The following is a 142989-nucleotide window of genomic DNA, read 5'->3' on the forward strand; positions in this document are numbered from 1 at the left end:
AACCCCTGCTTCCCACCGCAGATCACAAGCTCCTCCCTCTAGCTGGGCCAGAGACTTGGGGTCCCGGGTGTCTTTAGTGCCCCTCTATAAAGCAAAAACATGCCACCTGGACAGCAGGGGCCACGCGGTTACTTCTCTGCATTCTCATCAATTCCATGCTCTAGCAGGCCTTACGTTTTAGGGAAGAACCAGGAGTCACACCAAGGTCACTTGTAGTAAACTTTTGGCCCCTTCACTCATTTACTTCTGCCAGGCAAGTAGGCACCAGGGCATCTTGTAGTCGAAAACAAAGTGGGAAACCTGACCTCCCGGTGGCTCTTAGGAGCTGAGGAATAAGATCCAGGTGTCTCTGTACTCAGCCAATTTGCGTTCTTGTCTTCCTTGGAATGCAAGTTCCTTTTACAAACCACAAAAGGCAACTTACAGAGAAATAGCCCCAAGGTTCTTTTGCTGCCCCGTGGGCTCTGTGGCTGCTCAGCCCAGGAGGTGCGGTCATGTCTTCATGGTGCAGGGGACAGAAATGCCCCTGCCAAGAGGGGAGTTGGTTGGGCTGCTTCACTGTGGCAGGACAGGAACAGCCTTAGCCGTGGACTTGCAAGTACTTGGCTTGTTTGTTTTGGTCACGGGGACAGGAATAAACAAGGAGCACTAGACAGATGAAGTGCCTCAGCACTCCTGGAAAACACACATGTCACACACAGGAGCGCAGTACTGTCTGTTACCTAAGTGTATACAAGTGGAGCATCCCTTATCCGAAAATTCAAAATCTGAAATGCTTTAAAAGCTGAAACTTTCTGAGCACTGAGAGGACACCACAAGTAGAAAATCCCACACCTGACTTTGCGTGACAGGTCACAGTCACAACTTTGCTTCATGCACAAAATGATTAAAAACACTGTATAAAATTAACTTCAGGCTACGTGTATAAGGTGTATATATAAAACATAAATGAATTTTGTGTTTAGACTTGGGTCCCATCCCCAAGATGTCTCATTATGTATATGCAAATGTCCCAACATCTGAAATCTGAAGCACTTCTGGTCCCAGGCATTTCAGATAAGAGAAACTCCACCTGCGACCTGCCTCCCACACGCCTTTGCTTATGTCTCTGTCCCAGCTCTGCCACTTTCTGGCTGTGAGCCTGGCACAAGTTATTCCTGCCTCTGTCCCCATTTTCCACTTCTGACAAATTAATGGTCTCCCACAGGATTGCTGTGAAGATTACATGAGATAATACATGCAAAGCTCTTTGAATGGTGCTTGGCACAAAATAAGCACTCAGATAATGTTTTTGCTGAGATTCCTATATATCTATGTATGGGTTTGTTGTTGTTTTTGTTTTTAGTCAAGGATTAGAGCTCATTTCTTGTCTTTCCTGGGTTTTCTGAACTCGGGCTGTGTGAGTGCCATCGACCTGCCCTTGCAGCTTCTCAGCCTGGAAGATCGCTTGCGTCTTGGGAAGGATCCTCTCAGCGCTCCTCTAGGAAAGCAGCCTTGCACAATCACGCCTCTCTTTCATGTCACCAGAATATTCTGAGCACAGAACAGTCTCCAGCATGGCTGCAGGTTTCTGTCCTTTGTGAGGCGTCCCCGCGGGTCCTGGCTGCCACCCTAGCACTGTTCGGTTGCTCTCGGAGCAGCCAGCAGGGAACGCCAATCAGCCTTCCCGCTCTCAGGCGCGGGGTTCTGACTTGCCAGGGGCTGCTCTAAAGGAGATCAGCCCTGCAGATCTTGCAGTCAGGAAGACAGAAAACTGCCTGGGCTTGGAGAATCTCTGTGTGTTTATGCAAACAGAAATTTAAAGGACAGAAAGCTGCAGATTATACCTGCTGGGAGCTTAGCAGCCACGTATACCTACCACAAGAGACTAGCTGTGTTACCTTGGGCAAGGTGCTTAACCCCCCTGAGGCAGTTTCTTTGTGAAAATGGGGCAGAAGGCAGCGTGGCCCCTGGGATTGTTGGAAGAATCTTGCTGTAGCTGACAGATGTAGCGATATTGGGTGTTTCCGCAATTGCCGGCGTCATCACTGCATCCCTACTCAGGGGAACGGAGGCAATGTCGGGGCCCCATCTTTTCTCTCCCCTGACCCTCCCACACCTCCTTTTCCTCTCCCCCCAGCTCTACTTCTCCTCTTCTGCTCTCCATCCCCTGGATCTGAGGGCCAAGACCCACACCTGGGGTAGGAGGGGCCTCCAGGAGTGGGCACGGGCTAGCCCGGGGGAGGCTGAGCGACCAGAAGGGAGGCGAGGAAGGCCAAGGGGAGCCCTTCGCCACGTCCCCTTGGCTATGCACGCTGCACACCTCCTCTGCCCCCTTGGTCACCTCAAGCAAAATTAGCCACCAGCCTCCTACTGTGCTGACTTTCACCCCGTTCTGCCCCACGGGGGCTAAGAGATGTCAGCAAGGATAACCCCCCAGAAGAGCGTTCTTTACATCTGGTGCGCAGAACTGTGCTGCCGTATGGACCTCGCCCTGGGCGGGGCGTCTCTGCCATCCCGGACACCTAACTGGCAGCTGTGGGCAGGGCTGCTCTGGGGATCCGGAAGCCGGAGCCGGTGGCTGCGTGGGCCGAGGGTGCGACTCCAGCTGGGTCGGAGGCGAGTGAGGCTCAGCGCCCAGGCTCGGCTCGGCTCCGTTCAGGGGGCCATGTAGGCCAGGGCTGACACCTGTGGTTTGGTTGGGGACAGGTCTGGAAGGCTCCACGCCTCTAAACTTCAAACAAGGCTGGGTCTGTCTTGCAACTGGAGGGCTGGTCTTGATGCCTTCTGTCCACAGGGGTAGCTTAGTTTGTTTCCTTCGAAGGCCTGGGTCTCTTAGTGGAGGGATAAGGAAAGGGTGGGTAAAGTGACCAGCTTGTCCTGGGTTCAGCCCTGACAATCCTGCATTCCAGGAAGCCCCTGAGTCCTGGCCGCACTGGGAGGGTCGGCCGCCTTGTGGGCTGTAGCACGCAAGGCGTTGATCTCAGGCTACATCCCTGCAAGGGAGCTGTGTGGCTCTGGGGTGTGACAGGCACCGGGAATGCTGCCCCGCTGGAGGGGGAGGAGCGGCCGTCCCCGCCCACCGCCCAAACTGCTTCCTCCGACGTTTCTCAGGGCACCTCGTGAACGGGGAGTTCTGCAGCAGGAGGGTCAGAGCAGACTCATCGCCAAGGGGGAGGCCTGGGAAGAGCTTCCTGCCTTTGTCCCGGAGCCCCTCACGCCCGCCCCCCAGCGCTGGGAGTGGGGCGCTGGGGCCCGGCCCGCACCTCCCCGGCTGCGGCCCTGCGCCTTCCCTCTAATCGGCCCCTGCACCCAGCCGCGTGGAGACCTGGCAGTGACGCACCTGGCCCGGGTGCTGGGGACCCGCCGCGGGCTGCTGCCGGCCTGGACTGTGCCCCTGCCCGGCGCGGCTTCCAGCGGAGCGTCCTGTGCCCTCAGCCCTGCCGAGACTGGCTCCGTTCTGTTTGGGGACCGGGCCGTGCCCTTTAACCCCGTGCTGCAGGGGAGCCTCGTAGCGGAGGAGGGGCCGTGACCCGACGCCAAGCCCGTCCCGGAGCGAGCGGGGCGAAAGGCGGCCCCTGTCACCGCCCTGCGCCCGTCCCCTCCTGCTACTCCGCGGGTCCTGACCCTGGGCGTGGTGGGAGGCAGAGTGCGCTCGGCTTTCCCGAGCCCAGGGCGCAGCTGTGCTCAGGGTGGCTGCAGGGTTCCTGCACCCCACAGGCCTGGGCCAAACTCCAGCGTGTCCCCAGAATCCAGGGTGGCAACGTTGGTCCATAGACAGACAGGATCTTGGACTCCAGACAGACGGGGAGTCTTGGGAGAACAGGAAACAGTCCTGTGCGCTCAGCTGGCGGCGGCGGCGAGGTGCCCGGGACGGCGTTGAAAGGGTGGACGGACCCACTCACAGAGCGGGAAGCGCCTCGACGCGGAACCGGCTTCAGTGACTTAGGGGTGTCTAGACACAGGACAGGGCTAGGCTGGAAGGGAAAAGGCTCATTTCTAGTGCACGTCCTCCCCCCGCGGCCTGCACTCTCCTCCGCCACCCTCAGGCCACGGGGCAGACGGGGCAGGCGAGTCAGACAGCGCGAGGGAGGCTGGCCCGCATCTCCCCGCCCCTGCGTCCCTGACGCTTCGGCCCCGCGCGCTCTGCTGCCGCTGCAGCGCACACGGTCACACACACATACACAGTCACACACAGACACGTACATATACATACACTCACACAGACACATACTTAGCCACCAGCACACATAAACACAAACACACACTCATACTCAAACACAAACATACACAAGTGCAACACAAAACATGCACACAAATACACACAAACATACATACACTCACACAAATACACACATACAAACACACACAAACATGTATACATACACTCATACATACAAACTAAACACATATACACAAACACACACTACACACACACAAACATGCCCCTATACACATAATCATATACACATATGTATCCAAACACACTGTATACAGGCACACATGAAAATACACCCCCAGATACCCTCCTACCATCTGAGGGGTTGGGATATAAGAGAAGACATGAACTTTCCATCTGCACTTAATTGTCATGCAACATGCTGGTCAGCAGTTTTCGTACAGAAGTTTTCAATGTTATGTCTGCTTAAAATTGCTCCAAGTTTTACTTGACGGCAATAGTTTAATGCTATAAAAATATATTGTTAGAACCGGTTCCCGGTTCGGCCCCAGGAACAGAGTGGCAGAGTCCAAGGCTGCAAAAGGCAAAGGAGTTTATTGGCTGGCTCGAGCCAGGGTCCAAGTCCCAGAGCACCAACGCAGTGGTCTCTTTATGAACTAGGACCCCGCCCTGGGGTAAAAGCTAAGCTTTTATGCTTTTCAGTAGGTTACATACGCTGTGCACACCATTCCCCCTCCCCCCTTAGTTCATTTGCTCCTTCAAAGGTGGCTTGATTGAGTTGTCTCCTAATTGGTTGGCTCCAAGGTGCTCCATGTCCCAATACTTTTCCAGCTGTTTTGCAGAGTCATTGGGCGGGAAGAGGACCCATCCCAGGAACTCGTGACTTAGGCCCACCCGTCTTGGGGAAACCGAAACTTAGGCCTGTGTCAGGAGATTCAGCCTGTCATGGAGTCACTCCTGCTCCCCCTTCTGCCCTTCAATATGTATATACTTGTTATGGTTTGTAGCTTCTAAAACATGGTCACCTGCTCTGTGTTTACAGAATTTGACACAGCATTCTTCCTCAAGGCTTTGTGTTGTTAGTTTGCTTCTCCAAGTCATTGTCTAAGTCCTGCTATGGTAAATGTCATCCCGGCCCAGCCCAGTTATGAGTTTCATTGTCGAGTTCTGCATTAATGAGGTCTGAACACAGTTCACTCAGGAATCCGGGTTGTCTGGCAGGATTTGCGACTGTGATCTGTTTTGTGCGATGTGCCGCCTCTGCCGACCACCACCAGTGTCTCCCGGCAGTGGAGGGATTTGTGTGAGGCCAGCTCGCTCTTGTGACCTCAGCATTCACCCTTCAGGGGACGGAAGTGGCTCTTGCTGTCTCAGTCCACTGGAAGCCCTCCCAAAAGAGCCTGGCCGACTGGCTTTGACTTTCAGTTCTGCCACCCGTGAGGGTGTGACCTTGGAAAAGTTGGTGGTTCTCCCTGCCCCTTGGTGCTCCTGTGACCCGGGCATGGGTGACGCCTCCCTTTCAGGACTCTTGTGAGGAATAAATGAGACGTTTTAGTAAAACATCTACACTAGTTTTACAATTTGCAGTTGTGACCCATGAATGAAATGAATTTGGTGAGTTGTGACCAACATTTTTAATAAGTTAAGTAAATTATGAAAACTGTCAATCAGTACCCAGGGGAAAAAAAGTTAAGTAAAATAGAATAGATATTGGGGATATGGTGTTTTTTTGGAGGGCGATGAAAATGTTCTAAAATTAGATTATGACGGTGATGGCACAACTCGGGAAATATACTAAAAACTATTTAGTTGTGGACTTCAATTGGGTAAATTTTGTGGGATATAAATCACATCTCAGTGAAATTGTTCATAAAAAAAGATTAGAGAGCCCTTAAAAAGCCCATCACGCCCTACCTCTGGGATTTGTGAATGTTATTATGGTATGTTCGACCTCAACCCGAAAATTAGGTGTAAAGATAGAAACTATCAGAGCACGTTACATTTAGGAAGGGTTAACATCGTTTGCTTGAAATATCTGTGCAAATGTGTGTGCGAATGTGTGTGTGTACGGGGGCTGCAACAGAGACGCGTTTCCTAAAACATTTAGAGCCATTGGCCTGGCGCCTCCCCAGTCGGGATAGGCATTTAACTATGATTATTTGTACCCCTCCTACCCTGCCTTTCCAGAAACATAAATAAAAAAGGAAGATGATGCCCATGTTCAACCACTGACCTCAGGGTGCTGGTCTGTTTTCTGACATGAAAGAGGGGAAATTCGGACCAGCTGTAGGAAACCTGTTACCTTCCCACTTCCACGTGCAGACGCACACACCTGTGTGCACCCTCTCTTTTCCAGTTAAATAAACACCACACCCGCTAGAAGAACAAAGAGCTGGCCTATCCCCAAAGACAATGTGCCTCTGGGCTTCCGGTTTTGGAGGGTTTGTAATGTTTGCTTTCCAGCAATCTCCACTTGACTCCTTCCCTGTTTGATTTGGTTTTAAATACCACAGTTTAAACTAGCTGTCTTCCTGCCGTGACCCTGGGCTGGGTACAGGTTCTCTTGACAGATGCGTCAGGCCTGCACAGCCCCTTCTCCTCTAGGCTAGAGTGGGCCGGGGGGAGCAGCAGACCTGGCCGTGGGCAGGGACACGGCTGCTGTCGGGGGGAGTGCAGGGCAGGGACCTCAGCCACTGCCACCACTGGGACATGGACTTAGCGCTTAGTCAAGGAAAACAGATGAAGTCATCCAGTGCTTGGTGACCCTTGAAGATGACCAAGTTCTAAATGGCCTTGGGTTGACTGTTCCATCAGGGATGAAACCATTGCGTTTCTGTGGCTTTCTGATGATTGTTTCACTTGGGTTCTTTGCCCCGTAACACCTCTGGGCAGCCACCAGAGGGCTCTGGGGCAGATGCGTCCAGTGGAAAGACCGAGTTGGAAATGACAGGACTGGCACCTGCCTCCTCACTGAAGCCCAGGAAATCAGGAAATTGACTGAAGAATTCTTAGAATTTACTCTAGTTTTTTAAGTTCTGGGTTCAAATTCCATTTCATGTTATAGATAAGAGTGAGACAAGTACTAATTTGTGGCTACATTACAACTGACGTGGGGTAGTGGATTAGCCTCTGGTTGGAACTAGCTACCCTGGGAAGTCCACGTTAACTCTTTCAGGTGACTTGGGATCCCTGAGTGCCCGGAGCAAGGATGGTTTCTGAGTAGATGGTCTATAGCACATGGCACAGGTGGATGGTGACGGCTGGTGTTAGATGGTTCATGACGTAATATATGCGGTGGTGGGTAGAGCCCACTTAGAGTCCAGCTGCCTGGTGAGAATGTGGGCTCTTCCTCCGACTTGCAGCTCAACCTTTTTGCCTCAGTTGCCACAGCTGCAAGATAATAGCACCTCACTCATGGGATTTGTTTTTTATTGTGTTTCAATAAACATTACATAAAATTTATCATTTTAGTGCTTTTAAGCATACAGTTCAGTGGCATTTAGTACATTCCCATTGTACACGGTCGTCACTATCCATCCACAGGACTCTGTTCATCTCCCCAAACTGAAACTCCGTACCCAGTGAGCACCAACTCCCATCTCCCCCTCCCCAGCCCCTGGCAGCCCCCACTCCACTTTCTGTCTGTGTGGATCTGACTACTCTTAAGTACCTTATACAAGTGGAATCACACAATATTTGTCCTTTTGTGACTGGCTTATCTCGCTTAATGAAACATCTTCAAGATTCATCCAGGGTGTAGTACGTGTCAGAATTTCCTTTCTTTGTAAAGCTGACTCATGCTCCACTGTATGGACACAGCACATTTTATTTATCCGTGGATGGACACTTAGGCTGTTTCCATCTTTTGGCTACTGTGAATAACGCTGCTGTGAACCTGGGTGTAACAGCATGTGTTCAAGTCTCTGTTTTCAGTTCTTTTAGGTATATACCCAGGAGCAGAATTGCTGGGCCGGTCATATGGTAATTCAATGTTTCATTTTTAGAGAATCTACCATATTGTTTTCTACAGCAACTACACCATTCTACATTCCTACCAGCAATGCACAAGGGTTCCAATGTCTCCACATCCTTAGCAACACTTGTTATTTTCTTCTTCTTTTTTTTAGTAATAGTTCCCTGGGATTTTGTTTTGAGGGTCCGATGAGAATGTATGAAAAACACTTAGTGCAGCATAGCGCCTTGCTCAGTAAATGCCAGCTGCCCTTGTTATTTCCGGTTCTCCTCTCTCTTGTAGAAATAGAGCAGACGACGACTTCCTCAGACGCTGCTCAAGTGTCCAGTTGTGTTTCACATAACATTGGCCCTGGAGCGCCAAAGGTTTGCATTTGGACGGTAGCGGCGGATTCTGGACCTTCAGCTCGGCTCTGGGAAGGTCCTATGTTGCTCTCGGTCCTGTCAAGCTTTGAGATTCTCGTGGGAGGGGGAGGCAGCATGGCTTGTAGGCTACCCCAGAATGGGGAGGCCTTTCTGTGTAACTTCTTAGGGTCTTGTTCTTGCCTGGGTTTTCACTATCCCGTTGGTTTTGTTACCTAGCCTAGCAAACATAAGCTCTCCATAGAAAGGGGAGCAATGAGAATAACTTGCTCATAGCCTACAAATTCTTCTAAGAAAAGGTATAGTGAAGAGACACAAAATTTTTCTTTGGATTATTCTAGAAATGTTGGAAAACAGCTTTATTTAACACTTGATCAATTTAGTTAGGAAGAGAATATTTTAAATGGAGTAACTGAGGATAAAAATGATTTTTATTTTCTTGAGTGAGGCAGCATGTTGGAGAATAGGGCAAAATGAACGTCATTTTAGGTTGGAAGACAGTTAACTTGAACAATATTTGTTCCTTGATTTAACATTCCAGAAGTGGATATGAAAAATGGGACCAACAGCATGCTGTGTGTATATGGTATTTCTAAGCCATGCCTTGGGTTAGTTCTATTTTTCCGTCTCTTCCTTCGGCCGAAGACTGTGCATTTCAGCTGTATTTCAACTGCATGCCTAGGCACCACCCTGACCGTGGGGTTTATGCCGTGTCTCATAAAGAGAAAGCCAGAGAAGGAAGTTTTGGATTAGAAAAACCAGGAAGAATCTAGTAATGTTAAAAAACAAACAAACAACACCCCCCCCAAAAAAAACTAACAACAACAATAACAAAACAACCAAAAAAGAAAAGGGTAAAAGCTTCCTTCAGTCTGGAACTTTGCTCAGAAGATTCGGGGCGAGTTGCTAATAGGCCTTCAGCTTGGTTTTCCTTCTGTTAGGGTGGAAAGCTTGGCAGGTGCTCACGGTGCGGGTGGAGGAAGATTTCTCACTCAGAGATTAAACAAAAAAGTAAAATTTATTTTGTCTTTTAGAAGGACAGTGGGAATGAGAGAGAGAGAGAAAGGGAGAAAGAGAGAAGAGGGGGGCAGAGGGCAGGGAGACACGTGGCAGCCCAAAGGAAGAGGAGAGGCTCCAGCAGCGAGGCCGGGTGGCTGCTGATTTTAAGGGGGATGAAGAGAGAAAAAAACAGCGATGGCCGTCGGTGGAGAACAAAAGCGGCAGCAGGTGGATGACAAAAACTGCACGGATGTCAAAGTCCAAGACTTGGTTTCCTGCCTTTCCTTGGAGAAGGGATTTTCACAGGAGATGCGACTGCGTCCTCATCCTGAGACGTGGTCGAGGCTGGAGCTCTTCTCCTGCTGTTTACTCAGGAACTCTGGTAAAGCAGAGTCTCAAAAAACAGTTTGAAAGAGGGAGAGTTACGTCTCTTTTCTGTTCATTCAGCTTTCTTCAGAGATTGTGCGAAACAGAACTGCCGGTTCCTTAGCGAGAGAACCCGCAGGAGTGGTCTGTAACTGGTGCTGGGGAAATGGGGGGGGGGGGGTATTTTCCTGTTATTCTTGCAAGGCTGCTCCTCCCACCTTCAGCCCCTGTTTGAAAACAAATCAAAATGTAAAAAATAATAGTCTTTATTTAAATCTTTATTTTCCTTGAAAGAACTCATTGGAGGATTCTTTATTATTATATACATACACATACATACTGTATATGCAAGCATATAATGTTAATATATGGTATATAATTAGTATATATGCATCTAGTGTAAGTATATAAATATATAATACATTCAGGTGACTAATAGTTTTGAGGTGTCATAGCTTATAAAATTTGGTGGCCCTTTTTCAGTGTAGGGTCGAAGAGGGCAAGCTTCCCCTTCTGCTGTTGAAACCACAAGGCGGTGTCAGTCTAGGTCCGGTTGCCATTGCAGTACTGAGACAGGGAGGACTGCCAGGGAAGAACGCAGTTTTCCATGTGACAGATGTCTTGTCTTGTCGGGGGAAGGGGAGAAGCTGCCTCAAATCCACCCCCAGCTGGGGGAGGCCCCGGCGTTCGGAGGCCGGCGGGTGTGGTGTAGCTGGCAAGGGGCCACGGGCACTGGGGGCAGCGTGTGGGGGACGGTGGGTCCTGGCATCAGGAAGTCTGCCCAGGGGCCTTCAGAATCTCCGTTCCTTTGTCCTGCAGAAAACCCACCATTTCTGGGAAACAACTCCAAAGGTCAAGTAGTGAAGGGAGAGGATTATATAGGGGTCACTGAGGTTTGTTCAGTGGGGGCCGGTTACACTTCTCCCTCTGAAGATTCACTGAAAATGAACTGATAAAAGTCAGATTAAAAGGAGCAAAAGGCACACAGGCTTATTCACCAGGCATAGCAAGGGGCAGTTGCAGGAGCGAGTGCCCCGTGGGGGCCAGGCGCCTGCACACCCTCCTCCACAGGGCAGGGCCTGGGCCACGTGGGTAACTGACAGGGATCCTCTGAGCCCCGCGGAGGCCGTGGGCAGGGGAGGAGAACTGCGCTGGGAGCGAAGGCCGTCTGACTGTGCAGGTGAAGTCCTGCAGGTCGTCTCTGGTAGGTGGAAAGTCTGTCTGGGCCTGGTGATGACTTTCGTTCTTTCATTCATCTTTCCTGGTTATTTGATGAGATTCCTAGGGAGGGGGTCTTAAGACAATCGCATTTCTTTTGGAAGGAAGCTTTCTTAGTCAGATAAGGAAATTCTGGAGCAGGTTCCTCCAGGTGCAGGAAAGGAGGACACAGTGGGGGCCGGAGGGAATGGGAGTGTCGGGGGAAGGTCAGAGAGACCTGGCTTTAAGGCCTATTTCTGAGGTCTTTCAGTTTTCTTCAGTTCAAAGCACTCAGCATGCCCAAGTACTGTATTGCGGGGTGTCAGTTTCTGTGGCCCAACATAAGGGAAAAATACAAAATATCTTACTTTTGCAAAAATTTCCCCAAACATGACTATGTTAATGCATTGCTCAAGCTCCTCCCAGGTTCTGGCCAGAAGCTTAAGCTGTGTTGGCTTCCCAGAAACCTACCTCCAGGCCCCTGTGATTTCCCTGGAAGGTCCCCTGCAGCAGCTCCTTGAATGAGTGGCTCCTTTGTCACTTGCTGTCTTCTGAAACCATTGGTAATGGCAGCTGGCAGCTGGAACTTGATCCTCCCACCAAATCTGGGGATGTAGCAGAAGTAAGGGTCTGAAAAAGGGCAAAATGTTTTACAAGTTGTCTCTTGTCAATGGAAAAGAAGCCAGACTCTGTAAAATAATTTAAAGAGGTTTATTCTGAGCCAAATTTGAGGCCCATGACCTAGAGCCACGCCCAAGAAGTCTTGAGCAAGTGGACTCGCTGTGGCTGCGTTACAGTTTGGTTTTATACATTTTAGGGAGACAGGAATTACAGGTAAAGTCATAAATCAATACATGGAAGGCATACATTGGTTTGGCTTGAAAAAGTGGGACATCTCAAAGTGGGGGCTCACAGGTTACTGGTGGGTTTAAAGACTCTTTGACTTGTAATTGGTTAAAGAAATGAAGCTTTGTCTGAAGGCTTGGAATGTTTTAAGTTAAGAGAAGAAAGTCTGTTAATCAAAGATAAGCTACTGGCTCTGTACTTGTGTCAGTTGAGGCCCTGCAGGCTTGTCCTGGGCAGCCTTAGGCCTGTCAATGAGCTACAGAGGATGTCCCCGAGAAGGGAAGGGGGCGTGATGAGTCAGGTCTGACCTCTCTTCTCATGGCCACCAGCTCAGTTTTAGGGTATCCCCTTGGCCAAGAGGGGATCTATTCTGTCAGCAGGTAGGAGGGGTGGGGGGAGTCTACAGATTTCATTTTAGCTCACACCGTTTAAAACGCCTTGCCATTTTTGGGAATTAAAACCTGCATTCCTGCTGGAGGCCAGTAATCAAAGGGGTAGAAAAATGTTCTTTGTTCTTTGTATCTTAACCCACAGGAGATGGCTCAGCAGAATTGTCTGGACAGAGGTCACCGTCCTCACTGGAGACGCTGTGATTAAACAGCAACAGCCTGAAGCTGAAAAGCCCCTTAAGAGCTCTGTGTTTCTGCTTAAAGGAGGATGATGATTCTTTGAGACTTTAGGATGAGAGTGCCACCCTCCCCAGTTGCTGGCAAATTAATAAACTTCTCCTTCCTTTTCCTCAAACCAATTGTCCTCATTCTTCATTTGGCCTCAGGGACAAGTACTGAACTTTCAGTAACAGGGACATGCTTATCTTTAAGGGCCTGTGCAAAGGCCAGGAGCAACAGTTTTTAGGAGAGAGTCCCACTGCTTTGGTCTTGAAGTGAAAATGCGAGGAAAATAGCAACAAAGGTAGAAGTGGAGAAGGGGAAAAAAAGAAGTGGGTTGGGGGTTGGGGGTGCATGGGGTGGGCAGACAGCTACCGGCTGCAGCAATTGTCCTTATAGCCATGAAAGGAAGGGGGAAGATCCTCGGCTTCCAGTGGAGCTGAAATGGGCTCTCCTTAAGATCGTGAACTGGAGTCTGGGAGGCTGAATTATTCATGAGAAGGAAGCGTTTGGCAACCTTGTCTCTCCCGGAGCTGTCTGGGCAGCGGGTGCTGGGATAGCCTGGTGTCTGCACACACCGGCCACCCGCCAGCAGGTCCGCGTGTCCACTGCTCTGGCACCATGGACAGCTGTGACCACCACAGAGAGATATCTTCAGGCTCAGAGTCTTGGATTTTAGTCCTTGTCCTCTGCGTGTCAATCTTCTGTCCTCCCAGCTGCTCTGGAGGGTCTCTGCAGGAGGAAACAGCAGACAACCCAATCAGAGCATGCGCTGCAGCACCTCTGCCCTGCGTTCTCACGTGGCCATGTCAGGAAAGGCAGGGGGCTGAGGAATCGTCCCCACTAAAGAGACATGGCCAGTAAATGAGATGTGTAGCCTGGATTGGATTCTGTGTTGGGGAAAATTGCTACAGAGGACATTACTGGATAATTGAAGAACCTGGTATATGGATTGTAGAGTAGATAATTGTATCTATTTGAAATTTCCTGAGTTTGAAAATCATACTGTTATATGTGAAAGAACATCCTTGTTCTTAGGAAAGAAATGCTGGAATATTTAGGGGGATGGGGAATGGTGGCTCTGCAACTCACTTTCAAATGGTTCAGGAAGAAATCACAAAATTTTATTATACATATTGTGAAAATAAGTAATTAAAAATCTAAGCTGTTGAAACTTTAAAATATTATGAGCCACAACAGGCAGCTGTAACTTTTATTTCTCTGATTGTTTATAGATTAGCTGTTTCCTTACCTACATTGTTATGTAAAATGTTGTAAATGACTGAAGGGTGACAAGGAAGACCCCTTCCCTCTTACCTGATTAACTTCCCAAAGTCCTCATGACTCTCACCCAGACACTTCATGACTGTCACATTGTCTAAGATGGAATGTTAAATACACTCTTTTAAGTTGGAAAGAAAAGAAAACAAACTGTAACTAATTAAATTGCTGTAACTCATAAACAAGCCTGTATAGAAAATGTCACAATACTGTTAGAAAAAGTTCACACCTGTCCCCAAGGCTGCATCAGAAGAATGAGGACAAGTGGTTTAAGGAAAAGGAAAGAGAAGTTTATTAATTTGCTGGCAAATGAGGAGGATCGCAGACTTTCATCTTAAACAATCATTGTCCTCCTATAAGCAGAAATACAGAGCCTTTAAAAGGAGTTTTCAGCACTGGGCTATCGCTGTGTAGCTGTAGCACCTTGGGTGAAGACGGTCCTGACCTCTGCCCGGCAGTTCAGTTGGGCTGTCTCTTGTGGTGCAAAGAACAAAGGACACTCCCTGCCCCTCTGACTACTGGCCTTGGGCAGGAACGCAGGTTTTAATTCCCAAAAAGAGTAGGGGCAGGGTTTAAAGAGACAACTTGTAATACATTTTGATCTTTTTCAGGCCCTTCTGTCACAATCCCACTAAATTCCTTTGTTTTCTGCCTATATAAGCAAGACCTTAACTTTAAACTTCAGAGTACTGACCCCATTTCTTTGGAGTCTGTGTTACCTGAATGGCTATTCTCAGCTTTGTGCTTTAATAAACCCTTTTAAACTGTGTTCTGATCCTTTCAATTATTTAAGGTTGACACCATATATGTAGAGGGGCAGAGGAGAGATATTGAGAGAGAGGGAGAGAGATCGAGAGATAAAGACAGAGACAGAGGCAGAAAGCAAATGTGGCAAAATGTGAATAGTTGCTGAGTGAAGGGGATAAGAGAGTTTTTTGTATTATTTATGAATCTCTTCTCTAAAATTTAAAATTATTTCAAAATTAAAAAATAAAAATCACAGGATATGGGCTTCCTAGGACCATGTTTATTGGGGTGTGTTTCCCAGCTGTCTGCGTTAGAATTTGCTGTGTGTTTAGACTCGACTCAGCAGGCCCAGGGCAGGCAGTCTGCTGCAGGAGGTTTGGGGCGAGGCCCCACGATCTGCGTTTTCCACAAGCGCCTCAGATGATTCTGGGTGAGCTGGTTGGTGGATGACACTTTAAGAGGAACTTCTTCAAGCAGATTTGTGCAAAATCTCGGGGGTGGCAGGATGACTGTAGCCCTGGCTGGTCTTGGCTATGCTTGCCCTGGGCAAACTGGATTCTGAGCCAATCGTTTTGAGGCAGGAACTAGGGCTGGTTTAGGATTAAGTCACCTGCCCAGACCCAGTGACACTGCCAGCTGTGCTGAACTCCCTTGCTCTTTCCTGTGTCTCTTCACTGACACAGTGACATGGTGTCCTCAGAGATGGTCTTGTAGTCACTCAAAGCCCCCAGGAATCCAAGGTAACATTACTGACACAAAGGTGGTGGCCCATAAACGGTGGCACAGGCAACAGTGGTGACGCTGCTGCTGCTGCTGGTCCGATATTGACATGCCGTTCCTGAATGACGTGCTGGGGAAAGCAGGCGCCGCGAACCAGGGCGCGCACACGAGGAGCACCAGATAAAGGGGCAGGAGCAAGGTGGGAGGGTGAAGCACACAAGGTGTTTGGGATTATTCATCTGTGTTTTCAGTGACTATTTTATGAATCCCACGTGCATGCCAGGAACTTTGCAAGGCGTGGAGAATATAGTTCAGACAGACAGAGCCTCCCTTCTCTCAGGGAGCTCGGCCCAGGCCTGGTCTCACCGCCAACAAGGATGGTGCAAGCGTAGCCTGGAGCTGCCATAAAGTTTGCACGAAGGGAAGTGACTGGGAAACAGCAGTGTTAAGAAAGTCGGGCTCCAGATGATGGGGATGGGAGGGAATTCCTGAATGTAGAGAACCCATTTTCTGCAGATAAGAAGTGGGAATGTGGGTCCTAATAGTAATAGTCAAATAATAATAATGATGATGACAAAACAACTCAAGCTTTTGTCTCAGCCCTTACCAGTGAAATAGTTGGAAACCCACCCTCGGGTCCCACCCCCATGGCCTTTGGAGTCGTCGGGTTCCAGATCCCCAGGAACCTTCACCTCTTCCACCGCTGGAGGCCGCTCTCTCTGGCTGGATGTGCGACGCCCCTGCCTGGCTGCCTTTGCCATCACCTCCAGGCTTCCTCTTCCTGCTCCCCCCAGGCAAGGTCTTGACTCCTCCTCTGCTCTCCAGAGGGGGCTGCATTTACTTGTTTCTTATTTGCTTATTTTCTTTAACGTTTACTCCTTCAGTAGACAATGCACTCTGTAGTTGAAAGATCAAAGCTATCAAAGAAGACCCAATGAATAGGGCTCCTGCTATTCCAGCCCCCCGTCATGATGCCTCCCAGAGGTGACCGATGTTTCTCGTTTCCTGTGTATCTTCCCAGAGATAGTCTCTGTATATTAAGGCATATATACTTTTCGTCATTTTTTTTTTTTTTGGAAAAAAATTCTAGTACATCGTAGATACCATTGTACTTTGCTTTTTTCATCTATTTGAAAATATCTCTTGGAGATCATTTTCTATCATGAGGAACCTCCTCCTTGTTTCCGCGACTGTATGGTATCCACGGTATCCATGGTTGTGATTTAACTAATTGGTCTCCAATTAGTGGTCATGTAGATCCTTTCCAAATTTTTCCCATTATAACATACATATAAAATGTATAACATCCACATGAGTATAGCTGCAGGTTAAATTCCTACAAGTAAGAATTGTTGGCTACAAGGATGTGAGCTTTGAGAGTTTGATGGACACGTGACTGCCTTCCACTGAAGTACTAATTGACATGTCCACCAACAATGTGTTAATGTAATTGTACATTTTGTCACACTCTTCCCACCATAAGAATCAATTTTTTGTCATTTGCAATCCTGTAGGTAAAAAAAACAAAAGGTATCCCATTGAAATTTTAATCTTCATTCCTCGTGTTATAAGTGGATTTCAACATCCTCTGTATGTTTAAAATCTATTTTCATATTCTTTTGGAGGAATTTTGCTCCCCCCGTATCCATTTCTCTTTTTTTATTGGGTTACATTATTTTTTCCTTTTTATTTACAAGGAGCACTTTATATATTAGGCCAGATTAGCTCTTTGTTAGTGATGTGAGTTGCAAATGTATTTTTTCATTTGTCATTTAGTTTTACTTGCGTTGGTTTGCTTCAGGGACTTTAAGAAATTTGTATACTGTTGAATGAATCAATCTTTTCCTTTATGGTGTCTGTTGTGTTTCATAGTTAAAAAGATATTCTTTATACCAGGATTATTATTGTTGTTATTTTTGAGACAGTTTCTCACTCTGTTGCCTGGGCTAGAGTGCAGGGGCGTATCATAGCTCACTGCAGCCCCAAACACAGGGATCCTCCTGCCTCAGGCTCCTGAGTAGCTGGGACTACAGGAGTGCAACATCACACCTGGCTAAGTTTTTTTTTTTTTTTTAAATTCTGTAGAGATGGGGTCTCAGTATGTTGCTCAGGCTGGTCTTGAACTCCTGGCCTCAAGCCATCCTAACACCTTGGCCTCCCAAAGTGCTAGGATTACAGGTGTGAGCCATTGCACCCAGCCAATACTAAGATTATTAAAAATTTTTCCCATAAAGTCTTTTAACACTTTCATAATTTAATTTTTTATATTAAAAATTTAAATCCATATTAAATTTATCCTGGTATAAGATGTGAAGTGTGAATTCATCTTCTGTTTTTTTGTTTCCTTTTTCCATCTGCTTTTCAATATTGCCTAGTGAGGTGTGAATTCAAATTCATGTTTTCCTCCAGATGGTTATCCAGTTATTTCAGAAGCATCTTTTCTGCACTAATTTGAAGTGCTGTCCTTTTCATATACTACATTTTCATTTATGTGTGGATTTATTTATGGATTTTATATTCTGTCCCATTTATCTATTTATCAATATCCTACTATTTCAGTGATTAATTGTAAAATGTCAATATTTGGCTGGGCTGACCCATTATTACTTTTTTTTTCCCAGAAATTTTTTGACTATTTTGCTTGTTTATTTCTACATATGATTTTTAGGATCAGCTTATCTACTTAAAACACCTCATTATTTTATTGGGATTTTTTAATTTATGAGCTATGTATAGAGTAAAGGAAAAATGGCATTTATGATGTTTCCATTCCAAGAATATGCTATGCCTTATTATTTGCTCAGGACATTTATTATGTGTCCAATAGTATTAATAACATTTTAAAGTTTTTATTTCATATAGATCTTACCTATTTCTTGTTATTTCCAAGTAGATTTTCTTTTTGCTATTGTAAATTCCTGTTTAGTATATTTTCTAACTGGTTGTAATTTGTATTTATTGAAGGATATTGAGTTAATCATTTCTGCATGTTAATTTTGAATTTTCTTGTTTGTGAAACAGGCAAACTAAATGAGGGTTTTAAATCATTAGAAATTAATTTGTTCCCTCTTCTTTTTAATATTTATTCATACAGTAAATTCTTTCTTTATTACTGGTCAATTCAGGTTTTCTTGTGCAGTAGCTAATGTTGAGTATCCTTTACTTTGACAGAACTTATTAACAGATTTGTCATGGATATCCCTCTATGTGTATAGTGTATTAGGAGTTTTTTGTTATTTATGTTGATGCCACCATTTTGTGTTAAATCAACAAAAAATTTAAATATTTTTCCAATGAATCGTGATTGATTCCTCTTCACCAATTGAATTATCACCCAACACAAGAGCCTATTCATCATAACTCATTACTTCTACTATTGATCTATTTTTTTCCTGTTTAATGAATTATTGCTTTTGGTATGATCTGAAATTTGTTTTGGTTACAATTTCCTTCTTGATGTTAGAACAATTTTTATCAATTTCTTTGCTTCTATTTGTCACTTTTGTTTCATATGCCATTAATTTTATATGTGGATTTCCTCTAAGCTTTTTAATAAATTTAAAGATGAGAAAATAAAGTCCTTTTTATATATGCCCAAATCAGGAATATATAATTATGTTCCAAAACATCTTTCAATTATAGTGATAATGGCATATTTAAGCTTTTTTTTTTTTTTTTTTTTTCAGAATAAAGTGCTTCATTTATTGATGATTAAAATGTCCCCAGCCCCCTGCCCCAGGGCCATGGGCCTCACAGGGAGGTCAGAAGGGTTCAGCGCCCCCAACTATGCCCCTTGGGCCCAGGCCCCTTCCCACCCCGGCCACGCTGGGAAGGTGGTAGCGTGGGGGAGTAGTGGGAGTTTAAGGTGCAAAAAGTATAACAAACAAAACTGTATAAACACAAGAGGAAAGAGCTTAACTAGGAAACATGTAGTTTACGGAACCTTCCACTCCATCTTAAAAGCAGGAATGAAGACATTAAATGACAACAAAATAGGATTTCCTATTAGTGCAGGCCTCATGAGGGCAAGCACCGGGCACAGGCTGGGGTCCCCTGTCCCCAGGGGTTTCTCTCACCAGCAGTGCTGTGAGTGGCCCACCCACCTGTGTAGAGGCCCGGGAGGAGCCAGGATGCTGGAGCCGGCCAGGGACAGGCTGTGGCTGCCCTAGTGCAGCCACAGGGGAGCAGAGACGGACACAGACACACACGTCTCCTTCTGGTGTGAAACACATGCCAGGGTAGCTGGTGAGGGGCGGAGGTGCTCTGTGAGCGGCAGCCCTGCCCCCTGTCCCACCGAGAGCACCTTGAAACCCCAAAACACTTGTCCAAGTGGTCCTCCTTGGACCCTGCCCCTGGGGTCTAGCCTGTCTGCAGGGGTTCCTTGACTCCAGCCCCTGGGAGCTGGTGCTGAGGGAGGCACCTGTCTGCCCACCTAGGGCCTGGCCCACAGCACCAAGGCCTAGCAGCTTCGGGGGACATCGCCGGGACTCAAGACCCACGGTGCAGCCTGGTGCAGGTTGGGGGGGCCCCGGGCCTGCCGGCAGGGATGTGGGTGGGGAAAGCAAGCCCCTGGGGTCCAGCCCCTGCCTCCCCCACACTACTTGGTGCAGAGCCCGGACTGCAGTTCCCGCTGCTCAACGCTCCCCACCCGCACCCGCCAGTGTCCAGTCTCAAGCCCTGGCGGGGTGTCCACAGCCCTCAGACTGGGTCCACAACTCTTCTACGGGGCGGCACCCCAACTTCTCCCCAAACCCTGCAAGAAGAAGGAGCAAATTAGGGGCACGAGCACGTGGGGCTAAACCGCTGAGGCCGCTCCAGGCTGGGCCTGACCAACCCTCTCCGGCTCCGGCCTCAGCAGCGTGACCGGCCACTACACCTGCCCCGGGCCCCTCCGTCCCCGCCGGACCTGCCGCCTCCAGCACCCTCCTAGCCTGGAGGGGTGCTGCAAAGTTTCCTCTCTTTTCTTTTTCCTTCACTTCCAAAAAAACCCCAAAAAGTAAAGGCTTCAGGGAGCCGCAGAAGGGGGGCACTTGCGAGGGAGGCGTCCTCCACCGGCTCTGGGGGCTGCCGGCCCGCGCCCCCCGGGTCGGGGTCTCAGGCGGAGCACATCCAGCCACCTCTGGAGGAGGGGGCGGCGGCCCAGGCCCGAGCTGCTGCCCCCCAGCAAGGGGGGAGGGCAGCGGGGTCCCCCCCGGAGCGGGCCCTGGGCTCCAGGTCGCAGCAGGTGTAGCTCGGCAGCTAGTTGGTGGCGCTCATGCCGCGCCAGTGCCGGCAGCGGTGGGGACGAGGGGCGGCGGGGCGGCGGGGTCTGGGGGAGCCCGGGGAGCAGGGGCAGCGCGGGCCTGAGGCTGGGCGGGGGGCAGGCCCGGGGCGGGGCGGGCGGTCGCCGGCCCGCGGGCGGCTGACAAGGAAGCATTTCTCCTTGTGGGCCTCGAGCACGTCGGGGCAGCGGCAGCGCGGGCCGCACACGTCGCGAGGCTCCGGCTTCTCCCCGTGTGCGGCGCCGGCGCCGCTTCACGCTGGGCGGGCTGGGGAAGCTCCTGCCGCAGATGTCGCAGATGTCCGGCCTCTCCCCTGTGTGGGTCTTCGTGTGCTCATCAAAGCACTGCTTCATGTTGAAGTCCTGGCCACACCACTGGCACAGGAGCTGCTTGTGGCCAGTGTGGATGCTCACGTGTGAGGGCAGCTGGTACTTGTACTGGAAACGCTAGTTGCAGTTGTCACATCTGAATGGCTTCTCCCCGGAGCGCTGCAGTGAGTGCACCTCGAGGGACATGCTGCGCTTGAAGGACTTCCCGCAGGCTTCACAGGTGGAGGGCATGTCCTTGGTGTGGGCAACCATGTGCGAAACGTGGGCCATGGTATAGAACTCACAGATCTCACATGAGAACTTCTTCTCTGCGTACCCATGCACAATCTTCTTGTGCTCATGGAGGGACCAGAGCTTCTTGAAAGCTTTGCCACACGTCACACACTGGATGTTGCGCTCGCAGTCCGTCTGCCGCTGCAGCAGCCGCTCACTCTCTAGCAGGAAGCGCTTGCCGCACTGGTCACAGATCTGCATGTGGCTGTGGGTCACATTCATGTGTTTCTCCAGGTACCAGCGGTTGTTGAAAACTCGTGGGCACTTCTGGCACGGGTGGTGCTGCTTCTCCTCCAGCCTCACGTTGGCCCCCCGCCCATCAGTGGCTGGAGGCCCTCGGACTGGTGCAGAGGCCACTCTGGGGGACAGCTTGGGTCGCTTCCCACTACGTGGCCCAGCCTCCTCAGGCTCAGAGGTGCCTTGGCGCCAGGCATTCTCCCGGGACCGCGTGGCCATGCGACTGTGGGGAGGGGGGTCAGCACGGCTGCCCCGGCGCCCTGGTGGCCCCTGCATGCTGCCAGCTTCCCCCTCCTCTGCTTCCTCCTCCTCAGAGCTCTCTTGATCCTGCTCACTGGGCCCTTCCTCCTCCTCCTCTTCTTCCTCTTCCTCCTGCTCACTGTGCCCTTCCTCTTCCTCCTCTTCCTCTTCTCCCTCACTGCCACTTTCTTGATCCTCCTCCTCCTCTCCTCCACTGCCACCATCCTCCTCTTCCTCATCCTCTTCTTCCTCCTCCTCCTCCTCCTCTGAGTGTCTCTGCAGCGCATCCTCCCGGCCCAGCATCATGGTGGCCGGCTTGTCCCAGGGCCTGGCTTCCCCTCGGCCAGTGGACACGTGCAGTGTCTGGTTGTTGAGGTTCACCTCCACAATGATCTGGGGCTGCTCCTGGCGGCTGTAGGTGCCAGAACCCCCAAGCTCTTCCTCCAACTCGCCCCCACCCTCCAGCTTACACAAGCTGGCCGGGGGCCTGCCGGCCTCCTCGACAGCACCCTCCTTCTCCTCCTTGAAGAAGGGCTGGGCTGGCCCAGTGGTGGCAGGCACTGTGCCTCCAGCGGTCCCTGCCCGTCCTCCAGGCGCACTGAGTAGGGGTCAGGACCCTCGCGGGCACAGATCTTGGGCAGGCCTGGGGTGTCCGCCTCCTGCTTGATGTCACAGTAGTAGGGTGGCACAGCTGGGGTGCAGCTGGCAGCCGGCTGGGCCAGGGCCACAGTGCCGGGACCTGGTGGGCCTAGGGAGCGGGCGTCCAGCAGTTCCTGGCGGGACGCGGCGATGCCGGCCATCTGCAGCAAGGAGGCGGCACTGAGCACCTCGTGGGCGCTGGCTGCCTTGACCAGCAGCTCGGGCGTGTAGATGAAGCTGAGGATCTGCTGCAGGCCACCAGGCGCCAGCGCCTCCAGGGACAGCTCCACACGCCGCAGCTGCTCGTTCTGGGTGAAGAGCGAGTGGAAGAACCGGCTGTGGGCAGCGCGCGCGCCCGTGTGCGCCGGGAAGACGCTGCGCTGGGGCACCCGCACCAGGCCCACGTCGCAGGGGTCGGGCTGCAGAGGCGCTGCTGGGTCAGGCGGCCCGTCAAGCAGGCGAAGTGCGGCGCCCCGTGCTCCGCCAGCGAGAACTCAGCGCCGGTGAGTCAGTGTCGTCCCAACCAGCAGCGTGGCGCGTGGCGCTGGGGGCTCGCAGGGCCCCGCTGGGTCGCTGCCCCCACGGCCGGGCCGGGCCGCCCCTGCGCAGGGCCCCCGCGACCACGGCCCCGGGGGCGAGTCCAGCGCCGAGCAGCTCTTAGGCTTTAATAAGTTTTGAATAAGCGTTTTGCTTTTTGTTTGTGTCCAAGTTTCTCGTGCCTGTCTCTGAAAACACATTTTAGAGCCATGTTAAAATGTTGGTTGGTCACCTTACAGGGCTTGAATGGCACATCGCTGGGACCCTGACGGGAGGTGGGGACTCATCCAGTTTGAGTTTAGTGGGTCACAGTCACTTCCTCACGCTCAGCTCCTGGTGGCCGTCGTGGTCTGGGACGCCTCCCGGGAATGTCTCGCTGCGTCTCCGCTGCTGACAGCGGGCGCAGGAACCGGTCCTGTGGCCCCGCCCAGCGCCACCAGGCAGGAGTTAAAGTCAGCGTGAGAGACTGTTCCGAACTGACGACAGCTGAGCTGTCTAATTTTCGCAATGTCTGATGACACAGGGCCACGCACATGCTGTCGCCGGAGCCCTTCGCGGGCCCCGGGGCGCGGCAGGAGCGAGGCCGAGGCGCGGCCCCTCCAGCCAGGTCGCCCTGCTGCGGGCTGTGCCTGCGCAGCCCTCCGGCTTCTCCGGTTTCTCTTAGAAAATCCCCAAGTGCATCTCAGCTGGGTGACAATGAGAGCGTCCAGGCCTGCGGAACAGCGAAAGCTTCTAACTCCATTCAGGTCCCGCCAGCTCCAGCTTTTCCTGCCGGGGCCTCTGCAGGTAGGAGCCTGGGACGGGGCTCTAGCCTAGTTCGCTCCAAGTAGAAATTTCATTTTGAATAATTTTCGGTTGATTTCCTTATTCTTTTTCAGGTCAACAACCATACGGTCTGGAAATACAGTTGGCCCTTGAACAACACGGGTTTGAACTGCACAGGCCCAGTTACGTGTGGTTTCTCCTCCGCCTCTGCCGCCCAAGACAGCCCGACCACCCTCCTCCTCCTCCGCCTCAGCCTGCTCAGCATGGAGACGACGGGGATGAAGACCTTCCTGAGGCTCCACTTCCACTTAATGGATAGTAAATATATTTTCTTTTCCTTATGATTTTCTTAATAACATTTTCTTTTCTCTACCTTACTTTATTGTAAGCTAATAATACATATAACATATAAGATATGTGTTAATCAACTATGTTACTGATAAGGCTTCCAGCCAAGAGTAGGCTATCAGTAGTTAAGTTTTTGGGGAGTCAAATGTTATACGAGGTCAGTTCCCTCACTCAACCCCTGCCATGTTCAAGCGTCAACTTAATGTTAATTTTGTGCCTCCTTTGCTGCCTTTTTTTTTTTTTTTTTTTTTTGGAGACAAGGTCTCGCTCTGTCCTCCAGGCTGGAGTGCAGTGGCATCATCATAGCTCACTGCAACCTCAAACTCCTGGGCTCAAGCAATCCTCCTGCCTCAGCCTCCCGAGTAACTAGGACTGCAGATGTGTACCACCACAGCCAGCTAATTAAAATTTTTTTTTTTTTTTGGTAAAGATGGGATGTCATTGTATTGCCCAGGCTGATCTCAAACTCCTGGCTTCAAGCAAGCTTCCTGCCTCGGCCTCCCGAAGTACTGAGATTACAGGTGTGAGCCACCATGCCCAGCCCTTTGCTGCTTTTATAGTTATTGTTTCCTTCTCTTGTGTAATTGTTTTGGCTAGTGTGCAGGAAAGAGTTAACACAGGCGATCTGAAATTGCTCTCCTTAGAAAGGCCTGCTTGCAAGCTTGGTCCTTGGCTGGCATCCGGGAACTTAGACTTTGGGAGGATCCCACATTAACTAACTGATGAGTGGCTCACAAATTGTACAAACAGTATGGTTTAGGCGGAGTACAAACTTCCCTTCTGGGATCTAGAATTTGGTTCTCTCCAGGCAGAGGGTGCCCATGTGACCAGCCCCAATAAAAACCCTGGGCACTGAGCCTCTACGAGGTTTTCCTGGTCAGCAGCATTTCCCACTTATTGCTGGGAAAATCAGTATGTTCTGCATGGCTCCCCTGGGAGAGACCTTGAAGCTTGCTCCTGGTTCCCTCCGGAATTTTGCCCCGTGACTTTGTCCCTTTGCTGATTGTGCATAGCATCCTTTTGCTATAACAAATCTCAGCCATGGGTCCAGCTCTCTACTGAGTCTTGGGAGTCCCCCTAGAGAATTATCAAACCTGTGGGTGGTCTTGGGGGCCCTGACTCAGCTAGACACTCTATTTGTGGTGAAGCCACCTGTAAATGGCGAGAAACGGCCTCCTCCTGCCCATGTTAAGATCAGTTATTGGCTCACAAATGGTGTTCTCTGAAGGCCCCACCTCCCTGCTGTTCAGCTGAAGCACTCCCCAGAGCCTTCAACACTGCCTGGGGGCCTGTTAGAATGCAAAGCTCCTCTCCCCCTCTCAGAGTGTCAGGTCCGGCCTCCTGGTGGACTGTTGTCCTGCTTCTTTGGCTCCTTGCTTGGAAAATTCACAAGCAGGGCCGGTGCCACCGAGTGACCACAGACAGGAAGCAATTCCATGCAAACAGCTTTTATTGCAGAAAAGAAGGGAGCTATACAAAGTGAGAGCACATTCCAGAGAGGAACGGGTCGGTCTCCACGAGTGGGGAATGACGTTGAGGACTCCCAGGTGGTTTCCTTTGATTGGCCTGGTCCGGGGCAGGGCTTACGGGGACTGTGGGTGTCACCAGATGATTGATGCATGTGATTTGACAGGTGTTCTTATAACAAAGTCGCAGCTCCGCAGCTGTGTGAGCCTCAAACCTCAAGTCCCTGCTCTTCGTGGTTGTCAGCTGCGCTTTCCTGCAGTCCCTTCCCCACTTCTCCATCCCCTCGGAACTGTCATCCTGGCCTCTATCAGCCACCTGCAGATTTGATCTCTGCCTAACAAGAGCTTCTGACCGAGGAGGTCTGAGGAGCTCACCAGCGCCCCAGGGATCCGGACTGCACGGTCCCAGACGCAGCCCAGCATCTGCCTTTATCTTTCCTTGGAGGTTTGTCCCAAAGGGTTTCTCTTCTATCCTTTTTCTCAACTTCCCTCGTCTAGTCCATACCTGGCAAAGTCCACTGGGGTGGACTGTGGGGTGGGGTGATTCCCTGTGCCATCCACTCACGACCATCCCTCTGCACAGGTTCCTGCTCGCCACACTCTCCTGTCACACAGGTGTCCCCCAAAGCCAGTTCCACGCTCCGAGGGCCGAGAGCTGGTCTCGACTCTGTGAGGGCACCCGGGAGCCACCCGTCAGCAGCTCCAACTCAGGCCACTCACTTCCTCTTCCCTCTCAGGCAAGCCAGACCCTGCGGGGCCCAAATGTGTGGTTCTGGTGGACGCTGCTCACACCCTGCCCTGAGACCCGTGTCTCAGACACCTGCCCTGAGACACCCTGCCCTGAGACCCATGTCTCAGACACCTGCCCTGAGACACCCAGCCCTGAGACCCGTGTCTCAGACACCTGCCCTGAGACATCCAGCCCTGAGACATCCAGCCCTGAGACCCGTGTCTCAGACACCCTGCCCTGAGACCCGTGTCTCAGACACCTGCCCTGAGACACCCTGCCCTGAGACCCGTGTCTCAGACACCTGCCCTGAGACATCCAGCCCCGAGACCTGTGTCTCAGACACCTGCCCTGAGACCCGTGTCTCAGACACCTGCCCTGAGACATCCAGCCCTGAGACACCCAGCCCTGAGACATCCAGCCCTGAGACATCCAGCCCTGAGACCCGTGTCTCAGACACCCTGCCCTGAGACATCCAGCTAAGAAGCGTCAATTAATTCAGGGATCACGATGACTCATGGAAAGTTGTTTTCAAGATTAAAGCCTTCCGCCATGGGGGTTGATCCAAGGGTGTTGGAGCGTGGTGGGAAAGATGCTTCAACATCAAGGGAGACCGTAGGAAACCAGTACATGAATCTGAATGTGAAGTAATGAGACAGTGCTAATCGGGACCTTGGTGGACGAGGTCACATTGGATGACTTTTTCAAACTGTGGGTCCATTTCTCATTTTCAGAACCAATAGATTCTCTTGTTTTTTTTTTTTTTTTTTTTTTTTTTTTTGACAGAGTCTCATTCTGTCACCTGGGCTAGAGTGCCATGGTGTCAGCTTAGCTCACAGCAACCTCAAACTCCAGGGCTTAAGTGATCCTCCTGCCTCAGCCTCCTGAGTGCCTGGGACTGCAGGTTCCAGCTAATTTTTTAATTTTTATTTTTGTAGAGATGGAGTCCTGCTGTGTTGCCCAGGCTGCTCTCGAACTCCTGGCCGCAAGTGATCCTCCCGCCTCAGCCCCTCAAAGTGCTGGGATTATAGGTGTGCGCCGCTGTGCTGGCCTCTTTCATCTTTTTCAAACACTCCCTGCCTCCTGCCCATCTAAATGAGGTTAGGACCAAGGGGCCTTCGGGGTTAAAGAGATCCGTGTTAAAACCATGTGTGTGACTTCATTGAACCCTCAGAATCCGGTCACCTCATGTAAAATGAAAATGGTACCAGCACCCGCACGATGTCGGCAGAAGAGTGATGTGCAGAGTCCCACGAGAAGCACTCGTCACAGGGTCTGGTAAATGGGGAGCTTCGAGATGTGGTCGCAGTCCTCCTCCGTTCCTGAGGTCCAGTGGGACCTGCCTGCCTCATGGGCTTGTTGACTTCTCTGGCCACACAGCAGCCGAGCCCTGCCGCGCTGAGGCGTGACATTCGGTCCTGGATTATTGTCCGTGCAGTGAGTGGATTAGATGTAGCTCCTGAGCTAGACTGCACACTGTGAGGACATAGCCTGTGTTTTCTTCTTCTTCCTTTTCTGTGCCCCTTGTTCTCAGAAATTCTCCTGGCTGGAGCTGAGGGGGACCTGGGGGATTTTCTTTGTCCACATCAAGTCCAGGTCCTCTAGCCCCAGGCTCCTCAGAGCCCCGCAGGCAGCCCCCATGAGATCTAGGGCCTGGGCTGCCCTCCTGCAGGGGTCCTGCCACCTGGCAGATGCCCAGGGCTGAATGTGCACCCAGCAGGCCCGTGGCCTGGGCACCCAGCTGCTCCCTGAGGGCACTTAGTCTCCCCTCATCTTGCCGGGTGACAGGGGCGACACAACTGTGGTCCCCGGGGCCGGCCAGCATCTTGCTTTGCAGGCCTGTGGAGTCTCCATGGCAACACGCGGGGACAGGGTGCGAGGGGCTGCTTTAATGGAACAGGCGTGTTCTGTTTAGTGAGGGGCATTCGAGACCCAAGCTGAGGAGATTACACGAGCTGACTTCTTGACAATGTAATTATAGCTCATTTTCCTCACTCAACTAAAACCCCGTGGCCGGGCACCGGCCTGCTCTGGCCAGCGCGGGGGCAGCCGCCGCCGCCTGTCATGTTGGGGCACCGGGCAGTGGCGGGTCTGCTTCCATTAGAATGTTCCTGAGAAACTGTGCACAACTGGTTTTCATGAGCATTTGCCTTGGGCTGGCGTCACGGTGTCGGGAAGGCTGCACGGCCGACTGATCGTGGAGTGCCCGCCGGCGTCCGCGTTGAGGTTCCCAAGCAGTTACTTGTCTGTAAACTCCGGGGAAGTTGGGGTTCCTATCCGAGGCGACAAGCTATTCTAAGTGAATCCTTTGGGAAAGAGAAAAATCCTTTTGCAGTGAAGAATGATCTCCCCTAATCGACGCCTCTGGTGAATCGGGCTTCCCTTGCCGTAGGGGGTCTTGAGTGCACTGGGGTCAGTGGGGTCACGTGGCTCCGAGGGGCAGATGGGGGAGGGGGAAGGGGGGGAAGCAGCACAGTGGGGGGGCAGGTGAATTGAGCACCTGCTGCTTCCTGTTCTCACGTGACCCACTTGGGAGTCCTGTGCGGTAGGTGTCACTACCCCCTTTCCCAAGTGAACAAAGTGAGGCCAGAAGAGGCCAAGTAGGAGTCTGAGGTGGCCCCGCTGGCAGGGGCTGGGCCAGGACTCGGTCTGAGGCCACTTCACCGCCGGCCTGGAAGGAGGCCCTGGGCGCTGCAGCCCTCTGTCTGGGAACAACCTTGAAGGCTCTGGAATTTCAGGCCGCTCTTACTTCTAGCTCTTTGAAGCCATTCTCAGAATCGAGTCCCCTTATCCTTCAAGAGAGGAGATGAGTTTTCTCTGGGTGAGTGTCCTGGGCTCATTCCACAGTGGCCCGGAGGACAATGGCTTAGTGTTTCCCTCCCAGCCCTCTGGGACGCCTGGGGCTGTGCCGAGTCTTCCTCGACCTTCTCCTCTTCAGACAACCAGACTACTTAGAGCAGCAAACAGCTCAGGTTTCCCATTTTAACCAGAAGCTGGGGTTAAAGTTTTTAATGACCAGAGTGGTCTTTTATTTTTATTTTTTCATTTTACAAATGCTTTAAATACAGTTATAAAAATAAGCTTTGATTTTACAAAAAAGCCAATACATTATTTCTTATTTTATTTTTTATTTCCTTCAGCTAGCCTAGAAAAAGCAATATATTAATATTAAAAGACGATGGGATGGGAAGCAAATTTCCGTGTTCCAAATGCTAACTCGACACAAGATTTCCTTTAAATGGGGAACTACCTAAATGCATGTGATGTAGTTATGTTTCTAAAATTACAATTAAGTCTTTATTTAAATATTTTTAGATGCAATTTTATCTCATGCAAACTATTGCATAAAGTGTATGTGATATAAGTTTTAACCACAAATACAACCAGAGCCAGCCCAGATCTTCCTAAAGTACACTTCAGGTGCGACATTAACACCCTAAGGTGTTCATGAGGTGTTCTTTGAAAGAAATGTTGTGTAACAAAAGCATTTGCCAAACACTGAGTGAAAGCTGAACACGTTATCTGAAACTGCAGGACTCCCTCTAAGATCTCAACATGCTAGTATATATTTATATTGGCTATCTATTGCTATAGAACATATTATCCCAAAAGCCAGTGGTTAGAAACAACAATAAACTGTGAGATGCCACTCACGGCATCTGCGGGTCAGGAATTTATGAGCGTCCTGCTTGGGTGACTTTGGCTCATGGTCTCCCCCGAGGCTGCAGTCAAGGTGTCAGCTGGTGACGCGTCATCCGAAGGCTGGACTGGAGCCGGGGATCCTCACTCGGCCCGCAAGCTGGTGATTGGTGGAGCCCTCGGTTCCTCTCCCCGGACCCCTCTGTACAGGGCTGCTTCAGGGTCCTCCCGCTGTGGTGGCCAGCTTCCCCCAAGGGACAAGGCAGAAGCTGCAGGAGGCATCACCTCCCCCAGACTCTATTGGTCACCCCCGCCAGCCCCACAGCATTGTGGGAGGGCTCCACAAGCCCTTGAAGTCCCAGAGGCAAGATCTTTGGGGCATCATGATACCTTTCAACCTTGGTGTACGGTTTTCTCCAAACTTGCTTTACCTCAGATAGTCACAAAATCCGTTTGTCTTTCAAGGAATGCGTATCCTGGTGTGTGTTGATTCCCGCTGTTCTAGCCCAGGCTGCTCAGTCCGACCCCTGGCCCAGATGAGCTATTGCCCACCAGCCTGTGTGGTGCCAGGAGACTTCTTTGTATTTGGTGTGCGTGCATGTGGGCGTGTGTCCACACGCGTGTGCGCACATGGGTAGGTGCACATTCGGGTGTGCATCTGGGTGTGTGTGTACATGCATGGGTGCACCTGGGTGTGTGTGCATGCATGTGTGTGCACGTGGGTGGGTGCACATGTGTGTGTGTGCACGTGGGTGGGTGCACGGTGCTGGCCAGGAGCTCTGTGGGCAGAGCCTGAGCTGAAGGACTTCCTGGGTATTTAAACTGCACCCCCAGGGGCTCTTCCCTTGCTGCAGTGCTGAGTTCCTGCCCACACTGGGGCCACTCCCTCCCTTGCTGCCACTGAGTTCCCAGATTCAGAGCTGGGGTTTCTCTCCACTTCTTGGTTTCTTCCTCACCTTCCTCCACTTTGTGCCTGGATCCCCCTTTCTCTTTCACATCAAAGCCATCTTCCTGGCTTTTCTTTCACAAAAAGCTATGGTGGTCAAATCAGAAAGAACTTCTAAAACAGGATTCTGAGCCGTTCACGACCGAATGTATCTCCCCCTTCTTTGCCGAGAGGAAGGCTCTCCCTGCAGACCCAGCCGCCTGGTCAGCATGTCCCAGGGAGGGTCACTCTCCCTCCCTGTCCAGCCAAGGACGGGCCAAATCTAAGGCAGGAAAAAACAGACACGGGGACTTGAGATTTCATATCCCGTTACAGGCAGCGTTTGTCCTTCTATCCCAGACCTGCCTCTGCCTGCATCTAGCTCGGGCAGGAACGCAGCCTTCCTGACCATCGAGCTTCTCTGACATGCTCTTGCCCTCATTCCAGGAAACCACGTCTTTCCTGCTTTGCTTTTGTGGTGGCCCTCCCTCCACCTCCTCGCCCCCTCTACACTGCAGTTGCCTCGCACGTCCTGCCATGGACTTGGCTCAGCCACGTGCCTGCTGCCCTTGTCCTAGCGACAGTGTGAGGTCCCTGAATGAGCATCCGAAGCCGTGGCCCTGGCTGGATGTGGGCAGGGGCTGCATCCTCAGGCAGCCAGGCAGAGGGTCTGGAAACACAGCACGCTGTTCTTGTTTCTCCGTGAACTCGTGTGGTGAACACGAGAAGGCTCATAGGCTGCTCAGTGTCCTGGTTGTCCAGTGCTGGGATGGGGAGGGACACACACCGCATCTGACGCGCCGTCAGGCGGGGTTAACGAGTTTCTCTCTCTCCCCCTCTCTCTCTCTTTACTTTTCCGTCCATGTCCTGGGCAAAGCTTACTTATTCGTAGAAGTCTTGTCCATTGTGTCATTTCCTTCCTTCTCTGAAGGGCAGATTTCCATCTGGGTATCTGGGAAGAGAGGAAAGGAAAATAGTTCTTGGACAGGGTGGTTCTGGAAATTAATAGCTCCCTCCTCTGTGTTGTCAATCTCCAGACTTAAAGGATACAACTTTTTTTTTTTTACCACCCTGCACAATTGGTGATTAAACACCAGGGTTGTTATGACAGAGAAAAAAAGTTAGATTCTAATTTTGGCAGCAAGAATAAAGACTGACCTTGTCAATAAAATGTAGTCAGGGAGTTTAAACTCTTTTGCCAAAGGCCTGGTTTCCCAACTAGAGGGCCGTCCTCTGCCTCCTCCAGTGAAGTTGCTGATATTTGCCCTTGTTGATACGTTGTCCTAAAATGCTGTGCAATTATTTTCCCCTTAATTGTCTCCTGGAACTACTTAGCACATTTTCTCTGAGTGAGGGATGGTGCAACCGAGGCACGGAAACACGAGAGCGTGAACACCGTGCTCCCGAGGAGCTCTCCCCTCGCCCGCTGACGGCCCCTCTTAAAGTAGCCTCCGTGGATCCAGGGGCAGTGGGGCTGAGACACAAGACCCTCACCAGCCTGTCGTGCCTCTAGAGCTCAGCCCGTAGGGGAAAAAGGACCCTCACCACTAGCCAGTCGCAAGCAGATTACAGAGCGTGGGTGAGGGCACGTGACTTTTTGGAAGCAAATACTCCTCTCTAGTGGCCGGGACTGGTTTGCTTCCAGATTCATGCAATGGCAGCCACCCAAGCCCCAGGTAGACGGTGGGATGGGGCTGTGTGGGGCGGAGTGGCTATCTTCATTACCTGAGTCATCTGGGCCAGGTAGACAAGTCTGCAGGGCACTTGTCCCCAAGCAAAGCTAAGTGAAGATAAATGTCTAAATCATCTTCACTTCCTTGCCAAAGCCACTGGGTGTCCAGGATGCAGCTGTAGCGGGATGTGTCAGGAATTTTATGCCTGTCTCTTTGTCTGGGCTAGATGTCCCTCTCTCTGGGATCCTACCCCCATCCCTGTCCTGACTGCTGTCAGCATTCGTCACTCTGTTACAGTCACCCGTCTGCCCTACAACACTATAACTGGCTTTACTGCAGGAACCGCGTGTGTGTGTTTCTGTAGCCTTAGTGTTTAAAATAGAGCCTGGCACCCAGTAGGGACCCAAAGTGTGTTTTCTGGGAGAATGAAATTGTCCTGCAGCAGAAAAGCAGCAGCAGGTGTCGCTGTCCCCGGTGAACTCAGGAGGGCTCGGCGGGATGCCTCCTGAAATGTGGAAAGACCCGGGCCCCTGAAGCAGACACGCAGCACTGGCAGGGCCAGCGGGGGCTGGAGGGAGGCTGGAGGGAGGGGAAGAGACAAGTGACTAGGGCGAGGGAGAAATCTCCAGTGCATTAGCACACTCTTTATTCTTGTCCAGTGAACATTTCTTGTTTCCTCTGGAGTCCCAGCTAGATCAGATGCTGGCAGTTGAGGAAGCGAATGATCATTGAGGGCGGGTGGAGACCTGTAGGAGCCTCGCTCAGAAGCAGACGTCGCTCCCTCCTGGCCGCCCGTCCCACGGTCGTTGAAAGAACCAAGAGCAGGAGGGTGGTGGATGGGCGAGTCGGAGGCCGCAGGGAAAACGGGCCCCTCCCAGACACACACAGGCCCGCGGAGGCTGGAATCACTGCTGAGCAGACGCCACCTTTTCCATACCGGGCTTTTTTGCAGAGAAGGGCAACTGATAAGAAACCAGTTCATATTAGGCATTTAGTAAACAAAGGAAGGAGGATGATTTCTAGGTCTCAGCTGATTCAAGATGATCTCCAACAGCAGTGTGTAACAACACACTGTTTTTAGGAATGGAACTTCTGTTGTTTTTTTTTTTTTTTGAGACAGAGTCTCACTGTGCTGCCCAGGCTAGAGTGAGTGCCGTGGTGTCAGCCTAGCTCACAGCAACCTCAAACTCCTGGGCTCAAGTGATCCTCCTGCCTCAGCCTCCTGAGCAGCTGGGACTACAGGCATGCGCCACCATGCCCGGCTAATGTTTTCTATGTATATATTTTAGTTGTCCAGATAATTTCTTTCTATTTTTAGCAGAGACGGGGTCTCACTCTTGCTCAGGCTGGTCTCAAACTCCTGACCTCGAGCCATCCACCCACCTCGGCCTCCCAGAGTGCTAGGATTACAGGCATGAGCCACTGCGCCCGGCCTAGGAATGGAATTTCTTAGTTGCACAAGATCTGGTATTGTATCCTAGCATATAAAACGATGCACTTGGGGTTCCCCACGTCTAACCCCGCAGCAGACAACCACCCATGAACTCAGCTCGGGACCCACTGCCTGCTCCTCCCCCTTGGCTCAGGCCCCTGGAGGTCACGTGAGCCACCGCGTAGCCCCCTAACACTGAAAGAAGATTCCACCTGGTCCTCCGTCCTACACGTAATCTACCAGGAGAGTGAACTGGAGACTGACACCTGGGAGGGCACCGAAAATCCCCCAGTGCTTTGGGCGCTTTCCTTGTTCAACACCAGTTGGTGGGTCCTTACGGTTCTCTGGCATCATTCCTCACAAGGTCTCGTTGACAGTCTCATCCTCCTGTGTGTCCCCGGCACTTAACGCTGGGAAAGGCCGTGGTAAACCCCCAACTGCGGGGAAGCAGCCTTTTGTCCAGAGCAGTTACCTTTTAGCGCTGGTGTCTGAGCTGCAGGTGGCACGTGGAGGGTTTGAGACTGAGGGACAGACAGGAAACCACCCAGAGAAGAGGCTTCTGTTTGGCCCAATCGGGTCCTGCGGGGGCCCCGGCGGGAGGGTGGACTGTCCCCTCTTGGCGCCCACCAGGTCTGCGAATCTCTGTCCACCCTGTGGGGGGCCAGCCGGGCCTTTCCTCTGGCAGAGGCGTCTCACAGCGGCAGGGGGACTTGGGGACATGCACACTCAGGGGAGCACAGACAGGGGAACTCTCAGGCCTGTCATCCTTCGCACAGGCACGAGACCACCAGGCGCGGGACTGTGACCCTGTTTGACAGTGCCATGTGCTTAAGGAGGGAGTTCTGTACTTTCACAGCTGCAGCAACGGAGAACTGAACAGTCTCTGCAGCCGGCCAGTCCGCAGACACCGCGGGAGACGAATCCCACCCGGGCTCGTCTGGACCAGCTTGGGACACACAGGAGGACAGAGACAGGTAACGAAGGCAATGGGCCTGGACAAACCAGGGCCAGGCCACTGGCGGGGGCCAGCGGGGGTGGAAGTTAGTAACAGGCTCACAGCACAGTGTTGTACATGCAGGGTTAAAGTTGACGCATAACTGCAGTTCTCCAGAATTATGTTTAACTTAATTGCTCAATAACCTGCCGATATTCTATACCTTAGTATGAATTCAATTCTGTTCACCCCACTATAGCGTTGCTTTGCAAAGTCACCAGTTCAAAGAAGTTCGTTCCCGTGTGTCGGGAGTGAGAGCAGCTGAGTCCTAAGAGCGCAGGGTCGGGAACCAGGTGTCCAGGGGACAACTCCTGAGCCTCTTGGGAGAGATGAGCCCAGAGAATGGTTCTAGGTATGAGAGCACTTTATTACAAGGTGACACTTTGGCGCTGTCATCCCGCGGTATTCTCTGGAAATTTGCTAAACCACGTGGAGCGGGAGGGTGTTCTCTTGCCTAGATTCTGTCAGTCTCAACAGCTGCCTCCCCCCGTGTCACTTTCAGATTTCTTCTGGGCTTTGCACAGAGGGTGGAGGGGAAAGGGCCGGTCCTGACCTGCAAAGAGTGGAGACAGGAGAGGTAAGCCGGGAGGGGTGAGTGGTGAGGAGGGAGAAGGGAGCCTGGGAGCGAGAGTGCTGCACTAGCTGGTGACAGGCAGAGGGTGGGAAGTGCGAGACTGCCACCTTTCTCCTTCCACAGAGACCCACGTTCCAGCTTCTGTGTCTACTGTCGTGGGTGCTCCAGCGTGGAGACGGGTCTGAGGCCAAGCATCTCACAGCACCGCTCTTCCTCCCTGGAGGTGGGGTTCATTCCGAGGGCTGTTTTGCATTGATGTCGTGTTGTGGGGGGAGTACAGTCTCCCATCTCTCTCCCTCTCCTCAATCCTCCCTGTTTCCTGAGACATAAAAAAATAGAAATTAGGGCAATTAATAACCATACAGGGGCCTCTGAGTGTTCAAGGGAAGGGAAGTTGCACGTCTCTCGCTTTTAGTCAAAAGCTACAAAGGATTAAATTTAGCAAGGAAGGCAAGTCTGAAGCCAAGACAGGTGACAGCTTGCTCCGAGGTCAGCTGTTGAGCCTAAGAATACTGAGTCATAGAAATGCCCCCTGTATTTCCGGAGACAAGATTTGATTTCAGAAGTCACATAAGGCTTTGCCTTAAAGAAAAAAGAAATGTGTTAGTTCAAAAGCTGCCTCGTCTCAGGAGGGCGTCTCCTTGGTCAGTAAAAGCTGCACTTCAAAGAGACAGCTGTAAACTGGGCCTATGGTTCTCACCTGTTTTGAAAGACAAGGCAGGCCTCTCCTAGAGCCATGGGTTGCTGGAGCTGGCAAGGACCCCCAGAGATGAGAGCTGATCAGAGAGATATGCTAATGCCCACGCCGGGCCCAGAAGGAGCCATGCGGTTAAAGTAATTAACACAAAGCACAGCTCATGTTGACTTCTGAGATCATCTCTGTCTCCAAGAACACAATCACCGGAGCCAAGATGTCTCTGGTTTTTGCTAAAGTAATAGCCTTATCAGAAAACTTAGAAGTTTGCCCCAAGAAGATTTTACAACTCATTGTTCCCCTAGTTAGAGTTAGTTGAAGGATCTGTAGTAGCCTTTTAGATGACTTTGACCCTAAAGCAAACTGCCTGTTAGCATGCGAATTCCCTTGCCCTTGCCAACGGGAGCCTGTATCTACCCTATATAACACCTGTGTGGATATTCAGTTTTGGATATATTTTTGGCAGGAGGAAATATTCGCATCCGGATACCCTCCTTTATCTATTTTCATAAACCTTTACTTTATAAACTATATCTTTGGCTCTGTGTATTATTACTATTATTTCTGTTTCCTACTATTTTTTCATCCTTTGCGATGACCCCTGCCTGAGAGACCTGATCGGAAGAGAAAACCTCCTTGCTGGGAGCGCAGCTAACTCCCTGCAAACTGGCGTGGTCAACTTAGAGACCTGATCCGAAGAAAGAGACAAAACCTCTTTGCGGGGAGCGTAGCTAACTCCCCGCAAACTGGCGTGGTCAACTTAGAGACCGGATCCGAAGAAAGAGATAAAACCTCCTTGCTGGGAGCGCAGCTAACTCCCCGCAAACTGGCGTGGTCAACTTAGAGACCTGATCCGAAGAAAGAGACAAAACCTCTTTGCGGGGAGCGTAGCTAACTCCCCGCAAACTGGCGTGGTCAACTTAGAGACCTGATCCGAAGAAAGAGACAAAACCTCTTTGCGGGGAGCGTAGCTAACTCCCCGCAAACTGGCGTGGTCAACTTAGAGACCGGATCCGAAGAAAGAGATAAAACCTCCTTGCTGGGAGCGCAGCTAACTCCCCGCAAACTGGCGTGGTCAACTTAGAGACCTGATCCGAAGAAAGAGACAAAACCTCTTTGCGGGGAGCGTAGCTAACTCCCCGCAAACTGGCGTGGTCAACTTAGAGACCTGATCCGAAGAAAGAGACAAAACCTCTTTGCGGGGAGCGTAGCTAACTCCCCGCAAACTGGCGTGGTCAACTTAGAGACCTGATCCGAAGAAAGAGACAAAACCTCTTTGCGGGGAGCGTAGCTAACTCCCCGCAAACTGGCGTGGTCAACTTAGAGACCGGATCCGAAGAAAGAGATAAAACCTCCTTGCTGGGAGCGCAGCTAACTCCCCGCAAACTGGCGTGGTCAACTTAGAGACCTGATCCGAAGAAAGAGACAAAACCCCCTTTGCGGGGAGCGGGAGCGTAGCTAACTCCCTGCAAACTGGCGTGGTCAACTTAGAGACCTGATCCGAAGAAAGAGATAAAACCTCTTTGCGGGGAGCGGGAGCGTAGCTAACTCCCCGCAGTCAGCCAAGCTGTGACTGCCAAGGAAAGTTCCTGAGGGAAATGAAAACTGCTGCGCCAGCGATCACACAAGTGATGAGACAGTGAAATAGTCTCGCTGACACGGAGAAAGTGTTAGCGGTGGGGACAGAAGATCCAACCGGCCACAGCGTTCCCTTAGGCCAAAGCCTAATCCAGAGCGAGGCCCTAACTCTCTTCAGTTCTGTGAAGGCTGAGAGAGGAGAGGAAGCTGCAGAAGGGAAGTCGGAAGCCAGCAGAGGTTGGTTCCCGAGGTTGAAGGAGAGAAGCCGTCTCCACAACATTAGTAAAACTCACGGGGAAGCAGCCGGTGCTGGTGCAGAAGCTGCGGCAAGTTGTCCAGACGATCTCGCCAAGGTAACTGCCGGCCACGCTCAACGCAGATTTTCAATGTGAATGAAACAGCCTCCTGTCGGGAGCAGGTGCCATCCAGGACTTTCACAGCTGGACGGGAGCAGTCAATGTCCGGCTTCAAAGCCTCACAGGTCAGGTGACTCTTCTGTTAGGGCCAATGCCGCTGGCGACTTTAAGCTGAAGCCGGTGCTATTTGCCACTGTGAAAGCCGCAGGGCCCTTAAGACTTAGGCCGACTCGGCTCTGCCTGTGCTCTGTCGGTGAAACAGCAGTGACAGCACATCTGTTTACAGCGTGTTTCAGTGAATATTGTAAGCCCAATGTTGAGATTTACTGCTCAGAAAAAGAGATTCCTTTCAAAATGTCACTGTTCATTGACAATGCAGCCAGTCAGCCGAGAGCCCTCATGGAGATGTACCAGGAAATTGATGTTGTTTTCATGCCAACACAACGTCCGCCCTGCAGCCGGTGGATCAAGGAGTAATTTCGACTTTCAAGTCTTATTATTTAAGAAATATATTCTGTAAGGCCACAGCTGTCATAGGTAGTGATTCCTGTGGTGGATCTGAGCAAAGTTAATTGAAAACCTTCTGGAAAGGATTCACTATTCTAGATGCCATTCATGAGAGAAGATCAAAATACCAACATTAAAAGGAGGTTGGAAAAAGGTGATTCCAACTCTCGTGGATGAGTTTGAGGGATTTAAGACTTCAGAGGAGAAAATAACTGCAGATGTGGCAAAAATAGCAGGAGCACTAGGATTAGCAGTGGAGCCTGAAGATGGGACTGCGTTGCTGCGATCTCATGGCCAAACTTGAACGGATGAGGAGCCGCTTCTTACGGGTGAGCAAAGAAAGTGTTTCTTCAGATGGAATCTACTCCTGGTGAAGATGCTGTGAGCACTGTTGAAATGACAACAAAGGATTTAGAATATTACAGAAACTTAGTTGATAAAGCAGCAGGAGAGTTTGAGAGAACTGACTCTAACTTTGAAAGAAGTTCTACTGTTACCCACAGTGTCATATGCTACAGAGAATTTTTTTTTGTGAAAGAAAGAGTTAATGTGGCAAATTTCCTTCCTTTATTGATTAATTGATTGACAGGGTTTTGCCCTGTCACCCAGGCTGGAGAACAGTGGGGTGATCATAGCTCATTGCAGCCTCGAACTCCTGGACTCAAGCGATCCTCCCAAGTAGCTGAGACTACAGGTGTGCCCCGCCATGCACAGACAATTTTTTTTTTTATTTTTGGAAGAGGCAAGATCTCACTGTTTTGCTCAGCTGCTCTCAAGCTCCTGGCCTCAAGTGATCCTCCTGCCTTGGCCTCCCACAGTGCTAGGTAGGACTGCAGGCATGAGCCACCACACCTGGCCTCATTGTTGTCCTGTTTTAAGAAACTACCACAGCCGCCCGCCCTTCAGGAACCACCACACTGATCAGTCAGCAGCCATCACCGTCAAGACAAGACTCCACACCAGCAAAACGATTGCAACTCACTGAAGGCTCAGATGATCGCTACCATTTTTTAGCAATTAAGTGGTTTTTAATTAAGGGATTTACGTTTTGTTTTTAGACAGTGCTATTGCACACTTAATAGACTGCAGTCTGGTATAGATACAACTTTTACATACACCGGGAATCAAAAAATTGGTGTGACTTGCTTTATTGCGATGTTTGCTTTCTTGGACGGTGTGGACCAAACCCGCACTATCTCTGAGGTGCCTGTGTGGGGATGTGCTGGCAGGTAGGACTGGCTTCCTGTTTAAACGCAGCTTCCAAAGCTTTTATTTTTATCTTCACACCTTGCTTTACATGTGTCAGAGATCAACTGGACCTGCTGGAGTGACAGCAGGTGTGCTGTTGACCCTGCAGTGAAATGCCTTCCACCTGCTTCAGGCCCAGAAGATGTGGACTGTCAGGGCCGAGCTCCTGCTGTGAGATGAGCCCTGGGGGGGCTGGAGAGACCCAGCCCTGCCCTCGTTGCCACCACCCAGGCTTCTCACCTCCCTGCCAAAGGGAAGGCAGTCGCTGGAAATGAAGGAGCCTTTCCCAGCACTGTCCCCATGTGGCTTTGAGTTACTGTCTAGTTTTCTTTCATTTTAACTTAAGGAACTTCTGTTAGCATTTCCTATAGGGCCAGTAATGAGCTCCTTCAGTTTTTGTTTACCTGGGAATGTCTTAATTTCTTGCATATTTTTGAAAGACAGTTTTTGGAATATAAAACTCTCAGTTGACAAATTATTTTTCTTTCAGTACTTTAAACTACTTTCCCATTGCTTTATTCTTTTTAAAAATCTTCTTACTGCTTTCTGACATCAAATGTTTCTGATGATTAATCTGCTGATAATCGTATGGGGCATCTCTTGTATGTTATGAGTCCCTTCTCTCTTGCTACTTTCAAGATTCTTTTTTTCTTTTTTTTGTCTTTTGACAATTTGAGTATAATGTGTATTGGTATGGGTCTCAGACTTTATTCTACTTAGAGTTCAAGTTTCTTAAATTTGTGAATTCATGTGTAGAAGCAAATGTGGGCCATTTTCAACCATTATTTCTTTCAATCATCTGTTTTGCTTTTCTCTCTCCTCCTTCTGGGAATTCCATAACGTGTGTTTTTCTGCTTGATGGTGCCCCACAGGTCTGTTAGGCTCTGCTAACTTTTCTTCCTTCTTTTTTCTTTCTACTCCTCAGATGAGATAATTTCATTTGTTCTTTTTTCAAGTTCACTCATCTTTCTTTTGTCTGCTGAAATCAAATTGCTGTTGAACACCTATAGTGAATTTTTCATTTCAGTTGTTGTACTTTCAGCTCCAGAATTTCTGTTTGGTACTTTCAAAAATTCTGATCTCTTTGTTAATATTGTCATTTTGTTCATATATCATTTTCCTGATCTCCTTTAGTGGTTTTGCTTATGTTTTCCTTTAGTTATTTGAGCACGTTTTAAACTTTTTTGTGTAATAAGTCTGATGTCTGGGCTTCCTCAGGAATGGTTTCTGTTTAATATTTTTTTACTTGAATGAGCCATGTTTTCCTCTTTGTTTGTACACATTGTGGGGTGTGTGTGTGTGTGTGTGTGTGTGTGAGAGAGAGAGAGAGAGAGAGAGAGAGAGAGAGAGAATTGGGCATCTTACTGTTATAATGTGGTAACTCTGACATTCAGAATCTTTACCTTCTCCAGGGGTTGCTGGTTTTTGTAAAAATTGTTGAAGCATGTAGCAGCAGTCCATTTGTTTGAGACTTTTCCAAACTTTTTTTATAAGACTATTCCTTGTCATGTGTAATTGCTGAAGTCTCTGTTCCTTGACTTTGTGTTCAGCTAATGTTTGGACAGAGATTTCCTTGAAGGCCAAGGGGTCTCCTGGTCTTTGCAGACTGTCTTTGTGCACTCCTTCCAAATCAGTGAAGCTTGCTCAGAGCCCAGGGATCAGCATGAGGTGAAAGTCTAGGTCCTCTCAGAACTTTGTGAGCACACGTTGTCCCTGAGCATGTAAATTCCCCTGCAGACACAGCTGCTTTTGAATATCCCAATTTCTCAGAGTCTCACTCCAGCTTCCAGTCTGGGCCTCAGGTGGTCTATTGTATGTCTCCACTCATAATCTTTCACCCCAGGCATCGGTGAGTCTGCAGTCATCTTGCAGCTTTCATGAACATTGTCCCTCTGTGTTCCCACCTGTGTGTGTTCTGTGCTATGTGACACAGATTAGTGAGGCAGTCCTTCAGGTATCTCCCAGACAGTATAGAAGAGATGTGCATAATAATTTGCAAGTAATATCTGCTCTGATTCTTTCAGCACCAGGGAAGGAACTGGAAACGAGGCTGGTTGCTGCTGCTTCAAGACTGATACAGCCACCACACTGGGAAGAAGGTGGGACCAGGGTAAGTAAAAACACAACAGAAATTTTCACTTTGAAGATGGCATTTTCTTGATCGGGCATTCACTCGGTTGCTGTAAACCTTTGACTGTTTTCCAGTACTCAGACAAAAGTGGTTCAAAAAATTTCTTTTTATTTTTTAATGTTCTGTGGAGAAAGGAAAGCTTAGAGCTTCCTAGTCTGCCAGTTTTCTGATGTCTGTCCTTCAGCAAACTCTGTAATCCTGTGTTAGCATGTCGCCATATCTATTTTGGCTGAAAGCCTCCTCAGACCATTGTGGCGTGCGGCAGAGTAAACACAAACCCCCTGGGTGGGCTGCTGTGTGCACGGCAGTGACCCGCGTGGACACGCCAGTGTGGCCGCCACCCAGACGCCATTTTGGTGTTTCTGTGGAGAAGCTGAAGGACGGCAATTGTAAACGGGCCCAGAATCCTTCTGGAGAAAGCCTGCTGTGCAGCCACACTCCTCCTTTCCTTGAAACTTTACCCAAAACCATTTTGAATTTTCCACAGCTAGTTTACCAGTCTGGTGGATTACTATTTTTTACCCGTTTGTGTGTGTGTGCTTGTGCACACATGTAGGCTAGGGAGGGGGACGGGGGGTGAATAACTCTTCTTCTTTGCCTAAAATGGCAGAGAAATGCCCACCTCGCCCCCACCCCAACCCACCCCTTTCTACCTCCCACACTAAGAATCTCAAGACCTGACCTCATTGTTTCTCCTGAGGAGCTCACGGTTTGGTGGGCTCCTTCCAGAACCCTCACAGCCTCCCGCGGAGCAGGTCTTCCCACCCAGCCTCGCTCTCCTGCCGGCCTTGGCTCCCGTGTTCCCTTCCTGGGATCCGCCGCCCAGTCAGCAGCAGGGCTGCAGAGACGACAGAGCTTGGTGTCTTTCCGGGTCAACGAAGCTTCCACTGTGACCAGGGACAGTGCCCAGGGCCCTCCTTTTCAAACATGAAATGTAGAGAATCCCGAGAGAGATGCAGCGAAGGAGGGAAAGTCGGCCGGATGGGCTCCGCCCTTCCAGTCATCTGTCCCTTCGGCGCCTGTACACAACGTGGGACCTGTTGACAATGAGCGTCAGATGTAAGAGCTGACGGAAGAACACCCAGACAGGGAGGGGGTGAAAGGAGGAGACTCTTGACAGGGACCTCCTCTTTCCCCCCAGCCTGGCCTTGTGAGACAGGGAGCCCAAGGGCTGTTGGGGTCACATTTAGTGTTGCGGCCTGAAAACCAAAGGAGACACAGAGGTGTGCGAACCATTAGCACCAGGACGAAGACAGCTGAGCCAGGCACAGAGGGCAGCTCTGCATTGGGGCCACCACCTTCTGGCTGAAGCTGAGGCCCGGCCGCCAGGGCGGCTGCTTGCCCGACCCGTCTGCGCCTTCCAGCCCCAGCCCCACAGGGATCCGGGAAGGGAAGGAACCTCCCCAAGGTGTCCAGGACTGGACACTGGACGGTCGGATGGAGGAGGGGAGAAAGGGATGGAGAGAGGAAGGGGAGAGAGAAGGGAGGGAGGGACGGAGGGGCTGGGGCAGGGACAGAGGAAGGGAGAAAAAGAAGTTGTCTCAGCCCTGGCAGGAAGGCCACGCTCACCTTAGGATGAGTGGGGCTAGGGGTGGAGGTGACCATCTAGTGTTGGTTGGCCTCAGCAGGTGAGGGGGTGGCAGGGTTCCCTCCTTTTCCTTCTCTCCCTCCCTCCCTTTGGTCTCCCTTTGATGCTTGGGGCTGAGCACAGGAAGAGAGCGGAGCTCTTGGAAACAGGAAAGCTGAAGATAAACCCCAAAGCTTCCTTTGTCTCCCCTTAATCTGCTTTAGGCTCCCGCTGGCTCCTCCTAATCCAGTGAGTCCTTGCATGAAAGGCATTTCGGGGTGTTAAACTGCTATTTACCGGCAAGTGGCAGGTGGCAGGTGGGGCAAAAGGGCAGGAGGAGCCCGTCTGTGGGAACAAGAGCTAGGAAGCCTTCCTTCCTCCCTGCCCCGTGGCGAGGGCCCCTGACACCCTGTCGTTAGTGTCTCGGCCGGCCGGTGCTTTCCAGACTGCTGCCACAAACCGCTGGGGGACTGGGAAATCAGTTTAGTGGATTTCAGCCAGCATTGCTGAGCTGTGGGGGTTGGTGCCCCGTGGGAGGGTAGAATAGAAAGCAACAGGAGGCTTTGCTCTTGGCCCTGTGACAGAGAAGGCAGCGGAGAGGTGGGAGGTGGGAGGGCAGCCTGTAGGACTCAGTGTCCCAGCATCTGCTGCTGCTGTGCCTGCAGCTGGGACCCCTCCCCACAGGGACAGGGACAGGGACAAGGGGACGAGCAGATGAGGGAACCGAAGGCCCCTGTGGCGGCGCCGTCCCACACATATTCTGACGGGGTCCAGGAGGGAGAAGGACAACAGAAAGGCGGTGCTGGGGGGAACTTTAGTCCCCGCTAGCGTTGACCCTCAGAAGGGAGTTTCGCAGCAGCTCAGCCCAAATGAGCTTTGTAGAGGATGACCTTTCTATTTCGAGTTTTAAAGATTCCGTCTTACTGTTTTGCCTTCCATCTTTTATGTGTACGTTAGGCAAAGAGTAACACAGTGAGCGTTTAGGATTCATATTAACGCCTTCATTTGATTGTTAAAGCTTTTTCCCCACATTTTTTTGGGTTCCGCTTAAACAGTACCACTAGCAAACCCAAGTGGATCAGAAAGTGGGGTGCTTGTGGGAAAAACAAACAGAACGCTGAGGCCCAGGCTGAGCTGCGGCGGCGCTGCGGGAGGGGGCGGCTCGGTCCCCGCGCTCAGAGCTAAAGGGACCTCCCAGCGCTTCGCGGGCCGGGCGGGCAGCTCCCAGCGTTGCCGCTGCCTCTGGGGTTACGGGTCATTATCCAAGGTCCACACTGTCCCTCACACCGTGCACGACCCTCGGCATCTCGTGGGGAAAGAGGGCTTTAGCTCCAAGATGGACTTTGGAGTTTAAAAGTAAGAGCAGCGCGAGGTCCCCCAGGGCCACCGCGGAGGCTGCGCAGAACCGGCTCTTTCTGCGCAAGTGAGCAGCGTCCCGGCCGCCCCCGCTTCAGGTGACAGCGACCTCTTCCTCTGCAGCTGGCCGGGGTGGAGGGGGATTACTTGGGACTAGCGTAGCGACATCAAAGGAGAAATGTTTACAGATGTTTGTCTTACGGGGAAGCGGAAACCATTCTTTTCGGATGGGGGAGGCGGCGCCCGCTGAGACTGCTGGGTTTTGGCCGCGGCCAGGAGACAGCCAGTCGCTGAGCAGTTACCTGCCTGTCACCACACACAGCTGTCGGAAGTTATTACAAACCTCCTTGCGGTTTCTTTCCCCAGGGTCCCAGGGGACCAGCCGGGGAAGGCAAGGCAGGACTGCGGCAGCGAGCTGTCACCCGCGGCCCGCCCAGCAGGGTTTTGTAGCAGTTGCTTCCCGGTCAGGTGCGGGTGTCCCCTGCCTGCACCTGGCGCATCCCAGGGACGCAAGTGAGTCCAGCCTGGATGTTTCTGGGCCGTGTGGCGATGCCTTAGTGTGCTCACATCCACGCTGGCGGCTGCTCCTAGCCCCGGGCCTGTGTCCTGCGACCTTCCTGGGCCTTCACCCCACACGGCACGAAGGAGAGAAAGGCCCAAAGACGCGAGGCCCTGCACGGGCAGGGCCGGGGTGGAGCCGGCCACAGGCGGGAGGGAAGGACGCTGGCCTCCCTCGCAGCACGTGCCGTGTGGGGACCGGGAGCTCCTGGGCTGCCCCTGCCGACTCCACAGCCTCCCGGGCCTCTCAGAGCGGCAGCTTTTCCTCCAGGCCCGGGGGGCTCCCTGGAGGGGGTGGTGCCGCCGCCCTTTCTGGCAACCCTGGGTCTGGACGGCGGGCTCAGTGGAGCCAAGTGTCCCGGGCCACGGCTCCTCCACCAGAGCAGGTTCTGGGGACAGGATCGGGACAGCAGATCCTGGGAGGTCAAAGGAGGATGCTGAGAGGCCCGCAGCCCCGGCGTGGGGCCAGGGCAGGCGAGTGGTGGGAAGGTGGGCTCAAGGCTGAGCCGGGGCACGCTGCCAGGAAGAGTCAGGGGACGCGACGGCAGTGGGAGAAGCCGAGGACTGGAATCTCCTGCCCTGGGGACCGGTGGGCTGCTGCCGCCGGGGCCATCAGAGCGGCAGGAGCAGCGCGGGCAGGACCGGACAGGACGCCCTTCTCCTCCCCGGGGGGCTGGGCGGCGGCAGGAGGGCGGCGGGCTCGCTGGCCGGCCGGGCGGGCCCTGGTCACACTGCTGTCGGCCAGGCTCCCGCCTTGCGCTGCGGGTGCCGTCGGCACGCACTGAGGGGCCCTGTGTTCCAGACGCTTCTAGCGACATCGCCTGCACCAGCTCATGCCCTTCGCACGGCAGCAGTGGAGCAGCACCTGGTTCTGTTTTCACTTGAGAGGTGGGTGAGGAGACGGAGACCCGGAGAAGGCGGGTGACTTGCCCCGGGCCACAGCGGAGGAGCCCAGGCTCCCTGACCGCTGAGTCTGCGGTGACCAGATCCCGCAGGTACGGTGACAAGACCAGACCACGCTAGAGTTGTCAGGGGCCCAAACTGACCAAAAAGGTGAATCAAAAGACAAACGGGCGGGACTCAGCGGCTCACATCTGTACTCCCAGCTACTCGGGAGGCTGTGGCAGGAGGATCGCTTGAGCAAAGGAGTGTGAGGCTGCTGTGAGCTATGATGGCACCACAGCACCTTAGCCTGGGTGACAGAGTGAGACCCTGTCTCAAAAAAAAAAAAAAAAGTTAAAAATAAGGTCCGTGGGCTCCTGTAGAAGGAGGAATGAATTCTGAAGAGGAGAACCAGAGGAGGAAGGCTCCCCCCAGAATGTGGGTTAGTCTTCAGCAAAGCCCCATCTGTCACCACGCATCGCTCGAGCGAACCCTCGGGAACCACTAGCTCCTCAGACACTTCTCGTCCTGGGTCACCTCCTGGAGACCCTATCAGGAGCCCCGAAAATAGAAAGGTGGCCAGCTCAAACAAAGGATGACAACTTCTGGAGAGCAAAAGTTTATTTCTTTCGGCTTCATTCAGTGCTTATAAGGAGAAGAGGTTAGTTTCTGAGAGTCCCACAAATCACTCACTCACTACCACCTCAAAAGATTGATTTTATTTTTAAAAATATGTTCTCTTCACAGAATGTACAAGACGAAAGGCAGCAGCCAACCTGCCGCAGAGAGGCCTCACACGACGCAGAGGTTGGGCCCCGCCTCCTCCTGCGAGGCCAAGGCTGTCTCGGTCTGTTAGACACGGGCAGTCGCAGGGCATGGCATCTGCAGGGCAGAGACCCTGAGCCAGTGTCAGTCTTAGGTTATTACAGCTGTCCAGGGGTTTACAGTTAAGAAACATTTTTTTTTTTTAGGAATATAAAAATATTTATTGACCGCTGTTCACCAGTATTTACAATAAACAGTATACAGTTGGATACCATTCTGATTACTACAAGGCTGTTCTTCCTGGCTTCTGCAGAACCAGCAACCCAAATACTGAAAAGATTGAGCCTACATGTAAGAAATGAATTGGGGTAAGAAAAAACATGCAGGTCAATAGTTTAGATTACAAAAAGTTTGTTCACTCATTTATGTCAGCAGGTCTGAAACTGCCAATGTTTATAACCATCTGAATAAGTTTCCATGGGCCAAACCTCAGCTATTCCATTAATCATGAACTTTTAGTCAATGCAGCACAGGGATTTCAAGTTTTTGTAAAAGAATTGCTCACTAGGGGAATCTTTAATGTTCATTTAACTAAGTCTTGTTTACTGTATTAGAACACACCAGAATTTGTCTAGTTTCCTCATCTGGGTGGGGAGATTTTTGGTAGCGATAAAGATTTCCTTTTAGGAATTTTGCAAACACAATGTTGCATTTATATGAATATACATGTAGATACGGATTCTAATATGGCTGCCTTTAAATTATCCAATTAATTATGAACCAACTATTTAGTTTGAAATGTTACAGCTTCAGGAAAATTTTCAATTCTTAGGTTGCTCAGAATGATAGCATCACAGACACATGGGCTTACCCATGATTTTTGTTTCGGTGAATGTTTAAAAATAAAGAGAATCATTTACATATGCATTTTACGTATACACACACAAAAACAAATTTTAAAAACCCAGAATGGTCCTTAGGCATGAGTTAAACACAAGTTCTGACTGAAAAATGGCTATGGAAATTTCCCCTAGCATTTAGAAAAGCTGTTCTCTAGTGCAGAGGAAATAATATACCATGGTATCATATGTTCTTTTCTGATAAAGGAAGCAACTACCGAAAGCTTTTGTTTGTTCAAAGTAACCAGTGCTATTGATGCACCCCCCAACAATTCTCTCAATACTACTTTCAAAACAAATGTATCAAACTTGATTTATTAGATGTAGTTATTTCTTCACATTAGTAAATCAAAAACCAAGCCCCAGATTGTGTGTGTATATATAAATATATATAAAAAACAATGCACACAATTATTGAGCTTCATCTTCTGGACAAGAATGCCAAGTTAGTCTCTCTTCATAAAAAGCAATTACAATTTGAGGACACTTCATATTTGCTTCTTTTGCCAGCACCAAATCTGCCTCATCTGAATCTTTCCATTTCATAAGAAACATTAATTCTCCACTGCTATCCGTGGCACCAATTATTCTTTCAGGATCAAGACCTCTGGCAAAGCCTCTTGGTTTGTCAGCACCATCTCTTTTTTTCTTTGATTTGCTATCGTCAGATTCACTGTCAGATAAAGATTTTCTTTTTGTACCATCTTTTTCTTTACCAGCTCTTTGAGAATTAAGAAATGCTTCAGGGAGACTCGCCGTGACATGGGCCTAAGCCACCGCGACTCGGGCGTCTGGACAGCTCGGACCCTCGGGCCAGGCAGGTGCCGCCCCTCAGAGGGTGGGCCAGGGCCAAGGCGCCCACCCGCGCGGCCCCCCACCGTGGGCCGGAGCCGAGTCGCCGCACCGCATGCTGGGGGACGGCGGGCCGGAGCTGCGGGAGCCGGGGGACCCCACGCTGGCTGCGTGCAGGAGAAGAGGGAGGAGAAACTTTGCCCTTTATTGTTTTTAGCCGTTAAGTGCAAGGAACTCTGTGTTGGAAGGAAAAATGTCCTTCTTCAATTTCCGTAAGATCTTCAAGTTGGGGAGCGAGAAGAAGAAGAGGCAGTACGAACATGTGAAGAGGGACCTGCTCCCCGAGGAGTTTAGGGAGATTATAGGAGAACTGGATGACGGAGCCTTTGGGAAAGTGTACAAGGCCCAGAATAACGAGACCAGCGTTTTAGCTGCTGCAAAGGTGATTGACACCAAATCTGAAGAACTTGAAGACTACATGGTTGAAATTGATATATTAGCATCTTGTGATCACCCAAATATAGTCAAGCTTCTAGATGCCTTCTATTATGAGAATAATCTTTGGATCCTTATTGAATTTTGTGCAGGTGGAGAAGTAGATGCTGTGATGCTTGAACTTGAGAGACCATTAACTGAGTCCCAAATACAAGTAGTTTGCAAACAGACTTTAGAGGCATTGAACTACTTACATGATAATAAAATCATCCACAGAGATCTAAAGGCTGGCAACATTCTTTTTACTTTAGATGGAGATATTAAATTGGCAGATTTTGGAGTATCAGCTAAAAACACGAGGACAATTCAAAGAAGAGATTCCTTTATTGGCACACCATATTGGATGGCTCCTGAAGTAGTCACGTGTGAAACATCTAAGGACAGACCCTATGACTACCAAGCTGATGTTTGGTCCCTGGGTATTACTTTAATAGAAATGGCTGAGATAGAACCACCTCATGATGAATTAAATCCAATGGGAGTGCTGCTAAAAATAGCAAAATCTGAGCCCCCTACTGAGCACAGCCATCAAAATGGTTTTCAAATTTTAAGGACTTTCTAAAGAAATGCTTGGAAAAGAATGTGGATGCTAGGTGGAATACATCTCAGCTACTGCAGCATCCCTTTGTTACTGTTGGTTCCAATAAACCAATCTGAGAATTGATTGCAGAGGCAAAGGCTGAAGTAACAGAAGTTGAAGATGGTAAAGAGGAAGATGATGATGAGGAAGCAGAAAATTCTCTGCCAATACCTTCAGATAAGCATGCCTCCTCTGATCTTAGTATTGCCACCTCTGAAGAAGACAAACTTTCACAAAATGCGTGTATTTTGGAATCTGTCTCAGAAAAGACAGAACGTAATACTTCTGAAGATAAATTCAACAACAAATTTCTTATTGAAAAATCTACCACTGGTGAACCTGAAAAGGCTATGGATAGAATTAATGAACTTGTTAATGATGCTCATTTAGAAGCTATGGCTGAACTCCATAATAGAACAACAGTAATCAAAGAGAATGGGAGAGAGAAGAGACCTGAGTCTGAAAATCTACCTGATACAAGAAACCAAGAAACTGTGAACACTAATTCAGTCGGTGAAGGAAAAGAGAATAATGCAGTGATAACTTTAGAAACAAACATTGAAGATAATCTAAAATCTGAGGAAGAAAGGGATCAGGAAGAGAAACAGACATTTGAAAATAGGCTTATAAAATCTGAAGAAATTAAAGATACTGTTATTCAAACAATAGATTCAGTTACTCAAGAGACTGCAGAAAAAGAGGAAGATATTCAAGCAATTGATAGTGAAGTTGGCCTTAAAAAGGAAGACAGCCAAGAGAAATTAGGAAAAGATGACAAAACTCAAAAAGATGTCATCAACGATACAAGTAACGTGGTAGAAATAAACGAGGGAGTAGATGTTCAGAAGGTTGTTGAAAACAGTGCTGAGGATACTCAGAGTAATGATGGGGAAGAAGTGATTGAAGTAGACCAGAAATTAATAAGGAAGCCTGAGGAGGATCTTGAGGCTGGTGGTACTAAGGAAGTTTCTATTAAAGAAATAGTTGAAACTAATGAGATAGATCAAAAATCTGTAGAAGGTAAAAATAAGGAACAATTAATAAACAGTTCAGAGAACATATTGGAGACCAGTGAAGAACTAGGGACAAATGAGGTTGAAGAAATTACTGATTGAAGTAGCACAGAAAAAACAGGTTGGAAATGTAGTGATTGATGCTGACCAAAAGACTTTAGGAGGTGAAACTCAGGATGTTCATAAAGCCACTACTCAGATAGATACAGAGGAAAAAGAAATGCCATGTGAAGTGCCAATTAAAACAGAACCTCAGGTTACTGCAGTTTCACAGCCCAGTAAACCTCAGCCTGTTCTAATACCCAGTATTAATATCAACTCTAGAGATGCAGAAAATAAAGGAGAAATCAGTGCTTTGTCAAAAAATGAAACCATGCTGCTTCCAGAATCTGAGAATCAAAAGGAACATGATGCTGATTCAGGCACTGGTTCTACTGCTGATAACAGCAGCATTGACTTGAATTTATCCGTCTCTAGCTTCCTCAGTAAAACTAAAGACAGTGGATCAATATCTTTACAAGAAACAAGAAGGCAAAAGAAAACATTGAAGAAAACATGCAAATTTATGGTTGATGGTGTAGAAGTGAGTGTAACAACGTCAAAGACAGTTACAGATAGTGATTCCAAAAGTGAAGAATTGAGGTTTCTTAGATGTCAGGAACTTCGGGAATTAAGATTTCTTCAAAAAGAAGAGCAACGAGCCCAACAACAGCTTAATAGTAAACTGTAGCAACAACGAGAACAAATTTTCTGGCGCTTTGAGCAGGAAATGATGAGTAAAAAGCGGCATATGACCGGGAAATCGAGAAACTAGAAAACCAGCAGAAACAGACTATTGAACGTCTGGAACAAGAACACACAAATCGCTTGCAGGATGAAGCCAAAGGCATCAAAGGAGAGCAAGAGAAAGAGCTGTCCAAATTTCAGAACATACTAAAGAACCGAAAGAAGGAGGTTATAAATGAAGTGGAGAAGGCACCCAAAGAGCTGAGAAAAGAGCTCATGGAATGCAGGAAAGAGGAACTTGCAGAAAGCCAGCATGCTCAAGAACAAGAGTTTGTTCAGAAGCAACAATAAGAATTAGATGGCTCTCTGAAAAAGATCATCCAACAACAGAAGGCAGAGTTGGCCAATATTGAGAGCAAGTGCCTGAATAACAAGCAACAGCTCATGAGAGCTCGAGAAGCTGCAATTTGGGAGCTTGAAGAACGACACTTACAAGAAAAACACCAACTGCTCAAACAGCAACTTAAAGATCAATATTTCATACAAAGACATCAGCTACTTAAGCGCCATGAGAAGGAAACAGAACAAATGGAGCATTACAGTCAATGACTTATTTGAGGAACTGAAAAACAGGCAGACTCAAGAAAGAACAATATTACCCAAGATTCAACACAGTGAAGCTAAGACTCGAATGGCCATGTTTAAGAAAAGTTTGAGAATTAACTCAACAGCTACGCCAGATCAGGACTGTGACAAAATTAAACAGTTTGCTGCACAAGAAGAAAAGAGGCAGAAAAACGAGAGAATGGCTCAGCATCAGAAACATGAAAATCAAATGCGGGATCTTCAGTTGCAGTGTGAAGCCAATGTCTGAGAACTGCATCAGCTGCAGAATGAAAAATGCCACCTGTTGGTTGAGCATGAGACACAGAAACTAAAGGAGTTAGATGAGGAACACAGCCAAAAATTAAAGAAGTGGAGAGAGAAATTGAGACCTAGGAAAAAGACACTGGAAGAAGAGTTTGCCAGGAAACTCCAGGAACAGGAAGTGTTCTTTAAAAGGACTGGGGAGTCTGAATGCCTTAACCCATCAACACAGAGCCGTATTTCTAAATTCTATCCTATTTCTAGCTTGCATTCCACTGGATCATAACATGGGAAGCATTCTGTGCTTGAGTTGGCTTTTTAAATATGTCATTCTATTCTCTTCATCTTCTGCCACTGTCTATATCAAATAGCTCATGAAGACAATCACCTGCCTCACCTTCTAGGTGTTTTTTTGTTTTTAGTTTTGGGCTTTTTTTTTTTAAAGCAAAGATGAAGGGAAAACAAACTAAGACAAATGCTGGGCCATGCTGGCAAAGTAGCATCTTGCAGTAATTCCTTAAGGTGATTTTGTATATTAATCTTAAAAATTGTATTCTTTAGACACTGTTACCTGAAAAATTATTAAGAGAAATAATGTTTAAAGTTATTAAAAAAAACTGTTATGTCACTAAGTATTAATAAATGTCTTTTTACCTGTCCTAACTTCTCAGTGATGCCTAAATTCTATAGCTGAAGTTCTGCTGTAGAGGATTGAAATGATTTTCTTTTGGTGAATCAGCTCTCATAAAAAAGCTATGAGTTGCTCAAAATGTTCTATTGATTCAGTGAATAAATATATTTTATCTTTAAATAGGAACAAACTCTTTTAAAAGAGAGAAATTATTTCAGTAATTTGTTGAAAGTAACCTATTTAGGCATGAGCTAATAATTGAGGGTGCTAGTTTTATTAAGATAGTGCCTAAAACACTAAATTTTAATCAAGTCTAAGATAGGATTTTCTTTTTGATCAACAGAGACATAACATCCTTAGCATTAAACATTATTGTGTTAAAAATCTTGCTCCTGTTACCATTTGATGGAAATTTTCATCCTAAAATATATGTTGTACAGAATTTGGAAGACAAAAAAAAAAAATAAAAGTAGCTTTTAGATGTGCAAACTGGAAATGTAAAACACCAAACTAAAAGTAAGATAGATTTAGCCATCTTAGTTTATTTTCTAAAATAATACATGAGTTAAATGACTTCCCTCCATCTTAGTGAATTCTGTTCGTTCAAAACTCTATGAGAAGCTTGCAGGCTCTGAGTTATATTTATAAATATATTTTCTGAAATTAATTTTAAAAAGCATTTGTTCAGAATACTTTTTTTAAAGGATTTAAATATTTAGACAAATGTCAGGAATGACTTTTCATTGTTTTGAAATGAGGCAACTTACATTTTGGTGTTATTTTGTTTCATATTTAAATTATTTACTTTGAATGGGAAAAGCCTGAAACCTTTATCATGTGGTTGCTGATATGTGTAATTATTAATGAAATGTTCATTCTCAGTCCCTTTTGAGGCTTAGAATTTCAACCATGTGTCAGGTCAAACAGTATTATGAACTGGACTTTGGTGTGTGAGACAGCACACTTGTAAATGATGCTTGTTGCCTGCCATTTACAACCTATTCTCTCTTAAGAGTGCTAGGTACTAAATTGTAGAAGTTTGTTTTTAGTTGTATTACTTTTGAGGCTGGTAAAAAATTTAAATGCAACTTTGTGGGAACACTGACTTATACTAAGAAAATGTAAATGTCTGTAGCACTTTCTTGCAGTTAATTTGAAAACTTTAGATGCTGAACCTTATTTTGTCAGTGGTTTAGATGATTTAAAAATGTATGTGTGATTTTAATTTTGTAATTGTTTTGACAAGCATAATTTACTTGGACAACTTTGTAGGTAGCCTTAACTTCTGGCCAAGTTTGTTTTTTATATAAATATATATACATATATCATCACTTATCACATGTATGTGTTACTATATACAAAACTCTTTGAATGCTTTATTCTCAAATGCTGGGTTGAAAAATGTTTTTAAAGCCTCTTGAAATATATACCTTTATAAAGTAATATTCAGGATGATGGAAATTATTTATATTGTTATGATAAAAATGACAGTGTATTTAATGATTTATTTGAAGAGGGAGTGGGAGGAAGGTTCTCACAACCACTTTCTCCTTTGAAATTTTCAGTTTATTAACTTCTTAAAAATGAATACTTTAGGCAGTAGGTATTTTTTCAGTATCATTGAAATGATACCCTGAGTGGTAAAGTTTGTGGCACCTAATTAATTTGGTCTGAATATTTGATGCTTTCCCTTTCAGTTTGACATTCAGAGTATTGACTCAAGGAGAGAGGCTCAGAGTGGCATGGTTGATGCTCTGGGCAAAGTTATTAGCGACTCGCATCTCCCGTAAAACTGCCTTTTGGATTCAGTGTGTGTGCTTGAGTTCTCTTTCAAACATGACCATATTCATATGGGTGCAAGACTATGCAATGATACCTATATAGAGGTGAAGCATTCATTTTCATACTTAAAGTTACATAAATCTTTTCAAAAAGTGTTTTGTTATAGAATATAGTGTTTGTACCCATACTGGCCCACCTCTTCTTAGGCCCTATATTCAAATAGATAATAGTGATCATTCTTTCTTGCATGAAGTGTAGGTAGGGAGTGGATGAGGGGCACAGACTTTGAAATCTAAGAGTACAGTCAAATTTCTTCCTGATTTGGTTGATTTGTTGCTGTGGCAGAATGTGCCATGAAATGCATAAAAGAACTTCTCCATATGTGCACCCTAATCAGTCCCCTCTCCTCCTTTTCCTGAGTGCTGTGAGCACACCAGAGCTCCACACTTCTGTAGGTCCAGCTCCTAGACCTTGGGGCACCAGGCTGCCTTTCCTAGTCCTGCCAACTATAAGGTATGAATTGCTGAATTAGCTGCTATTTTATGTGGAGTCACATTAAGCTTTTTCTTACCCTTCTCTATGGGGAAGCTATAGGGTGGGTAAGGAGGAAGTTTAGAGTGCTTTTACTTTCCTGAAAATGTTAGAACTTTCCTGTTACAGGACACAGCAAATTGTAATTAAATATAAACCAGAACCAGAGCTACCTCTAAGTAGTATTTCCTCAAGCACAAAGCTCTCAGGCCTATGGGACCCACTTTAATAGAGAGCCTCTGATGTCTTGAGCACCAGTGAGTTTCAGAAGTGACTATTTTTTGTACTCTTCTAGTTTCCTCGTATACACACTTTTTCCCATTCCACACTGTGCTTAAATGACAGACTTCTGAGAAGCCAAATTCTGTCAAAGTATTAGCTAGAGATGTTGATTAAAGGCAAACCTAGACTGAAGTGGAAGAAGAGTATTCCAGTTCTAACAGTCTTTTGATTAAATAAATAAATTCTTTTCTGGGAAATGACTTTTTTATAGGAAATGGGATGATATTTTAAATGCTTTTCTTAAGTTGAAGGCACAACAGTTAATGCCTCTATTGTTGCTATTCTGTGGCTGATGTGCTTTTGATAAAGCTTCAAAATTTCTGCTACTAAGCCTAGGATAGAGTGTTTTACCAGTTTTAAATGTTGGCTGCAGCTTTTTGTTGATCCTTCTCTGATTTGCAGTGTAATGAGTTCATAAGCTAAATTTTCAGAAAGAATTTTGTTTCAAATTATGCCTCTGTCTATCTGAGAGCAACATGTCTTTTCAATCATGAGATTGACACACAAAAAATAAAGTTATTTCTTAATCTAAAAAAAAAAAAAAAGAAATGCTTCAATTAACTCTGGACAATCCAAATTTTCTTCAGGTTCCCAAGTGTTGTCAGCATCTGTAAATCCCTTCCACTTCAGGAAATACTCCACTTTCCCATTTACTACACGTTGATCCAATACTTTTTCCACCACAAATTCTTCAGGCTCTGCCTCTTCAACCTTTTTACTCTTCCCATTCTGTTTCTTTCCCATTTTTTGCAATGTAGTTTTATTGGAGGCCAATTTTTTTTTTTTTTTTTTTTTTTTTTTTTGAGACAGTCTCACTCTGTTGCCTGGGCTAGAGTGAGTGCCGTGGCGTCAGCCTAGCTCACAGCAACCTCAAACTCCCGGGCTTAAGCGATCCTCCTGCCTCAGCCTCCCGAGTAGCTGGGACTACAGGCATGGCCACCATGCCCGGCTAATTTTTTCTATATATATTTTTAGTTGTCCAGATAATTTCTTTCTATTTTTAGTAGAGACGGGGTCTCACTCTTGCTCAGGCTGGTCTCGAACTCCTGACCTCGAGCGATCCTCCCGCCTCGGCCTCCCAGAGTGCCGGGATGACAGGCGTGAGCCCCCGCGCCCGGCCTGGAGCCGTTTGTTACTGCAGACTTGAAGAGCTATTATTCACCGCCTCCGAGCGGCTCCGGGTCGCGGTCTACGGCGTCTCTCAGAAACATCTTTGTATAGACGAGCTCAGCTGGGTGGGGACGCGCTGGTCCTCATTCTGCAGGCGAGGTGAGTGGCTGGCCGAGGCTCCAGTGACTCGTCAACCCTCCCTGGGAGCAGGCCCGACCGCGTGGTTCCTGGGTTCGTGTCCATCACCGACTTTTCCGCTCAAGCGCTGGCGTCTCAGACAAGGCGAAGCCACAGGGGATGGGGGTAGGGAGACCGGCTGTGAAAGCGTCTCCACCCGGCTGACTTGTGTGTCGGAAGTCTGCAGGGACACACGGTTTGGACAGCCGTGTGACAGCCTTCACACCAAAGAGGTCCAGCCTTCACTGAGTGTGCGCACGTTCTCATTCACCCCTGAGAAAACCCGTTAAATATGTTCTAAATCCCCATCTACAGACGTGGAAATGGCAGCTTTGCGACTTCAGTAACCTGCCCAAGGTCACACCAGTGGGACGCTGTGGAGTCCCAGTTTAAGCCCGTTGTCTGGTGCGGGGTCTGTGTCCCTCCCACTGCCTCCCTCGAGTCCCCTCTCCTCCTGCCGTGTGTGCCTGCTGTCTGCAGGGCCACATGCTGCTTATCTGGAACCAGGAGAAGAGCTGTTGTCTTCCCGGGGACCTGACAGTGGATGACGTCCCCCAGGACAAGGAAGTCCAGGTAGACAAGGGAGCGACATGGGTGGGAATAGAGGCAGTGGCCCCTGGCCCCTGGCACTGAGGAGACTGGAGGAGCTGTGTCCGCAGGAGGCTGCTGGCCTCCTGCTGCAGGGCTGCCCCGCGCTGTTGCCTTCTGGGCCTGGCGATGGTCTAAACCTGCCACGGCCACTCGGGAGGGAGGCTGAGGCCGGAGGATCGCTTGCACCCAGGAGCTTGAGTCCAGCCTGGGCAACGTAGCGAGACCCCGTCTCTATGTACATCATGATCTTCCTGTCCCTGGTTGCAAACTCCTGGCAGGCGAGTGCTGCTCCTCTTTCTTTCTGAGCTCATTTCCGAACCCGCCTCTGCTCTCTCCGAATGAGAAAGAGGAGGACGCTTCTCCGTACCGACGTGCCCACACTGGAGCACACTTATCGACCCCCGGGGCCGCCCCTCGGTTGAGGGTGGAGGGAGAAGCTCCCCCGGAGACACAGGGGACTGTGCTCCAGACAGGCTTACCTGCTCAGGAGACTGTTGACAGTGTTGACGACAGCACTGTTCCTGCCAGCCAGGACACACTTCCTGCCTCCCTCTGCTCGCCGTGTATTATGCACCTCCTGTATACCAGGGCCTGTTACAGGCCTTGAAGATACAAAGACAAATTTTAAAATGCTTCTGCCTGAAAGAGCCATGGCTTCTAGTAGATTCCCTGTCATAGGCCTTAGCTACGGCTGTGTTGCATGGAGTAAAATGCGTTTTTCATAATCTGTGTTTTCTCAGGCCACAGCAAAGGAGGCTAAAAATAGGGCTACTCTGACAGCAGCGAAGAACATTTTCCTGGTCCTCATCTCCACCTGCTGTTGTTAGAACTCCAACCCCTGGGCGTCCTCCAGGAGGATCTCCTGTGGACTGTGGATGAACACCATTCTTTCTTTCTTTCTTTCTTTCTTTCTTTTTTTGAGGTCACAAAAAGAATTTTAATAGTAGCTAATAAGGACAATTACCTCTTAGTACTCATCAAAAACATGGCTTTCCCGCTCAGATTACAACCAGACAGAATTAACATCTCACTGCGTCAGTTGTTCCTGCATGTTAATTATCAATACAGAGGAAAGTGAAACAGGGTACAATATATAAAAAATAACATATATGTGTACACGTATATACACAAAAACATATACACATATGTATACATAGTTCACATTTCCCAGTCAAGTGTTCAGAAAAACTAAAATAAAACAAACGCAAATATAACTTATTTGGTCTTGGAGAGGTATACATTCTACACATACATGCATGCATATATATATATATACATATATATATATGTATATACCTTCATATATATATATATGTAATGCCTACACGCATGTTAGCACACTGGTATACACACGCAAGCATGTCTACTCGCTTGTCTATCACATGCTACACCAGCTCGACTTTTCAGATGGTCATTCAAGTTTCACCTTTGTTCTGGGCTGTCTCTACTTTGTTTTCTGTCAACTGCCAAGCCGTGTTCTATCAACACTTTACGGAGTGGGCCACGCCAACAGGAAGGCCGGGATCAATATGCAGGCTGCGGTCTGGGTGCTGTCGCCTGCCCAGCAGCGTGGCCCGGTGTGGGCAGGGAGTGCAGGACACGTCCTCCCTCATCCGTAGGAGGGCAGCCCAAACAGCTCGGGCTGGAAGTCCTGCAGGGAATCCAGCACCGGCGTGGCCTTTGCTGTCAGGTCGTGGCTCAGGGGTCCGTCTGGAACCGTGACCGCCTGCATCCCGGCTGCCAGGGCCGCCTGCAGCCCGTTGGGAGCATCTTCAAAGACAAGGCCCTGCTCCACGGGAGGAGGCGGGGACAACGTCTTGGCACAAGCCAGGAATATGTTGGGCTCCGGCTTCCCGCTCTTCACTCCCAGGTCGTCTCCCAAAACGAGGTGACGAAACAAACCAAAGAATTCCTTGTTCCTGCTTGTCTTCTTCTCGAGTGACGCAGACCCGGAGCTGGCTGCGGCGGCAGAGGGTATGTTGTGTTTCCGCAGGTGGCGGACGAGTTTTCAGCCCCTGGCATGAGCGCGGCCGTGGGGACAGCTCCTTTAACGTCGCTTGGCTTTCGTCCCGCGGCTCCTCCTTGGACGCGGGGGGTCAAGACGTCTGTGACGATCTGCGCGGCCTCCGGCGCCTTCTTACCCTGACCAGGGACTGCACGTCCCAGGTGTGATTCCTCCCAGAGCGGCCACATGTTTCTCGAAACACCACTGAACACAGCCGTGCAGTACCCAGAAGAAGGCCGTGCGTGTCACAGAGGAGGCGGGTGACGGGGCGCAGCATGGTGCCGCCTTCTCGGTCTAAACACCGTCCTTTAGTCACCGCCCGGAGCTGGCCTTCGCCGCCCCCGACCCCGGGGTCTTGTTCCGACCTGGGTTCATACAGGCGCAGGGCCCGAGAGGAGGAGGAATCAGGTGCCTGGTGGCACCTCCACTTGTCGCCAGCCACCTGGGCCAGCACCTGCCAGAAGGGGCCCGGGAGCGCCACGCTGGCCCTTCCTAGATTGGCTGTTTGACCCCAGAAGGCTCTGAGCCCTCCGAGAGTCGCGGGCCACCGGCAGTGCTGCTGAGGCGACATGGTGCAGGCAGCAGAGGCGACAAGAGTAGACGGGAAGGCAACTTCCAAACTGCAGTGGCACAGAGGAAGTTCTCCAAAGGCGGGTCTGAAAGTCCCACATGAGTATTTGCTGTGTGTCGGGGATGCGCCGGACCCCACACGCCCCTGTGACGTCTCAGCTCCCAGCAGCGACACAAAGGCTCTCAGGAGCCCCCTGGTGACTCCAAAATGTAACACGCGAGCGGACACACCCCTGTTTAAAATCAGCATTTTTCTGAAGTTTTTTTTATTGGACTGAGGGCTCTTTTTTCTCACTTAAAACCTCTTCTTCCCATAGCACTGGGGCCTGGGGAACAAAACCTAGTGCCGGTGCCCCGGCCCTGGGTGACACGCAGGAGGGTGGCAGGTGGGGGGGTGCTCTTCACTTCTTCTGCCTCCCAGGGGGTCTGTAACCCTGGAACCCGGGACACCCCGGTCCCCTCTCCCCTGCTGGCTCAGGTGGCACATCCCACATCCAAAGCAGCGATAGCTGTGGACTGACGTGGGACACCTTTTCTACACGCTGTCAGCTGAGCCAGCTGGGTGGGGACACACGTTGGGGAAAGAATCGCGGTTGGGGAATCAGCAGACAGGGCCAGCACTGCCGACTATTGATCATCTGTGGGATTCTGGGGGATGCTGAAGTCCCCGCAAGCCTCAGTTTCCATCTGTGAAATGGGGACAACACACATTGGACAGGCTGTGCCAGGATGAAATGAGATAACGTGGGAGAAAACCCGAGACTTGTATCAACGTGCTGGAAGGATCCAGAAATTTCTAGCCTAACACACACCCTCAGCACAACACACACACCACACATCACACTCACCACACACTCATACACCACACATCAAACACACAGCACAGCACACTCATCACACTCATACACCACACATTGCACACACCAAACACCACACTCATCACACACATTCCACACGCCACACACCACACTCATCACACACATTCTCACACCACACACCACACTCATCACACACAAACATACACCACACATCACACACCACATACCACACTCATCACACACACCACAGATCACACTCATACACACTCATATACCACACAATATAGACACCACACACCACATGCATCACACACCACACTCATACACATGCATACACCACACATCACACACACCACACACCACACTCATCACACACTCATACACCTCACATTACACACACCACACACACCACACTCATCATAGACAAATACACCACACATTACACACAGCACACACCACAGTCATCACACACACTTATGCACCACACATCACACACACCACACTTAAGACTCATACACACTCATACACCACAGATTACACACACCACACACTACACTCATCACACACACCACACCTCACACTCATCACACACACTATATACCACACATTACACACACCACACAGCACACTCTTCACACACCCTCATACACAACACATTACACACACCCCACATCACACTCATACACATACACACACCCATACACCACACATTACACACACGACACACCACACTCATCACACACTCATACACCACACATCACACACCATAGTCATGACACACACTCATACACCACACATCACACACACCGCACGCCACACTCATACACACACCACACGGGCTCTCGCTCATGCACATGCTCCGAGCCGTCCCTGTGTGTCACTTGCCAGCGCACCGTGAGTTGGGAGCATTTTCAAAGTCCAAGACAGGCCTGGTGGCGGCACAGGGGCGGGCTGAGGGGCTGTCCCCCGCCCCCGTGGGAAGGTCCGTGGGCTCCAAAGCCCCCCCCACGGAGGGAACTCGGGTCACCGGCGTGTGCGTTGGAGCCGGTGGCCCTTGTCCCCGCCGGGCCTTGGTCGCGGACAAGAGCAGCTGAGTGAGGCGGCGGTGCCTGTGCGGACTCCCGGCCCTGCGCCCCCCACGCCGAGGCCTGCCACCTGGTCCCGTGCGGGGACAGGGACCTCCCGCTCCCCCAGGCTGGCAGCACCCAGCTGCCTATTCCTAGAGGATGGTCTTTCGTCTGGAAGATGCATCACTTGTGGAACGAGAGGCCGGTACGCTCTGTGTCACGGAGAAGCAGGGACAGAAAGCAAAGGCTGCTGTCGCCCCGCCCCCTTGTCTCAGCCGCGCTGCCAGCAGCCTGGGACACGCGATGATCCCAGCGTCACCGAGGCTGTCTCTTTCCTTAATGCCACACGTACGTTTCACACTTTTAAAAGAGAAGCCATGTCACTGTGATGGCCCCGGCGCCTCCCGTGCGAGCTCCCGTAAGGCTGTGCTCGGGCCACAAACCCCTGCCGGGGACAGCGTCCCTCATGGTGACTCCCGGGAGGCCACGGAAGGCTCCGGTGCGAGTCCCCGCAGCACGGGAGTCCGACGCGGTTAGAAGCCAAAGTGCCCCCGGAGAGGACGTAGCACCGGAAACACCTGGTGACACGAGGCCGCGGGGCCGCTGGAGGCCGAGAGCGGGCCCAGCTGACACTCGGGGACGCGTCCCCGCTGCGTGAGATGCGTCCGTGCCAGACTGCGGGACGCGCGTTGCGGGGACCGCGGGCTCCGTGCCGGGTTCATCCGCAGCTCCAGCAAAGCCCAGGGAAGAGACGGGGGCAGAGGAAGGACTCGGGCCTCCTCCTGCCCGACTAACGACGCTGCAGCCGGAGCGGCTCCCGAGAGTCCGGCCGGAGCTCTGCGACCTCAGGAGGCCGGCAGGTACTCGTTGCTGGACAGACCCCTCTGCTGGTCTTATTGCAGACACACACGGTGCCTGCCCCCGCCGGCCAGCCCCCAGTGTGGCCCCGTCAGAAAACACAGGACAGTAAACCCAGACGGATGGTCTGTCGGGGAGCGACGCTGTCGTCCCTTTGGTCGTTCTTCTGCCAGCTGTGCCCTTCATTGAAACTGGACACAGACTGAGTGGCCTCCGCCAGGCCGCCGGGCACAGGGACCGGAGGCTGCTGCTTTCCTTCCTGCCCTCCCCCTGCCCAAGGTGGGGCGGACAAAGGGAAACCCTGCTTGGTGTGGGCGGATCGGTCACCAGTTTCACACCAGCCTGGCGGGGCCCCGCCTGAAATTTCACAGTTAGCAGACGCGCTTCTGGTCATTCGTCAGGACCTCAGTGTGCTCTTGCAACGGACACCCCCAATTTCCAGATGCTCCGCTGTAGGGGAGTCACACGATGGCTGGGAGGCAGGAAAGGTGAGGCTGGTCCATCCGGGTTCAAGTGTGTTAACACGTGAAAAATGAAGAAGGCCAGGGGCTTAGACACCCAGCCAGGAGAAGAGCACTGACTGCAGCAAAAGGTGACTCCATGGGCTGAGTTATGTCCCCTAAAAATCACGTGTTGCCTTCCTAACCCCACAGGAATGTGAATGTATTTGGAGATAGTGTCTTTAAAGAGGTAATTAAGTTGAAATGAGGACATCAGGGTGGGCTAACCCAATCTGACTGGTGTCCCTATAAAAAGAGATTGGGACACAGACACACATAGAGAGACCAGGTGAGGATGCAGAGAGAAGACGGCGTCTGCAAGCCCAGGAGAGAGGCCCCAGAGGAACCCAACCCTGCTGGCACCTTGGTCTCACACTTCCAGCCTCCAGAGTCATGAGAAAATAAATGTTTGTTGTTTAAGGCCCCCAGTCTGTGGTACTTTGCCATGGCAGCCCCGGCAGACTAGCACAGAGACCCTAGTATTGCTCGAGGAACGTTGTCCTTTGTAGCGGGGGACGCGTCATGACTTACAGCAGGTGCTCACGCCTGGTGGCTCTTGGCATCCTCACCGCAGGCCTGAAGGGCAGGTCAGGAATTATTACAGGGCTTCAGCCCTTTATCCAAAACCACTGGGGACAAATGTACTTGGATTCCAGAATTCCTCAGATTTCGGGAAGATCATGCATGTATACACCATGCGTTACCTAACACACTGAGTGCGTCTGCCAGGGCACCCACAGTTAAACACACGGCCACTTCTGAAATGAAACAGAACCACATGTGTGTGGAGATATCTACAGATACGTATTTGCACTAAAAAGGATACATAAAGCATACATGTAACCTCATATTTGTTCAGGTCAGATTGTGCCACCAAATGAGTTAGTGTCAAGTGGATAAAGACTTGTTTGGGTTGGGGGATTTTGGAAATACACACAGGGTGTTACAGACTTGCCTAATTCTCCCACCCTCACCTTCCGAATTCAACTTTCAAAGAAGAAGAAACCAAGACTCAGGGGAAAAGCCCCTCATTAGGGATCACCTGGCTCACGGAAGCCCAGCTGGGCTCTTAACTTCTGCCTCCTAACTCCGAGGTCCGAGGTCCGGTTCTTTCGATGTGAACCCAGAGGGCCTCCCTGCAGGGCTCGCCCACCGGCAGCTCCTTGCAAACGCCCCCTCCCACCTGCTCCGCCCTCCCCCTCCATCCTGGCTCTGCAGCCTTTCCGGCTCCACCCGGGCACTTGGCGGCCGTTCATAGACATCATCTTCCAGGCTCCCTTCCCTGACCTCTCAGAGTCTCATAGTTTCAGGACTGGAAATGACTTTGAAGATCATTTCTGGAAGAGTAGCCTGCTAACTTTTTTAAAGAATCAAATGTTTTATTTTTCCACTGTAATCACACATCTCAGATTATCAGACAGGTACAAGCAGAGCTGCTCCTGCGAGCCTGGGCTCCTCCTCCCCTAACCAGCCAGAGAGACCCGAGGGGCCTGGGCAGAGCTCTGCGGATCCTCGAAATACAGTCTGACACCCTCTGGTGTGGCAGGGCGCTGTTATACTATGGGACAGAAAAAAATGAGATCCACCAGGGGACAAAGGCAGCCAAAGTTTACAAGATGCTCACTAGTTATTGCCAATCTCATTGCACAGAGTCACAAACTGAGGCCCCAAAAGGACTGGGAAAAACCAAGTGCAGACAGACTGCGGCCGGCAGCAGCACAGCAGTTAGCCTGCCTTGCAGACCTACGTTCCTGGCATTCCATGCCCCTTCATATGCTAAATAAAAGAGCAAGGTGTACTGTTTGGAAAGCTGCCCAAAGGTGTCCGGGGCTGATGAGACTTGTGCTCGGGAATTCTTAGCAGCAGTGGTTTGCGTAACATGAACCCCGAACTCCAATGCCTACCCTAGGCCGCAAATGTTTATAATAATTCGGTGACTTCTGAGTTAACTGAACGTAAAGAAACCCCAAAATATGTTATGTAAGAGAGATTTTTGTTTCTCTGCTCTAGAATCTGCCAAATGGAACTTGTTCAAACTTCCTGTATTAAAAAAAGAATCCCTTCTAGACTAAGATCCAAAATGCAGGAGTTCAATCCAAAAAGGATAAATTTTAAAAGGTCATGATCCTGGGAACTACTGGATTATAGTGAGAATTGAAGTTTTCATGGCATGAAAAAAAATCTAAGAATAGTATATATTTTGGAGACGTTTCACCAAAAAACTTTGACCATCTCTTTGAGTTTTCCAAAAGTGACCCCTATCTTTTCCTTTGCTGTGTGGATTCCATTATGAGGGTCACCTCTGTGTTTGAGGACAGCTCCAGGGACTTCAAAATTTGGTCAGCTACTGTCTGAAAGTGAGATAATGACTATAAAATTGTCCTTCCACATTCATCGCCCCTCACTCTCGATGACAGAATCCCTGGGCATTAGCAGGGCTCCCGTCTGCTTGTGTAGACATGACATTTCTCAGCCTCCCTGACCATAGTGTGGCCATCGAGTGAAGCCTGGGAGAAGGATACAGGTAGAAGGGACCCTGGGCAAGTCCTGAGGCCCATTATTAGAAGGACGGCGCCTGCCCCTCAGTGACCCCTGCTTTATGTGACTGAGAACAGCCCCCCAGGCCTCTGCAAAGGAACTGGGTCCTGGATGACACCCTGCAGCAGCATGACCCAGCTCTGGGCCACACATTTTCAGGCCTCTGTGTTATAGCAACTCTGCCACTAACTGACATGAGAAATGACATGTGGGTGTGATGACTGCCAGCAACAGTGTCCAAGGCATTTTTCCAGAGAGACAGTTGGGCCTGTAATGGCCACACAGGGTCCCAGATGCCCAGTGGCGAGCCCTATACCCCTCTGTCCCTTGTTGACCTGGGAATGGGCCACCTCCTGCCTGGGGCTGACGGGGTGAGGCTGCAGGCATGAAGTCCCTGGCCTGACAGTCACAGGCCCACAGGTGTTGCTGGGCCGGGCTGCACCCAGACAGGAGGACAGGGGGGCCTGGGCAGTGCTGCAGACAGACCCGGCCTGTGCCTGGCATACTGGGGATGTCCAGTCAGGACTGGTTAAAACGTCCTTTTGCCGTAGTGCCCCCCCCTTGCTGTCAACAGGCACTGCCAGCTTGTCCCATCCAGACCCACACCTGCTTTCTGCCCCAGCCTGCCCCAACCTCCTCTGTGTTTCCATCTCAGTGAGTGGCACCTCCCCACTATTGCCGAGAGGGGTTCCTGGCATCTTGCCCTGCCAGCTCCCCCTCTCTGGGGGCATCGGAACCATCAGCACCTCCCCTGCGGCTGCCAATAAGGCTCCTGGTTGCCCTCCGTGCCTGCAGTGTGTTCTGCAAACACAGCAGGGCGAGCCTCTGTGAGTGTAGGTGACATCGCACAGCCTTCCTGCCTGCGCCCCCCGGCTCCCCACTGCTCTGCAGCCAGACCCCAGCTGCCCGGCACAGCCCCGGGGCCCTGCCTCCCTCCCGGACTGCGATCCTTCCTGCCCCGGGCGCCTGTGCTCCTGCAGCCTGCAGGGCTCCCGTCTGTCCTCGACATTCTCATCGCTTCCTGACCCCCATGAGGGAGTGTCCCCCACCCTACCCCCGCCACCGCGTGCTTGCCTTTTTATTCTTCACGGCCATTACCATCCAATGCGGAAGTGATCATTGTTACGGTGTTAGTTGATCATCAGCCTCCCCGACAAGAACGAAAGCCCCTAGGTCTGCCCGGCTGGCACCAGTGGGCTCTTAACAAACATTTCTCGAAGGAATGAAGTGAGGTGAGTTGAGCTGGACAGGTTCTATCTTCCGAAGTCACCGCAGTAGAAATTCCCACCATTTAGAGACTAACAACTCCAGCCCAGTGGGCTGAGGCAGGTGACAGTGAACTTCAGCAGAGACCCGTGAGCTCCCCGTGCTCATGCGCCGGCCTCACCACGAGCCGAGTGACCCACTGAGGTCACCAAGCTCTCCCTCCCCTCCTGCCAGCCGAGCGTCCCTCCAGTGGGTGGCCGTGGGACTGCAAGGGACCTTTGTGAACAGAGAAAGGAAGAGGCAAGGTAAAGGACGAGGACTAGCCCAGCAATGGGACTGTTTTGTTTGTTTACCTCTGTTGTCCGGTGATTTTATAGTGACCATGTATTTCTTTTATAATGTTTTAAAAAGGAAAAATATGATCATTGTAAAGGAAATTATCATTCTGGTGGATTAATACCATCAGAAGATAGAGAAAGAGAGAGAGAGAGAGAAATAGTAATAACAATTTTCCTCTAAAATTTCCTAGAAATAGACTGGAACCACGTACAATAATCCCTCCCCCAGTGTGGGGCTCAGCAGCCCCCCGCCCCCCTACAGCCCCCCGCCCGTTTGTATAAATAAAGTTTCATCAGAACACAGCCGTGATCCCCGATGCCTTCTGACTGTGCAGCGTTAGAGTTGAGTTGGGACAAGGACCGTGTGGCCTGCACAGCCGAACACAGCTACTGCCTGGCCTCTTCCAGACAAAGCTTCCGCCTCCTGCCCGGGACAGAGCTCCCTGCGCTCCCCTTTCCCGGGCTCCTTCCGCAAGGCCAGCACAGGCAGCTGCGGCTGCTTCTGTGTCCTCGCCCGCATCTGGTGTCTCTGTCTCTCGGCTGAAGATCAGAAACTAGATTCATCTTTATATTTCCACAGGGCCCGGCACAGTTTTGGCCTTGGAGCATGAGCATGTTGTGGAAATATTTCAGTTCTGCTTGAGTGAGGAAGTCGGAGTGGATCCAGTCTTCAGCAGCCCGTGTGGCTGCGCAGCCAGGGCTGCTCCCCCGGGCAGCCTCCCTTGCTGCGTCACCGCCTGGCGACAGCGGCGCCCTGTCTCTGAGGGCTCTTGGCCACACTGGATGGCGTGAGGCTGCCCCTCCTCAGCACCGCCCGCCGGACTCCGGACGGGCACAGCAAGGCCTCTTCAGAGCCAGGAACAGGAAGCAGTAAATGCCCGACCGAGGACAAGCTGAGGGAGGGGTGGACAGTCTAGATTTGGTAAGTCTGAGGTGCAGAATTTCATTTTTCAAAAAAGGCCATTTTGTTCCTTCCACACAAAAGCTCCCGGACTCATGCTTATGAAGCATCGCTAAGCCAGCACCTCGCTGGGCGTGACATGAAAAGTGTGCATCCGTCTGTGGTTTGCAGCCAACACCGGCGGCACAGGCGTCCTGGTCCCGCACAATCTGCTGGGTCCCGCGTCTACTATGAATCCGCGTTTTAGCGACCGTCGTCCTTGCGAGCGCGCAAGGGCGAACGGCACGGAGCCGGCTCCGCAGGCCCTTTGCTTCCAGAGGGCCCCGGTGCTAGGCTGGGGCCACTTCTCAGGGAGGCTGTGATCGCAGCGACAGGCCCCATGACCCCTCCCCCGGGAAGGTGAGCTCTAGAAGGTCAGAGTGCGCGCGCGCGCATGGGGAGCCCTGTGGGGGCGTGGCTGGGAGACCCCGAATTTTTTGAGAAGAGAAGAAAGGACTGAGGCTGCCTGTGAACTCCCCCCACTGTGCCGCCCACCCTGGAGAAACGGCCACTGGACTCACGACCGCTGTCCCGCCCGAGCTGGGTGGCAACGGGACGGAGCATCCCTTTTCCCAGTGAGAGGCGACCGGTTCACATTAAGATCGTTTCCTGGAGAGCTAATGGCCCTCTCAGGTTAAAGACCCAAGGCGAATGAACTCATCTGGTCACGACTCTGTGGGGGACACCTGGTGGGGGGGGTCTCATTGCTGTAGCTTAATTAAAGACCCCCAGGCACCGGGTCAGCTGGGTGGCCCTGCAGGCTTGACTAATTGTAATATTTTTCTCATTAAATTTCTGGAAGGAGACAAGCTTGGTCTCGCACAATCCCTCAATCCCCCAAATAATCAGGCGGCGTGTGGCACACTCTCCACACGGCCGGGTCCCGGGGAGCCGCCGCCCGGCGACAGCGGACGGCTGACTGTCGCGGGGACTCTCGGTTCTCGCCCCGCTGGACTGCGGGTGTTGCGGAGACAGCGGCACAGCGAGGGCGACCCGCTCCGCCCCTGGGGAGTCCTTCTTCCCTGACTCGCGCGACAAGCAGGGACAGTGAGAGCCACACGCCTCCCTCCGTGCTTCCGCCCTTCACGTCCGGAAGCCGCTTCCCCGCAAGCGCGGGCCGAGTCACGCCCGGCGGGTCCCGGGTCTGCGCTGTCACAGGGCGGCTCTGGAGCGGCCACGCGGGCCGCCCGGGCGGAGCCGCCGCACACAAGGACGCTGGCTCCGGGCAGGTCCGCGCTTCCGCCTGGGGAGTGGCTGTCACGTCTGCACAGCCCCCTGGATGCTGGGCCTGTTAACCTGCACTCTCCTCACATTTGCCACCCGGCATGCCCATCGCTTGTCACACGCTGTGCGATGGCTTTAGAAACATTTCCTTTTAATTTTTACGGCAAACCCAATGAGGTAGACAGTTTTACTCCAGTTTTACAAACGGGAGAGCTATGGCTCCGAGGTGAAGCAGCACGCCCAAGTTCAACAGCTGCCCAGTGCAAGAGCTGAGTTTGCGGCTCTGTGACCCTCAAAGCCCTGCCATCCGCAGAGCAAAGTCAGAGCTCTCTGCATGTCCCTTGAGCTGCTGACCTGAGCTCCCCTGGGGGCACCGGCCGCCTGTACTTCCCCACTGTCGTGGGCTAAATTGTGTCCCCCTCCCCAAAATTTGTGTGTTGTAGCCCTAACTCTCAGTACCTCGGGATGTGATCTGTGTTTGGAGACAGGGTCTTTGAGGAGGTGATGAAGTCAAAATGAGGCCTTGGTGATGGGCCCTAATCCGGTGTGCCTGGTGTCCCTATAAGAGGCGCTGAGGACACAGACACACACAGAGGGATGACAGCTGTAAGCCAAAGAGAGAGGCCTCAGATGAGACCAACCTGCAGGCACCTGGATCCCAGACTGCTGGCCTCCAGGACTGGGAGACAACGTGTCTCTGCGGGCGACTCGTCCAGTCTGCGGTTCTTTGCTGTGGCAGCCCAAGCGGCCCGAGACACCTCTCCCCATGTGCTGCCCGGGCCTTTGCTCAGACCCCGGCCCCACGCCTGGGGTGCTCTGTCCACTGTCTCTGCTCGGTCGGCCTTTGCCAGTCTTTTGAGATTCACTTCATGAGTCGTTTCCTCTAAGAATCCTCTGGATTGGGCTAAGAATTCCTCTTCTGGTCACCTGTACCCCCTTCTGCGTGGCGCTATCTTAGCAGATAGCAAATCATGTTTAGTCGTGTATCTGTCTCTCTGATTGGAGAGCAGGGACCAACTTATACACCATTGTGCTCCCAGCAGCTGGCGCAGGCCCTGGCACGTGGTAGATGACAAATAGATGTTGGTGGCACCATACGCTGAGTGCTGAGTCCCCATCAGAGCACATGTTGGAACCTGTTTCCCATATTCTTTCTTTCCTAGGCTTGTGCACAGAAGCCTCTCCCACCCCCTGGCAGGATCCGTGGGGGCCACATTTCCTTCTTTCACTCCTCTCCGCTCAGCCTCAGAGTCACCTGTGCTCCCACGCCTCAGCAGAGCACGAGGGGCCTGAACCCAGCAGGGGAGCCTGGTTCCACTCTCACCTGGCCGGAGCTGTGAGCGTCTCTTTGTCTTGAGACTTCCAAAGTCCCCCTGGTCCCCTGGCCCCTCCTTGGTGCTCTTAAATCCTGGAGGCCAGTGAGATCTTACAGAGGCTGGGCTCACCTGTCCTCAGGGCCTGGAGTGGCAGGTGCGTTGACACAGGAGACAGGCCCTCCACTCCCCACCCCCTGCCTCCGCAGCGCAGCTCTGCTTCATGAGTGGAGCAGGTCACTCCAAGGTGAAGTCCTGGCTAAATCCGATCCTGTAAAACAGCAGATGAAGAAAAAGTGGCTTTGATTCGGATTGAACATGTATTACATCCAATGTATTTTTTTTTTTTTTTTTGCAGCACTGGTAGCATTTTGCTATCTTGATAATTTTTTGCATATGCTAACCTTAAACTGAATTACATTTCCAGAGTCCACGTCAGCTAGTGTGTGCTTGTAGGCACGTGGGGGTGTGCTAAGCCCCCACCCCTTGATCAGTGTGGACGTCTCCCAGCCTGTGAGGGTAGTTTCTCTGAGCTGGCACTTCCTCCCCTTTAAAATGGGGATAATGTCTACACTGCAGGGCTGTTTTGAGAAGTGGAGATTTTGTGAGAGCTGTTCTAGTGATAGCTCTCCCTGACAACTACTGATACTAACAGTACTACTCTTTCTTCCCAACTTAATTTTCATAGCCTGGGGCAAACACCTACCTCTTTAGTATTCTCTTTACTATCTATTGCTGCTGTTGTTGTTTTTAACTAACTCCATGAGAAAGGGAGACAAGAGATGTCATGTTTGGGAATAAAACAAAAACAGCTTAAGGAAATCAGAAAGGAAGTAACTACTCCATTGCCTGTGTTATGCGTTGCCTGGAGGACAGCAAGCGTGTCTCGTGAGCGCCAACTACCCCCGCTGGGTCCTCGCACCGGCTTCCTTCCCGCAGCACCTGACCTGGGAAAGGCAAGCCTTCACTGTGCCCTTCCTTGGTGCTGTCTTGCCTATAATGGGCATATGTCATTGCTGTTTGTTGCCTTGCTTGGAGCCACTGGCACAACACACCTTGTGCACGGTTTTTAATTTACCAATTTACCGAAACAGGAGGGCCTGTGAGGAGCTGCCTCCTGCTGGGGCCGCATACTCGAACAGAGACAGGTGCAAACCTCACTGCCCTGCCCTAAAGCACCCGACAATCCAGTCAATGAGGATAGTTAGTATGAACAGTGCTAGATGAGTGGCATGGAGACATTGAGTGCTCCGTGAGGACAAGGGAGCGATGGCCTGGTGGGGGCAGGGGAGAGAAGCCATCCCTGAGACAGGGAGTCCAGAGGGAGAGCAGGCAGGGCTAGGGGAGAGCTGGGTCACCCCGGGGGGTGCCTGCTGTCGCCTTCTCCAGATGCACCGCCTACTTCTCCCCCGCAGCCCCCAGAGAAGGAGTGGCTTGCTCCCCTGGCCTTGGAGGCTGCCTTGCCTGGCTACCCCCTGCAGAGCGAGCAATGCCCCCTTTCCCAGGGTTGGGACGGCCTCAGGACACATTCAGAACCCACCTGATCCTGATCTCAGGGCAGATGGGCCCTCATCCCTAACAGGAACTCACGCAAGACCCCTGTCCACCAAGACAAAGGTGGACAGATGGTTTTAGCAGGCAGGATGGCTTGGGGGGTGGTTCTTCCTCAGCTACTTTTTAATGGTGACGGTGATAACAAAATCAATATAGTATGATTATTATATAACATCAGTGCATTTGAGCAGATCAAGTACATCCGAATCAATGCGCTCATTATACAACTTACAATATGCAGTCTGAGGGACAATGCACCACACAGTGTACAACACGAACCACTCCATGTACAGCTTGACACAGTCAGGCATCGGGCAATGATGGGGTTATGTTCTGAGAAGTGCTTTTTTTTAGGTGATTTCATTGCTGTGCAAACATTACAGAGTTACTTACACAAACCCAGATGGTGCAGCCTACTCCAAACCTAGGCTACATGGACAGCTGATTGCTCCCGGGCTGCAAAGCTGCACAGCATGTGACTGTACTGAACACTGTAGGCAACTGTAACACAATGGTAAGTATTTGTGCATCTAAACATATCTAAACTTAGAAAAGATATGGTGAAAATACAGCACTAAAGATGAAAAATGGACACTTGTGTAGGGCACTGACCATGAATGGAGCTCCCGAGACTAGAAATCGCTCTGGTTGAGCCAGTGAGTGAGTGTTGGGTGAAGGGGAGGCCTAGGACGTTCCTAGTGTTTATAAAGTCTGTAGACTTTATGGAAACACTGCACACTTAGGCTACACTAAATTTATAAAAAAAAATTTATTTTTTCAATAATATATTAACATTAGCTTACTGTAACATTTTTATTTTGTTTTAATTTTTTTAACTTTTGACTGTTTTGTTATAGTACTTAGTTTAAAACACACGTTGTACAGCTATACAAAAAGTTTCTTTCTTTACATCCTTATGCTATAAGCTTTTTTATTTTTAACTTTTTTTTTTTACTTTTTAAACTTTTTGTTTAAAAACTAAGACACAAACACACAGTAGGCCTACACAGGGTCAGGATCATCGATATCACTGCCGTCCACTCCACACCTCGTCCCTCCGGAAGGTCTTCAGGGCCGACAGCAGGCCTGCGGCTGCCGCCCTGTGACAGCAATGCCTTCTGGATGCTTCCTGGAGGACCTGCCCGGGGCTGTGTTACATTTACTTTTTTTATGTAAGTAAAATGAGCATACTCTAAAAAAAAAATAAAAGGTTAATAAATATTCAAACCAGTAACCTAGTTGTTTATTTTTATCAAGTGTCGCACACCGAGCGTATTGCATGCGCTTTGCTTTCATAGCCCAGGCAGTGTTGGACTAATGTGTCACGCTCCACCGCCACTGCGTCACTAGGCCACAGAAATCATTCATCTCCGTTTTGACCTTGGGGACCACTGTCATATGTGTGGTCTGCCTTGACAGAATGTTTTCACGCGGTGCGGGACTGTGTAGCTGGACACCAGCTGGAGGGCCGATGCGCAGTGCATGTTACGTACAATATAATGATCCGTGTGTGAATATTCACTCCTCCTACACGCAGCCCAAATAAGAAACACTCCACAAACGCCAAAGCCGAGGGGTGGAGAAGGCCAAGACGCGCCGTGGGTCACAGCGTGGAGCGACACAGCGTGGAGCGACACAGCGTCGCCCTCGGCTCGCAAACGCGCTCCCGCCGCGGCGTCTTCCCGGCCGCCTCCAGCCTCTTCGGGCTCAGCCCGACCTCCTCTGCCGAATGGCCCGGGCCACCCTTCGTCCCCTGCTCCGGCTGATCCAGGTTCCCCCCCCCCAGGCCCCCCAGCCCCCCCAGCCGCAGCTCCCGGCTCGGGAGAAACCCCTGCCGCAGAGCTCAGAGCCGCACACGCGGCTGCCCGGTTCTCAGCCGGTTCCCCCGTGCGGCTCCGCAGCCTCCTCGCACTGCCCCTCGGCCCTTAGTCCATCAGGAAATCGCTGCAGTGAGCTGTGGTCAGCGTTTAAGGAAAGAAAAAGAAGAGAATAGAACAAAATAGGATGCATCGCACATATTGATAGTATGGATCAGCCTGTTTTGTACAACTTTTGTTTCCTCCGTGTGTCTCTGTGTGTGAATGTGTGTTTCTGTGTGTGTGAGTGTGTTTGTGTCTGTGTGAGTCTGTGTGTGTTTGTGTCTCCGTGTGTGACTGTGTGTGTGTGTGTGTGCTGGATCACCATGAAAAATGTATTTTTTACATTTTACTGTGGATTATGATCAAAAAAGTTGCAAGCCCTGAGTTAGAGAGCTGGCATTTTCCTGCTCATTCTGTTGCCCTCGGTGCCTACAAAGTGGCTGGCCCCAGGGAATGGGGACCGGATCAATACCTGAGTTAACAGTCCAGGAAGGAGCTCAAGCCAGAGCTCGGGGGTGTGGCTGCCGGTCCCTCCCGACTCCTGCTCCAACACTCCCAGTCCCCGCCGCCCCCAAGCCTGCAACCCGTCTCCCCACACACGACTGCCCCCCCCACCCCCACCCCCTGCAGGAAGGGGCCCAGCCGGGTTGACCTCATTAGAGCACTGACACCGCGTGCGGGGTGGTGCAAAAGCAAAATCCTTCCATTCGGGCATTTACTGAAGACCCAAACTCCACTGCGTGCCTCAGTGCGTGGCGTGCTGTGGGGCAGAGTGGTGCCCGGTACCTGTCCCTACACTAAGCACCAGCACCCCTCGCCCCGCCCCACCCCTTAGCTCCTGCGCAGTGGGGGGAAGAGCATCCTGGAACCAGCGCTGCGCAGCTACCTGCAGACACACACCTGCGCCCCCTTTCCTTCCCTGGCCAGGTGTCCGCCTCCCTGGGCTCAGTGCGGGCCGAACAGGCTGGTGTTCCACGGCGGCGAGGCTGGAAGGTGACCCCCGCTGTTTCCTGCCCGGAAATGCAGGCTGCCCTGGCAGCGGCCGCGTCTCAGCTGGCTCTGGGGGGCGGCCAGAGGCCTTGTGCGGCCTGCGCCCTCGCTGCCCTTCCGGAAGGTCCGCGCCGTCCTCCCTCCCTCCTGCTGCCGTCTGCCCCACTGCCGCTCTGTTTTCACTCCAGGGACTGGGACTTTGGGAACAGCCGGGCTCAAACATTTGGCCTGAGCTTAGGCCCTCGGCAGACTCACCCCTGACACGCTGCGTCAGCAAACCAGGGCGGAGCGCGAGTGACCACGGCCCAGGGGAGGCCAAGCAGCCAGGAAGAGAGTGAGCAGAGGGGAAGGCTGGTCGCTGGCAGGGACACTTTCCCAGGATCCCTCTAAGAGCTTCCTTCACGTGGGGAAGGTGTGGAGGACATGGAGATTTGACAGCCAGCTACTTAAGAGATGAAAGGAAGCTTTGGGGACACAGGTTGTCCGGTGACAGCAAGCAGAAAGCAGGGCAGGGCCACCAACATTCCTCTTAGTTCCTGAGGGTAGGGGACTACTTTCCATTTGCACTTAGCATGTAGGCTGTGTAGTGGCAGGGGTCTCACTCTACTCCCCAGGCTGGTCTCGAACTCCTGGCCTCAGGTGATCCTCCCACCCTGGCCTCTCAAAATGCTGGGATTGCAAGAGTGAGCCACTGTGCCTGGCTAGGAAGCAGAACTGCTAAGTGCTCCATTGATTCCAGAAAGCAGAATTATGTTTCCAAGAGTAAAGCCATTAAGATGTAAATTTAAAACAAACAAAAACGCTAAATGTCCCAAGAGGCTATAGTCACCCTGTTTATCAGGGACCTTTGAGCTGCAGATCACTGGTAAAAGCCAGGAGGAGGGACGGAAGAAACAAAGGACTGTCTTCCTGCCCCTGAGGAATCGACCTGCTAAGACAGAGACAGGTAAAATGCACGTAAAAGACAGTATGTAACCATGTACATTAGAAAACACAAACTCCTCTGGGATGAATGATATCCCAAGTCTGGGGGTTATGGGATTTGAACATCGTAGACCAGGTGACTCGGGAGAGCTTTGTGGGGTACTGAGTCCATCCCTGCCCCTACAGGCAGCGATGGTCAGGAAAGGCATGCCCTCCAGCGTGGCTGTGGGGTGGGTGTCCCATGGCAGCAGCCTGTTTGCAGCCTCTGGAGCAGAGAGAGAAAGGGAGAGGCGCAGACGAACCAGGAGGAAGGACTCACTCGTGCTGTTCCCGTGACACCCTTCATGCGTCCTTGCATTTAACTGGCCTGCATTGCCTGTTCTACCGCGGTCCCGGGCATTCATTCACGCTGAGAACTCCGGTGAATTCTGACAATCGGGAACCAAGCAATGGCACAATCAGAGTAGCCTAGGACAAAGAGGTTTTTGGGACAACATACAGGAAAGTGTATAGGATAACAGAGGCTGAAGTCCATAAAGTAACAAGATTTAGCAGACTTTTATTTAGGAAAAAAATGACACAAAACTTGTAAAATTTTGGCCTCATTGTTTTGTGATCTTTTAAATTAGCCTAAAATATTTGAAGTGTGAAAAATAGAGAGAAGACAGGCACCGCAGCACAAGGCGACAGTCCCAGCTACTCCGGAGGCCGAGGTGGGAGGATCACTTGATCCTTGAGGCCAGCCTGGGATACTCCATTTCTAAAAGAGTAAACAAATCAAAAACAGAGGGGATGAGGTAGCCATTCACTAATAGTAGTTTATTAAAGGCATTATTTTTCCACCAAATTCACTAAGGCCTGGACACCAAAACCTGGGCACCGTACAGTTCAAAACAAGTGACATTACCCAGAATAGCCATAGGTCCAACAAGCTGTCCAGCCACCTACCAGTTTCACCTACAGTCCTTGGACCAAGCTAAAACAAAGTGAAACAGAGACAGTAGCTCCTGGCTGGTGGAAGAGCCCACTCTCATGTCTGGAGCCTGGTTTCCAGCCTTCAGAATAGCTCTGTGGCCCACATTTCATGGCACTTGCCTTAAATGCATGGGCCACACTCCCTAAAGCTCCTACCACCTGGCTGCTCACAGCCTTCCTCCACCACAGGCCTGCGTCCCATCTGGGCTGCCCAGCAGAGCCTGTCCTGAGCTCTCCACATGCATAAACATTAGCACCGTGAGGAATCAGTGGCCACCACACCCAGGCCAACCCACAGGACCAGTTCCTGCTCCCGTGGGGTGTCCCCTGGGCCTGCCCACATCATATGGCAGTCTCTCGTCTACCTTTGTGGGGTATCTCCTCAAACACTCTCAGGCAAAGCAGCTGCCTCTCTCCCCGTCTGAGCTGCTATGTTTTGAAACACATTGGCCAAGAAACAATATACTTAAAAAAGTCTCGCAGGACTCTGTGAGCTTGCAAACTGCAAGGAAATAAAACAATATTTTAACAGGCTGTCCAGCCAACAGGGATCCTGGGTGTCTTATATCAGGACTCCATGACTAATCCTGTCAAAACTAACACAGGCTACAACAATATTTAGCCAGGAACACTGCTGAAAGCTGCCAGTGTGTGGTCCTCCGTGTAACGATTTCTCAGGTTTTTATGCTGGGCAGAGGTTTGGGGAGGAGATGGCGTTTCAGAGACTGTTTTACCTTCCGTGGAACAGTTCCTGATGCACACCAAGAAAAGTCCCATTACTAGTCAGAAGCCAGGCTGCACCTTTGCATGGGTCTTTCAGGCACTCACTTAGAAAAGGCAAACCAAAGTTTCCCCAAAGAACACGTTACTTTGTTCTTACAGCCTTGGCGGTGGCAACTTCTACGTCGTGTGCCAAGATTCTGAGCCTTCCCCCTAAGCCTGGGAAGGAAGGCAGGTGGGGAGCGGCCATGGCCCACGGCAGCCTCAGCCCTCCTTTGCACTGTTTCTGTTCTCTGCTTCATGTCTTTTCATACACAAACACATACATGTGTACACACATGCTCACACAAGCACATGTGTGTACACATATGCTCATGTAAGCATATCCTTGTGCACACATGCTCAAGCTAACACACACCCATGCACACTTGCACACACATGCTCATGCAATTATGCCACAGGCACCTGTGTTCTTTATTTCACATCTTCTCGTACTCTGAACACATGCACGTGCACACGTATGTGTACACACATGCTCACACAGGAGTGCACACATCCCCTGCAGAGGCGAAATAGCAGAGATGGATGTGAGTGCACAGAGCTGAGAGGGGAGGAGCAGAGAGTTTGGTCGTGTCTACAAAAGCGTCTGCCCAGGCAGCCCGAGTCGGGGATCTGGGTCAGGTCACGTTGGGATTCCCAGCTCCACCACGGGCCAGCTCAGTGTTGCTGGGTTAGTAACTTAATCTGAGGCCCAGATTAAGAGGGTTTTTTTCTTTTTTTCTAAAATGAAGATGACACCATCTACTCACAGGACTTTTTTCCCCAGAGGATTAAATGAAATGATAAATGTTAAAGCTCTTCGTAAATTTCAGTGTCATAAGGAGTCATATGGAGCTGACAAAAAGGAACAATGTGCATCTCTAAATGCAGCTATGGGAACATCCTCACATACTTAGAACCAAAGGTAAAAAGTTGATGAAAAATGTACAGAGAACAGAACACTGTCTAGCGCCCAGCATGTCCCAGGCTGTTTGCGTGTTCTGGGCAATGCCTGTACGTCACCTGGTGAGTGATGACACAGCTCCGCAGGTCTGGAACCCCGGACTGATTAGAAGTGACTGTCATTTAGACAAGGATACAGGGCCATAAAACAAACAACAACATCTTGTCTTTATTTAAAATTCTGGTATTCTGTTCATCAAGACTTTTGCATGGAAATAACTTTTATTTTTTAAATATTGCATTAAACTATTACTTATCTTGATTACTGAGTTCTTTGGTGTCCCCTTAAATTTTGCACGGCAGCCAAGCACTTCCCTTGCCTCCCTCAGCTGCAGCCCTGGTGAACTGTAAATGAACGTCACTCGTCATTGCCATGTTTCATTTCAGCAGATTTTCTGTGCAGCCGAGTCACTCTGTCTGTTTTCCCTGTCTGCCCAATCTATAAAATAATAAAACTGTTGCAAAGAGTATAAAAGAAGCAAGAAAGTTGGCCCTTGGTGTCAAGGACCTTACAATCTGGTTGGGAAGCCAACCTGGCCTGCTTCAAGCTACTGAGCTACACAAGACAGTGTGATAAAAACTGTTTTTATAAATTTTATAGGATTTCAGACTAGGAGGAAGACTTGTGGGAGCCATGATCTCTCTGTAATAGGTTCATTAAAGTGAATCTTAAGTGAAGTACGGATCCGGATTAGCATGAAAAATGGAGAGAAACATCACACAGCTGAGATGCTGGGAGCCTCTCTCCTCTGTCTTTGGGTCAGATTCCAGCTCTCGTTAATTAACATAGTAACCCTGGATGCACAAAGCTGTGGTGGTCAGAGCTCTCTCTAGAAAAAGGTTCAAGCCCCCCCACACCAGTTGCTCCCCAAATCTCATAACAGCTGGCAATATTTTTTGATCATTTTGGCCATTTCAGCACCAGAACTTAAAATGGATCTTAATAATGGGTTTGGGATTTGGGGGCTTTGCTGTTGTTGTTGTTGTTTTGTTTTTTGGCCACAATTTAAAAAGAATGGTGAAGGAGAAAGCTAGCTAGCTGTCTAGGTCATCAAAAACAAGGACAGTCTGAGAAATTGTCACAGCCGAAAGGGGCCTAAGCAGACATGACAGGTAAATGTAATGTAATGTCTGGATGGGACACTGGGACATAACAAGGACATGAGGTGGAAGCTAAGGAAACCTGGAGCTAGATGCCAGTTAATAGTAATGCCCGAGTCCGGGTTCGTTCCTACTCCAGTGATGTGAGCTCTGACAGGGCAAACTGAAAGGCATATGGGGGCCTCTGTCCTGTCTGTGGAACTTTTCTATAAATCTAGAACTATTCAAAATACGAAGTTTATTGAAATTATAAAAAAAAGGTTCTTAGTGGCACAGTAAGGTTAGAATCCGGCAGAGGGATAAAAATGAGTCCTGAAGATATCAAAAGGTAATGCAATCGGGGCTAAAACCTCTCTTCCAAATCCCCCCAGAGGGGTGTGCACGGGGTAGTGTGGGGAGGCCTCTGAGCTGGAGTGAAACGTCTGGAGGAGTCCAGGGCTCAGGATTCTGTCACCCAACAGAACCTCAGGTCGTTAACCGCAGCCTGGGTGCTCCCAGCTGAAAATGCCTCCTACGAAACGCCCCAGGCCAAAGCACAAGGTGTCAGAAACTGAGTTCCCATGTCCCCCAGCAAGAACCCGAGGCCCCCCGGGGCTGGATTGGCTTCCTCGGGGACTCTGGGATCCTCCCGCTTGTCCTCTGGGCCTCCTCCCGGACGGCCAGGACCAGGGCCACCTGAGAAGCTGCGACCCAGGACACACTTGTTCACTTATCCATGGCAGTCTGGACTCAGTTTACCCTCTTGCCTCCTTGGCCCAATCCGGAAGTAGAGGAGCATAGTGCTGATAAGTCTCAAAATTGAATTAAAATGAGAAGTAACTGAAGTAACAGCACAGCTCAGGGCACACGGCAGTTCCACAGAAGCACAGTCCCTAGTCCAGCCTCTGGGGCCCCCTGTGTGTCTGTAAGTTTCTCCGTTTGGAAAACCCTAACAAGGCAGCGGCCTTCACGTGCCGGGGTGAAAACACAGAGTGTGTTGCTGGAAGGAGGCTCACTGGAACCCAGGAGTTCGAGGCTGCAGGGAGCTATGATTGCACCACTGCACTCCAGCCTGGGTGACAGAACGAGACCCTGTCTTTAAAAAAAGCAGAAACTAAAATAAATGAAAATTTGTAAGAAGTGGTCCCATAAGGTGGAGCCAGCCTGGAAAAGAGAAGGCTGTGGAGGGAATGTCTTCAGTCCACAAGGGACCCTCCCCGCAGTGCTTCTTACCAGAAGCACAACCCGAGCGTTGACGTGCACACACACACACATGCACACACACACACTGCACGCACGCACATGAACACACATGCACACACACACGCACACACTCATGCACACACACATGCACACGCACACACATGCACACACACATGCACACACGCACACACACATGCACACACATGCACACACACACATGCACGCACGCAAGTGCACACACATGCACACACTCATGCACACACACATGCACACGCACACACATGCACACACATGCACACACGCGCACACACGTGCACACACACATGCACATGCACACACATGCACACATGCACACACACGCACACACATGCACACACATGCACGCACGCGCACACACATGCACGTGCACACACACGCACACATGCACACACACACACGCGCACACACACGCACACACACATGCACACATGCACACGCACGCACACACACACACACGCGCACACACATGCACACATGCACACACACACACACACACACACACGCGCGCGTGCACGCCCCTGCTCGCTGCGGGCTCAGTGTGCATGAGCCGCCCGTGCTGGCCATGCAGAGAGAGGCCGGCCAGCCCGGGGCCTCCCCTCCTCCGCCCTGTGGGGGTGCTGCCCACGTGCACGGCCCACAGGCTACACCTCCAGGGCCCCCCCGCTGCTCACCAGGTCTTTGCCTTCCCGTTTCTCGGAACCAGAAGGGAGTGCAGAGCTCTTCAGCTGCAGTCTGTGCTGCTTTCTCCCATCTGACTGGGGGCTCCCTGAGCACCCCGTGCCCAGCAGTGCTCGCTGGGAAGCAGTCAGGGACTCTGGGCAGGAGCGCAGAAGCCCGCTGTGGAGGGAGGCTGCCTGTGGGTGACCCTCGCAAACAGGCCCACCTGATGCCACAACAGTGGGATGGGGACAAACCACTCAACTCAGCCAAGAGCCTGGCCAGTGGCCACCCCCGTCTGCTGGTCAGGACACTGGCAGCCGGAGGAAACGTTCTCAGACCGAGCACTTTAGGAGCCAGCATGTTGGTCAAGACCCACAGAACCAACCCAGTGGGCCCTGTCCCGCTGCCCTCGGCCCTGCATTGTCACGTTGGGGACACACTGATATTAGGGCCTCACTGTCCGCATTTTCCCTCAGCACCGCGCCTCTCACCAGCTTCAGTTCTGTCTTCCCCAGCACTAACTGAAGCTTTTCCTCTCTCGCTGCCAGCAACGTCTTTCATCTGCCTGTCTTCCTGCTTCTGAAGCCACCAAATAGTGAATTTATCCTGTGCAATGTATGAGGGTCCCTTGTGGACTGAAGACATCCCCTCTGCGGCCTTCTCCACTCCAGCCTGCCTCAACCTTATAGGACCACTTTTTAAAAATTTTTATTTATTTATTTTTTACTTGTTTTAGAGACAGGGTTTCATTCTGTCACCCAGGCTGGAGTGCAGTGGTGCAATCATAGCTCCCTGCAGCCTCGAACTCTTCCCAAGTAGCTGGGATGACAGGTGTCAGCCACCACGCCCAGCTCTGTGACCACTTTGTTTACCTGCTCTGAATGCTTTGATTTATCAACATCCCTTAAAATTAAGAACTCTGCTCTTAGAGCACAGTTTGGAGTTTAGAATAGGAGTAATGCCAAGATAATTGATCTATCCCATTGCTATAGTTTGGACGTTTGTCCCCTCCAAATTGCATGTTGAAATTTGATCCCCAATGTTGAGGTGGGGCCTGATAGGAGGCGTTTGATTCACAAGGGCAGATACTTCCAGAATAGATTAATGCCCTTCCTTGAGGGTGAGTGAGTTCCTCAGAGAGCTGGTTGTTAAAAAGAGGCTGACACCTCCCCGCCCTCTCCCTTTGTCTCTCACCCTGTGATCTCTGCACACGCCACTCCCCTTCGCCTTCTGCCAGGAAGCAGCCTGAGGCCCTCACAGATGCTGGCTCAATGCTTCATGTATACCCTGCAGAAACAGGAGCCAAATACCCCTCTTTTTAAAAAAAAATATTTTTAGGTATTCCTTTATAGCAACACAAATGAACTAAGACACCCATTCTGACTTTTCCTTTTTTTTTTGAGAAAGAGTCTTGTTTGTCATCACAGCTAGAGTGCAGTGGCATCATCATAGCTTACTCCAATCTCAGATTCCTGAGCTCAAGTAAACCTCCTGCCTCAGCCTCCCAAGTAGTTGGGACTACAGGTGTCTGCCACCACACCCAGCTAATTTTATTTTAGTAGAGATAAGTTCTCTCTCTTGCTCAGGTTGGTCTTGAACTCCTGAGCTCAAGTGATCCTCCTGCCTCAGTCTCCCTGTGCTAGGATTACAGGTGTGAGCCATCATGCCTGGCCACTTTTCCTTTTTTAATGCTACTTGATAATGATTTCCTTAGAAATTTCAAATCAATGATTTTTCTAATTCTATCATTCCTCCTACATTTATTGCCTGGCATTCTTCTGTAAAGCCGAGCTTTCCTTTATCAGCTGAAGTTATTTGGCTACCATGAAATATATTTCCTATTGGAAGGGTAAGATTAATAATTATTATGCTTTAATGAATTTCAAATAAGTTGATTATTGCAAAAAATAGTGAAAATGGAGGACTTTTTCTTTGCTCTCTTTTAATTATTATTATGAATTCATAGATTTTTTTTCCATTTTAGAGATTAAAGACATAAAACTAAGACGTAGTTTCCTTTTCTTAATGTTATGCAGCTAATAAGTGGCAGAGCTGGGACTAGGACCCAGGCCAGTCTAATACCAAGGCAAATCTCCTAACCATGATACTTTACTGCTTCCCTATGGCCCACGCTTTTTTTTTAGGTTTTCAAATACTGAGTTTGAAAGTACAAATTCTTGCAGTTCACTTGGTTAATACTAGACCCAAGGCTTGTGGGATTATAACAAAATATCTAATATTCATGTCATCAGAGTTTTGGAAAGAAAGAAGTAAGAGGGCAGGACTGAAAAAATACTCAGAAAAATAATGGCTGCAAAATTCCCAAATTTGGCAGGAGACATAAACCTAAAGATTCAAGAAGCTGAATAAACTCCAAGTAGGATAAAAATAATGAAATCTACACCAAGACACACTGTAATTAAATTTCTGAAAACTAAAGATTATACGTAAAACAAATGACAACAAATTTCTAATTGGAAACCAAGGAGGTCAAAAAGAAGTGGCACAATATTTTTCAAATGCTGAAAGAAAATCAGAATAAAGAATATCCAGCAAAAAAAAAAAAATCCCTAAACAAACAAACACCCATCAAGATTAAAGAAAAAATCAAGACACTGTCAGAGGAAGGAAAACTAATAGAATTTCTCACCAGCAGACCTACCCTAAAAGAATGGCCAAAGGTTGTTCTCTAAATATAAAGAAAACAATAAAAGAAGAATCTTTGGAACATCAGGAAGGATGAAAGAACACAGTAAGCAAAAATGTAGATTTTCTTCCCCTCTTGAGTTTTCTGAATAATGTTTGACAATTGAAACAAAAAGTATAGCACTGTTTGATGTGACTCTCAATGTATGTATAGAAATATTTAAGATAATTATATGACAAAGGGCCGGGGAAGGAATGTAAAGGGAGGTAAGGTATTTATGCTTCACTCAAGCTGGCAAAATGATGATGCCAACAGACTATGATAAGTCATATATATGTAAATGTAATACCTAGAGAAACCATTAAGAGCTAGACAAAGAAATACACTCAAAAACACTATAGATACATCACAATGAAATTCTAAAATATGTTCCAGTAACCTACAAGAAGGCAGGAAAGAGAAAACAGAGAAAACAGAAGCAGAGAGAACAGACAGAAGACAAAAAATAAAATGACAGACTTAAGCCCTAACATATCAATAATTACTTTAAACAAAAACGACCTAAAGTTACACTAATTAAAAGACAGAGATTGACAAATTGGATTAGAAAACATGACCCAAATATAGGTTTCCTACAAGACATTCCCTTCTAATGTAGCAATATAGGAAGGTTAAAAGTAAAGGAATGAAAATGTATCATATAAATATTGACCAAAGGAAAGCAGGGCTGGCTATATTAATATCAGACAAAATAGACTACAGAGCAAAGATGATTACCAGAGACAGAAGAGGAAATTATATAATGTTAAAAAGGTAAGTCTGCCAAGAAGACATACCAACCTATGCACCAAACAATGGAGCTGCAAAATACATGAAGCAAAACCTAACAGAACTAGACAAATACACAATTACAATTGAAAACTTCAACATCCCTCTCTCAAAAATCGACAGAAAAACTTGACATAAAATTAGCAAGGCTCTAGGAGAATTCAACAGGATCTAACTGACATTTATAGAACACTGCACTTGTGGTGGCTAACATTAGATGTCAATGTGACTAGATTCAGGGATGCCCAGATGGCTGGGGAAGCGTTGTTGCGGGGTGTGTCTGGGAAGGTGTTTCAGGGGAGACTGGCATGCGAGTCAGTGGACTGAGGGAGGAAGCCTGCCCTGGGTGTGGGTGGCACCATCCCACCGGCCGGGGCTGGGACAAAGCAGGAGGAAGGGAGATAGATATTCAGCTTCCTCTTGCCTCCTCTTGCTCTCCTTCCCAGAGCCAGATGCTTTTTCTCTTCCTGCCTTTGGACATCAGACTGCAGGTTCCTTGGCTTTTGGACTTTGACACTCACACCACAGCCTCCCTGTGGTCTCCCAGGGACTCTCCTGCCTTCAGCCTCAGCCTCAGACTGGGGGCTGCACTGGCAGCTTCCCTGGTTCTGGGGCTTTGGGGCTTGGACTGAGCCAGGCTACCAGCTTCTCTGGGAGCCACACTATCAGCTTCTTTCATCTGCCAGCTTGCAGATGGCCTGTTGTGGGACTTCGCCTTGGTAATCATGTGAGCCAATTTCCCCTAGAAATTTCCTTTCATATCTATATATTATTTCTTCTGTTCTTCTGGAAAACCTCGACTCTCCAGCAGCATCAGAATGCACATTCTCCTCAAGCACCCATGGAACATACACCAATATGGACTGTATCCTGAGCCATAAAACAAGCCTCAGTCAACTTAAAAGAATTGAAATAACACAGAGCATGTTTTCTTACCACAATGAAATCAAACTAACAATCAATAATGGAAAGATAACAAGGAAATCTCCAAGCACTTGAAAACTAAACAACACACTCCTAAATAATCCACAGTTCAAAGAGGAAGTCTCAAGCAATTTTTTTAAAAGTGCATTGAACTGAGTGAACAATAAAATACACCAAAATTTGTGGGGCACAGCTACAGTAGTGCTGAGAGGGCAAATTCACAGCACTAAATGTGCACATTAGAAAAAAAGGAAAGTCTCATATCAATAATCTAAGTTCCCACCTTAAAAACCTAGAAAAAGAGTAGCAAAATACACCCAAAGCCAGCATGAGAAGGGAAATAATAGAAATAATAATGGAAATTAGTGAAACTAAAACAGAATAGTAATGGGGAAAATAAATGGAACAAAGAGCTGGTTCTTTGAAAAGATCAATAAAATTGGCAAACCTCTAGCAAGACCAACAAGGAAAAAAGAGAGAGGATGCAAATTACCAATATTAGGAATAAAACAAGGTATATCACTATAGACCTCAAAGATACCAACAAGATAGGGGAATACTAAGAACAACTCTACACATATAAATTTGACAACTTGAGGAAATGGACCAATTCCTCAAAAAATACAAACTACCACAACTCATCCAATATAAAATATATAATTTGAATGACCCTATTACTATTAGGGAAATTGAATTTATAGTTCAAAACATCCCAAACCAAAAAATATCTCAGCACAGATTATTTCACTGGAGATTCTACTAAAGGTTTATAGAAAATTAACACCAATTTTCCACAGTTTGTTCCAGAAAATAGAAGAGGAGAGAGCACTTTCTAATTCATTTTATGAAGCTAATATTATCCTGGTTTCAAAAGACAAAGAAAGTACAAAAAAAAGGAAACTACATACCAACATCATTCATCAATATAGAAGCAAACATCCTCAACAAAATATTAGAAAATAGAATTGAGCAATATATTAAAAAAAACATATATACACCATGACCAAGTGGGCTTTACTCTAGGAATGCAGGGATATTTCCATATTTGAAAATCAGTCAATATTAACATAAACATATGAACTGGCTAAGAAGAAAATCACAGGATGTATAATAAAAATTTTGCCTGGTCTTTGTCCCTGGTTCCTGGGAGGCAGCATCTATCCTCAGTGATAAGAATGTCTTTGTTATTAATTGTGGGTCCATGCCTGAGTGTATGCTAATGAGGTAACCCATAGTGAGCCCCTGGATAGTATCAGGATGGGGGCTGGCCATGCCAGAAAGACAAACCACTTGGTTAGAGGGTTGGAGCTTTGAGATATGTGATATCCAGCCCAACCTCCCAATGTCCAGGGAGGGAAGGGAAGCTGGAGGTTGATTTCGGTCACATGGCAAGTAATTCCATCACTCATGCCCGTATAATGAAACATGGACACCAAAGCTTGGATGAACTTCTTGGTTAGTGAACATATTGATTCCCTGGGTTGAGGACACAGAAGCTCTGTGCTAAGAACCCTCCCAGACCTTGCCTTCATTGGCTAGTCCTAATATGTATCTTTTATAATGAAATATTAATCGTAAGTATAGCACGTTCTTGAGTTCTTTGAGTTGTTCTAGTGACTTATCAAACCTGAGGGAGTAGTGGGGACCCCAAAATTTATAGTCAATTGGTCAGAAGTATGGGTGGTTTGGGAAACCCAGAACTTGTGGCTGGCATATGAAGTGAGGACAGTCTTATTGGGGACTGTGCCGTAAACCTATGACGTTTACACTAACTCTAGGAAGTGTCAGAAATGCATTGTAATATTGCACATGATCATATCAATTGATGCTGAAAAAGCATTTGACAAAATTTAACGCCTTTTCATGATACTCTTTGAAAAACAGAAGTAGAGAGAACTTCCTCAACTTGATAAAAAGCATCTACAAAAAACGAAAAAAACAAAATAAAAATGCTATAGTTAACATAATACCTAATGGTGAAAGATTGAATGCTTTTCCTTTAAGACTGGGACTAAAGCCAAGATGTACATTTCCACTAACCATATTTAATATTGTGTTAGAAATTCTAGCCAGAGCAGTAAGTCAAGCAAAAGGTATACAATTAAAAAAAGGGAGAAATAAAATAATACCTATTTGTAGGTAATATAGTTGTTTATGTAGAAAATTTGAATGACTCTACATACATACACACAAAAGAACAACTCCTAGAATAAGTGATTTCAGCAAAATTGCAGGATACAAGATACATACAAAAATTAATTGTATTTTTACATAGTAGTAATGAACACATAAACACTTAAAATTAAATATATAATACCATTTACAATGACTCCAAAAATGAAATCTTAGGTGTAAATGTAACAAAATATGTACACGACTTGTATACTAAAAACTAAACAATGCTGATGAAAGTAATCAAAGTTGATCTACATAAATGGAGAGACATACCATGCTCATGGATTAAAAGCCTAAACACAGTAAAGATGTCAGTTCTCCACAAATTGATATACAGGTTTAACATGATTCTTATCAAGATCCCAACCAAATGTTTTGTAGGTTTAGACAAGATTATTCTAAAATTTATATGGAAATGGGAAGGAACTGAAATAGCTAAAACAATTTTCAAGGTGAATAAAGTGGTAGAAATCAGTCTATCTGATTTCACAACTGTGAGGTATGGTCAGGGGTGTAGCTCAGTGATAGAGTATACACCTCTGATGTCAGAGGGGTAGACACATACATCAATGGAACAGAATGGAGAACTCAGATATAGACCCACAGGAAAATATGCTTAATTGGTTTTGACAACGGTGGAAAAGTGATTCAATGAAGGAAAGATAGCTTTCTCAACAAATGGTGCTGGAACAATTGGACATTGTAGGCAAATAAATGAACCTCAACTAAATTCTCACACCTTATACAAAAATTAACTTAAAGTTAAGTATAACTTAAGTTTAACACATTGACTGCCATGTGAGTTGTATTTAACTCAGGCTCATTTTGAGCCCCGGGGCCTCATGAAGCAAAACCCTGCAGCTGGTTCATGCAAATCTTACTTGTTGATATTCTTATTGTTACAATCAATATTGACAGTTTAATTCTAAAAATGTGGATTACATTGGATGTAAGTCATGCACAGAAAACAATAAAAATTAGAAGGATCCTTTTGTTTTAATAAAACACGACAGCCCCGGGGGGGGGGGAATTTTTTTCTAGTGTGGCCGTCAATGTGTTAAAACATGAAACTATAAAACTTTGAGGAAAACAACTAGGAAAAACTCTGAAATCTGGGGCTACACAAAGAGTTCCTAGACGTGACACTGAAAGCACAGTCAACAAAAGAAAACATGGATAAACTGGACTTATGCTCTGAGAAAAACCTTGTCATGACAAAAAGACAAGCTATGGAGTAGGGGACAATATTGGCGAAGCACACATATATAGCAAAGGCCTAGAATCTGGAGTAAAAAAACTCTCAAAACTCAATAGTAAAAACAAACAATCCAGTGAGAAAATAGGGAAAAGATGTAAAGAGCAGCCATGTTGAGGTCACCTGCCCAGGTTTGCCCTACGGGCTGTGAGCAGAGCTGACACGCCTCTTGCAGTCAGAGGAGGTAGGAGTAGCAGTGTGGGTTCTCATGTTTCCCCTCTTACCCTTCCTGGAAACCACGTACTGAGATGACAGAGTAGAGTGTTCACCTGCAGGCGTGAAGGTCTGCACAGGACCAGCGAGGCTCTTCTGGCCTCAGCGGCTGTCTGCCTTCCCAGCCCTTCCAAACACCGCGTTCCTGTCTGGCCAAAGCTGCCGGTCGCAGCCTGGACCTGACCTTGCATCACCATGTGCCTTTGTATAAGCTGGTCCCTCTGCCTATAACCATCCTGGAGATTTTGTTCCCAGCATCCATCACGGTGCAGAGTGAGGGCTTTCCTGCCCCCCCAGGGCCCAGAGCTCCTCACTCCCTTCCTCACTTCCTGCAGGATGTGCTACCACTGTGGCATCTTCCTCAAGGCATGGCTCTCTCTTCCTCCAGATTACAAGTCATCGAGAACTTGTCTTCTCTCTCTTTTTGTTCCTAGCATCTACCATAGTGCAGAGTGAAAACATAGCAGGTTTTTGTTCAATGCATGGCACTAAGTCAAACCAGTTAGCAAATTTTTTTGTTTCCAACTTCTGACTGGGCCCTAAGAAGTCATCAAAAACAAAACTGGAGGGACACTTTTGAAGCCAAATCATCTAGAAAAGCATCAGAAAGCAAGGGCCAAGTTATAAATGCTTCAACTTGGGGCTGAGTGTCAGCATTCTTGCACATTCTTGCAAAGCTTGAGTAACTTTCCAAAACCTGAGGAAATTCTTATGCATGTATAGCGTGCAATACATGCTTGGTCTTTTCAGTTAAAATATATGTGTCGGTAAGGCTTTAATAATCTGTAGTATTTCCCTAAGATTCATTTGGCTGATAGTGTTGTTTTAGCTCTGTCACAGTTGGAAGCATCTTGATGTGACCTATGCTGGGGGCGAGGCTTACTGAGGGTCCCCGTGCTGCCTGTTTGAATAGGACAGTTATAAAATGCTACTCTTTTTAGCTGATTAACTGCTTAGACTCCTGGTTAGACTGAAGAGGGACTGGAGTAAGGGAAAAAGAAAGAAGAGAGAAATTTAGCCCCTTTGCAGGAAGCACAGATCTACTTAGAAACAGACATGAGGGTAAGATTAATAGGGGCAAATTACCACTCACAATCTCACCCAGAAGACCAGGGCCTTAACGTCTTTGGCTGCAGTTTCAAAATCTCCTCTGTACAAATGGAAAGCTTCGGGCGACGATGATGATGATACTGCCCTTAAGTGGCCCGCGCCCCAGCAGGAGACTGCAGAGAACATGGTGTCTCTCAGCCCAAACGAGGGGACTGAGTGGCACTCGCTGTCTCATCCCCCGTCACCTTTCAACAGCCTCAGTCGTGAGCACTGAGACTTCCCACGAGCCTTTTGCCAGAAACGGGGTGCGTTACATTTCAGGTGATTCAGGTCAATCTGATGGACTGTTAACATGTTTTTGTTTAAAGATGAGTGGGGATGAGTGAGTAATGCCCTTCATCCAGAAAGTTCTCAGAACACAGACTGCAGAGGGCATTTAGAGCGGCCACTGCCTCGTGCGAGAATCCGCTCGGCTGGAGACTGCTGTCGTCGCGGACTCTGGGCTCTGACGTTCCCGACGGTCACGCTGATGAGACGATGTATTGAAAGAAACATGGAGCTTGAGATGAAACTTTACAAAAGTAACAAAAATTTTAAGAGTTCACTGGCAACAGGATGTCCAATTAGCAAAGGTAATTTTAAGTGGCACTTCGTGTAAGAATAGAGTCAAATAATAGAACAGCACTGAGCAAATGTGGGAGAATCTGAGCATTGGATGGACTAGAACATTCGATGACCCGACTGTGTCACTGCTCAAATCTCAGGCATTTGAATACTGAATAAAAAATACAACAACAGAATCCCAGATTATCTCTGTCCTAAATAAATCAATCACCTATCAAGTTGTTATAGAGCAGTAGGGTGGGGATTTTTTCTTTATTTTCCAAACTTCCTGATATGTTGTTTTACTATTTTGCTAATAATAATAATAATAATAATAAACAGACAAATTAACCTAGAATAGAGTAACATAAATAATACATGCTTTTAAACAATGGCTTATGAAAATAAAAAGAAGAAAATATTCAGTGTTTCATTAAATGGCATTAAACTTCTTGATGCTCTGCAAGCTCCCTCACTCTGGTGCTGACCCCAGGCAAACTGAACAGAATATACCTTAAATTGTGTGATTCCATGCCATGTAAATATTATCAACATTCCTGAGTGTGGTCTGATTGTTAAAATGTAATCATTCATGCATACGTAATTGCTTTCAAAACTCTACTTTTTTATGTGTCTTAGTCTGAGGCTGAATAATTATTATTTAAAGATATTCCCTCTTTTTATTTTTTTTATTGTGGTAAAATGTACATGCCAAAGGTATCATTGTCAGCATTTCTAAGTGTGCAATTCAGAGGCATTAAGTATATTCACGTTGTCATATGAACATCATCGCCATCCATCTCCACAACGCTTATCTTCCCAGACTGAACTTCTGTCCCCATGAAACAGTAACTCCCTGTTCCCCCTCCCCAGTCCCCTAGCGACCACCACTGCATTTTCTGTGTCTGTGAGTTTGACTTCCCTGCGCATCTCATTTACGTGGAATCATACAGTGTTTGTCTTTTCTGTGACTGACTTGTTTCACTTAACAGAACGCCCTCAAGGTTCATCCGTGTTGCAACACGTGTCAGAATTTCCGTCCTTTCTAGACAGAATAATATTTTGCTGTGTGAATATATCATATTTTGTTTATCCATCTGTCGACTGATGGGCATTTGGGTTGCTTCTCCCTCTTGGCTCTTGTGCGTGGCCAATACACAGCCCGCACTGCTGTGATGGGTGCACAGATACCTGTTTAGCCCCCTGCTGTGAATTCTTTTGGACATACACCCGGATGTGGCATGGCTGGGCCATTTGCTAATCCTGTGTCTACATTTTTGAAGGGCTGCCATATTGTTTTCCATGGCAGCTGCACCCCTGTGCGCCCCCCAGTGGCAGCAGGGCTCGAGGGTTCCAGTTTCTCCACATCCATGCCAGCACTTGTTACGTTCTCCATTGTCTTCTCCAAGAACACTGAACGACGCACTGAATCCTGCCCTGCCCGGCACCATGTCAGAGGGCACCTGACCCTCCTCCGGGGAGGCCCAGCCTTGTGCCACTGAGGCCCAGCCTTGTGCCCATCCCTCCTGTCTGTCCTCGGCAGGACCGATCTGGATATGCAGAGAAAGGAGGGCCCAGAAGGCTGATGGGAAAGGCCTGCTGAAGAATCCGTCTGTGATTCCGCTTCCCCTGAAAGTGGGAAAACACTCCCACAGCTGCCAGTGGGGCCACCTCAGCCTCCTCTGTCGGGGCCCTGGGGTGTCCACCAGCTCCCAGGCTCCACTGCCCTGGGGAGGAGATGCCCCCTCCTGCCGAGTTTCAGCCCCACCTGCGCCACCGCGTGTGACCACACACACTTGCTGTAAACCTCCTCTCTCACCCGGAATCCCAGGGACCCTCAGACCTTACCTGGCCTGACCTGGGCCCCTTGCAGCTACCCACCCAGAGGCGTTGGGCAAACGCCTGCCCAGGAAGGACAAGGGTGACAGCTGGGGTTCTGCTGCTGACTCAGGTCAATGACTTTCCTCTCTAGTGTGACAGGAAGCAGAGTTGTATGTTACCATCTTTCACCCATGGAGCTGACAGCAGCTTCTCCATTCGTCTCCAACACACTTTTCTGAGGCTCAGAAGTTAGAGGTACCCCTGGCTGTGATTTACAGAGGATCCAGAGAGAGGGGGGAGGTTTGGGGCCAAAAGTCTCTTAAAAAAGCAGGGAAAAAAAGCAGGAAAGACAAGAAGTGGTTCACTTCACTTTCTGTTTTCAGCTCAGAGAGCCCAGCTGCTCTTTTTGTTTTAAGCAGGAACTGAGACAGGGGACAGCCCAGCAGAGTAAACCGAAGCAAGTAAGGACTCTGCAGTGCCATCCTCCTCCTGGCATGCCCTGACTCCATGGAGGACAACTGCCCAGGGCTGGGAGAAAAGAAGAAAAAAGGATGAAGCCATTCTTTCCACATAAGTGGATGAGGAGAAGACCAAGGACTGTGGTCTGAATGTGTACCTTCCTCCAAAAGTCGTATGTCGAATCCTCACCCTCCAAGTGGTGGTATTAGGAGGTGGGGCCTTTGAGAGGGGATTAGGTCATGAGGGTGGGGCTCTCATCAATGGGATTAGTGCCCTCATAGAAGAGGCCCTGGGGAACTCACTCACTCCTTCTAGCATGTGAGCTCACAGCAAGAAAACACCATCTATGAACTAAGAAACTGGGCCTGAACAGACACTGAATGTGCCAGCACTTTGATCTTGGACTTCCCAGCCTCCAGCGCTGTGAGCGATAAATGTATGTTGTTTATAAGCCACCCAGTCTATAGTTTTTGTTATCGCTAGTAAGCCTATGTGCCAAGGACCATATCAAAACATATAAAATATGTATATTATCTCTTTCAATTTCCACAAGAATAATATATGTCTTTGAGAAACAGATAATACTATCTCTATTGTATAGATGAGAAAACTGAGGTTTAAATAGACGAAGTGATTCAGCCAAGGTCATGGAACAGCTCTGTTCTCCCACAGTTATGCACTGATATTAAGCATTTATTAGGAGCTTCTGTATGCAGAGGTGGTGTGGTGGCTGTGGTCACTGACAGCCACCTTGTCCTTTCATGGCTGTTCCTAATAAAGCCCACAGGGATCAATAAAATATTATTTTACTATCCTTTCTTATGCAGAGATGTATTAGAGTTTTCCAGAGATATGAAACCAACAGGGTATACATGAACATACAGAGCCTTATTTTAAAAAATTGGCTCCCGCTTGTGGGGCTGGTCAGTTTGGATCTGCAGGGCAGGGCAGGCTAGAGATTCCAGCAGCGGTTGACGTTGCAGTCTTATGCCCAAAGGCATTCTGGAGGCAGAATTCCTGAGTCTGTGGAGGACCTCAGTCTTTGCTCCTAAGACCTTCCACTGATTGGCTGAGGCCTACACACACTAAGAGGGTGTCTGCTTTTCTCACAGTCTCCTGATGTAAATATTAATGTCATCTCATCAGTACCCTCACAAGCAACATCTAGGTGGGTGTTTGACCAAATATTCGGGTACCGTGGCCCAGCGAAGTTGACACATAGAATTACCCACCACCGAAGGCTGAAGTTGAAACAGAACCAGCCATCTGGGGAGCTCTAAGTGGAAAGAGAGCACTTTGGCGAGACCTGAACCCCACCTGCAGCTCTCTCTATGGTCCGGCTGAGCCCTGGCACCACCTCGTCACCTACGTGAGAGAAACCTTGGCACAAATCAAGCTGTCTCCCCCTCCAGCTGGCATGTACAGCTGGGGCCGGGAGCTCTCACAGGTCAGCCAGTAACTTTGTGATTTGAGGAACCACATCTGGCTCAGACTTACCTTGTCTACCGATCAGCAAACCACTCCAGAATCCGTGGGCACAATCATGCCATGTTTTCTTAGTTTCTAGTGAGGCAGCAGCTGGTTTCCTTTGAATGAATTAGTAAGTGACAATGTGAAATTTGATGAATAGAAGGAGCTGGAGAGAAAAAAGAAAAAAAAACTTGAACTATTCTAGGATAGGATTCCAGCTCAGCTGCCACCAGCAAGGGAACTGCCACCAGTTAAATGGTGATACCTGATCCTAGTCCAGTTATGAATAACTGAGACAACCAGAGTTATTAACTGACTAGTTCATTTCCTACTTGTCAATTGGCTAGAAACTGTGGGAGTCTTCTGTCCACTTCTTAGAAACTGTCCAATTCAGGAGACATCCTTGTCTAGAAAAGGCTCATGTTATCTTTTGTTAGGTTAGCTATGCATAATAGAAAGCTAAAAGTACTAGTGACTTTAACACACAGTGATATATTCTGCCGTGCAGAATTCTGGACAAGGGAGCCCAAAGCTGGTACAGTGGTTTCATGAACTCATCAGCTACTTTCTTTCCCATCATCCTCAGCACTTAACTTCCATCTTCCGCATTCCTGCAAGGTCCAAGGTGGCTGCTGGGGCTCCTGCCATCAAACCCACCTTTGCAAAAATAAAATATAAGAGGGAGACTCCGATGGGAGTCTTCTCTAAATTGCTGCTCCCCTTTGAAGAAGCCTTCCTAGAAGTCCTTCTCAACAACTTTCACTTATACGGGGTTGGCCAGAACTTAGTCACATGTCTACAACTAGGTAGGAGGCAGGCTGGGTATATTGCCACCTGAGTGATGCGGGAGTTGTGGCATGGATATTGGGGAGCAGGTTGCAGTCTTGGTTGTACTTTTCTTCATCCTCTCTGACCCAACCCATCCTGTCTCCTGGGCCCACTGTACTAACTTACATTTCCACAACTTGAACCATCCTGTTAGTGAAATATTAAGGGTGAAATTACGATGCCAGAGATTTGCTTCAAAATAAACAGCTGAGGCTGGTTGTAGCTGGCAAGTGCACAGAAGCCACAAGAATCATGATCCACGTGTATCATGGGGCCTTATCTTACTCTTCCCTATTTTGTATATGTTTCAAATTTTCCGTAATAAGGAGTTTTTTCCAAATCACACACCTGCCAAGTTTTCTTGCTTTTATTCAGGCTCCACAACACTCTAAACTCCTACACTACATAGAACCAAGTTCCCATCTGTTTTTGCTCCCTTTTTACCATAGATATTTGTGCAATGAATGAAGGGATGCTCTTTCTTCTTCCTGGAAGTCCTTCTCTGCCTTCTTGCCCTGCTGAAATTCCTCATCCTCTAAGGCCGGGTGCAAACATTGCCTCATCTGTGCAGTCCTATCCCATGGCCCTCCTTCCTCTTTGCTGGCCTAGCATGTTCTTATATGTTGCTATGGCATTTGTCACATGGATTGTCATCGTTAAGTCATTTGCTCATCATTGATAGTCATTGATCATCATCGGATTGCCATCGTTAAATCGGTTAGCTACTGTCTCTCTCCCCAGAAAGCCTGTGAATGCCTGAGGGGGTGAACCCCACTTCGCAGCCACGTCTGTGCCTCCTCCGCGTGCACAGTACCCAGCACACACAGACATCCGTGCATAAACGCCTTCTTTAAAACCAGCTTGAAAGCAAAATCTCAGGTTTAATTGGGCTTTAAGATCGCTTTATCCCATTGGCAGACACAACCTATGTGTATTAACAGTGAAATTCAGAATTACAGTGCCAGGCCCAGAGGTCTCGCTGGTTTAGTTATAGACAATGAAACGGCACCGGAAGGAAAGGGAAAGGCCGGGCGCGGTGGCTCACGCCTGTAATCCTAGCACTTGGGAGGCCGAGGCAGGCGCATCATTTGAGCTCAGGAGTTCGAGACCAGCCTCAGCAAGAGCGAGACCCCATCTCTACTAAAAATGGAAATAAATTAGCTGAACAACTAAAAATATATAGAAAAAATTAGCCAGGCATGGTGGCACATGCCTGTAGTCCCAGCTACTGGAGAGGCTGAGGCAGTAGGATCCCTTGAGCCCAGGAGTTGGAGGTTGCTGTGAGCTAGGCTGATGCCATGGCACTCACTCTAGCCCAGGCAGCAGAGTGAGACTCTGTCTCAAAAAACAAAAGGAAAGGGAAGCGGCGAGTGAGAGAGACTTAAAGGGGCATCTTCTCATGTGACAAGTGGAGAACCTAAAGCATGGCAGTTCAGAGTCCTAGAGAAATCTGTGGCAGACCCCAAGTGTCTGCGGGGAAGGCTCCTGGCTCACTGGGACAGGCAGAGGAAGAGGAAGAGGAAGAGGAAGAGGAAGAGGAGACGGCAGCCCGGCATCCAGCTTCTGGCTCGGTGCCTTCCCCCCTCCTTCCTCCCTCCACCCAATACCGGGAAAACTGACCTCTTCAGTGGGTCTGGCTCATCTGTGGTCAAGACAGTGGGGGCTCAGGGGGCCTCGGTGGTACTTGAGCATCCACAGTGGGCACTGAGGTGAAGGATGGGAAGGGGGATGAGAAGGAGGAGAGGTCACCATGGCCTTGCACCTGTCTGGGTAGGACTTTACCCCAGAGAGGAAGGGCGTCACTGAAGGGCGTTAAGCAGGAAAGTGACAACACAGCGGATGTCTACCTGGACCTACTGCAAAGAAGCAGGGGTGGGGTGTCGGGGGTGGCTCTGACTCATCTCGGAATGATTTTAACACAGGATAAACGTGGATCTTAATCAGAGCAAACAGGACTCAGAAAAATCCCACGTGACACCAGGGCCGAAGGGGTTTTAACACACGGGGCAGCTGCTGACCCCTGGTTGTGACTGACCGGGGTCCTGGGTGACCCGGAGATCACACAGCTGACGGCTCAGCTCCGCCCTTGCTCTGCCAGGTGCCTGCCGCTCACCTCAGCCATGAACCTCTCCAGAGCAGGGGCGATAGGAAATCTGCAATCTTTGTCCCCAAGCTTCCCGTGGTATCTGGAATATAGTAAGGCTGCAACATGAAATAAAGCCATCTCCCCCAGCTCCTTTCCCTGTGGACAGACAGCCACTCGGAGCTTGTGGCCCCTGGGGACTCCGAGCCACACGCGCCTACAGGCTCACCGCTCCCTCTGCGTCTTGTCTCCAGGACTGTGGCCCGACAGGGCTTTTCCACATGCAGCTTCTCCATGTCCGGATCCTGCCCCGCAACACCCCCGGCATCTCCTCTCCACACCGTCGTCAGCGGGCGCTTTGAAGCAAAAAGCGCTTGAAATCATCAACTGACTTCCATCTTAGGAAATAACCAAAAATGTGGACAGAAATGACTACAGAACAGTGTTAGATCCAATATTCAATGTCAAATTTTGTGCTTTATGGTTCTGAGATATAAACCCCCAGCTCAAGAAAATTTCTAGTACCTAGCTAACTTGTGTGAATATTGCTGGACGTAGGGACAGAGAAGGAAAGATTACATAAGAGTTAACATGCTTTTGGCAGGAAGTAACAGAAAGTTTGTCTCAATAGGGCTTAAGTGATAAAGGATTTTGTTGGCTCACGGAAGTGAAGATGCAGAAGTTTGGGCTTTGCGATTCTCGCACTCTGTCCTCCTCCTTTGGAGACCTTTATTCTTACAGATGCAGGGAGCTGCCAACTGAGACAATAGTCATGACAAGTGGGAGAGAAAGTCTCTTATCTAACTGTGAAATTAAACTCCCCTCTTCATTCTGATTGGAATCATTTAGTATATGCACTTGTCCCTGAACTAGGAACTGTCACCAGGGAAATGCCACACACTGATTGGCTTAAACCTGAGTTCCTAAAATAATTCCTAGCAGAGGAATGGAATTATCTGACTAGCTTAGGCTGGATCTGGAGTCAATTCCCAAAACCACATTGTTCCTGCTCTAAAGAGGAATGAGGAGACAGATGTTCACACACAAAGAGAACTGCGGAGACGCGTCAAGTCCCTCACTTGGATCAAAGTAGTGTGAAAGATTAAAAAATATTCACAAGACAAAAAGTTGAAACTGACATTTCAGTAGAAGTGAGAAGTCCAAGCCAGAAATCCTGAGGAGGTCCCTGAACTTCCCATAGGATGTAGGAAGAGAAGTTTGGAGTTGGATTTATCAAAGTCACAAAGAGCAGGACAGAACGACCCAGCTTTATCTGGGTAACACACATAGAATAAGTAACAATGCCTAACAATATGTAGGCGAGGGGACGGATAGTGAGGAGGAGGTATAATTGCACAAAACCAAATGCTGGGGTGAAAATACTGAAATATAATAGTCTCTGCCATTGGATAAGGGAACTGTGATTGTTTTTCTCCTTTCTAGTTTTCCAGTTTTTCCAATATTCTTATAATGAGAATATATTAATTTTAGGATTAGAAAGTATTAAAATAAATGGTTGTTAATGGTGGTTTCCAGAGGTAACTTACTCTGAGACGTGCCATTCCCATGACCCATTCTTTACTCGCCAGCCACAAAAACCAAATGCACAGTAATAAATTTTCTGATATTTGTTATGCACTGAATTGTTAAGCTCTTGGGAGGCCTGGCAAGATAAAAGTCCCTAGTTAACAAGCACTCAAGGGCTGACACATCACGTGTTGAAACTGTGGTATATTTGTGGTTGAAGGCTATGCTTATGTTAAAAAGTTAATTGTTACTGAGTCAATAAGAGATAACTCTGGCTCCAGCAGAGAAACTGATTAAACTGGGAAGCCTCAGCAGAGCTCCCGCTGCAAGGAGAAGCACATTCTTGTCTCTAGGTGACTTTCCAGGAGCAGCAGGGTGAGTCCCTGGGAGGCAAGAATTCTGTGCAGTGACCATCACATGCACACACAGCGGCATAATAAAATCTTTTCTTGATACAGATAAAAACCAACAAACTCTCGTGGCACAAACTCACTTTAATCAGCTTCATTATTTTCTCTGTTTTGTACTATTTGATCATCTTCATTTCTCTTCTCTCCTTTCTTTTTTAATTTCTTTTCCACATTAACAGGGTTTGGATTAGCAAGGATTTCACTCACTGAACTGCCCGTGTGTCAGGAAGTGAGAGGTTTTGTATCCTCCTGGAAACCCTTTATTTGCGATGGACTTGGCCTGCCACGCTCTTAGGCACCAGAGCTGCCTCTTCTTTCCTCGTCTCTGCGCGGACGCTGCTGACGGGCCGCTGGCCAGGAGGACATGGGCTCGCCCAGGTCGGGCCTCCAGACTCACGCCCAGCCCAGTGGTCTCAAGACATAACTTTCTTTATTGGAGTTTGGTGAGAACTATGAATTTCTTAACCTCGTATTGAATTTGGTTAAAATAAAAAATCCTAAGCCGGTAAAGGTCAACCAACAGTGAAGAGAATTTTGATTATCTTAAAATTATAGAGAAGAGACAGTAGAGATTTGTTGGTTTCAGCTCCTGGTGAGGATGAAAAAATTCAAAGCCAGAGAAATTAAACTCATCCTCTAAATGTGCACAGCGGGTCCTGGCAAAGGCAGGGTGAGGATTCAGGGTTCCTGGGACCCTGGTGATACCGGGCAGTCCTCTCTGCTCTGCGCCATGCAGCCCCTCCTGGTGGCATTGCCAACACACGCTGCCCTAGAGCAACCACCCTTGCTGAAACCCCAGATGTGGGCATATCACAAATTGTATGCAAGAGAAAAGGAAATGTCTCAAAAGTATGGACAGACAGTGCATGTCAGAAGAACAATGAAAGTCAAAATCAGAGAGTGTCTTATGGGATCCTGGGGCACAACTACCCAGGAAAATGCCTTTGGGGAGGGAGAGGGACAGAGTGGGGAAAGAAATCACATTCTGGGAACCCATTCTACTGCTTTGGGAAATGGCTCAGAGTAGTTGCAAACGCCACCTCTGATTGGGCCGTGGCCTCATGATGTCATGGTCTAGCCACCTGCAGTGCAGGGCCGGGCGAGGCGCGATGGCAGGTGGTGCACACCTGACGGGGGTTTACAGGGTCTGGTGGCCAGTGGCAGGGGGTCACAAGGAGGGGGTCCTAGGCAAGGGATGGGGGAGCTGATGGAGAGCTGCCATCTCGGTAATAGCAGGACGCTGCTATTTGCTAAAAGCCCCTGAACACTATCCTCCACCCTCTCCCTTGAAGAGTTTGCAATCTGTAGAGGAAACAAGGCAGGGATATATACTTTTTCACTAAAAGAGAATTATGGTTTTTTTTTTTTAAACCACACTAACAGTTAAAAAAAAGAAAAAAAAACTCAAACAATTAAGTTGAAACTCACTGGTTGGTCTAGAAAGGTAAATAGCTCCTTGTGCTCCTGAGAAACTCTTTGAGTTTAGGTTTTTTTCTTTTTGTTTCTTTAACTCTTGTTTCCATAGGCCATGAGTTTCTAAGAGGCTGACTTAGGGGAAAGAACTACTGAGGACTGGAAAAGTTCATTTAATGTGTTGATACTTTCATTAGCTGAAAGAGAAAGCTATTCTTTTTTTTTTTTTTTTTTACCATGTACAAATACTTTATTCTTGAAAAATCAAAGAAAATGCCTAGTTCCAAAAGAAAGTACATCCCAGTTAAACCCTCATATCTTTCTCAGGGCTTACAGCAGTCTGGCTGTATGCCAAGATTTGTCCACCAGCTTGAAACTTGGACATCCATGTTAAAACTTTAAAAACATTACTTGAATTACAACTACATAAGAAGTTTAAACGAAATTCTAAGTGAGCCCAACTGTCACAGATCCTGAATTTCAGGAAATAAGGAGAGCTCATAGATCCCGAGGATCATCAGGAGGATCATCAGGATGATGAGGATCATCAGGAGGATGATTAGGATCATCAGTATCATCATCATGAGGATCATTAGGAGGATCATGCAGGTAAGTCACCAATGCAGAACCATTGCTGCTCAAAGTTATGGTGTGAGCAACAAGAGACCTCATTCTTTCCTTGCTACCACCTAACTGGCTCAAACTGGGATAAGCAAGGAGACTTTAGAGGGGCACAAAGAACTTATCTTCTAAATACAGCTATTCTAAATACAGAAATTCTTTCCCCAAAATCGTGCTTGGTTTTCCTTTGTCTTAAACACAGTATTTTTCACTCCCCCTCCCCAATCTGAGGGGGACACATTCCAAGCCCCTAGTGGATGCTGGAAACCACAGGTAGTACTGAACCCTGTATATGCTACACAAGAATTTCTTTTTCCTTTGTCACAGTTTTACTGAGGAAGACTTAATGTAGATCTTAGCAACCTCAGCATATAATTTTTTTCTTTCCTTATTAAGTCTAGAACTTTCATTTTTCCACCTAAAGGAAGTACTTTACAGTTTCTCATTGGCATATCGAATTGCCAGCATCACTATTCTTGAGTTTGGGGTTCACTGTTATGTAGTATTTACTTAATTTTACTATAAGTCTATTAAGTAAAATAAGGGTTACTTGAACACAAACACTGTGGAACCAGGACAGAGGATCTGATCTGATCATGGAGATGGTTACTAAGTGCCTAATAGGCTGGTAGCGTGTGTAGCAGAGACGCACTGGACAAAAGGATGATTCACATACTGGGTGGGATGGTGGGAGATTTCAGTACAGAGTTCAATTTAAGACTTATGAGTTGTTTATTTCTGGAATTTTCCATTTAATATTTTTGGACCATGGATGACCACAGGTAACTGAAACTGTGGAAAGTGAAACCCTGGATAAGGGGAAACAACTGTATGTATCATAGTAGGTATAACATTTTCTTTAAAAGTGATTTCAGTCCTTTTCTGCCTTGATATAGGGAATATCAATAATTATCCACTTTCCCTCAACAAGAATGTGAGGCAAAGCAGTTAATAATTGTTTGTAATTTATAGGAGTCAAAAATTCTACTGATTTAATAAAATTATTAATATTTAGAAAGTAATTTGTCAATATTGATAAAAACTGAAGACACATATGCTTTTTATGCCAGCAATTGTACTTTTAAGAATTTATGTAGGGATATATTTGACGAAGTATATATACATGAATGTACATACACATATACAAGACTATTAATTCCAGCATTCTTTACAGGAACAAATGACTGGAAACACCTTAAATGCCAGTAAATATGGGACTAGTTAAATGGATGACATTACATTCATATCCAATGGAACACTACATAGCCAGTAAAAGTAATGATATAGCTCTTTATGTGTGCTTTAGAAGCTAGTCATGACATCTATTAACTAAAGGAAACCTAAGCTGCAGAATTGTGTGCATATTGGTATTTTCAAAAGATATTTATATGTCTGGATATGCATATATAATTTCTGGAAAGATACACAGATATGCTAGTTTTTTGCAAAGTGAAGACTGAATTAGATAATAGATCTTTTACTGAATATTGTTTTATAGTTATTAATATTGTAACCATGCAAATATTAAGTAGGTTTGTTCTCAATTTAAAGAAACTAGTTAATAGATAAGAGTGGTAAATAAAAATCAGTCTACCTATTCAAGATCTGTTTTGGTAAACCAGCTGTGAACTAGTATAGACTATTTTTTTTAATTGCTAAACTATGAAGACACTTGGCTGTATCTAATAAGACCCAGAGTTAAGGAAGCTATGTTTAACTGTTTTCGTTTTTAATTGTGGGCTAATATTGCACATATTAATATTTACTTGAAGGGAAGGTTGCTATCAAGAGGAAGAAGGGACATGATCAATGAAAGTCTCTGATGAAGCAAAAGGGAATTGGTCCAAGAGTACAGAGGAGGCATAAGCCTTTCAGAACTGTGCTTGATTGTTGCTGTGGCTGTCTTTGTTCCCGTCACTATAGCAGGTAACATTTATCAAATATTTACTATATGCCAGGCTCTGTGCTATATGCTCTATATCCATTTTTCATTTAAATTTTCAAAATTGTTCCTCAAGAAATATTTACTGAGCACCTGCTATGTGCCAGATATGGTTCTGATGAGTACTGAGAAGAAAAATAAAGCCAGATCAGGAGAGAGGAGAGAGGGGGAGGAGGAGCCAGGAGTAGGGGTGCTAGTTTCTTAGGAAACACATTCTTGTGGGAAGAAGCAGACAATACAGAATAAATGAGTAAAATAATTCATGGTGGAAGGAGGGGACACTTCAGATGGGAAGTTCAAAGAAGGCCTAGGGAGGTGAACTTTGAGGTAAAACTTAATGTAATGAGGATAAGAGAGAGGGTGTACCAGACAGAGGGTGAACCCATGCTTGTCCGAGTTTGTCATGTGACTGAGACACAGAAAGAAGGCCCCTGTGGCTGAAGCATTTGGGGCAATGGAGAGAGGTGGGTGGGGCCAGATCCTGTGGGGACTTGTGGGCTGCGATAAAACATTTGGATCTTATTCTCATGGTAAGAGGAAGCCTGGGGAGGGTTTTAAGCAAGGGAGTAAAAAGGGATTTATTAATTCCTTCAAACAAGAATTTCTTTATTTCACTCTGAAAACAGAAGCTTCCAGAAGAGACTCTGCACTAGCTCCTGTCAATCTATCTATCCACCAACCTGTGCCTGTGCCCACATACCTGCCTTCCAGGTTGTGTCTAGATGAACAACCGTTATCCCCTCTGAAGATCTCTCCGCCTCGGCATCTTCTCCTGCTCTCAGAAGCCAGTCTCAGCAGCAAACGTCTGGTGCAATTTCTCACATCTTAGATATGTATAGATACTCTAAACTTAAAATGTCCAACACTGATTCATAATCTCCTTCTCACCAACTGCTTGCTCAGCAGCTTTCTGCATCTCAGTTGAGGGCAAGTCCATCATCCTTCCAGGCATCCAATCATGCTGCTAAACTTCTCCTTTTCTCTCAAAGTCCGCATTCAACGTACCTGAAAATTCTGTGGGGCTACCTTGAGAATATTCCAGAATATGACCATTTGTCAGAACTTATGCTAGCCACCTGGTCCAAAATACCATCATCTGACACTGAACTCATCTGTGTTTCTACCTTTTCCCAGCCCCACTGCCAGTCTATTCTCAACCTAGCAATTTGAGAGATCCTTTAAAAAATGGAAGTTGGGTCATATCACTCCTCTCTGAAGACCCCCAAAGCCTCCCCTGCACCCTCTGATTCTCTAAGAATAAAACCCAAATATTTCATTTGTCTCCCAAGCCTTATGTGATCTTGTTCCTTATTAGCACTCTGGCCTTACACGGCAGCCACACTGGCCTCTTGGCGTTTTTTTTTTTTTTCTTTTAATTTCTCCTCTCTTTTGAAGAATAATTTTGCCAGATATATAATTCTAGGTTGGTACCGTTTTTTTCCCAATACTTTAAATATTTCACTCCACTCATTTTTGCTTGCATGGTTTCTAACAAAGTAGTCAGCTGTAATTCTTTTTTTTTTCTTTTAGAAATATATATATGTTTTTAAAAATAGAGATGGGGTCTTGCTGTGATGCCCAGGCTAGTCTCAAACTCCTGGCCTCAGGTGATCCTCCCACGTCAGGCTTCCAAAGTGCTGGGATTACAGGTGTGAGCCACTGCACCTGGCCTGGCAGTTTCTTGAATCCTATACAGACTCCCTCTTAAGGCTTTTGTGCTGGCTGTTCTTTCTGGCTGGTAGGCACTTACCCCAATACCCATGTTTCCACCGTCCCGTTGAATCCAATATCTGGTTAAACGTCATCTTCTCAGAGCTTTCTCTGCATAAAACTCCTTTGTCTGTTACTTCTGTTCCTTTGATCTTCTTTTTAAATATCACTTATAACTTTTAGACATAGTATGTATGTATTAATTTATGTATATATTATGTGCCTCCTCTCACAAGAGTGTCAACTCTTATGAGGTCAGTGACAGTTTTGTTTACTCCTTATCCACTGCACCTAGAAAGATGCTTGGCACAGAATAAACATTCAATTAAAATATTGTTTATTCCATCACTCAATAAATACTTATTGGCATAATTCCTGGAAAGATACATGGAATACATCTAGCTTCCTTTGGCGAGGAGGACTGAGTTGGGAATAGATTTGCCTTTCATTGTATACTATTTCATAATTAACATTTTAACCATATAAAATTAGTTTCTCTCAACTTAAAGAAATTCATTAATAAATAAAAACAGTATATAAAATAGAGTGTACTCATTCAAGATTTGTTTTGTTATCCAAGTGTGAGCTAGTATAGACTACCCTTTTTGTGGCTATATTGTGAAGATGTTGGGCTGTATCTAATAAGATAATCTAGAGTTAAGGAAGGTATGCTTTAATTTAAATTGAGTGGTCAGGGCAGGCACAAAGATTCCATAACTTATCTGAAGTTATGGAATTTCTGGAAAGAGATGCTTAAAATTTGGATGCATGACACTTCTCTAGTAGGTAATTATTAATAAAATTTTTACTGATTAACATTTTTCTTACTTGAAAGATTATGAATGTGTATGATCAAAAAGTTGAAGTATTACAATAAAATTCACAGTGAAAAATAAATCTTCTCACATTTAACCCCTAAGGTGCCAGTTTGCCTCCCTGTAGGCAACTATGTAATTTCCTAAAGGGTTCTCCTCAAAATAAGATACAGATATGCACATATATGCATCTTTCTCTGTATTTCATATCTTTTTACATAAATAGGTACCTGCTATACATACTGTAGTACACTGTGCTTAAAATGTGGTCTTTATTTCAATGTTTTCATTTTATTTGTTAAAATAAATAAAATTTATCAAATTTTACTAAAATTTTAATATTTTCATTCAGTTCAAGAAGGAAAAGTGAATTTCTGAGGCATGTTAATTGCACGCACTTCCATGTTGATGTTTCAGCTGCTGTTTTTTCCCCACAAACGGTATTATTTATGCTGAAGCTGCAGAGGGCAGTGTAGTCCTTCCAAAAGCATGGTGTGTCCTTGGATAGTGTTTTGAAGATCTTGAATGTGGTGGAAACTTTAGAATTTGGAGAAGCTCCTGGTATTAAAATAATGCATCAGTTCAAATTATTCACCCATGCTCTTTTATGCATTTCATATAAAATTATTTGCAATATGTTTATATTACATATGTCATCACCTTCCATAGGAGTAATTTTTGCTTAATAGATACAATGCTTATTTCAAAGGTCATTTTTAGTTCCAGTAACTTTATGATGTCTTCAGTAAAAAAACCCTGAATTGTTAAGAGAGTATATTTTACATGTTCTCACCATAAAAAAGTATATGAGGTAATGCATATGTTAATTTGATTTAGCCATTCCACAATATATACGTATTGTGAAACATCATGTTGCACACTGTAAATGTATGTAATTTTGTCAACTAAGAAAATAAATAATAACATTTAAAAAAGGAATTTCAAATTGAGGATGGATGAGTGTAAAATTGAATATGGATGCGTGAGGGGGTAGGAAAAGTCATCTGTGTTACAGAAAACGTCTAAGGTAGTCACAGTGTGTCTGAGAATGATGGCAGTCCACCAAATCCATTTTCCTCTTTCTGACAAGAAACCAAGACTGCATCGTTAGCCTTGCAGTTAGTGTCTTGCAGTGAGGGGCCACGACTAGACCTAGATAAGGAAAACTTCACAGCTGCATTTTTCCTCACTTGTCATTGGTGAGCATACTTTCCTCTTTGACAATTCCAAACCTTCACCACTCTCCTCAAGCCCAGGTTTCCTTCTTATTTTTACTGAGAAAGCAGGGTCATCGGGCAAGATGTCTCCACTCCTAGCTCTCCAACAGTACCTCCTGCACCCCTGCTGATCTACATAGCCATCGATTTTTCCCTCTTGTCACGTACTTGCAGACTGGAGTATTCATTGTGTTTGAAGAGTGTTCTTTTGCTTATACCCTTGGTTCCTTCCTCTCCAGTCTCCTCCAGGATTCTGATCCAGTAATTATTTGGTCTGTATTTCAGGAAAATGTTAGAAAACAACAAAAAGGAAAAATAATTTGTAATGTTAGGGTTAGGGTTAGGGTTACGGTTAGGGTTTAGGGTCAGGGTTAGGGTTAGGGTAAGGGTTAGGGTTAGGTTTAGGGGTTAAGGTGAGGGTTAGGGTTAGGGTTAGGGGTTAGAGTTAGGGTTAGGGATTAGGGGTAGGGTAAGGGTTAGGGATAGTTTTAGGGTTTGGGTTCAAGTTCGGATTCAGGTTAGCATTAAGGGTTAGGGTTAGGGTTGGGGTGGGGATTGGGGCTGGGTTTAGGTTGGGGTTGGGGTTGCGGTGAGGGTTGGGGTTGGGTTTGGGGTTAGGGTTGGGGTTAGGGGTAGGGTTAGAGTTGGGGTTGGGCTTAGGGTTCGGGTTCAGGTTGGGGTTGAGGATGGGGTTGGGATAAGGGTTAGGGTTAGGATTAGGGTTAGGGTTAGGGCTAGGGTTGGGGTTGGTGTTAGGGTTAAGGTTAGGGGTTAGTGATAGGGGAAGGTATAAAGGTTAGGGTTAGGGATAGGGTTGGGGTTAGAGTTGGGGTTGACATTAGGGGTTAGTGTTAGGCTTAGGGTTAGGGTTGGGGTTAGGGATTAGGATTAGGGTTAGGGTTAGAAGGGTTAGGGTTAGGGTTAGAGACAGAAGGGTTAGGGTTAGGGTTGGAGTTAGGGTTACGGTTAGATGGGTTAGGGTTACGGTTAGGGTTAGGGTTAGGGTTAGAAGGATTAGGGTTAGGGTTAGGATTAGAATTAGAAGGGTTAGGGTTTGGGTTAGGGTTAGGATTAGGGTTAGGGTTAGGGTTAGGGTTTAGGGTCAGGGTTAGGCTTAGGGTTAGGGGTTAGGGGTTAGGGTCAGTGTCAGGGTCAGGGTTAGGGTTAGGTTTAGGGTTTACAGTTAGGGTGACAGTTCGGGTTAGGTTTAGGATTAGGGTCAGGGTCAGGGTCAGGGTGAGGGTTAGGGTTAGTGTCAAGGTCAGGGTCAGGATTAGGGTTAGGGTTTCAGTTAGGAGTTAGGTTCAGGGTTAGGGTTAGGGTCAGGGTCAGCATTAGGGTTAGGGTTAGGTGTTAGGGTTAGGTGTTAGGGTTAGGGTTAGGGGTAAGAGTTAGGGGTACAGTCAACGTCAGGGTCATGGTTAGGGTCAGGACCAGGGTCAGGCTTAGTGGTTAGGGTCAGGGTCACAGTCAGGGTTAGGTTTAGGAGATAAGGTTAGGGTTAGGGGTTAGAGTTAGGGTTAGGGATAGGGGTTAGGGTTAGGGTTACGATTTGTGTTAGGGTTAGACATAGGGTTAGGAGTTAGTTTTACGTGTTAGGGTTAGGGTTATGGTTAAGTGTTAGGGTTAGGGTTAGGCTTAGGGTTATAGGTTAGGGTTAGGGTTCCGGTTAGGGGTTAAGGTTAGGGTTAAGGTTAGGGGCTAGGGTTAGGGTTAGGATTAGGGGTTAGTGTTCAGGTTAGGGTTATGGATTAGGGTTAAGGGTTAGGGATAGGGTTAGGGTTAGGGGTTAGGGTTAGGATTAGGGTTAGAGTTAGGTGTTAGGTTTAGGTTTAGGGTTAGGGTTAGGGTTAAGGTTATGGTTATCAGTTAGGTTTAGGGTTAGGGTTAGAGTGAAGTGTTAGGGTTAAGCTTAGGGTTAGGGTTAAGTGTTAGGGTTAGGGTTAGGGTTACAGTTAGGGGTTTGGGCTAGGGTTACGATTACGCGTTAGGGTTACGGTTATGGTTAGAAAGTTTAGGGTTAGGGTTAGGGTTAGATGAGTTAGGGTTAGGGTTATGGTTAGGGTTAGATGGATTAGGTTTAGGGTTATGGTTAGGTTTAGGGTTAGGCTTTAGGGCTAGTGTTAGGATTAGTGGTTATGGTCAGGGTTAGGGTTAGGGTTAGGGGTTAGGGGTTAGGGTCAGGGTCAGGGTTAGGGTTAGGTTAGGGTTTAGTGTTAGGGTGAGGGTTTGGAGTATGTTTATGGTTAGGGTTAGGCTTAGGGGTTAGGGTTAGGGTTAGGGTTAGGGTTTGGGTTAGGGTTAGGTGTTAGGATTAGGTTTTAGGGTTAGGGTTAGGTGTTAGTGTTAAGTTTAGGGTTAGGGGTAGGGTTAGGTTAGGGTTACTGTTATGGAAAGGAGAAGGGGTAGGAGTAGGGTTAGGGGTAGGGGTAGGAGTAGGGTTAGGGTTAGGGTTAGAGTTAGGGTTAGGAGTAGGGTTAGTTGTAGGATTAGGCTTAGGGTTAGGGTTTGGGGTAGGGGTAGGGGTAGGTGTAGCTTTAGGCTTAGAGTTAGGATTAGTGTTAGGGTTCAGGTTAGGTTAGGGTTAGGGTTAAGGGTTAGGGTTAGGCTTTGGTGTTAAAGTGAGGATTAGGGTTAGTTTTAGGGTTAGGGTTTAGGGATAGGGTTAGGGTTAGCGGTTACGGTTAGGGTTAGTGTTAGGGTTAGAGCTTATGGTTAGGTTTAGGGTTAGAGGTTAGGATTAGGGTTAGGGTTAGTGTTAGGGGTTAGGGTTAGGGTTTCGGTTAGGGGTTAGTGTTAGGGTTAGTGTTAGGGTTTAGGGTTATGGTTAGGTTTAGGGTTAAAGGTTAGAGTTAGGGTTAGGGTTAGGGATTAGGGTTCGGATTAGGGTCTGTGTTAGGGTTAGGGTTCAGGGTTAGGGTTAGGGTTAGGTTTAAGATTTATGGTTAGGGTTAGGGGTTAGGGTAAGGGTTAGAGTTAAGTGTTAGGGGTAGGGTTTAAGGTTAGGTTTAGGGTTAGGGTTTAGAGTTAGGGTTAGGGTTAATGTTAGGGCTTAGGGCTTAGGCTTAGGTTTAGGGCTAGCGTTAGGGTTAGGTATAGGGTTAGGTGTTAGGGTTAGGGTGGAGGTTAGGGTTAGGGTTACGGTTAGGGTCAGTGTCAGGGTTAGGGTTAGGGTTAGGGTTACGGTGAGTGTTAGGGTCAGGGTCAGGGTCAGGGTTACAGTCTGGGTCAAGGTCAGGGTCAGGGTTACGGGTTAGGGTCAGGGTGAGGTTCAGGGTCAAGGTAAGTTTTGGGTTGAGGTAAGGTTATGGGTTAGGGTTAGGGTTAGTGCTAGGTGTTAGCTTTAGTGTTAGGTTTAGTGTTAGTGTTAGGGTTAGGGTTAGGGTTAGGTGTTAGGGTTAGGTGTTAGGGTTAGGGTTGGGTTTAGGGTTAGGCGTTAGGGTTAGGGTTAGGGGTAGGGGTAGGGTTATGGTTAGGGTTAGGGTAGGAGTAGGGTTAGGGGTAGGGTTAGGTGTAGGGTTAGTGTTAGGGGTGGGGTTAGGGCTAGGGATTGGGTTAGGTTTAGGGTTACAGGTAGGGTTAGGGGTAGGTTTAGGAGTAGGAGTAGGGTTAAGGTTAGGGTTAGGGTTAGAGGTAGGGGTAGGGGTAGGGGTAGGATTACGCTTAGGGTTAGGATTAGTGTTAGGGTTGGGGTTAGGGTTAGAGGTTATGTCTAGGATTAGGGTTACGGGGTAAGGGGTTACGGTTAGTGTTAGGATTAGGTATAAGGTTAGGGGTTAGGGTTGGGGTTAGGGTTAGGGTTAAGGTTAGGTTGGGGTTAGGGTTAGGGTTATGTTTAGAGTTAGTGTTAGTGTTAGGTTTAGGAGTCAGGGTTAGGGTTAGGGTTAGGGTTAAGGGTTAGGGTTAGGGTTAGGGCCAGGGTTATTGTTAGGAGTTAGGGTTAGGGTTAGGGTTAGGCGTTAAGGTTAGTGTTTGGTTAAGAGTTAGGGTTCCGGTTAGGGTTAGGGTTAAGGTTAAGGGTTAGAGTTAGGGTTGGAGTTAATGTTAGGATTAGGGTTAGTTTTATGGGTTAGGGTTAGTGTTAAAGGTTAGTGTTAGGGTTAGGGTTAGGGGTTAGGGTTAGTTTTAGGGTTAGGTTTAGGGTTATGGGTTAGGGTTAGGGTTAGGTATAGGGTTAAGGTTAGGTGTAGGAGTAGGTTTGGGGTTAGGGGTAGGGTTAGGGTTAGGGTTAGGTGTTAGGTTTAGGTTTAGGGTTAGAGTTTTGGTTACGTTTAGGGTTAGGGTTAGGGTTAGGGGTTAGTGTTAGTGTTAGGGTTAGGGTATGGTTAGGGTGAGGGTTAGGCATTAGGGTTAGAAATTAGGGTTAGGTTTTAGAGTTAGAGTTAGGATTAGTGTTAGGATTAGGGTTAGGAGTTAGGGATTAAGGTTAGGGTTAGGGTTAGGGGTTACGTGTTAGGTATAGGGTTAGGATTAAGGTTAGGTGTTAAGGTTAGTGTTAGGGTTAGGGTTTAGGGTTAGGTTTAGGTTTAGGGTTAGGGGTTAGGGTTATGGTTATGGCTAGGGGTTAGGGTTTGGATTTAGGTTTAGGGTTAGGGTTAGTTCTTAGTGTTAGAGTTAGGGTTAGATGTTAGTGGTAGGATTAGGGGTTAGAGGTTCTGGTTAAGGTTAGGGTTAGAGGTAAGTTTAGGGTTAGGTTTAGGGTTAGGGTTAGGATTTTGGTTAGGTTGAGGTGTTAGGGTTAGGGTTTGGGTTTATCGTTAGGGTTAAAGTTTAGCATTAGGGTGAGGGTTAAGGTTCAGGGTTAGTGTTAGGGTTAGGGTTAAGGTATGGTTAGTGTTAGGGTTACGCGTTAGTGTGAGAACTCTGCATTAGGGTTTAGAGTTAGGGTTAGGCTTAGTGTTAGGGTTAGGGTTAAGTGTTTAAGGTTAGGGTTAGAGGTTAGGTGTTATGGTGAGGGTTAGTGTAAGGGTTAGGTGTTAGGTTAGTGTTAGCGTTAGGGTTTAGGGTTAGGTTTAGGGTTAGGGTTAGGGGTTAGGGTTATGGTTAGGGTTAGGGGTTAGGGTTTAGATTTAGGTTTAGTGTTAGGATTAGTTCTTAGTGTTAGAGTTAGGGTTAGGTGTTAGATTTAGGGTTAGGAGTTAGGGGTTCTGATTAGGTTTAGGGTTAGAGGTAATTTTAGGGTTAGGTTTAGGGTTAGGTGTTAGGATTTTGGTTAGGTTTAGGTGTTAGGGTTCGGGTTAGGGTTCGAGGTTATGGTTAGCGTTAGGGTTAGGGTTTCGGGTTAGCGTTAGGGTGAAAGTTTAGGATTAGCGTTAGGGTTAGGGTTCAGGGTTAGTGTTAGGGTTAGGGTTAGGGTATGGTTAGTGTTAGAGTTATGCGTTAGTGTTAGAACTTTGCAATAGGGTTTAGAGTTAGGGTTAGGCTTAGTGTTAGGGTTAGGGTTAAGTGTTAAATGTTAGGGTTAGGAGTTATGGTTATGGTTATGGTTAGGGTTAGGGTTAAGTGTTACCGTTAGGGTTAGGGTTATGTTTTAGTGATAGTTGGGGTTAGGGTTACAGTTAGGATCAGGGGTTAGTGTTAGGGTTCAAGGTTAAGACAAGGGTTAGGATTAAGTGTTAGGGTGAGGTTTAACTGTTAATGTTAGGGTTCAGGTTTAGGGTTAACGGTTATGGTTAAGGTTATGTTTTCTGGTTAGGGTTAGGTTTAGAGTTAAGTGTTAAGTGTTGGGGATAGGGTTAGGGATAAGGGTTAGGGTGAGGGTTAACGGTTAGGGATAGGTTTAAGGGTTAAGGTTAGGGTTAGTTGCTAGGGTTAAGGATTAGGATTAGGTTTAAGGGTTAGGGTTAGTGTTAGGTTTAAGCCTTAGTATTAGGGTTAAGGCTTATGGTTAGGGTTAGGATTAAGGGTTAGCGTTAGGGTTAACATTTAGGGTTCAGTTTAAGGTTAAGGTTTTGGGTTAGGGTTAGGGTTAACTCTTAGGGTTAGTTTAGGGTCAAGGGTTAGGGTTAGGGTTAGGTTTAAGAGTTAGTCTTAGGGTTAAGTGTTTGGTTTAGGTTTAGGGGTTTGGGGTTAGGGGTTAGTGTTATTGTTAGGGTTAGGGGTTAGAGGTTAGGGTTTGGGGCTAGTGTTAGGTTTAGGGGTTAAATGTTAGGGTTATTTGTTAGGGTTAGGGTTAAGAGTTAATATTCTGGTTAAAGGTTAGGGTTGGGGTTAGTTTTAAAGTTTAGTGTTAGGGTTAAAGTTTAGGGTTAGTTTTAGGGTTAAGGGGGAGGTTTAGGGTTAAGTTTAGAGGTTAGAGTTAGATTTTGGGTTAATTGTTAGGGTTAGGATTAGGGTTAGGCTTAAGGCTTAGGGTTAGGGTTAACGTTTAGGGTTACGGTTAAGGTTTCGGTTTAGCGTTAGTCATGGCGTTAAGTGTTATTTTTAGGGTTAGATATTAGGATTAAGTTTAGGGTTCATGGTTAGGGTTAGGGGTTAGGGTTAGGGTTAAGGGTCAGGGTTAGATGTAATGGTTTGGGTTAGGGTTGGGGTTAGGGTTAAGGGTTAGGGTGAGATTTAATGGTTAGTCTTAGGGTTAAGTGTTAGGGGTTTGAGGTTAGGAGTTAGGATTAGTGTGAGGGTTAGGTGTTACGTTTTACGGTTAGGGTTGTGGGTTAGGGTTAGGTTTAATGTTAGCAGTTATTGTTAGGGTTAGGACTAGGGGTTAATGTTAGGGTTAGGTGTAAGAGTTAGGATTAGGGTTATGGTTTAGTGTTAGGGTTAGGGTTAAGGTTTAGGGTTAGGGTCAGGGTTATGGTTTATAGTGAGGGTTAATGGTTAGGGTTAGGGGTAAGCGTTAGGGTTAGGGTTAGTGGTTAGGGTTAAGGGTTATGGTTAGAGTTAAGGGTTAAGTTTAGTTTTAGGGTTAAGTGTTAGTATTAGGGTTAAGGGTTTGTGTTAGGGTTAGGGTTAAGAGTTAGTGTTAGGCTTAACGGTTATGGTTAGCTTTAGGGTTAAGGATTAGGGTTAGGATTTGTGGTTTAGTTTTAGGGTTAGGTTTAAGCGTTCAGTTTAGACTTAGTGTTAGAGTTAAGTGTGATTGTTAGGCTTGGTGGTTAGGGTTAGGATCCAGATTCAGGGTTAGTGTTAGGGTAAGAGGTTACCATTAGGAGTGGGGTTTATGGTTAAGGCTAGGGTTAGGTCTAGGCTTTAGGGTAAGGTTTAGGGTTTGGTTGTTCGGTTATAATTAGGAGTTAGGGTTAGAATTATGTGCAAGGGGTTGTCAGTGTAAGTGTTATGCATTACGGTTAGGTTAAGGGGTTAAAGTTAGGGTTACTGTTAGGTTTACTTGTTAAGGTGAGCAATAGGGTTAGGGTAAGGTGTTATGTTTAGGGTTAAGGTTATGTGTTAGGGGTAGTGATTATGCTTAGGGCATGGGCTCTGTCTGCCCTAGGGGTGGTTAGGGTGCTGGGATTGTCACCGGAAACCCACTCTATCATACTCTGGGTATGAGCCCCTGGGTTTCATGCAGAACACAGTAGCAGAGCCTCCTTTCATGCATGGCATGGGAGGATTGTAGGCTTTCTTAACTCTGAGAAAGCAAGAAGTCTGAAGATTAGATTTAGGGTTAGGATTAGGGTTAGGGTTAGGGATTAAGGTTAGTGTTAGGGTGAGGGTTTAGGGTTAGTGGTTAGGGTTATGTTTAGGGTGGTTGTTTGGTTAGGGTTAGGGCTAGAGATGTTGTAAGTGGTAGTGTTAGGCTTAGGGTTATCATTAGGGTTAGGGTTATTGTTTTACAGTTAGTGTTATGGTTTAGGTACTGTTATGGTTATGGGTTAGGGTTAGAGTTAGGGGTTAGAGGTTGGGTTTAGGGTTAGGGTTAGGGTTAGGGTTAGGGTTAGCAATAGGGTTAGGGTTAGGTGTTATGGTTAGGGTTGGGGTAGCGGTTAAGTTTAGGGATTAGGGTTAATGCATGGGCTGTACCTACTCTATGCAGGGTCGGGAACAGGGAGCATCACTGGGACCCCACTCCATTGTACCCAGGGCATGGGATCCTGCCTCTGACTTTGGATACTGGGGCAGAGCCTCATCTCATGCATGGCTTGGGTTGGTTGTAGGCTGGCTTATGTCTGTGAATGGAAGAAGTGTGAGAATTACATTTAGGATAAGGGTAAGGGGTTAGGATTATGGTTAGGGTTAGGGATTAGGAGTATGATTAGGGGTTAAGGTTAGGGTTAGGGATTAGGGTTAAGGTTAGGGTTTAGAGTTAGGGTTGGCTGTTAGAGTCAGGGGTTAAGTTTAGGGTTAGGTGTTAGGCTTAGTGTTAGGGCTGAGATTTAACGGTTAGTTTAAGGGCACAGGACCTGTCTATCTATTGTGGGGGGGCATGCAGGGTCACTGTAACACCACTCCATCATACCCTGGGTGTAGGGCCCTGACTGTCATGCAGCACTCAGGCAGAGCCTCATCTCACGCATGGCATGGCTGGATTGTAGGCTTGCTTAACTCTGAAAATGGAAGAAGTGTGAGAAACAGGGTTAGGGTTAGGGTTAGGGGTTAGGAGTTAGGGGTTAGGGTTAATGTGAGGGTTAGGGGTTAGGTGTTAGGGTTAGTGTTAGGGTTAGGACTAGGGGGTTAGTGTTAGGGTTAGGTGCGAGTGTTAGGATTAGGGTTAAGAGTTAGGGTTAGGGTTACAGTTAAGGGTTAGGGTTAGGGTTAAGGTTTAAGGTTAGTGTCAGGATTAACGGTTAGGGTGAGTGTTAACGTTTAGGGTTAGGAGTAAGCGTTAGGGTTAGGGGCTAGGTTTAAGGGTTATGATTAGGGTTAAGGGTTAATATTAGTGTTAGTGCTAATGGTTAATATTAGCGTTAAGGGTTTGTGTTACGGTTAGGGTTAATGGTTAAGGTTAGGGTTAATTGTTAGGGTTAGGTTTAGGGTTAAGGGTTAGGGTTAGGGTTTGTGGTTTAGTTTTAGGGTTAGGTTTCAGGGTTCAGGTTAGGTTAGTGAGAGAGTTAAGGGTTAGGGTTAGGCTTAGCGGTTAGTGTTAGGATTAGGGCTCAGGGTTAGTGTTAGTGTAAGAGGTTAGGGTTAGGTTTAGGGGTTAGTTTTAGGTTTTCATTTAGGTCTAGGCTTTAGGGTAAGGTTTAGGGTTTAGGTGTTATGGTTATGGGTAGGAGTTAGGGTTAGAATTATGGGATAGGGTTTAATTTCAGGGTAAGTCATGCATTAAGGTTAGTTTACGGGATTTTGTTAGGGTTAGGGTTACGTTTATGTGTTACGGTGAGCAATAGCTTTAGGGTTAGGTGTTATGTTTTGGGGTAGGGTTATGGGTTAGGGATGGTGTTTATGCTTAGGGCCTGGGCCCTGGTTCCACTAGGGTGGTGAGTTAGGGGACTGGGCTTGTCGCCTGGAAACCCCTCTATTGTACACTGGGTAGCGGCCTGTGGGTTTCTTGTAGGACACAATGGCAGAGCCTCCTTTCACGCATGGCATGGGGTGAGTGTTGTCCTGCTTAACTCTGAGAATGTAAGAAGTGTGAGAATTATGGTGATGGTTAGGGTTAGGGGTTTGCGGTTAGGGGTTAGGTTAGTGTTAGGGTTAGGGGTTAAGGGTTAAGGGTTAGGGTTAGTGTTAGGGTTAGGCATTAGGTGTTAGGGTTAGAATTTAGGGCTAGGGTTAAATGTAAGGGTTTGTGTTAGCGCTAGGGTTAAGGGTTAGGGTGAGTGTTAACAGTTAGGGTTAGGGTCAAGGGATAGGGTTGAGGTTAGTGGATAGGGTTAAGGGTTAGGATTAGGGTTAAGGGTTAGGGTTAGTTTTATGGTTAAGGGTTAGTATTAGGGTTCAGGGTTAGGGTTAGGGTTAGGTTGAAGGTTAAGGTTAGGGTTAACGGGTAGGGTAGGGTTTAGGGTTAAGGGTTAGGGTTAGGGTTATGGTTAATGGTTAGGGTTAAGTTTAGAGTTAAGGGTTAAGGGTTAGGGTGATGTTTAACGGTTAGTCTTATGGCTAACTGTTAGGGTTAGGCTTAGTGTTTGGGGTTAGTGTTAGGGTTACGGGTTAAGTGTTAGGTTTAGAGGTTAGGGTTTGGGTTAGTTTTTAGGTTAAGCGTTAGTGTTAGGGTTAGGGGTTAGGGTTAGGTTTAAGGTTTAAGATTAGGGTTTAGGGTTAGAGTTAATGTTAGGTTTAAAATTTAGTGTTAGGGTTAACCTTTATGCTTAGGCTTAGGGTTAAGTGTGAGGTTTAGTGTTAAGGTTAAGGGTTAGGGTTAGGGTTAGGGTTAAGTGTTAGGGTTAGGATTAGGGTTATGGTTAAGGGTTAGGTTGAGGGTTAGGTTTAGGGTTCAGGGTTAGGGTTAAGATTTTGGGTTAGCATTAGGGTTAGAGTTAAGGGTTATATTTAGAGTTATGGGTTAGGGTTAGGGTTAGGTTTCATTCTTAGGGTTAGGGTTAGGGTTTAGGTTTAGGGTTAGGGTTAGGTTTAGGTTTAGGTCTAGGCGTTATGGTAAGGGTTAGGTTTAGGGTTAGTGTTTGGGGTTGCGGTTGGGGTTGGGTTTTGGTTTGGGGTTGGGGTGAGGTTAGGGTTAGAGTTATAGTTAGGGGTTTGGGTTGGGTTTGAGGTTGGGGTTGGGGTTAGGGTTAAGGTTAGGGTTAGGTTTAGGTGGTAGGTTTAGGGCTGGGGTTAGGGTTAGGGATCGGGTTAGGCATTAGGGTTAGGGTTAACTGTTAGTTTTAGAGTTAAGTTTAGGGTTCAGTTTAGGGTTGGTGTTCTGTTTAGGGTTCTGGTTAGGGTTAGAGTTAGGGTTAGGTTTAGTGTTAGGGTTTGGTGTTAGGGTTAGTGTTAGGGTTCGGGTTTAGGGTTAGGGTTAGGGTAGGGTTAGGATTAGGGTTAGGGTTGGGGTTAAGGTTAGGGTTAGGTGTTAGGGTTAGAACTTATGGTTAGGTTTAGGGTTAGGGTTATGGTTAGGGTTAATGTGAGGGGTTAGTGTTAAGGTTAGGGTTAGGGTTTTGGTTAGGGTTAGGGTTAGTGTAAAGGTTTAGGGTTAGGAATATGGTTAGGGTTTGGGGCTAATGTTAGTGTTATGATAAGGGTTTTGGGTTAGGGGTTAGGGTTAGGGTCGTTGTTTGGTTAGGGTTAGGGCTAAGTTCATTATAAGGGATAGGGTTCCAGTTAGGCTTGTAATTAGGGTTAGGGTGAGGGTTAGCGTTTTAGTGTGTTAGTGGTTATGCTTTTGGTTACGGGTTCGTGTTAGAGTTAGGGGTTTGAGGTTGGGATTAGTGTTAGGGATAGGGATAAGTGTCAGTTTGAGAGGTTAAGGTTAAGCTTAGGGTTAGGTTTACGGCTTAGGTTTAGCCTTATGGTTAGAGTTAGAGGTTAAAGTTAGGGATTAGGGTTAAGACATGGGCCCTATCTGCTCTATGTGGGGTTGGGACTTAGAGCATGGCCAGGAACACACTCCTTTGTACCCAGGTCATGGGACGCTGGCTCTCATGTGGGATACAGGGGCGGAGTGTCATCTTAGGCATGTGATGTGTTGGATGCAAGCTTGCTTATTTTTGCGAATGGAAGAAGTGTGAGATTTACATTTAGGGTTAGGGTAACTGGTTAGGATTATGGTTAGGGATAGGGTCTCTGGTTAGGGTTAAGGTTAGGGTTTAGGGTTAGTGTTGGCTGTTAGGGTCAGTGGTTAAGTTTTGGGGTAGCAGTTAGGGTTAGTGTTAAGGCTTAGATTTAGTGGTTAGTTGAAGGGCACAGGACCTGTCTAATCTATGGTGAGAGAGATGCGGACAGGATCACCACAACTCCACACCATAGTACCCTGAGCCTTTGGCCCTGACCCTCATGCATGACTCAGGTGGAATCTAATCTCACACATAGCATTGCTGGGCTGTAGGTTTGCTTAACTCTGAGAATGGAAGAAGTGTGAGAATTAGGGTTAGGGTTATGGACTTGAGGTTAGGGGTTAGGGTTAGTGTTAGGGTTAGGGGTTAAGGGTTAGGTATTGGGGTTAGTGTTAGGGTAAGGGTGGTTGTTTGGTTAGGGTTAGGGCTAGAGATGTTGTAAGTGGCAGGGTTAGGCTTAGGTTTGTCACTAGGGTTACGGTTAGTGTTAGTGTTTTACAGTTAGTGTTATGGTTTATGTACTACGGTTACGGTTACGGGTTAGGGATAGAGTTAGAGATTAGAAGTTTAGTTTAGTGCTAGGGTTAGTGTTAGTGTTAGCAATAGGGTTATGTTTAGGTGTTATGGTTAGGTTTGGGGTAGCGGTTAGGATTAGGGATTAGGGTTAATGTATGTGCCCTATCTGCTCTATGCTGGGTGGGAACAAGGATCATCACCAGGACCCCACTCAATTGTACTCAGGGCATGGGACCCTGACTGACTTGAGATACTGGGTAGGAGCCTCATCTCACGCATGGCTTGGGTTGGTTGTAGGCTTGTTTATCTCTGCGAATGGAATAAGTGTGAGAATTACATTTAGGATAAGGGTAAGGCGTTGGGATTATGGTTAGGGTTAGGGATTAGGAGTAGGTTTAGCTGTTAAGGTTATGGTTAGGGGTTAGGTTTAAGGTTAGGGTTCAGAGGTAGAGTTGGGGGTTAAGGTCAGGGGTGAGGTTTAGGGTTAGGTGTTAGGGTTAATGTTAGGGCTTAGATTAGTGGTTAGTTTAAGGGTGCACGACCTGTATATCTATGGTGAGAGGGGGGCTGGCACGGACACGGCGACACTACTCCATAGTACACTGGGCCTAGGGCCCTGACTGTCATGCAGCACTCAGGAGGAGCCTCATCTCTTGCATGGCATAGTTGGGTAACTGTAACCCTAACCCTAATTCTAACCTCTAACTGTAACCCCTAAACCTAATCCTAGTCCTGAACACCTAACCCTAACCTTAATCCTAACCCCTTACCCTAACCAAAAATCTAATTCTCAGACTTCTTCAAGTTGAAAAGTTAAGGAAGCCTAAAATCCACCCATGCCATGAGTGAGATGAGGCTCTGCCCCTGTGTCCTACATGAAACGCAGGGGCCAATGCCCTGGTTATGATGGAGTGGGGCCCAGGTGATCTCCCCTTTTCCCCTCCCCTGATGGATCAGATAGGGCCCATGTCCTAACCCGAATCAATAACCTTACCCCCTGACTCTAACCCTAAATATAACACCTAACTCTAACCCTATTGCTAACCCTAACACTTAATGCTAACCCTAACCCCTGACCCTAACACTAACACAAACACTAAACCCTAACCATAACCCTACCCTTAACCCTAACCTTAAGCCTAACCCTAAATCTAATTCTCACACTTCTTCCATTCTCAGAGTTAAGCAAGCCTACAATCCTCCCATGCCATGCGTGAAAGGAGGCTCTGCCACTGTGTCCTGCATGAAACCCATGGGCCCATACCCAGCATACGATAGAGGGGCTTCTTGGGGACAATTCCCAGCCCCCTAACGCACCCCCCTACTGCAGACAGGGCCCGTACCATAAGCATAAACACTACCCCTAAACCATAAACATAACCCTAAACATAACACCTAACCTGAACCATATTGCTCTCCTTAACACGTAAACCTAACCGTAACCCTAATCCTAACCTTTTATCCTAATCTTAATCCGTAACACTTACCCTAACAAAAATCCATATCCCATAAATTTAACCCTACTTCCTAGCCATAATCATAACACCTAAAGCTTAACACTAACCCTAAACTGGTAACCTGAAACTTAACCCTACGAAAAACCCTACAACTAACCCTAACTGTAACCCCTAACCCTAACCCTAACACTAACCCTGCCCTAACACTAAACCTAACCCTAACCCTAACCCTACTCCTACCCCTAACCTCTAACACTAAACCCTAATCCAAACTTTTACCCTAACTCTAAACTTAACCTTAACCCCTAACCCTAACCCTAACCCTAACCCCTACTCCTAACCCTAACCCTAACGTATGCCCTAACGCCTTAACCCTAACCCTAATACTAACACTAAGCACTAACATTAACCCTAACCCTAACCCCAACCCCAACACAAACCCCAACCCCAACTCCAACCCCTACCCCAACCCCTAGCCCTAACCCTAATCCCAACACTAACCTTAACCCCTAATTCCAACAATAACCCTAACACTAAACCTAACCCTATGCCTAACCCTAACCCTAACCCTAACCCTAAACCCTAAACCTAATCCTAACCCAACCCTAAACCTTAACCCTAATCCTAACCCTTAATTCTAAACTTATTCATAACCATTAAAACTACACCTAACCTTAACCCTAACCCTAGCCATTAACCCTAATACTACTCCTGAAGCCTAAACATAACCCTAACCCCAAAACCTAAACCCAACCCTAAATCTAACGCTAAACCCTAGCCCTAGCCCTAACCCTAACCCATAATCCTAACCTTAACCTTAAAACGTAACACAATACCTAACCCTAACCCCTAAACCTAACACTAACCCTAACCCCAACCACTAACCCTAACACTAACCCTAACCCCAACCCCTAATCCTAACACTAACCCTAACCTCTAACCCTAACCAGAACCCTAACACCTAACTCTAAATGTAACTCAGGCCCTAAGTCTAATTCTACCACAAGACCTAAAACCAAACCCTAACCCTAACTTTAACCCTAACCCAAAACACCAACCTTAACTATAACACTAACCCCTAACCCTAACGCTAACAACTAACCCTAACCCCTAACACTAAACCTAACCCTAACCGTATCACTAAATCAAACACCAAACCCTAACCTTAACCCTAACTGTAACCATAACCCTAATTCCTAACCCCTAACTGCTAACCCTAACCCTAACACAAACCCTAACCCTAACCCTTAACCCTAACCCTTACATTTACCCTAACCCCTAACCCTAAACCTAACCAAAAACCAAACACTAACACTTAACCCTAACCCTAACCCTAACACGAACTCCTAAGCCTAAACCTATCCCTAGCCCTAACGCTAACGTGACCCTAGCCCTATCCTTAACCATAACCCTAAGCATAGGACTAACCCTAGCCCGAGCCCTAGCTCTAACCCTAAACCTAGCAATAGCCTTAGCCCTAGCCCTAGCCCTAGGCCTAAAGCTAGCCCTAGCACTAACACTAACTCTACTCCCTAACAATAACCCTAACCCTAAGAACCCTAATGCCTAAAACTAACCCTAAACCTAACCTTAACCATAACCCTAACCCTAACAACCCTAACACTTAATCCTAACCCTAAAGCGTAACACTAACCCTAACGCTAACTGGCAAGCATAAGACTAACAATAACCCTAACACTAACCTCTAACCCTAACACTAACGTTAACCCTAAACCTAACCATAACCCTTAACCCTAACCCTAACCGTAACCATAAACCCTAAACCTAACCCTAAGCCCTAAACATAACCCTAATCCAAACCCTAAACTCTAACACTAATCTGAACCCCTAACCCTAACCCTAACCCTAACACCTAACACTAAACCTAAACCTAAAATTTAACCCTAACTCTAATCCTAGCCCTAACCCTAAACCTAGCTCTAACCCTAGCCCTGGACCTAGCCCTTGCCCTAGAAATAACCGTAGCCCTAGCCCTATCCCTAGCCCTAGCCCTAAACCTAGCCCTAGCTCTAGCGCTAACCCTTGCCCTAGCCATAACCCTAACTATATCCCTAACCCTATCCCAAATCCTAAAGACTCTAATGCAGAACACTAACTCCAAACCTAAACCTAACCATAACACTGACCCTAACAACACTAACCCCTAACTCTGTCGCTAACAAAAAACCCTAACCGTAACTGAAACCCTAAATGGAAACTCTAACCCTAACTGAAACCCTAACCCTAACCGCAAACCCTAACCCTAACAATAAGACTAACCCTAACACTAAACCCTAACCCTAACACTAATTATAAGCATAACACTAAAGCTAAACCTATGCCTAACCCTTATCCCTAACCCTAACACCTAATCCTAACCATAATCCTAACCCTAACCCTAAACCCTAACCAAAACACCTAAACATAACCCAAACCCTAACACCTAACCCTAACCCTAACCCTAACCCGAGCCTTAAACCTAGCCCTAGCCATAGACCTAACCCTAACCTTAAACCTAATCCCTAAACCTAACACTAAACTTAGCCCTAGCCCTACCCCTAGCCTTAACACATGACCTAGCCGTAGACCTAACCTTAATCCTAATCCTAACCTTAACCCGAACACTAAACCTAGCCCTAACCCTAGTCCTAGACCTAACCCTAGCACTATCCCTAACCCTACCCCTAGCCCTAACCCTAGACTTAGCCCTAGCCCTAGCCCTAACCCTAACCTACCTGTAACCCTAACCTTTAAACCAAACCCTAACCCTAACACTTAACCCTAATCTTAACCCTTTGCCCTAACCCTAACCTCTAACCCTAACACTGACTGCTAACCCTAAACTTAACCCTAACCCTAACCCCTAAACTTAACACTGAACCCCTAACCCTATCACTAACCCGAAACACTAACCTGTATCCCCTTCCCTTAACACTAACCCTAACCCCTATCACCAAACCCCTAACCCTAGCCCTAACAATTAACCCTAAAATTAACCCTTAAACCTCACCCTAACCTTAAACCCTAACCCTTAACCACAAACTTAACCCTAAATGTAACCCTAACCCTAACACTTAGACCTAAATCCTACCCTAACCATTAATCCTAACCTTAACCTTAACCCTAAATGTTAACCCTAATACTAACCCTTAACACTAACCCTAACCCTTAACCTTAAGCCTCACCTTTAACCCTAACCACAAACCCTAACACTTAACCATAAACCTAACCCTAACCATTAACCCTAACCATAACACAAACACTTAACCCTAATACTAACACTTAACCCTAACCCTAACCTTACCCAAACACTAATTCTAACACTTAACCTAACCCCTAACAATAAATGTAAACCTTACCCCTAACCATAACCATCAACACTCACCGTAACACTTAACACTGGACCTAACGCTAACCATTAACCCTAACCCTAACACTTAACCATAACCCTAACCCTAACCCTAAACCATAATCCTAAACCTTACCCCAAATCCTAACACTAACGTCTATTTCCTAATCCTAACACTCACCCCTAAACCTAAACCAAATCAAAAACCTAACCCTTACACTAACACCTAAACCTGAACCCTCACACTAATCCTAACCTCTAAGGGGTTTGCCCCTAACACTTAACCTAACCCTAACCTAAACATAACCCTAGACCTAAACCTAACCTTAAACCTAACTCTAGCCCTAGCCCTAGCCCTAGCCATAACCCTAACCCTACCCCTAACCCTAACCCTAAACCTAGCCCTGGCCCTAGCCCTAATCCTAGCACTTGCCCTACCCCAAACCATAAACCCAACCCTAAACCTAACCCTAGCCCTAAATCTAGCCCTAGACATAGGCCTAGCCCTAACCATAATCCTAACTCTAAACCTAACCCTAGCCCAAACCCTAGCTGTAGCCTTATCCCTAGCACTAACCCTTGCCCTAGACCTAATCCTAGCCCTAGCCCTAGACCTGGCCCTAAACATAGCCCTAGACCTGGCCCTGACACTAACCCTAACCCTAAACCTAATCCTAGCCCTAGCACTAGCACTAGGCCTAGACCTAAATATAACCCTACCCCTAAAACTAACACTATCCTTAACCCTATCCCTAACACTAACCCAAACAACCCTAACCCCTAACACTAAACCTAACCATAACCCTAACCTTAAAAGCCCTAACCTCTAACTCTAACCCTAACACCTAAAAGTAACCCTAACCCTAACGCCAAACCCTAAGCCTAACACTAATACTCACTACAAACCTAACCCTAATGCTAACCCTAAACACTAACCCTAAACCTAATCCTAGACCTAACCCTAGCCCTAGGCTTAGAATTAAACCTAATCCTAGCCCTAACACTAACACTATCTTTAACCCTATCCCTAACACTAACCGAAACAACCCTAACTCTTAAAACTAAACATAACCCTAACCCTAAGCATAACCCTAACCTTAACAACCCTAAACCCTAACTCTAACCCTAACCTCTAAACCTAACCATAACCCTAACCCCAAACCCTAAGCCTAACCCTAACACTAACTGCTAACCCTAACCCTAACGCTAACTCTAACCCAAATCCTAACCCCTAACCCTAAACCTAATCCTAAACCTAACCCCTAAACCTAACTCTAATCCTAACCCTAACCCTAAACAAAAAGGTAACCCTAAAACTTAACCTAACCCTAATCCCAAACCCTAAATCTAACCCCTAATACTAACCCTAACAATAACCCTAAACCCTAACCATAACCCTAACCCTGACCCCTAACCCTAACCTTACATTACCCATAAACCCTAACCCTAACCATAACCCCTAACCCCTAACCCTAAACATAACACTAAAGTTAACCCTAACCTCTAACCCTAATGCTAAGACTAACTCTAACAATAACAATAACCCCTAATCCATAACTCTTACCCTAACCCTAACCCTTGCCCTAACCCTAGCCCTAGCCCTATCCCTAACCCTTACGCTAAAACTAACCCTAACCCCTAACCCTAACCGTAACCCCTAACACTAACACAAACCGTAACCCTAACACTAAACCATAACCTTAACCCTAACCCTAACCCTAATCCCAACAGCTAACTCTAAACCTAAGCCTAAGCCTGGCCATAGACCTAAGCCTAACCCTAACTCTAGCCCTAACCCTAGGCCTAACCCTAGACCTAGACATAGGCCTAACCCTAACCATAATCCTAACCCTAACCCTAACCCTAGCCCAAACCCTAGCCATAGCCCTGCCCCTAGCACTAATCCTTGCCCTAGACCTAACCCTAGCCCTAGCTCTAGACCTAGCCCAAAACATAGCCCTAGCCCTAGCCCTGACCGAAATCCTAACCTTAAACCTAATCCTAGCCCTAGCCCTAGTCCTAGGACTAGCCCTAAACTTAACCTTAGCCCTAACACTAACACTATCCCTAACTCTATCCCTAACATTAACCCTAAAAACCCTAACCCCTAATGCTAAAGCTAACCCTAACAATAACCCTGAACTCCCTAACCCTAACCCTAACACCTAAACCTAACACTAACCCTAACCCAAACCCTAACCACTAAACCTAACCCTAACCCCTAACCCTAACACTAACACCTGACACTAAATCTAATCCTACACCTAACCCCTAAACCTAACTCTAATCCTAACCCTAACCTTAATGCTAACCCTAACCCCAAACCATAACCATAACCCCTAAAGCTAACTCTAACATAACCCTTAAACCGTAACCCTAACCCTAACCCCTAACCCCTAACGCTAACCCTAGCCCTAACCCTAACTCTAATGCTAAGATTAACCATAACAATAACCGTAACCCCTAATCCATAAACCTAAACCTAACCCTAACCTTTGCCCTAACCCTAGCCCTAGCCCTAGCTCTAATCCTAACACTAACACTAACCCTAACCCCTAATGCTAACCCTACCCCTAACACTGACACTAACCCTAACCATAACCCTAAAACATAACCCTAATTCTAAACCTAACCCTTACCCTAACCATAACCCCAACACCTAACCCTAACCCTAACCCTAACAATAAGCCTGGCCCTAGCCCTAACTCTAAACCTAATGCTAGCCCTAACTCTCACCCTAACACTACCCATAGCCCTGGCACTAGTCCTAGCCCTAACACTAACTCTAAACCTAACCCTAGCCCTAACCCTAACCCTAACCCTAACCCTAACACTATCCCTAACCCTAACCCTAACCCTAGCCCTAGCCCTAGCCCTAGCCCAAACCCTAGCCCTAGCCCTAACCCTAACCTAATCCTAGCCCTAGCCCTAGCCCTAGCCCTAACCCTAACCCTAGCCCTAACACTAGCCCTAGCCCTAACTCTAACTCTAAACTTACCCCTAATCCTAACCCTAACTCTAACATTTAAACATAACCCTAACCCTTAACCCTAATCTTAACCCTCTACCCTAACCCTAACCCATAACCCCTAACACTAACCCCTAACTGTAAACCTTATCCTAACCCCAACCCCTAAACATAACACAACGCATAACCCTAACTCCAAACTCTAACCCCTAACCCCTACCCTTAATACTAACCCTATCCACTATCACCAAACCCCTAACCATAACCCTAACAATTAACCCTCACCGTTTACCCCATTGAACCTCACCTTAACATTAAACCTAACACTTAATCCTAAACTTAAGCCTATCCATTAACCCTAACTGTAAACCTAAACCTATCCATTAACCCTAAACCCTACACTAACCTTTAAACCTAAACCTAACCCTTAACCCTAACCCTAACACTAAACCTTAACCCTAATACTAACCCTTAATCATAACACTAAACCTAACCCTTAACCCTAACCCTAACTTTCACCCTAATTCTCACCCTTAACTCTAACCAAAAACCCTAACCCTAAAACTTAACCATAAACCAAACACTAACCATTAAGACTAACCCTAACACAAACACTTAACCCTAATACTAACCCTTAACCCTAACCCTAACCTTACCCTTAACCCTAATCCTAAACTTTAACCTAACACCTAACCTTAAGCATACACCTTACCCCTAACCCTAACTGTCAACACTCACCCTAGCCCTTAACACTCATGCTAAACCTAACCCTTAACCCTAATCCTAATCCTTACCCCTAACCCCAAACCTAACCCATATTGCTAACCCTAACACTAACCCCTAGCCCTAAACCTAACCCTAAACCCTAACCCTAACCTAACACCTAACACCTAACCCTAACACTAACACTAAACCCTATCCGCAAACCCCTAACCCTAACCCTAACACTTAACCCTAAGACTAATCGTTAAACCTCACCCTAATCCTTAACTCTAATCCTAACCCTAACCCTAACCATTAAACCTAACCCTGCCCCTTAACCCTAACACTAACACCTAACCCTAACCCTAGCCCCTAACCCTAACCCTAACCATGAACCCCAAACCTAACTCTAACACCTAACCTTAAAAGTAACCCTTACTGCTAACCCTAACGCTAACCCAAAAACTTGAACCTAACCCTAAAGCCTAATCCTAACCCTTATCCATAACCCTAACCCTTAACCGTAACCCTAGCCCTGACTCTAACACTTTAGCCTACCCCTAAACCAAACCCCTAACCTTAACCCTAAACCTCACCCTTAACCCTAAACCTAACCCTAAACCTTAACCCTAACACTAACCTTTAAACCTAACATTAACCCTAACCCTTAAATCTAATCTTAACACTTATCCCTAACTGTAACCCCTAGCACTAACATTAAATACTAACCCTATTCCTAACCCTAACCCTATGCCCTAAACCCAACACTTAACTCTTAACCCTAACACATACCCCAAACCCTAACCCCTAACACCTAACCCTAAAAATAACCCTTAACACCTAATCCCAAACCCCTAACCCTAACCCTAACGATTAACACTCACCCTTACCCTTAACCATAACCCTAACCCTAACACTTAACCCTAAGACTAACCATTAACTCTAACCATAACCCTTAAGCCTAATCCTAACCCTTAACCCTAAACTTAATCCTAACCATTAACCCTAGCCCTAATCATAACACTTAACCCTAAACCTAAACCTAACCGTTAACTGTAACACTAAACCTTAACCCTAACACTTAACACTAATACTATCCCTTAACCCTAACCCTACCCTTTAAACCTAATCCTAATCCTTAACCCTAACCACTAATACTAACCAAAACCCTTAACCCTAACCATTAACACTCACCCTAAACCTTAACACTAACCCTAACCCTATCACTTAACCATAAGCCTTAACCCTAACCCTAACACCTACCGCCTAAACATAACACCTTAACCCTTAAACTCTAACTGCTAACCCTAACACTAACCCTAACCTCTAACCACAAACCCCTAACCCTAACCATAACCGTAATTCTCACACTTTTTCCATTCTCAGAGTTAAGCAAACCTACAATCCTCCTACGCCATGTGTGAAAGGATTCTCTGCCACTGTGTCCTGCATGAAACCCACAGGCCCATACCCAGTGTACGATAGACGGGGTTCCCAGCAAGAATCCCAGCTCCCTAACCCACCACCCTAGTGCAGCCAGGACACGTGCCCTAAGTATACACAATACCCCTAAACCATAACGCTACCCCTAAGCATAACACCTAACCCTAAATCTATTGCTCACTGTAACACATAAACCTAAACCTAACCCTAACTTAATCCTGTAAACATATCTTAATGCATGATTTACCCTGACAACGACCCCTATCCCATAATTCTAACCCTAACTCCTACCCATAAACGTAACAACTAAACACTAACCCTTACCCTAAAGCCTAGTCCTAACCCTAAACCTAACCATAACCCATAACCCTAACCCCTTACCCTAACACTAACCTGGAACCCTGATCCTAACCCTAACCCTTAACCCTAACCATAACCCTTAACTCTAACACTAACCCCTACCTGAACTCTTAAACTAAAATTAAACCACATACCCTAACCATATCCCTCAACCCTAAATTTAACCCTAACCGTTACCCTAACCCCATCTCTAACTCTTAACACTAAACCAAACCCTTAATGCCAACCCCCTAACTAACCCTAACACTTAACCTGAACCCTAACAGTTAACCCTCACCCTAACCCTTAACCCTGACTGTAACCCTAACACTTAACCCTAACCCTAACCCTTACACGTAACCCAAGCACTAACCTTTAACCCTAATTATAACCCTTAACCCTAACCCAAAAACTAACCCCTAGTCCTAACCCTAACACTAAATCCTAATCCTAAACCCAACCCTAACACCTAACCTCTAACCCTCACACTAACCGTAACCCCTAATCCCAAACCCCGACCCCTAACCTTAACCCTAATTGTCACCACTTCTTCCATTCTCAGAGTTAAGCAAGCCTATACTGCAGTCATGCCATGTGTGAGATGAGGCTCTGCCTGAGTCCTGCGTGGCAGGCAGGGACCCATGCCCATGGTACGATGGAGTGGGTTCCGTGGGTTTGTAGGCTTGCTAAACTCCAGTTTGGAGGAATTGTGATAGTCATATATAGGGTTGCTTACTTTTACTTATAGAAGCAACTATTTGGGTGTGCTTTCTAGGCTTGCCTTACTCTAGTTTGGATGAAGTGGGTGAGTCCTATATAGGATCGTTAGCATTGAGTTAGAGGGAGTATCTATGGGGGCTGCTTTATAGGCTTGCTAAACTCTGGTTTGGAAGAAGTTGGAGAGTCATATATAGGAATGATTTCATTGATTCAGAGAAAGCAATTATAGGGAGTTTATTTGTAGGCTTGCTAAGCTCTACTTTGGAGGAAGTCGAGAGTCATATATAGGAATGCTTATATTCACATAAAGCATCTATGGGGTTGGTTTCTAGGCTTCCTAAACTCTAGTTTGGAAAAAGGGGAAAGTCATGTATAGGAATTCTTACATTCACTTAGAGAAAGGAAGTATCTGCGGGGATTTGCAGTATTGCTAAAATCTTACATTGGAAAAATCGCCAGAGTCATATGTAGGAATGTTAACATTCACTTAATGAAAGCAACTATCAGGGGGGGTTTCCAGGTTTGCTATACTCTAGTTTGGATGAAGTGCGACAGTCATATATAGGAAGGCTTACATTCACTCAGAGAAAGCAATTATAGATGGGTGCATCGTAGGCATGCTAAACTCTAGTTTGGAAAAATTTTGAGAGCCATGTAGAGGAAAGCTTACAGTCACATAGAGAAAGCAACTACGGGGGTGGTGTGTAGGCTTGTTAAACTCTAGTTTGGAAGAAGTGCCATAGTCATATATAGAAACGCTTAAATTCATTCGGTGAAAGTAGCTGTTGGGGATTGTTTTCTAGGCTTACTCAACTGTAGTTTGGAAGCAGTATGAGAGTCATATACAGGAAGGTTTACATTCACTCAGAGAAAGCAATTCTGGGGGTGCTTTGTAAGCATACGAAACTAGCTTGTAATGCTTGCAACAGTCATACATAGGAATGCTTAAATTCACTCAGAAAAAGCAACTATGGGAAGGGTGTTTGTAGGCATGCTAATCTCTAATTTGGAAGAAGTTCGAGAGTCACATATACGAAGGCTTATATTCACTCAGAGAAAGCAACTATGGGGGGTGTTATTTTGGCATGCTAAACTCTTGTTTGGAAGAAGTATGAGAGTCATATATAGGAACGCTTACATTCACACAGAGAAAGCAACTACAGGGTGATGTTAGGTAAGCATGCTAAACTCTAGATTGGGAGATGGACCAGATTCCTATTTAGAAAAAGTAACAGCCACTTAAAAAAAGGAACTGTCGGTGGGTGGTTTGTAGGCCTGAGAAACTCTACTTTGGAAGAAGTGTGAGAGTCATATATGGGAACGCTTACATTCACTCAGAGAAAGCAACGACGGGGTGGTGGTTTGTAAGCACACTAAACTATAGTTTGGAAGAAGTACTAGTCATATATAGTAACGCTTACATTAACGCAGAGAAAGCAACTACAGAGTAGTGTTTGTATGCATGCTAAACTTTAGTTTGGAGAATTTCGAGAGTCATATCTAGGGAAGCCTATGGTGACAGAGAAAGCAACACTCGGGGGGTGGTTTGTAGGCCTGCTAAACTCTATTTTCAATGAAGTGTAAGTGTCATATATGGGAACGCTTGTATTCACTCAGAGAATGTAACAATGGGGTGGTGGTTTGTAGGCATAATGAACAGTAGTTTGGAAGAAGTACGAGAGTCATATATATGAATGCTTACATTCACACAGAGAAAGCAACTACGGGGTGGTGTTAGGTAAGTATGCTAAACTCCACTTTGGGAGAAGATTCAGAGTCCTATTTAGGAAAGGTAACAGCCACTTAGAAAAAACCAAGTGTCGGTGGGTGGTTTGTAGACCTGCAAAACTCTATGTTGGTTGAAGCATGAGTCATATATGGGATCGTGTCCATTCACTCACACAAAGCAACGATGGGATAGTGGTTTGTGTGCATAGTAAACTCTAGTTTGGAAGATGTACAAGTCATATACAGGAATGCTTACATTCACGCAGAGAAAGCAACTGTGGAGTGTTTTTTTTTAAGTATGCTAATTGTTATTTTGGAAGAAGCTCAAGAGTAATATATAGGAAAGGTTACAGTCACTTAGAGAATGTAACTCTCAGCGGGTGGTTTGTAGGCCTGCTAAACTCTAGTTTGGAAGAAGTACAAAAGTCATATATGGGAACGCTTACATTCACTCAGAGAAAGCAATGATGGGGTGGTGGTTTGTAGGCACATTAACCTGTAGTTTGGAAGAAGTACCAGAGTCATATATAGGAATGCTTACATTCACGCAGAGAAAGCAACTATGGGGTAGTGTTTGTATGCATGCTAAACTACAGTTTGGAGGAATTATGAGAGTCATATGTAGGGAAGCTTACAGTGACTTAGAGAAAGGAACTCTTGGGGACTGCTTTGTAGGCCTGCTAATCTCTACTTTCAATGAAGTGTAAGAGTCATATATGGGAACGCTTACATTCACTCAGATAAAGCAATGTTAGAGTGGTGGTTTTTAGGCATACTTAACTGTAGTTTGGACAAAGTAGGAGAATCATACATAGGAACGCTTACATTCACACAGAGAATTCAACTATGGGGTGGTGTTTTGTAGGCATGCTATACTGTAGTTTGGAAGAAGTTCGAGAGTCTTATATAGGAAAGATTACAGTCACCTAAAGAAAGGAACTCTATGGAGGTGGTTTGTAGGCCTGCTAAACTCTAATTTGGATGAAGTGTGAGAGTCATACATGGGAATGCTTATATTCACTCAGAGAAAGCAATGTCAAGGTGGTGGTTTGTAGGCATACTAAACTCTCATTTGGATGAAGGGTGAGAGTCATACATGGAAATGCTTACATTCACTCTGAGAAAGCAACTATGGGGTGGTGTTCTGTAGGCATGCAAATCTCTAGTTTGGAAGATATTCGAGAGTAATATATAGGAAAACTTAAGTTACTTAGAGAAAGCAACTCTCGAGGGGTGCTTGCTAGGTCTTCTCAATTCTATTTTGGAAAATGTATGAGAGTCCTTTATGGGAATGCTTACATTCATGCAGAGAAAGCAACTATGGGGTGGTGTTTTGTAAGCATGCTAATCTCTAGTTTGGAAGAATTTCAAGAGTAATATATAGGAAAGTTTACAGCTACTTAGAGAAAGCAACTCTCCGGGGGTGGTTTGTAGGCCTGCTAAACTACTTTGGAAGAAGTGCAAGAGTCATATATGGGAACGCTTACATTCACTCAGAGAAAGCAATGATGCGGTGGTGCTTTGTAGGCATCCTAAACTCTAGTTTCGAAGAAGTATGAGTCGTATATAGGAATGCTTACATTCACGCAGATAAAGCAACTTTTTCTGAGTGAATATAAGCGTTGTCATATATGACTCTTACACTACATTGAAAATAGAGTTTAGCAGGCCTACAAACCACCGCCCGAGAGTTGCTTTCTCTAAGTGACTGTAAGCTTTCCTATATATTACTCTTGAGCTTCTTCCAAACTACAGAGTAGCATGCCTACAATACATCACCCCATAATTGCTTTCTCTGTGTGAATGTAAGCGTTCCTATGTATGACTCCTGTACTTCTTCCAAACTAGAGTTTAGTATGCCTACAAACCACCACCCCATCATTTCTTTCTCTGAGTGAATGTAGGTGTTCCCATATATGATTATAACAATTCTTCCAAACTGGAGTTTAGCAAGCCTACAAACCCACGGACCCCACTCCATCTTACCATGGGCATGGGCCGCTGCCTGTCACGCAGGATCAGACGAGCCTCATCTCACGCATGGCATGGCTGGAGTGTAGGCTTGCTGAACTCTGAGAATGGAACAAGTGGTGAGAATTAGGGTTAGGGTTAGGGGTCAGGTTTTGGGGTAAGGGGTTAGGGTTAATGTGAGGGTTAGGGGTTAGGTGTTAGGGTTGGGTTTATGGTTAGGGGTTAGTGTTAGTGTTAGGAGTAGGGGTTAGTGTTAGGGTTAGGGTTAAGGGTTAGACTTAGGGTTAAAGGTTAGGGTTAAGGGTTAGGGTTACGGTCAGGGTTAAGGGTTAGGGTGAGGGTTTATGGTTAGGGTTATGGTTAAGGGCTAGGGTTAGGGTTAGAGGTTAGTGTTAAGCGTTAGGTTTAGTGTTAAGGGTTAGGTTTAGTGTTAAGGGTTAGTGATAGGGTTAGGGTTAACTGTTACGGTTAGGTTTAGGTTTGAGGGACAGAATTAGGGTTTTTGGTTTAGTTTTAGGGTTAGGGTTAAGTGTTCTGGTAAGGGTTAGTGTTAGAGTTAAGGGTTATGGTTAGGGTTAGGGGTTAGGGTTAGGATCGGGATTCCAGGTTAGTGTTAGGGTAAGGGGTTAGGGTTAGCATTAGGGGTTAGGGTTAGGTTTAGGGTTAGGTCTAGGCTTTAGGGTAATGATTAGGGTTTTGGTGTTACGTTTATGGGTAGTAGTTAGGGTTAAAATTATGAAATAGGGGTTGTTGTCAGGGTAACTCATTCATTAAGGTAAGTTTATGGGATTAAATTTAGGGTGAGGGTTAGGTTTACGAGTTATGGTGAGTAATAAATTTTGGGTTAGGTGTTATGTTTCGGGGTAGCATTATGGGTTAGGAGTAGTGTTTATGCTTAGGGCCCGGGTCCTGGCTGTACTAGGGTGGTGGGTTACGGGGCTGGGATTGTTGCCGGGAACCCCCTCTATTGTACGCTGGGTATAGGCCCATGGGTTTCATGCAGGACACAGTGGCAGAGCCTCCTTTCACGCATGGCATGGGAGGATTGTAGGCTTGCTTACCTCTGATAATGGAAGAAGTGTGAGAATTATGGTTATGGTTAGGGTTAGGGGATTGCGGTTAGTGGTTAGGGTTAGTGTTAGGGTTAGAGGTTAGAGGTTAAGGGTTAGGGTTAATGTTATGTTTAGGCAGTAGGTGTTAGGGTTAGGGTTAAGGATCAGGGTTAAGTGATAGGATTAGCGTTAGCGTTAAGGTTTAGGGTGAGTGTTAACGGTTAGAAATGGGGTTAACGGTTTGTGTTAGGGTTAGTGGTTAGGGTTAGGTTTAGGCTTAAGGGTCTGGGTTAGGGTTAGGGTTAATGGTTAGGGTTAAGTTTAGGGTTAAGAGTTAGGGTTAGGGTTAGGGTTAAGTTTAGGGTTAAGTGTTAGGGTTAGGGTTAATGGTTAGGGTTAAGGGTTAGGGTTAGGCTTAAGGATTAGGGTTAGGGTTAACTGTTAGTCTTCGGATTAAGTGTTAGTGTTAGGTTTAGGGTTAAGGGTAAGGGTGAGTGTTAATGGCTGGGTTAGGGTTATGGGTTTGGGATTAGGGGTTAGGGTTATTGTTAGGGTTAGGTGTTATGGGTTAGGGTTTAGGGTAAGTGTAAGGGTTAGGAGTTAAGTGTTAGGTTTAGGGCATAGGGTTAGTGTTAGGATTAGGGTTAGGTTTTAGTGTTAGTGTTAAGGGTTAGGGTTAGGGTTAAGGTTTAAGATTAGATTTAATGGTTAAGGTTAACATTAGGTTTAAAGTTTAGTGTTAGCGTTAACATTTACAGTTAGGCTTAGTGTTAAGGGTGAGGTTTAGGGTTAAGGTTAGGGGTTTGGTTTAGGAGTATGTTAAAGTATTAGAGTTAGGACTAGGGTTAGTGTTAAGGGTTAGGGTGAGGGTTAAGGGCTAGGGTTAGAGTTAAGGGTTAGGGTTAGATTTTAAGGTTAGGGTTAAGTTTTCGGTTAGCATTAGGGTTACTGTTAAGGGTTATTTTTAAGGTTAGGTGTTAGAATTAGGTTTTGAGTTCATGGTTAGGGTTAGGGTTAAGTGTTAGTGTTAGGGTTAGGGGTTTGCGTTAGGGATAGGGTTAAGGGGCAAGGTTAGGTTTAATGGTTAGTATTAGGGTTAGGATTAGGGTTAAGGGTTAGGCTGAGGTTTAATGGTTAGTTTTAGGGTTAATTGTTAGGGTTAGGGCTTTGTGGATAGTGATTAGTGTTTGTGTGAGGGTTAGGGGTTATTTGTTAGGGTTAGCGTTAGGGTTTAGGTTTAGGCTTAGGGCTAGAGGTTAGTGTTAGCGTTAGGACTAGACGTTAGAGTTAGGGTTAGGTGTAAGTGTTAGGATTAGGGTTAAGGGTTAGGGTTAGAGTTACGGTTCAGTGTTAGGGTTAGGGTTAAGTGTTAGGGTTAGTGTGAGTGTTAAGGGCTAGGGTGAATGTTGACGGGTAGGGTTGGGATAAGGTTTACGGTTAGGGTTAGGTGTTAAGTTAAGGTTTAGGATTAGGGTTAAGGGTAACTTTAATATGGTTAAGGGTTAGTATTAGGGTTAACTGTTTGTGTTAGGGTTAGTCTTAATAGTTAGGGTTACCATTTTATGGTTTATGATTTATGGTTAAGTGTTAGGTCTAGGGCCTGTGGTTAGGGTTAAGAGTGAGGATTAGGGTTAAGGGTTAGGGTTAGGGTTAAGGGTTAGGTTTAGGGTTAGGGTTAAGGGTTAGTATTAGGGTTAAATTTTAGTGTTAGGGTTAAAAGTTAGGGTTAGGTTTAACGGTTAGAGTAGGGTTTAGGGTTAAGCAATAGGGTTAGGTTTAGGGTTAGGGTTAACAATTAGGGTTAAGTTTAGGGTTAAGTGTTAGGTTTAAGAGTCAGGGCAAAGTTTAACAGTTAGTCTTAGGATTAATTGTTAGGGTTAGGGTTAGAGCTTTGGTGATAGGGGATGAGGTTTGTGTTAAGGGTGGGAGTTAGGGGTTAGTATTTTGGGTTAGTGTTAGGAATAGGGGTTAAGTGTTAGGTTTAGGGGTTAGGGTTAGGTTAGGTTTACAATTAGGTGTTAGTGTTAGAGTTACGGATTAGGGTTAGTGTAAAGGGTTAAGATTATGGTTAAGGGTTAGGTTTAAATGTTAGGGTTAGGGTTAGGGTTAGATTTAGGGTTAGGGCTAGGGCTAGGGTTAGGGTTAGGGCTAGGGCTAGGGCTAGGGCTTGGGTTAGGGCTAAGGTTAGGGTTAGGTCTAGGGGTATGGCTAGGGTTAGTGTTTGGGCTAGGGCTAAGGCTAGGGTTAGGGTTACGGTTAGGGTTAAATCTAGTGTTAGGGTTAGGGTTATGGTTAGGGCTAGGGCTAGTTTTAGGGTTAGTGTTAAGGCTGGGACTAGTGCTAGGGCTACGGCTAGGGTTAGGGTGAGGGTTAAGGCTAGGGTTAGGGTTAGGGTTAGTATTAAGTGTTTTGATTAGGGCTAGGGTGTAGTGTTAGGGTTAAGGATTAAGAGTTAGAGTTAGGTTTAGACATTAGGGTTAGCATTAGCTTTTAGTGTTAAGTTTTGTGTTTAGAGTTAGTGTTGGGCATTAGTGTCAGAGGTTAATTTTAGGGTTTGGGGTTAGGGTTAGTGTTAGGGCTTAGATTTAGCAGTTAGTTTAAGGGCGCAGGACCAGTATAATCTATGGTGTGAGGGGTCCGGACATGGTCACCATGACACCACACCATCATACACTGGGCCTTGGGCACTGACTGTCATGCAGCACTCAGGTGGAGCCTCATCTCAGGCATGGTATGACGGGATTGTAGGTATGCTTAACTCTGAAAATGGAATAATTGTGAGAAATAGGTTTAGGGGTTAGAAAGTAGGGTTAGTGTTAGGGTTAGGGGTTAGGGATTACATTTAGCATTAGCGTTAGGGTTTAGGGTTTGGGTTAGGGTTAGCGTAAGGTGTTAGGGTTAGTATTAGGTTTTATGGTTAACATTAGGGTTATTTTAGGTGTTATTTTTAGGGTTGGGGTGAGGGATTAGGGTTTCAGATTCAGGTTAAGACATGGGCCCTGTATGAACTATCAGGGTTGGGGAACTGGGAAGATCGCCTGGGCCCCACTCCATTGTACACAGGACATGGGCCCCAGCCTTTCATGTAGGACACAGCAGCATAGCCTCATCTCATGCATAGCATGGGTGGATTGTAGGCTTCTTTAACTTTTCAAATTGAAGAAGTCTGAGAATTAGATTTGGGGTTAAGGTAAGGGGTTATGATTAAGGCTAGGGTTAGCTGTTAGGGACTAGGATTAGGTTTAGGGGTTACGGTTGAGATTAGAATTAGGGTTAGGGTTACTGTTATAGTTAGGGATTAGGACTATGTTTAGTGGTTAGGTTTAGGTTTAGGGTGAGGGGTTAGGGCTAGGGTTAGGGATTAGGGTTAATGTTAGCAGTTAGACTCATGGGTTATGGTTAGGGCTAGGGGTTCAGATTAGTGTTAAGGTCAGGGCTTAGGTTTACTGATTAGTGTTAGTGCAAGGGCCCTATCTAATCTATGGGGCACTAGGGGTGTGGAACATGGCTGCATCCCCACTTCATTGTACCCTAGGCCTTTAGGCTCTGACTGACTGTCACGCAGGACTCAGGCAGAGCCTCATCTCACGCATGGCATGGTTAGATTGTAGGTTTGCTTAACTCCTAGAATGGAAGAAGTGTGAGCATTAGATTTAGGGTTACAATTAGGGTTAGGGTTTAGGATTAGGTTTAGTGTTAGTGTAAAGGGTTAGGGTTCGGAATATGGTTAGAGTTTGGGGCTAACGTTAGTGTTAGGGCTAGGGTTTAGGGTTATGTGTTAGGGTTCGGGTCTTTGTTTGGTTAGGGCTACGACTAGGTTCATTGTAAGGGGTAGGGTTCAGGTTAGGGTTGTAGTTAGGGTTAGGGTGAGGGTTAGCATTTTAGGGTTAGTGTTAGTGGTTAGGTATCAGGTTTTTGGTTACAGGTTCATGTTAGAGTTAGGGCTTCAGAGTTGGGATTAGTGTTAGGGTTAGGGGTGAGGGTTAGAGAGGTTAGCATTAAGCTTAGGGTTAGGTTTAGGGGTTAGGTTTAGCCTTAGGGTTAGAGTTAGGGATTAGAGTTAGGGATTACGGTTAAGGCATGGGCCCTATCTGCTCTAGGCAGGGTCAAGACTGGGAGCATGGCCGGTAACTCACTCCGTTGTTCCCAGGTCAGGGGACCCTGACTCTCATGTGTGACACAGGAGCACAGCATCATCTCACGAATCACATGTGTTGTTTGTAGGCTTGCTTATTTCTGTGAATGGAAGAAGTGTGAGAATTACATTTAGGGTTAGGGTAACAGGTTAAAATTATGGCTAGGGATAGGTTCTGTGGTTAGGGTTTAGAGTTAGTGTTGGCGGTTAGGGTCAGGGGTTAAGTTTAGGGTTAGGGGTTAGGGGTAGTGTTAGGGCTTAGATATAGCAGTTAGTGTAAGGGCAGAGGACCTGCCTAATTTATGGTGACAGGGATGTGGACAGGATCACTGCAACACCACACCATCATACCCTGAGCCTTTGGCCCTGACCCTCATGCATGATTTAGGCAGAATTGATTCTCACGCATGGCATGGCTGGGTTGTAGGCTTGCTTAACTCTGAGAATGGAAGAAGTGTGAGAATTAGGGTTAAGGTTATGGTTAGGGTTCTGGGGTTAGGAGTTAGGGTTAGTGTTAAGGTTAGGGGATAGCGGTTAGGGGTTGGGGTTAGTGTTAGGGTTAGGGGTTAGGTGTTAGGTTTAGGGGATAGGGTTAGGGTTAGGTTTAGGGTCAAGGGGTTAGTGTTATGGTTAGGGTTAGGGTTAGGTTTAAGGGTTAGGATTAGGGGTAATGGTTAGGGTTAAGGTTAGGGTTAAAGGTTAAGGTTAGGGTTAACGGATACGGTTAGTTTTAGGGTTAAGTGTTATGGATAGGGTTAAGGTTCAGGTTAAGAGTTATGGTTAGGGTTAGATTTTAGTGTTAAGGCTTAGGATTAGGGTTAAGGGTTAGGGTTAGTGTTAGGGTTAAGCGTTAGTATTAGGGTTAAGCCTTAATGTTAGGGCTAGGGTTAAGGGTTAGGGTTAGGTTTAACAGTTAGGGTTAGGTTTAAGTTTGTGGGTTAGGGTTAGGGTTAGGGTTAATGGTTAGGGTTAAGCTTAGGGTCAAGTGTTAGGGTTAGGGTTAGGATTAACAGTCTTAGGGTTAAGTTTTAGGTTTATGGGTTTGGGGTTAGGGGTTAGGGTTATTGTTAGGCTTAGGGGTTAGAGGTTAGGCTTTGGGGTTAGTGTTAGGTTTAGGGGTTAGGTGTTAAGTTTACAGGTTAGGGTTATGGTTACATTTAAGTTTAGGGGTTAGTGTTAGGGGTAGGTGTTAGGGGTAGGTTTAATGGTTAATATTATGATTAAGCGTTAGGGTTGGGGTTAGGTTTAAAGTTTAGTGTTAAGGTTAAAGTTTACCGTTAGGTTTAGGGCTAAGGGTGAGTTTTAGGGTTAAGATTAGAGGTTAGGGTTAGGTGTAGGGTTAATTGTTAGGATCAGGATTAGGGTTAGGCTTAAGGCTTAGGGTGAGTGTTAACGGTTAGGTTTAGGGTTAAGGGTTAGGTTTAGGGTTTCGGGTTAGGGTTAAAGTTTCGAGTTAGCGTTAGGGTTGGCGTTAAGGATTATTTTTAGGGTTAGATATTAGGGTTAGGTTTAAAGTTCATGGTTAGGGTTAGGGTTTTGGGTTAGGGTTAGGGTTAGGGTTAGGGTTTGGGTTAAGGTCAGGGTTAGGTATAATGGTTTGGGTTTAGGGTTAGGGTTAAGGGTTAGAGTCAGGTTTAATGGTTAGTCTTAGGGTTAAGTGTCAGGGTTAGGGTAAGGGATTTGGCATTAGGAGTTAGGGTTAGTGTGAGGGTTAGGGGTTAGGTGTTAGGGTTAGGGTTATGTCTTAGGGTTATGTTTAGGGTTCACGGTTAGTGTTAGGGTTAGGACTAGGGGTTAATTTTAGGGTTAGGAGTTAGAGTTAGGATTAGGGTTAAGAGGTAGTGTTAGGGTTACAGTTAAGTGTAGTGTTAGGTTTAAGGTTTAGGGTTAGGGTCAGTGTTAAGGCTTAGGGTGAGTTTTAATGGTTAGGGTTAAGGGTAAGCGTTAGTGTTAGGGTTAGTGGTTAGCGTTAAGGGTTAGGGTTAGGGTTAAGGGTTAAGGTTAGGGTTAGGGTTAAGGGTTAGTATTAGGGTTAAGGGTTTGTGTTAGGGTTAGGGTTAAGGGTTAGGGATAAGGTTAACTGCTATGGTTAGCTTTAGCGTTAAGGGTTAGGGTTAGGGTTTGTGGTTCAGTTTTAGGGTTAGGTTTAAGGTTTCAGCTTAGTCTTAGTGTTAGAGTTAAGTGTTATGTTTAGGGTTAGCGGTTAGGTTTAGGATCAGGGTTCAGGGTTAGTGTTAGGGTAAGAGGTTAGGGTTAGGGTTAGGGTTTAGGGTTATGGTTAGATCTAGGTTTTAGGGTAAGGTTTAGAGTTTAGTTGTTATAATTAGGAGTTAGGGTTAGAATCATGCGATAGGGGTTGTTGTCAGTGTAAGTGTTATGCATTACATTTAGGTTAAGGTGTTAAAGTTAGGGTTACTGTTAGGTTTACATGTTAAGGTGAGCAATAGTGTTAGATTAGGTGATATATTTAGGGTTATGGTCATGGGTTAGGGGTAGTGATTTTGCTTAGGGCATGGGCTCTGTTTACACTGGGGGTGGTTAGGGTGCTGGGATTCTCGCCAGGAACCCACTCCAGCATATCCTGGGTATGAGTCCCTGGGTTTCACGCAGGACACAGTGGCAGAGCGTCCTTTCATGCATGGTATGGGAGGATTGTAGGCTTTCTTAACTCTGAGAAAGCAAGAAGTCTGAGAATTATATTTAGGGATAGGATTATGGTTAGGGTCAGGGATTAATGTTAGTGTTCGGGTGAGGGCTTAGGGTTAGTGGTTAGTGGTTAGGGTTAGGGTTAGGGTGCTTGTTTGGTTAGAGTTAGGACTAGAGATGTTGTAAGTGGTAGTGTTAGGCTTAAGGCTGTCATTAGTGTTAGGGTTAGGTTTAGTGTTTTACAGTTAGTGTTATGGTTTAGGTACTACTGTTATGGTTACGGGTTAGGGTTAGATTTAGGGGTTAGAGGTTGGATTTAGTGTTAGGGTTAGGGTTAGGGTTAGCAATAGGGTTAGGGTTAGGTGTTATGGTTAGAGTTAGAGGTAGCAGTTAAGATTAGGGATTAGGATTGATGCATGGGCCCTATCTGCTTTATGCTGGCTCTGGGACAGAGAGCATCACCGGGACGCCACTCCATTGTATGCAGGGCATGGGACCCTGCCTCTCACTTGGGATAGTGGGACGGAGCCTCATCTCACG

General features: G+C 47.3%; 1 protein-coding gene, 4 long non-coding RNA genes and 2 pseudogenes across 6 annotated transcripts; 4 read left to right on the plus strand and 3 right to left on the minus strand.

The window, feature by feature from the left end:
• Positions 1–20263: 20263 nt before the first annotated feature.
• LOC123629889 (zinc finger and BTB domain-containing protein 47-like) lies at positions 20264–23309 on the minus strand. Its single transcript, XM_045539241.1, is given in 7 exon segments — positions 20264–20597; positions 20599–20631; positions 20633–20757; positions 20759–22179; positions 22182–22661; positions 22664–22730; positions 23091–23309. Coding segments are annotated over 7 exon segments (2679 nt in total).
• Positions 23310–23430: 121 nt separating this feature from the next.
• LOC123629906 lies at positions 23431–23880 on the plus strand. Its single transcript, XR_006732375.1, has 2 exons — positions 23431–23560; positions 23653–23880. It is a non-coding gene; the product is annotated as an uncharacterized LOC123629906 (long non-coding RNA).
• Positions 23881–35025: 11145 nt separating this feature from the next.
• LOC123629907 lies at positions 35026–47339 on the plus strand. Of its 2 annotated transcripts, XR_006732377.1 has the most exons (6): positions 35026–35095; positions 35246–35320; positions 35441–35540; positions 41725–41810; positions 46115–46200; positions 46942–47339. It is a non-coding gene; the product is annotated as an uncharacterized LOC123629907 (long non-coding RNA). The 2 variants fall into 2 exon arrangements; XR_006732376.1 differs by lacking the exon at positions 46942–47339 and having other exon boundaries at positions 46115–46254.
• Positions 47340–48847: 1508 nt separating this feature from the next.
• On the plus strand, positions 48848–52902 carry LOC123629908 (annotated as a pseudogene).
• A 6142-nt stretch (positions 52903–59044) lies between these two features.
• LOC123629890 lies at positions 59045–60064 on the minus strand (annotated as a pseudogene).
• Positions 60065–67699: 7635 nt separating this feature from the next.
• On the plus strand, positions 67700–73461 carry LOC123629909. Its single transcript, XR_006732378.1, has 3 exons — positions 67700–68257; positions 72721–72880; positions 73350–73461. It is a non-coding gene; the product is annotated as an uncharacterized LOC123629909 (long non-coding RNA).
• Positions 73462–98253: 24792 nt separating this feature from the next.
• On the minus strand, positions 98254–99766 carry LOC123629900. Its single transcript, XR_006732368.1, has 3 exons — positions 99722–99766; positions 98404–98572; positions 98254–98277 (listed from the first exon to the last, which is right to left on the minus strand). It is a non-coding gene; the product is annotated as an uncharacterized LOC123629900 (long non-coding RNA).
• Between the last annotated feature and the right edge of the window lie 43223 nt (positions 99767–142989).

Source organism: Lemur catta, unplaced genomic scaffold, assembly GCF_020740605.2.
Source record: "Lemur catta isolate mLemCat1 unplaced genomic scaffold, mLemCat1.pri scaffold_62_ctg1, whole genome shotgun sequence".
NCBI classification, from domain to species: domain Eukaryota; kingdom Metazoa; phylum Chordata; class Mammalia; order Primates; family Lemuridae; genus Lemur; species Lemur catta.